The sequence below is a fragment of the Macaca nemestrina genome, chromosome 16 (assembly GCF_043159975.1).
Source record: "Macaca nemestrina isolate mMacNem1 chromosome 16, mMacNem.hap1, whole genome shotgun sequence".
In the NCBI taxonomy this organism is placed as follows: Eukaryota; Metazoa; Chordata; class Mammalia; order Primates; family Cercopithecidae; genus Macaca; species Macaca nemestrina.
The window spans coordinates 49,874,637-50,018,815 of NC_092140.1; the positions used below are offsets into that span (position 1 = coordinate 49,874,637).

Consider the following 144,179-nt stretch of genomic DNA (forward strand, 5'->3'; position numbering starts at 1 on the left):
TAAAAGTTTAGGATCAGATGTCTTCACTGGATAATTCTATCAAATATGTAAAGATGAGTTAACATCATTTATCCTCAGACTCTTCCAAAAACTTGAAGACCAGAGATTAATTCCAAAAACTCATTCTGAGAGGCCAGCGTTATCCTGATACCAAAGCTAGAAAAAGACGCTACTGCTATAAAGACACATGCACTCGTATGTTTATTGCAGCACTATTCACAATAGCAAAGACTTGGAATCAACCCAAATGTCCATCAGTGACAGACTGGATTAAGAAAATGTGGCACATATACACCATGGAATACTATGCAGCCATCAAAAAGGATGAGTTTGTGTCCTTTGTAGGGACATGGATGCAGCTGGAAACCATCATTCTTAGCAATCTATCACAAGAACAGAAAACCAAACACCGCATGTTCTCACTCATAGGTGGGAACTGAACAATGAGATCACTTGGACTCAGGAAGGGGAACATCACACACAGGGGCCTGTCATGGGGAGGGGGGAGGGGGGAGGGATTGCATTGGGAGTTATACCTGATGTAAATGACGAGTTGATGGGTGCAGCACACCAACATGGCACAAGTATACATATGTAACAAACCTGCACGTTATGCACATGTACCCTACAACTTAAAGTATAATAATAATAATAAATAAATTAAAAAAAAAAAAAAGAAAAAAAGAAAAAAGAAAACAAAACAAAAATAAAACTATAGACCAATATTATTGACGATTATAGATGCAAAAATTCTAAGCAAAAATACTAGCAAATCGAATTACAGAACACATTAAAAAGAATTTTATACCACATCCAAATGGAATTTATATATGGAATGCAGTATGCTTCAACATACAAATATAAATCAGTGTAGTACCCCCCATTAGTAGAATGAAGGATGAAAACCACATGATTATCTAATTTCATGCATTAAAAGCATCTGACAAAATTCAACATTCTTCCATGATAAAATCACTCAACTAGGAATAGAAGGAAATTACCTCAACATAGTAAAAGCCATGTATAAAAAGCCCGTAAGGAACAATATACTCAATGAGGAAAGACTAAAAAGATTTTTCCCTAAGATCAGGATGCCCATTCTTACCACTGCTATTCAGCCTCTACTGGAAGTCCTAGCCAGAGTAATTAGGAAATTTTTAAGAACGCATCCAAATTGGAAAGGAAGAAATAAAGTTATCTCTGTTCACAGACAACATGATCTCATATACAGTAAATCATGAAGCGTCTACAAAAAAAAAACTGTTAAAACTAATAAAATCTTTGCTAAGCTGCATGTTTAAAAAAATGAGCAATCAAAAATCAGTTTTATTTCTATACACAATAAATAAATAATCCAAAAGTAATGTTTAAAAATTAATTTAAAATAGCATCAAAAATTATAAAATATTTAGGAATAAACCTAGCCAAGGAAGTGAAAGACTTGGATGCTCAAAACTACAAAATGTTGCTGAAAGAAATGATAGGAAAGCACAAATCGATGGAAAGATCAAATGGTCATGGCTGAGAAGATTTAATATTGTCGAGATGTTAATATTGCCCAAAGTGATCTGGAGATTCAACCAAATCCCTATAAAACTCCCAAGGACATTTTCTAAGAAATAGAAAACAAAATCCTGAAATGTGTATGGAGTCTCACAGAACTCCACAGAAGCAACCCAAATGTTCATTGACAGATGAATGAACAAACCAAATGTGATATATACATACAATACGGTATTATTCTGCCATGAAATGGAAGATAATTCTCTCACATGCTACAACATGGATAAACTTTGAGGAAAATATGTTAAGTGAAATAAACCTGACTCAAAAAGACAGATACTGTTTGACTGCACTTATATAAAGTATCCAAAGTAGTCAAATTAACAGAACAGAAAGTAGAATGATAGTTACCAGGAATTGGATAGGAAAAAAATGGGAATTGTGGTTTAAAAGGTATAGAGTTTCAGTTTTGTGAGATGAAAAAGTTTGAGTCTATTTCACAACCATGTGAATAAAATTTACGCTACTGAACTGTACACGTAAAAATGGCTATGATGGTAAATTTTATAGTTTGTATTTTTATCACAATAAAAAAGAAGGAAAAATAACTTCAAGTTATAAATTGATCAACAACTTTTATGATAAAAATTGGTCATGTCTGTTAAAATTCTTTGAATATATAATTGAAAGAAAAACAAGAATATAAGTGAGGTATTCTTGAGCTGTAGATGTGTACATTTTAATAACTATGAGAAAATATTTTTATAAATAACTGAAAATAGATATATCTGATAATATTTTTATTTTATAATTTATGCATTTTTCACAGTTTTCTATTTCTTATATCATCATATGTATTCACAGAATAATTTCAAAAGACAAGTTGCAAAATTATATGTTAAATTTATTTTTATGCTCATTACATCTTGTAAGTTAGGCTGCCCTGTCATTAATATCCTCTTACTGATACAGATATTAAGTGACAGTGGTAGATCCTATGAATCTTGATTTTTAGAATAGCAGGAAGCATATTGCTATATTACTCATATTTAAAGAGAATCTACGTGTACTTCAATCAATGTTTGTATATCTGAATCAATATATAGAATATTCACTATAGAATATTTTGTTATTTGAAGCTAAAAATGTTATAAAGCATTTGGAACTTGATTTAAAAGCTATATAGTCCCAGGTGTGGTGGTTCATGCCTGTAATCCCAGCACTTTGGGAGGCCAAGGCGGGTGACTCTCTTGAAGTCAGGAGTTCTAGACCAGCCTGGCCAACATGGTGAAACCCTGTCTCTACTCACATTACAAAAAAATTATCCAGGTCTGGTGGCATGCCCCTATAATCCCAGCTACTTGGGAGACTGAGGCAGAAGAATTGTTTGACCCTGGGAGGTAGAGGTCGCAGTGAGCCAAGATTTCACCATTATACTTCAGCCTGGGAGGCAGAGGGAGACTCCGTCTCAAAAAAAAAACTTTAAAAAGCTATATAGCTATTTTATTGTATGTGGTTTTATCTATACTGTACACTTTATTTATGTTCATTAACATTTGATGATTATATTCTACATTTTGGAGTTGTTCTTTACAAAATCATTTAAGATTTTTGTTATTGCAAACCTTAAAACTTAGGGTTAGCTGCTTTCAGTTTCCAATTCAAATATGTGTGCATCTGCAGCTTTTGATGTATAATAGCATCTGGTGATATATAAAAGCTTCCGATGCATAGTTACCCAGTATTTCTCAAAAATACATAGTGACTCCATAAAATAGAAAATATTTAACAACATACAATGCTAAAAGTGACAGCAGAGTATTAGAATTTGGACAGAATATATCCTAATCCTAGGGCTTGTGAAAATGGGTTGAAGATAACTTACCAACAGTTTAATATCTATGAACTCAATAAACTGAACTTGAGAGGAGAAATATGAACATTTTTTCCTTTCTGATCATTCAGTCCCATGCTTAGAAATCCATTTTCTCTACCAACCAGAAGGTTGGGAGACAGTGGTCCTCTATAGCATCATAGGTACATTAAAACATAATGAAATATTTTTATTCACTCATTTTGTCATTCACAGGAATAAATAGATCATATGTAAAATCAGGAATAAATAACAAGCCAATAAATTCGTATTTATTCTTGTGAATAGACAATGCCTAAACAGAGTATACACGTTAAGGGTACAGCATTAAAATTTCTCTATTCCCTGTCTCTAGTCAGCCAGTTCCCCTCCCCAGAAGTAGTTGCCTTACAAAGAATGCCCATACATGACAAACTACATAAATACTATTTTTTAAAATGAATGATCAATAGACTTTAGTGATTTCTAGGTCTTTCTCTTCGTCATAGTGAATACATTTCTGAGCAGTCCTTCAAACAGTGGCTAAAACAAATTAGTCATGCTTATGCCTGGATTCTCCCTTATGCTTCAAGAAAAGACCTTTCTCTGTGGTATTCACAAAGCCTATGGCATCAAGATTAGGAAATTTGTGCTATAATAGTACTGCTATCTAACTCTCAAATCCCATACCAGTTTTATTAAACGTTCTAATAAGGGAATAAGCTCATTCAAGATCATATATAGTTTTAGTTATGGTACTTCTTCAGTGTTATTCAGTTCTCAGATTTTGAAGATTATAGGGCAGTTATTTCATCCAGTATTTATTAACTTTGGCTTACTGGATATTTCCTCATGATTACATTTCAGATTCATTTTATGCATTTTTGATAAGAATATCACAAAAATGATGCAATGTCTCATTGCAACCTGATAGGTGTTTGTTTTTCTGTTTTTCCTATTTCATGTGCCAAACACACATTCTCCCCCTTTCCCAAAACTCTCATCTTTTCTTCCAGCTGAAAGAGTTCACTGCCTATTTGTGTACTTATATATATTAATTTTTATATTATGCATAATAAATATTCATATTAATATTCTGTATATTATTATGTTTTGAGTTTTTTTTTTTAGAGATGGGGACTCACTGTGTTGCCCAGGGTGTTCTTGAACTCCTGGGCTCAAACCAGTTCTCCTGCTTCAGTCTCCCAGTGTGCTGGGATTACAGGCATGAGCCACCACTGCACCAGGCCCTGTTCTGAGATCCTTAAAAAACCTTCCAGCTGGGAAAAGACCACCTCTCCATGAACTAGTCAATTCTTAAAAATTGCAAAGGGCCCAACCAGAAGCATGCCGTTGATGTCCACCCTAACCAAACCAATAATGTCTCTACTATCTGACCTGTGCACCCCAAGCAGCAATATTCCTTAATTATGGAAGGACCAGGCACCAGGCAACTAGAGACTACCCCTATAGCTTAAATCCTTCTAAAATTATTCAAGCTAACCAATCCTAAGCTGTTTCCCCTGTCCTGCCCTGATTTTCTCTAAGAAACATCTGATAAGTCCATGGCCTAAGCACTTCCCCACTTTTTCTCCTCTTCTGACTTCTGAGCACCTTGGTGTCTTTCCTGCCTGCCCTTCGCCATATTTCACACAACGTGTCTCTAGGTGAGTATCATAAACATTGTTTACTTAAGCCTCTCCTGTGTCTCCTCTTGTGATCATGCTTGACTAATCATCACATCAAAACATACAAAATACTTTCTTTTATAGAGGCCAGAAAATGCCAGAAAGTCAAAGGCAGTTAACTAGCTTTAGGCATTTCTCCAAAATCCAAATAGCTTTAGGCATTTCACCTAGCTTTAGTCATGCTCTCTAAAATACAAATAGGAAGACTGCATTCGGTGTCCAGGCAAGCGTTTTTTTTTTTTTTTTCTTCTCTCCCTTATACAAAAAGATTTTTCAAGGATAATGTACCCCCCTTCTTTTGGAGGCAGTGTAGTGAACATGTTGCTAAGAATCAGTGGTAGGTATCCAATGATACTTGAGGGAAGGACAGAACTAAAGCTGAACACCTAAAGTTAACGGGGAGGAATATGAAATAAACCCTTCAGGATCCTAATGACATCATTGTGCTTCTAAAGTAATCAGGCCCCTTGAATCCTTTTTACGTGAGGTAAAGAATGCCCCTTATTGCTTAAGTCACTGACAGTTGGGTTGCTTGTTACTTGTTGCTGAAAGTGTGCCATCTGGTTCTCATCATCATCTGTCCATGATGGTATTTACTGAAACATTCATCATCCTGTCATGTCCTTAGTCGTCAGTGCATATGGGCTGGTACTGAATCATCCTTCATTTTAATCCTCAAAGTCCCATTGAAGGAAATCATTCTCACACTTCTGCCTAGAAACCACATGAGACTGTTTAAGATCATCTACTTAGGTTCTTCATAGAGCCATTGATTTTCTTCTTGAGATTCCCAGCTCTTGCCTCCCCACCCTCTAGTTCTACATGAAAAGCAAAATCTATATTGTCTTGAATATTAAATTGTACGCTTTCAGGGGTGTTTTCATCCCTCTTCTACCTGGATCGTGGAAGAGGAAAACAGCTTATTTTGCAGGAAATTGTTTTGATCTACCCACTATGCATCCATTCTCATCTCTTACCTTCAACTTAGGCATTCATTTCCCAGTCTGAAGAGGTATCACAATCACCTGTTCTTTCATGTCTGTCTCCAAAAGCCTATTATTTATGCCCTGAATTATTTCCACTTCCCTCAAAGACAAATTATGTGAAATTCAAAAATTAGACTTCTTTAGACTCACTTATCTTTCCCTGGAGCAATGAGCATGGAACACTTTATGATGTTCTATTAAAATGATCTAGGGAGCAAGCGGGATTATAAAATAGGAAAATTTATTTTATTATTTCAAACTTATGAATTTGGCACACAGATTCATTCTCAACAAATTTGTTTGTTGTATTCATTTAGCCCTAAGTGTGTGGGTTGAGTGAAGGAGGCATTTCTGGTGTATTTCTCAAGATACTGAAAATAGATCTATTGAAGATCATTTTCTGGTGCTGAGGATTAACAAAACTGTTTATATTTTCAACTATGTTGAATACCACCTTAAGGCTTCTTCAGTTTGACTATGTTTCAGTTGAAATATATGCTATATTCTGCTAAAAAGACTAATTTTAGAGATATTTTAAAAGGCACTGTAACAAACAGTCTTCTGAGACTGGGCTTCAATATCGAATAATTGATAACTAGAAGAAATGTAATTCCAAAGTTTTTCTAGTTAGAGGCAAAGTTTGTTGGGGTGAAGTTTATCTTTTGGAGAAAGTGGGAATGTGGGAATCACTTAAATGGGTCTTTGGTGATAGAAGTGAGAAAGAAACATTTTTTAATTGAAATAAGGTTTTAAAACAATAGCAATTTGTTCTGCATATGAATGTCGAAAATTGTTTCCCTCTGGGCAAAATTGCCTGCTTTCAGCAAGATTATTATTGTGATAATATTGAAGTCTATTTTGTAGAATTATGCAAGGGATTAAAGAGTGTTTATTTTTTTCCTCACTTAGAGTGAAAGGGCAGTTGAGAAACTAGGCTCTAGTTGCAAAGGGAAAATGATCAAGGAATTTCACTCAGTTAAAAAGAAACTGACTCCTATAATGGAACAATAGCCAGGAGTCTAAGAAAAAATAAGTCAGTGACAATTGTGTGTCTTGGATAGAGCCTAGGAGACATATTCTGTTTCATGTTTTTTTTTTTTTGCTCTTAAAAATTCCTACATTGCATCCTGTTTGTGCTTCTCAAGTTCTCAACGAAGTCTTGCTGGACTTTAAGACTACTCTTACATATTTCAGGGTTTAGTGTTAGGTGTGTATTTATAAGGAATGTATCTATATTTTGACAACAATAATAACCAGAAGAACAATTATTGAGTAATATAATAAGTGGTAACTTGCAAGGAATAGGGCAACTTTCTTCTGTGGCTAGTTAGCTAATCCTTTAAGTTATTAGTAGAGCATGCAGGAATTCCTTGGGAAGGATCACCTATAAAAGACAGTTCTTATTGTTACACATATAATGAGGGCTTTTATATTGCTTGTTGTAGCAGATACTCTAGTCACTATGCATTTCCTCTTTCTTCCTTTACAACAAAAAACTGATTTTAATAAGGAACCCACTAACTTACACGTATCCATGAGCTGTGCAATACTAAGCACAGTAATCCTAATTCTCCCTAGTACCCTCCCCTACCTCCTGCAAAAAATTCAACAGTTGATACTTCAAAGGCATCCACCAGTTGGAATGGAGGACTGCTTTACCACTGGAGTGGAAGTATCGAGGCTTCTCGCTATGAGATACTGAATGTGAGAGGGCTGCCTGTAAGAGTTGAAGAAGTGGAAAGAAACATGAAAAGCAACTCAACAGTCAAAGGCAGGTTTACTGGGGAGAATACCCCTAAGAGGGCCTTCTGGCCAAGTGAGATCAGTACCACTCTGTTTTACAGACTAAGAATATTTAAGGGTTTAGGGCGGGAGAGCTTATCACAGGCTTGGAATGTTTCTGTGTCTTTGTCTTGCTTATCTGGGAGGTAGAGTTTTTGTGTCTGTTCCCATACACCTTCCTGCAGCTGCAGGCACTGCCTTTCAAGTGCTACTGAGGTAAGGATCCTAACAACACTAGGTGGATTTGCATCAGTTGTTTGACAAGTGTAGGAAAGAAGAAATATAACTTTTTTCTCACCTGTTGAAAAGTTCATGGCTGACAACTGTATTAGTTCGTTCTTGCATCGCTATGAGAAACTACCTGAGACTGGGCAATTTATGGAGAAAAGTAGTTTAATCAACTCACAGTTTGGTAGGCTATACAGGAAGCATGGCAGGGGAGGCCTCAGGAAACTTACAATCATGGCGGAAGGCAAAGGGGAAGCAGGCACTTCTTTCGTGGTGGAGCAGGAGAGACAGTGAGGGATAGGTGCTGCACACAACCAGGTCTTGTGAGAACTCTATCACAAGACAGCACTAGACATAGGTGCTAAACCATTAGAAGCCACCCCCATGATCCAATCACCTCTTAACAGTCCTCACCTCCAACATTTGGGGTCACAATTCAACATAAGATTTGGGTGGGGACACAGAGCCAAACCACGTAACACCATTATAAGAAAGACAGATAAACAAGAGAAAAGCCTAACAAATTTATTTAATGAAAGTTTTATATGACATAAGAGTCTTCAGGAATGATACCCAAAGAAACAGGGAAAACCATTTTTATGCTTAAGTATGATGAATGGAAAGTCATGTAGAAATATGACCGCACAAGAGAGAATATGATATAATGTTAACAACCAAGGTAAACTTGCCAATGCCTGTTTGCTCAGATTCTTCTTGGCATTTGTGTATCTTTATTCCTTTCCTCAGGGTATAGGACAGGACACCTGTCACATAAGAGGCTCTCAGAGGAGAAGGGAAGGAGAAGTTCCCATCTTGCATTTGCACTTTTCTCAATTTCCTTCAGCTTAAACTATGCACTATGCTAAGGTGCCATATTTTAAGTCATTGTGTTCTGAGCCCCACAACAAGTAATCTATGGGTATTTCAATATTTAACAAGTGGAAAGGCCACATGTTGGTGCAAGTCAGATAATTATCAGCCTTGCTCAATTCCCCTTACCAGGAAACAGGGAGTTGTTAGAACTGTAGTTAATGAGGTGTGAGTGGGAGTTTGCTGAGCAACTTTTAGGGAATGAAAGAGAAATATTTTTTATTCTTAAGGGTTGAAAAGAAACACATAATAAGATACAACTCCCCACACCACACACACACACACATACACACACACACAAAGAGAATGAATACACACATATATATGGTGGATGTTGTGTTTTTATGCACTAGGAGAAACTGAAATAGTCATTTTGAGATTATAAAGAGAGATGGCCAAGGACAAAATTGATAGAGTATAAAGGAGAAAAGAGTTGGGATTCTTAAGGATATAAATTTAAATGCAGAATCAAATAAAACTGTAGGTACTTTTCCTGTCATAGGAATGTCTGTTATGCAATACTATGAATTTCTATTTTTTTTTTTGTAAAAGTCACTTTAAATAGACATATTTTCCTGCTTTTTTGCTGCCTAACATTTCTTTATTAATAGAGTTGGATATCATAGGAAGGGATGCAAGAAGGTTAGAGATACAGTGCTATTCCAAGGATTTGTCAAGTGAGGCTTAGAGAACTTGTGAAAACGGTTTAAGGTATAGCTGGAGAAACGCATCTCAGCTAGCTCCCTCTGCAGTCTACAAAATCACATACATAACAGTAAGGTTATTAACCATGACAAAGCATTACTATAAATAAAAGTAAGTACTTGATCACTAAAATGTAATACGTAAGTAAAAGTTGTGTAATGATTATATTTTATTTTTAACCTGTTGTTTTGTGACCCAACTTTTTTAACTAAAAGAAAAAATTCAGCTAATGTTTCTAGATTACAAGCCATCATAAATACTTATATATAAATAGAAGACTTGATAACTGATATTGTATGCAATTATTGTTTATCAATTCACTAGCATATGAATGTGTAGAAAGTAATCTGTAAAATGATTAATAAAAATCTTTTAAATAATAATTTAATTAATAGAATAAGTCACATAAAATGTTTGAGGAAATATTCTCAATTGCCTATTTGTTATTTAGGTAATAAGAAAGAAAATATTTTTCCTTTATCAATTATAAAAAATGACACATATACTTTTCTGTTTTAAAAAATATATTCTTAATGTATTATTTAAATTTTATTTTTTAACCTTTATTACATTTTAATTATATTTACTTTTTAAAAGGGCAGACAGAATGACTGTGTGACCAGAGAAAACAGAATGGCTTGTTATTCAGCTTTCTTTTAACCAAAATAAAACTGACCAAAAAAACCAGTATGCTAGAGCAAAGAGAATAAAATAAGTAAATACAAGTGCTACATAAATGCAATTATGTGTGTAAGAATTCAGAGTGAATATTTTTTGAAAATACAAAGAATCACAGAGTCTCTAATTTCGGATCTGTATGAGAACAACATACACAATTACTATCTAATAAATTGAATTATAGATGCTTATGCATAAACAATACTAAACACCTTACAAACACGTATTTCAGTGTGTAAAATGCTATGGATTAATGACTGTGGCTTGTTTTCAGAATAAAAATTCCTCTCCCAGTCTTCTTTCAATTTTATTAATTCACAATTAACATATGTTCCTGATTTCAGAGCAAAGAACAATTTTAAGAGACAAACAGTTATTAGTCGTATGTTTTTCTGCCTCTTCCAAGTATAACTCTTCCCACAGAAAATCCTTCAAACATGTGTCAGATGATAGTAGAAGTTTGTTGGCCAATTGAACCTCTAATTTTTACTTTTTTGTGTGTAATAACACATTTTTATATGTTTCCTTTCTGGTTAAAGCCATTTTTCGTCTTTTTTTATTCCTTCTATTGGCTGCCTAGAATTTTATGGTAGCTGTTGTGCTTTTTTTTTTTTTCTCCTCAAGAACACACATAGAATAAGAAATGCCATGGAAAAACTGTGTTGAAGTTTTTATATCTTCCTTTAGCCAGTGGTGATTACTATGTCCTGAGTGTTCACTTTGTATTCAGTCAGATTACTAATTTATATGAGCAAACACCACATGAATTATTTGTGATCGGCTCATTTTTTGAAGCTTAATAATATTAATATCAACTCAAACAATTCTTCATTTCATAATCACAGTAAATAGTTGTTTCATTTTTATCGAAGTCAAAAACTTAGTGTTGTCATTGATACCTCTATTTCTCTAATTTACAAACCCAAAAGATAAGTAAATACTGAGGACTCTACCTTCAAAATACATACAGATTCTGACACTCAAAATATCTACCTAAACACTACCACCCTCATAAGGACCCAGAGAGGCATGAGTTACTGAATTATTCCTTAGTCTCTTTCCTGTTTTCATATTTGTCTCTTTACAGTCTATGATCAGTAGAGCAGCTAAACTCATCCTCTAAACGTGTCAAAGTCACCTCCTTGCTCAACACAAAACTCTCTATTAGTTCTGTATCACACACAGACCAAAACAAATGACCTTACACTGGCCTAGGAGAACTTCACCACACTTTACCTGTGACATATCACCTACTTCTCTCTTGCTCACTCTGCCTAACCACAACAACCCTCCTTGCTGGTGTCCAAGATCCCCAACATCATTTTACACTGAAGGCTCTTTGCACTTGCTCTTTTCCCCAGATAGCCGCAAAGTTTTATCCCTCTGATCAAATGTCAGCTTTCCTTGACTACCCAATACAGCATAGCAATTTGCCCCTAACCATAGAAATTCCTGTTTTCTGTACCTCGATTTGTATATAGTGTGCCACTCACCAGCTGGCATAGTATATATTTCATTGGCTCCCAGTTTATGACTTGCCTTATTTTATTAAAATGAAATCTTCACAAGGACAATCTTTCACCCTTTAATGTTATACTCCCAGAGCTTATTGCTGGACCTGGCACATAGTAGGCACTCAGCTATTTATTGAATGAACTTCACAGTGATATTTAAATAAGTATTTCTTCCCCCTGGCTGCCACCTAGATTTAAGTAAAGCTCAAAATTTAATGGAAATCTTAAAGTCAACAATTGAGTCTCTCTCAGTAGCATTTTTATTTTATTAATATGCCCAATAGTATTTCAACATCACATCTTGTTCTGAGTGAGTTTATAGGTATGTGATTATAAAAAAGTCTAGTATTTTTGTTGCCATTGTTGTTAGTGTGTGCATGAATAAAGTTGTATAAATTATAGGAATAAAATATATAACTGTTGTTTTACCAAAGGAAATAAATGCAAATATAATGCAGTACTTCACTGATTTACAAATATATTGTCACTGTAATATGAAGATAAATGTACATGTTGCATAATGATTTGCTATAAAACATTTTAAAAACATCATCAAACAAGAAAAGCAGCCGATCTCTGTAATGTCAGGCTGCATCACATTATGCATTATCAACAATACAAGAAAATTCAAAGTAGAATATTATGTGGCTTGTCTTACTTATAAAATATTAAAAGACCTTTGGTTTCTTTAGAATGCAACCTATCACTCCAGGTTCTTAATGAGAGAGAATGGAGCTGTCTCAATCTCCTAATATTAAGTAGCTAGATTTACCAATTTTCCTGAGACAGTCTGAGGCTTGCCAATGTATCCTAGTCTCTAACCACAGAGAATGAGCTTCCTTAGATCACGATTGGAAGATGTGCAAACATAGAGCAATAACCTGGTTCATTCCAGGAAATGTAGGAAAGGATATGTATGACATAGGCCATTAAAGGGGAAAATACCTTTCAGAAAGTGTCAATTAGCAAAACAATTACTGTTATTAAAAGCATATATCCTGAGTTTTTTCTCATTACAATAGTGACTCATATGTAATAGATAACAACCGAAAGGTGCAGTGAAAATAATACTTACTCCACCCACGTATAAACATTTTCAACAGTTAGCTAAATATTCTTCTAATTATGGGGTGTGGAGTAGTAAAGATTAGTCATAATGTACATAATTTCATAACAGACTTTTACCATTTAATAATATGTTTTTACCATATTATTAAATGTTCTTAATTAATCATTTTGAAGTGTATTGCTAGTTTCATATGATTAAGCCATGGATTTGAATAGGTAAGATATAATAGCATGGGGGTGGAGGAATGGGGTGATAAGAAGCTTATAGCTAACTCCATTTTATGTATATATCTACATCATCATTTTAGGGGTTTTCTCACCCAATTTAAATATTCCATTCAATTAAATATTCTTTTGGGCTAATAGTTTTTTTTCTAAAACCTTCAACAGCGTCCATCAGAAATCTTACTCTTTGAATCCCTCAGAAATGTAATCAATTCAAACTAGGACCACTATGGTGATTTTTAAGAAAACACTGGTGATTATTACCATCAGATTCTTTCTTTGTCACATACCAAGGCAGTAGCTGAAATGAATAATCCAATCATCAGCTTTCCCTTCTGTCCCCTCTTTACTTTTATCTTGCTCTTTCCTTGTGCTTGTGAGGATGATGGTGGGGAACAGAGAATTACCAGTCTCAGTAAAGAAATATTCATATTTGGTGAGAAAAGTCCTAAAATGATAATTCAGACATCTGGGTTAAAAAAAATGAGTTAGGTATTATCATCCCTGATTTCATCATGGTAGCAATGGGCGTTGCTAGAAAAAAATAAATAAAATAAAATAAAATATAATATAATAAAATAAACAAAATAAAATAAAATAAAATAAAATAAAAATAAAAATAAAACAAAACATCGTCCAGCTTCCTATTAAGCTGCAGTTTCGTCTCAGGTATCAGTGAGAGTCTATTGAAATATTTGGGCATATTTTATTTTCCGATATAGGCAATCCCCTTTTCTCCTTGTTGTTTGCTTGTTCATCTCATGTTTGTAATCAGTGCTATAAGGCAGAAAGTCACCATGAGACAGGTGACCATGAGTTTTATAGCATTCACTATGGACGGTAGAGCAGAGAGACAGAGGAAGTCCATGAAATGATGATCTCAAGACACTACTGAACTATCCCAGGATTTCCTAACTCTGACCTTTTTAAATTAAAAAATTAATTTTCTCTTTCTTTAAGCGATTTTATCTGTTAACTATTTCATGCAGCTGCATGCAATTCTCAAGTCTTTCAAACTCACTATGTTTTTTAAAAAATCTTATTCCATAGGTAAAAACAACCAAAGAAAACTCTCATGCGCTATAAGAATTTTCTCTAAGAAAATTGTAATATAATCTACATTATATAATTGTAGTATAATCCCTTTTTGTTGTCTTACCTAAACCCAGATCAAAATTGCACATATCATCTTTCCTGAGGCCTTTCTTAAGAGACTATGTTATTTTCCCTCTTCCCTCATATGATAGAATCTGAGAGAATCTGAGATGAAAGAAACTCCCTCCACTCACCTCACTGCTCCTTCTGCACAATGACATGTGTAACCATGTATACAAATGTCTTCCCTCCTTTAAGGTTATGCAGTTTGACTATTCTTGAATCTATTCTGGTTTCTATTTTCTTCTGATTCCTTCTGCTTGGCCTCCAATACTAAAATGATACAAATGACTGCAATATTCACATAAATGACAACTATGCAAATTATTAGATTCTCTTTACATCCAAATGTTCATGCTCATTGTATTTCAACCATCTAGTCCCACATATACAAGCCAATTGTCAGCACCATCCATAGGCTTCATTTCTAACCATTTAAACTGAAGATTTACTGTTCTGAGCAGAACTCCACAGAGCTCTTCACTACCTCTTCTTGTATCACAAGAAACTCTTCATACTCTTGACTCTTCTAATATCTCTGTATAAATATTATTTTATTTCTACTTTCTCTCCTACTCATACCTATGGGCCAATATTAAAACTTCTGTCTTGTTGATAGTATCATTATTTTTCCTTTATTCTTTTTTGATATTTGCTAAAAAAACAAAACAAAACAAAACAAAAAAAAAACAAAGATCAGCGAAACTGTCTGCTTTTTCCTCCTTTCTATAGCCAGGTTACTTAATAGTTTACCCAGGAAAGTGTATAGTGTGTTGGCTATGCTGTCACTAAATTACAACCTCAAACCACAATTGGGCCTGAAAAACGGTCTGTAATTCTTATGCATATTCTATACCATGTGGCTTTTCCATAGCAAGAAAGACAATAGGAGCAATTAATTCTGCTTGATGATGAAATTTTTCTGATATTCCTCATTGTTCCAAAGGAAGCATATTTATCTGCATACACACACACACACGCACACACGAACATAATATTTTTGAAGATAAAAATATAACAACAAAAAGAAAAAAATTGTGCATATACATATACATTATATATGATGTGTGTATATGTGTGTGTGGGGGGGTGTGTATATATTATATATATATATGTAATTTTTGGAAAACTGCATGCTATCTATTGTACCTAAAATGTATGAAATTCATTTAACAGATGAAACTGGATTACGTATAGGAGGTTTGTTCACCATCTTTGTGCATTTTCCATTTTAGCTTATTAGAAACAGTAAGCAAAGAGAAAAAAAAATGTGAACAAAGGAATAAAAAAGATATATGTATTAAAATAGCTTCTTCTTGCAAAGTAAAAATAAAAATGCTTTTAATTTATAAATATATTTAAAATACAAAAAAGCATACAGTAATAAAAAAGGGAGATAAAATTATTAAATGGAGTCATATTTTGGTACGTAATCTAATAGTTTTATGTGTGATCATAAAAGTAGATAATATCGGATTTTTTTTAACTTATTTTTTTCTGGATGAATATATCATAACTGTATTTCCTTAAAACTATGTAAACTAATGCATACGTTAATTAATAGATTTAATTATTCCACCATGTATATATGTTTCAAAACATCATGCTTTATATAATAAATGCATGTAATTATATTTGTCAATTAAAACATTTAAAAGTAATTCTACATGCGCAGTTTAAGGATGTCACTCTGTTCCATAATATCAATGTTTGAAATAAAGCTACACAATCTACTATTGACATCAGCTGATTCTAGGTTACAAATATAGGAATAATGCTTCAGGAAGTTTATATGTATATATAACTTTATGCAATTATTTTATATATATATAAAACTTTATGCAATTATTTGTTTAACATTAACAAATTCTGCTTAGAATAAACATTAGTAATAATATTTCAGGCTGTTGATACTAACAAATAATTCTTCAGAAAGGTTGAAATAATATGTCCTATAATATGCATTTGAAAACTCAATATTGTAAAGATAGCAATTCTTCCAAGATTAAATTATAGCACCAAAATAATCTGTTACAATTCAAAATGGATTATTTTCTAGAAATTGATGAGCTGATTTTAAAATTATTTGGAAAGACAAAAGAATAAGAATAACCAAAGCAACTTAAAGAAATGAACAAAAAAGTTGAAGTACTTCAAAATTTATTATAATGCTACATTAATCCGGATAGTGTAGTCTTGCCAAAAGGTTAGATAAATAGATCAATAGAGCAGAATAGAGAATACAGAAATAGACCCACTTATAGATGGTCAAATGATTTTTAAGGATGCCAAAACAATTCAATGGGGAACAGAAAATCTATTCACCAGATGGTGCTGGAACAAGTGAATATCAATATGGGAGGAGAAAGGAAGCCAACCTCTAGTTCACACAATGCACAAGAATCAATTTTAGATGTATCAGAGTCCTAAATGTAGAAAATATTTAACATCATGTTTTAGAAGATAAATAAAAATGATGTCTTTATGATCTATTGTTTACCAAATATTTCTTAAGCCAGAAAGAATCATACAAGAAAAAAGACAATTCATTAAAATTACAAACTTCTTCTCATGAAAAGAAACTGCAAATGAAATGGACAGATACGCTAAAGACTAAAAAGTACTTGAAAACAAAATACATTATGAACTACTGCAAATCAATTATAAAAAGAAAAACAACCCAATAAAAATGGGTAAATTAATAAAAAGAATTTCACAAGAAAAATATCATATCAAAGAGTATGCAAAAGTGTTCAACATCATTAGTCATCAGATAAATGAGAATTTTTAAATCACAATGACACAACAAAACCTACCCACTTAATTGATTGGCTTGAACAAAAAAAGATGAACATCTTCAAATACTGTATTGTATTAGATTGTGACCCACATACACTGCTGGTAGAAGTGTAAAATAGTACAACTGCTTTGGAAAACTGTTAATGATTTTCTTTAAATTTAAACATCTATGTACCCTATAATCTGGATATTCCAAGTCTAGATGTTTATCCAAGCACACTGAAAATGTGTCAATATTATAGGATTATCGATAATAGCCAAAAAGCTAGTAAAAACTCAGATATCAATCAATAATAACTGGATAAACTGCTGTCTAGGAATACAATTAATAATACTCAACAATACTGAGGCGTATACTAGAAATGTGAGTGTACTAAAAACTGAGGATCTCTACAAATTTGCAACAACATGATTGAATCTTAAACGTGCTAAGTGCTAGAATCTAAATATCAAAAACGTACACACGAAATCACACGAAATATACTGTGTGATCCCATTTATGTAAAATTCTTGACTTTAATAATGGACATGAATTTTCTACTTGTTAGCATATGAGCTAAAAAACAATGGAACAGAAAACCAAATACTCCATATTCTCACTTGTAAGTGGGAGCTAAATGATGAGAACACATGGACGCAGAGAGGGGAAAAACACACACTGGGGCCTTTTGGAGAGTGAAGGGTGGGAGGAGGGAGAAGATCAGGAAAAATAACTAAATCAGAAAAAAATAACTAATGGGTACTAGGCTTAATAGCTGGCTGATGAAATAATCTGTACAATAAACCCCCATGACACAAGCTTACCTGTGTAACAAACCTGTACATGTACTCCAAACTTAAAATAAAAGTTAAAAAAATGGACATATTTCAAGTATTTTATAACCTGCTCTCCAGCAACAACGTTAGCCACTGTAGCAGCAGTAAAAGGCCGATAGTGGTGATTGTTTCTAGCAAAGCAAGTAGGTTAGTGGTGGCAGCAGCGTTCTGACAAGATTATCCCATCTCTCTATAGTACACTTCTGAAAACACAAAAATGTCAAGTGCTTGCAGTGCAGATGTCCCAAAATTTCATTAATTAGAGTACTATTTCAATTCTATGAATCTTTAAAAAATTATTAAAAACTTCCGAAAGCTCAGCGACAGATGCTTCTCAATTCCCAGTCACCAAGACTAAGATTCAGAGGAGCCTGTAGTAATGAGATTCTGAAGTGGTGGAAGAAATATATGTGGAAAAAGCAACCAAGTATCTAGCACAGTGGTCAAGTTTAGCGCTCATTTCATGAAATGTTTCTACAGATATGCTAATTACTCTAAATTGATCATTACTAATCTAAACATGTATCAAAATATCACCGTATACACCACAAATATGTATAGTTATATGTCAATTAAAAAAATAATAAAAATGTTTCTAACCTGAGGTCATGTTCAAAAAAACCTTTCTACCTTTTTATTCAATTTCCATAGTTACAATATTTCATTACAAGACTGTTTTATCCAGTCCTTGCATTGGCATAGGGCTTAAGTCATGGGTAAAACTTTTCTAAAATGTTACATAATTTTTTTCTAGATCACATCCTTCCAAGCTATGAAATGCTCTTTTTTATTAATATATTAAATTTTTACATGTAAATTTTACTTTCTTTAAGTCAAAGTCCTCCTTGAACCTACTTGCCATCAAAGGGATCATTAAATCACATACAGTAAACTTCCACTCAACTTCTCCACCAACACATCAAACTCTGGCAACTCTGAACTGTGATTCACTTGCCTTGCCATCACGCTGTAAAATCACTTGCTAGTCACTACCATCGGCAAAAGAATGTATAACACAATTTCAGTTCTCCTGTATTTATTTTTGTGATTATTTGTGGCAAAGATAAATTCTTGTTCTTAGATACTCTTCTTTTGTCTCTCAGAGGTCAAAGGAGCGTGAGGGTTGATTGCTAACTGGATACCACTATGTAGCACTTGTGTCTATGCTTCAAGAATAGCCTTCTCTTAGATCTTTACTCCCATTTCTTCTTTTCACACTGCCTGGGATTTTAATGGAAAACCCTCCAGTGTTTCAAATCTAAATGTGATGGTATGTGTTGTTTTCAAATGGCCATACATTTTTATTATAGCAAAGAAAGTAATGTAAAATTCTTAGACTTGTCTAGACTTCTCATAGAGAATGTATGGTTGCCAAGGTCATTACCTTATGAGGAGTTTTCAACTTAATGGTGAAATTCAATTATCTCATCAGCATCTATTGACTGTTCACATTCTATGTTGACTCTTTTCCTCTATTAGTAATTAAATATAATATGTTTATTAATAAAATACTATCTTTGAATTGCCCTGCTTAATCTCAGTGTCTTACAATTTGTATGAAATGTCAGAGATGATTTATTGATATCACTGTTTTAGGACATTTGCTTCTTTATATAAACTTCATTGAGTTTCTTTTATCTGTGATGCAAACTTTTAGTTATCAGTATGATGGTAAATTTTTTAAAAGAACTGGGACAGCATCTATCTTGTTTTATTCACTGGAGTACTTTAAACCCCAAAAGAATCATTTGTTATGTAAGGCTTGAAACGTATTGATTTTTATGCTCATTGAATTCAGAAACTTTGTGGATAGTTGTTTACCAGTTTTCCCCCAAGTTTATTGCCTATGTTTTTTTTTCTTATGTTAATTAATACTTTCCCTAATTGATAAGATTTGAAGTATATCCAACAAAAAGGATGAAAAAAGATTTACATTAAGTTCCATCACTTGAAATTTCTGAATGCAAGTTTAAAATATAATATCATGAAATTATCCATAGGAAGAAAACAAAATTGTATCAGAACAGATGATTAAGACAATTCATTCTATGCCTAATTAAATATTGAAACACCGTTAAAGATAAATAGAGAAATTTTAAAATAAGCAAGGTCTTACAACTTAGACACGTATTCTCAGGGAGCAAAGCATCGAGGTTCTGATATCCAAAAAACAAAAGATCCCCATAATAAAGGTTTTGGGGAAATTCCTACTGTGGTACTGAAGGAAAAATCACATAATTTATGTTCTGTAGACATGGAAAGTAATCACTCTTTATTGTAGCAAGACAACTGGTAACTCTAGGAGAATGCGCCATGTAGATTAAATTGCCAGAAATCTGATGTTTTCATTTGGGTTGGATAACTGGAGGGTGGCTCACACTAAACACACACTAAGTGACAGTGAGTTAACTTTGGGAAAATAAAATGTTATAAATGAAATATTTTGACCTCTGACATGCTTCAGATATGGATACTGTTTGCATAATCTACCAAGGTACACAGTGAATATTGATATAAACAATAGGTATGATTTAACCATTTCAGAAAGAGAGGAGGTGGGATGGAAAGGGGTGGGATGCCAGAAACCTAAATTTTCCTATTTCATAGTAAAAAGTAAATATATAATGCCTACTTTGAAAATTAAGACCATAAATATATTACTTGAAAATATAGATATTGAAGCTACTTAATATATACCTCAAAATTCATTTTATCCCTTCAGGTATTATAATAATATTCGGTTATGAATACACTTATTAAACAATATGACTTCTTTTTCCAGCATTTCTTTTTCTAAACATGGCTATAGATATATGTAGAAATAGCTTTTCAGTTTTGTCCAGAGACAATTAGAATATAGAATATAATGTTATGTTATTCTTCACTTTTCTTTCTGGTTTTTTGTTTGTTTGTTTGTTTGTTTGTTTTTTAAATGGAGTCTCACTCTGTCGCCCAGGCTGGAGTGCAGTCACTGCAACCTCCACCTCCTGGGTTCGAAGGATTCTCCTGCTTTAACCTCCCGAGTAGCTGGGGACTACAGGCTCCCACCATCACGCCCGGCTAATTTTTTGTATTTTTAGTAGAGATGGCGTTTCACCATGTTAGCCAGGATGGTCTCGATCTCCTGACCTCGTGATCTGCCCACCTCGGCCTCCCAAAGTGCTGGGATTACAGGAGTGAACCACTGCTCCCAGCCATTATTCTTGAGTTTTCTATCTCTCTCCTCTGTAAAGTTAAGTCTCCATCTTGAGTCATGTGGATAAATATCACATTCTAGATATGGTGGATTCAGAGAAAGCCTGGTTTTTTGAGACATTCCTCAAGCAGAACTGCCTTTATGGGCCAATGTGAATACCTACAGCAGATTTGTGTGTGTGGTTGTCTGTGTGTGTGAGAGAGACAGAGAGAGAAAGATCAACAAAATTTGTGTCCACAGTATAGTATAGCGGGGTTGATTCCAATAGCTGTCATTGAATTGCAGGCGAAACGCAAAATATCTGTGACTTTGGGCAAATTACCTATGTTTAAAACAATACATACTTTATTGTATTATAATAAGTATTAAATGGATTACTTTTAGTAAAGACATTAGAGAAGCCAGACCACCAGTTTATCTTTTTGTATTTTTCATTCTTTAAACACTCTGTTTCATTGCATTCTATGACACTATCCCCTTGCAGTTTTACTGATATGTCTTTGACAGCTGATTCTCCATTTGGTTTGGAGATTCTTCCCATCTATTCAATTAGCTGCAATTTGATGATTACTACAAAAGACAACTCTTCAGCCTGTACTTCAAAAATTATATTTAAGTACAGGCAAGGACCCCTTGCAATCTTCACCAACAAAAGAATGTAATTCCGCAATGTCAACCTACTTCTGTTCCAGCATTGTATGTCTTCCCTTTATTGAAAATAATATATTTTAAATAATTATATTTTCTGTTTCCCTCAGTGCCGATATCCAATGATGTAGCAGAGTCTATTATACTTCCTAACTGTGTATTGAACCAATACACTTCTCTTGATCATTAGTACAAGTAATCTACAAACGTTTCTTAGGCTCTATGGTCTATGCCTTTCTAGAGCTAAAATTCAAGGAGATGTGCTGGAGTATGTAGAGTTAAGGAAGGAGATGGTGATTAATATATACAAATAGCACATACATCTACAGTGTAGATGCTATCAGAAAAGGTATATCAATATTCTGCAGAATATCACTCACTTCTTGCTGAGATGCTACATTTGGGTTCATCCCATCAAACAACCTTTAATAGCAAAATTAAATTAAAAAATGAAAATAAAGTATAGCAAATATTTATTTAGTGCATGCTATATGCTCTTATTCTAAATAATACCTTACATTTATTATCTTATGAAAACATATAATAATCTCACATAAATTGTTATTCATGTTTTATATATACAGACATGTTATCAGATAATTATGTTTATGAAGAGTTAGTAAGCGATGGAGCAAGTTTTTATACCCAGTTAACTTGACTGCAGAGTTGCACAAATAACCATAAAAGTATACCCTCTCATATAGGTAAATAGTATAGCATACTTTATTTTTGTTTGAGACAGAATTTCACTCTTGTTGCCCAGGCTGGAGTGCAATGGTATGATCTCAGCTCACCACAACCTCTGCCTTCCAGGTTCAAGTGATTCTCCTGCCTCAGCCTCTCGAGTAGCTGGGATTACAGGCATGCACCACCACGCCCAGCTAATTTTGTATTTTTAGTAGAGACAGGCTTTCTCCATGTTGGTCAGGCTGGTCTCAAACTCCTGACCTCAGGTGATCTGCCAGCCTCGGCCTCACAAACTGCTGGGATTACAGGCATGAGCCACTGCGCCCAGCCTACCATACTTTTAAACATAATATATATTACTAATGGAGTCAGAGAAAAGCTAGTTAGATTTAAGTCTATATTTTATAAATTTATTAAACAAATGTTCTAGCTTCCAGTTGAACTTCAGGCAGTGAATACCCAATACACATACAGATTATTTAAACTGTGAAAAACTTACTTTTAATAGCATAGCATTGCTGGGTTATGTGAGTGACTGCATTGGGTTGTTTCTCTTTCTTTTCTAGACCTAGCAATGGTGCCCAAACAAGGTTTGCGAGGAGAGATTCTCCTCTATGCTCTGTACAGGTTGGAGATTGCAGCTCCAACTCGGATGGACAGAGCAGTATGTGGAGGCCTGCACTGTGAATTTTAGCTCCAGAACGACTACGGGAATAAATCAGGAAACTCGAGAGGACCCATAGACTCTCTGAAGGAAGTGGATTGCTCCTGAAGGACCCTGGAGACACCCCAAATACTGTGCTGGTATCCACAGTGGAGAGACTCATAGATGGTTCACATCACAGGATGCTGTGCAGACAACTTCCAGTACCAGCATGGAGCCTCGGAGACATGTTGAGTGGCTAGACCCAGAAGAGAGATAACAAGCTCTACAACTCAGCTTTCAGGGAAACCACATCCACAGGGAAACCACATCCACAGGAAAAGTGGGGAGAGTACTACATCAAAGGAACAACCCGTGGGATAAAAAAGCTGAACTACAGCCTCCAGCCCTAGACCTTCCCTCTGACAGAGCCCATCCAAATGAGAAGGAACCAGAAAACCAACTTTGGTAATATGACAAAACAAGGTTCTTTAACACCCCCCCAAAAAAATCACACTAGCTCACCAGCAATGGATCCAATCCAATAAATCCCCAATTTACCTGAAAAAGAATTCAAGAGGTTAGTTATTAAGCTAATCAGTGAGGCACCAGAGAAAGGCCAAGACCAATGCAAGGAAATCCAAAAAATGACACAAGAAGTGAAGGGAGAAATATTCAGGGAAATATATATCATAAATTAAAAACACTGAAAACTTCAGAAAATATTGGATACACTTATAGAAATGCAAAATGCTCTGGAAAGTCTCAGCAATGTAATTTAACAAGTAGAAGAAAGAAATTCGGGTCTTCGAAAATTAACCCAACCTAACAAAGACAAAGAAAAAAAGAATAAGAAAATGTGAACAAAGCTTCTAAAAAGTCTGGGCTTATGGTAAGTAACTAAACTCAAGAATAGTCGGTGTTCCTGAGGAAGAAGAGAAATCTAAATGTTTGGAAAATATATCTGGGAGAATAACCAAGGAAAACTTGCTTGGCCTTGCTAGAGACCTAGACATCAAATACAAGAAACACAAAGAACACCTGGGAAATTGATCATAAAAAGAGTATTGCTTAGGCACATTGTCATCAGGTTATCTAAAGTTAAGATGATGGAAAAATTTTTAAGAGCTGTGAGACAAAAACACCAGGCAACCTATAAAGGAAAACCTAACAGATTAACAGCACATTTCTCAGCAGAAATCCTACAAGTCAGAAGGGATTGGAGCCCTATCTTCAGCCTCCTCAAACAAAATAATTATCAGACAATAATTTTGTACCCAGTGAAAGTAAACATCATATATGGAGGAAAGATACAGTTTTTTTCAGAAAAACAAATACTGAGAGAATTTGCCAATACCAAGCCACTACTATAAGAATTGCTCTTTAAAGCATAAATCTCACAGAACCTATAAAACTAAAATAAAATTTAAAAAACAAAACAAAACCAAAAAACCAAGGTACGCAGGCAACAAATAGGAAGATGAATGGAATGGTACCTTACATCTCAATACTAACACTGAAGGTAAATGGCCTAAATGCCCCACTTAAAAGATACAGAACTGCAGAATGGATAAGAATCTTCCAACCAATTATCTGCTGCCTTCAAGAGACTCATCTAATATATAAGGATGCACATATACTTAAGGTACAGGGGTGGAAAAAGACATTTCATGCAAATGGACACCAAAAGTAAGCAGGAGTAGCTATTCTTATATCAGACAAAACAAACTTTAAAGCAATACAAGTCAAAAAAGACAAAGATGGACAATATATAATGATAAAATGCCTTGTCCAAAAGGAAAATGTGACTATCTTAAACATATATGCACTTAATGCTGGAGCTCCCAAATTTATGAAATAATTACTACTAGACCTAAGAAATGAGATAGATAGGAACACAATAATAGTGGGAAATTTCAATATTCCACTGAAAGCACTAGATATGTCATGAAGACAGAAAGTCAACAACAACAACAAAAAACAATAGATTTAAACTATACCTTGAAACAAATGGACTTAACAAATATATACAGAAGGTTGCATCCAACAACCACAGAATACACATTCTGTTCAACAGCACATGAAACTTTCTCCAAGATAGACCATATGATAGGCCACAAAATGAGCATTGATAGATTTAAGACAATTGAAATTATATCAAGCATTGTCTCAGACCAGAGTGGAATAAAACTGAAATATCAACTCCAAAAGGAACCTTCAAAACTATGCAAATACATGGAAATAAAACAACCTGCTCCTCAATGATCAATGGGTCAAAAATGAAATCAAGATGAAAATTTAAAAAATTCTTCAAACTGAATGACAATAGTGATACAACCTATCAAAACCTTTGGGATACAGCAAAGGCGAGGAAAATTCATAGCCCTAAACACCTACATCAAAAAGACTGAAGGAGCACAAACTGACAATCTAAGACCACACCTCAAGGAACTATAGAAACAAGAACAAACCAAACCCAAACCCAGCAGAAGAAAGGAAATAACCAAGATCAGGGTGGAACTAAATGAAATTGAAACAAAAAATACAAAAGATAAATGAAACAAAAAGCTGGTTCTTTGAAAAGATAAATAAAATAAATAGATCATTAGCAAGATTAACCAAGAAAGAAGAGAGAAAATCCAAATATCCTCAATAAGAAACAAAATGCACAGTATTACAACTAACACCACAGAAACAAAAAGAAATCATTCAAGGCTACTATGAACAGTTTTACATGCATTAACCAGAAAACATAGAGGAGATGGACAAATTTCTGGAAAGATACAAACCTCCTTGCTTAAATTAAGAAGAATTAGATACCTTGAACAGACTAAAAACAAGCAGCAAGATTGAAATGGTAATTTAAAAATTACCAAAAAAAAAAAAAGTCCAGGACCAGGTGTATTTACAGCAGAATTCTCCCACACATTGAAAGAAGAATTGGTGCAAATCCTATTGACACTATTTCACAAGATAGAGAAAGAGGGAACCCTCCCTAATTCATTCTATGAAGCCAATATCACCCTAATACTAAAACCAGGAAAAGACAACCAAAAAAGAAAACTACAGACCGATATCCCTGATGAACATACACATGAAAATCCTTAACAAATTACTAACTAACTAAATCCAACAACATATCAAAAAGATAATCCACCATGATCAAGTGGGTTTCATACTAGGGATGCAGGGATGGTTTAACATATGCAAGTCAATAAATGTGATACACCACATAAACAGAATTAAAAATAAAAATCACACAGTCATCTCAATACATACAGAAAAGGCCCTCGACAAAATCCAGCACCCCTTTATCATTAAAACTCGCAGCAAAATCAGCATACAAGGGACATACCTCAATGTAATAAAAACCATCTATGACAAAACCACAGCCAACATGATACCGAATCGGGAAAAATTGAAAGCATTCCCTCTGAGAAATGGAACAAGAAAAGGATGCCCACTCTTACCACTCCTCTTCAACATAGTACTGGAAGTCCTAGCCAGAGCATTCACACAAGAGGAAAAAAATAAAGGGAATCCAAATCAATAAAGAGGAAGTCAAACTGCCACTGTTTGCTGATGATATTGTTTACTTAGAAAACCCTGAAAACTCCTCCAGAAAGCTCCTAGAACTGATAAAAGAATTCAGCAAAGCTTCTGGATACAAAATTAATGCACATGAATCAGTAGCCCTTCTGTATGCCAACAGCAACCAAGTGGAGAATCAAGTCAAGAACTCAACCCCTTTATAATAGCTACATAAGAAATAAATAAATAAAATACAATACTTAGGAATATACCTAACAGAGGAGGTGAAAGACCTCTACAAGTAAAACTACAAAACACTGCTGTAAGAAATCATAGATGACACGAACAAATGGAAATACATCCCATGCTAATGGATGGGTAGAATCAATATTATGAAAATGACCATACTGCCAAAACAAATCTACAAATTCAACACAATTCCCATCAAAATACCACCATTAGTCTTCTCAGAATTAGAAAAAGCCATTCTAAAATTCGTTTGGAATCAAAAAAATAGCCTCTCTCTCTCTATATATATATATATAGGCTGTGAGATATATATATATATATATATATATATATATATATATATATACTGCGATATATATATATATATATATATACTGCGATATATATATATCTCTTGCAGTTTCTTTATCCACTCATTAATTTATGAGCATTTGGGTTGGTTCCACAATTTTGCAATTGCAAATTGTGCTGCTATAAACATGCGTGTTCAAGTATCTTTTTTCTATAATGTAGCTTTTTTTATATATATATATATATATATATATATATATACACACACACACACACACACACACTATTGGCATACACACACACAGTGGAATATTACTCAGCCATAAAAATAAATGAATTAATGGCATTCACAGCCAGCTGGTTGAGATTGGAGACTATAATTCTAAGTGAAGTAACTCAGGAATGGAAAACCAAACATCCTATGTTTTCACAGATATGTGGGAGCTAAGCTATAAGGATGCAAGGCATAACAATGATACAATGGACTTTGGGGATTTGGGGGATAGGGTGGGAGAGAGGTGAGGGATAAAAGACTGCAAATGAGGTGCAGTGTACGCTTCTCGGGTGATGGATGCACCAAAATCTCACAAATCACTACTAAAAAACTTACTCTTATAAGCAAACATCACCTGTAAACCAATAACCTATGGAAAAGTAAGAAATAAATAAATAAAAGCATAGTACTGTACACTACACATTTTAGAAATGTATTTTTAAATGTATTTATATAAATATATTTTACATATATCTTAATATACTCATATAAAATATATTATTACATTGCAAAAGTAAACTGTTTAGAAAATGCAAAACTGTATTAAACAAAACATGATAATTTGTCATTTGTAAATTGTAGACAAATTATTTCCAGCCTGTTCTGAATTTTGATTTAGTAGTATTCTAAAATAAAATGCACTTAAGTTTCAGATTATCCCTTTGAGCATTATATTTTTAAATTTGTTTTATTGCACATGTGTCATTATTTGTGTTCATTAAAATTCACTGAACTCAGCCAGGTATGGTGGCTCACACCTGTAATCCCAGCACTTTGGGAGGCCAAGAAGGGCAGATCACGAGGTCAGGAGTTTTAGACAAGCCTGGCCAACATGGTGAAACCCTGTCTCTGCTAAACATACAAAAATTAGCCTGGTGTAGTGGTGCGCACCTGTAGTCCCAGCTACTCAGGAGCCTGAGGCAGAAGAATCACTTGAACCCGGGAGGCGGAGGTTGGAGTGAGCCTTGATCACGCCACTGAACTCCAGCCTGGTCAACAGAGTGAGACTCCGTCTCGGAAAAAAAAAAAAAAAATTTACTGAATTCTATACTTGTCATAGTAGTTTGATACTATTTCTACACATCTCTAAAAAATTATTTTGAAGAGATATAGTTTATAGAAATATTTCAAATTGTGCTTATTTGCTTTGTTTAATGAACAAAATAATAAATAGAATAATTTTAATACATTTGTTAATCTATTTCAATTATATTGCCTATGTGCCATTTTATTCATTCTAAGTCACTGAGTATTTTTGGAGATCAGTACAAATTATCATATTTTATCTGAAAGAACAAAAGAATTTGTGTTTCACTTTAGATAACAGGTGCAAATTATTTGCAACATATCTGATTCCTATCTGCTACTATACGTGATGCTTAAGGTGTTAAACATAACACAACAATAATTGTCCATCGAGATAGTTTCTCAAAACTTTTTTGGGTAGGATGAGAACATGTAAGGATTCAATAGATTGATTCTACATGTTGAAAGATAAAATTGTACATTTAGTTTAAAGATCTTAATTGATTTTATTGGTGATTTTATATGTTTAATATATAATATATATTTAATATAATATTTAATATATATGGTGTGTGTGTGTGTGTATATATATATATATATATAGAGAGAGAGAGAGAGAGAGAGAAAGAGAGACTTGTCTTGCTCTGTCATCCAGCTAGAGTGCAGGGGCACAACCACAGTTCACTGCAGCCTTGACCTCCTGGGCTCAAATGATTCTCCCTCCTCAGCCTTCTAAGTCACTGGGACTACAGTTATGTACCCCCATGCCTGGTTAAATTTTTTTTTAAAAAATTATAGAGATGGAGTCTTATTATATTGTCCAGGCTCATTGTAAACTCCTGGGCTCAAGTAATCCTGCCACCTCAGCCTCCCAAAATGCTGATATCAAAGGTGGGTGTCACTGCACCCAGCCTATTTTAGTAATATTATCTCTAGGATTTTCCATATGTGTGTGTGTATATATATATGTGCATTTATACATGTGTTTATGTGTGTGCCTGTGCGTAAACATTTCACATTTTAGAGGATAATATAAAAAATGTTGTTGTCATAGAAACTATAGAATTAGTCCAGAAGAGAAAATATAATTTATTACTTAATATTTTCCTTTCCTAATATACATGATATATAAGATATATATAAAAGATATATATAATGTACTTATATAAAATTATTCTTACATTGCAAAAGTAAAATGTTTAGAAAATGCAAAACTGTATTAAACAAAACATGGTAATTTGTCATTTGTAAACTATAGACAAATTATTTCCAGTCTTCTGAATTTTGTTATACATATGAATACATGAATATATATATTCATGTATATTAGGAAAGGAAAATATTATCCCCATTTCAAGCTGCTATGCAGTCTGTAAGTCCTTAGTTATTTTGTCAGCTAAGAAGTTCTAGTCTGAAATGAAACCCCTCACCCTCACCAATGGGCTGACCTCATGAGCTATAATGCTAAAAACTCAAGATATCTTATGCTTCTTGTATCTCATAAACAGATTTGATAATAGAGAGCCTTCAGAGCTCTCATAGAAACCATTATTTCAATAACAAGACTTGATACTAACACAGGAAAGGAAAAGGGTAGTTGACTCTCTAGTAGTAGTGAATAAGAAAGCCTTTATTATTAATGGAGAGTCACTAAGATTAAAAGTTCAAATTATTTTTTCTGTTTACCTACTTTGTGATTATGATAAATTTCATTTAAACTGCCTTTCTTAACTCTAGTGTGAAAATGGTGCATAATTGCAACTGAGCCACTCAGTTGGGGCTGGTATACACATGGTTCAAGTTACTATCTGGTACTAAGTTAATTATTTTAAACCACTGAGGTTTATTTATTTCACTATTTGCTACCTCACCTTTTCATTTTCACATTTGCCTAAAAATATTCTGCTGTAATAAAAGACTATCTGTTTCCAAAGATGTTGATTGATTTTTTCATATAATTTATCTTTTCAGAAACATGACTCTGTATTGTATTACTATCAGTATAAAATGTTTACCTGGTTACTTGAAAAGTCACTGAGTCTTTAATTTTACTGCAATAGTCACATCATATGTTTAGAACAAATATCCATGTTATGCTCACATCTGTTTATTTCTCTCATGAACAGGTAACAGTTATATTTGGGTAATTCTGTTAGAATGCTTGTGTTTATCACTGACTATAGAGAGTGAATTAATTGACTAGGAATGAGCCCACTGTTCCAGCCATATATAGAAACGTCTTGGATGTCACAAATCACACATATTCAAGAAAACATCATTCTGATTATTCCAGAAACTGACATTTCAGTATGATAAAAATCTTTTTATGGGCCTAGAAGAGTTATATAAACATTCAGGAATGACTGTCCAAATATTGCCTAATATTTTCTGTTAAAATAATTTAAATCACTATGAAATTCATGTTACATAAATATAAACTAGTAGTTGTTATTAAAAATAAAAGTACTTTATTCAGTACTGCTGTTTTAAAAAATGCAAGTTCTAATTCATGTAGTATTGGCAACAATAACATTTTCATATAAATGTGATTACATTTTATTTAGTGTGACTTTAGAAATCACAAATCTCAGTATTCAAAAGCTGCTATTAAAACAACCAATGCAATACTATTAATAATACTATTTAAATGTTTAGGTTGCAAACTGAAGGTGATAAGCACTTCTTCATTTGAAGCTATGTGATACAAAATAAACATGTCTTAAAATTCTTCTCAATGCTAAAATTAGCTTATAGATTCTTTATCTAGGAGCAGTCTAATGACTCTCACAAATGCACCTTTGTTTTAGTTTAAACAGCCAAGCATAATAAATGAAGTAATGTGGTACTTTCTGAGTGTGTTCAAGGTAATTGAAATTTGCTTTTATAGACATAAACTGTTGACCTTTGTGGAAGTTGCTGATGGAATTCTACTGGTCTTTAATGGCACCAAAAGAGAACATTCTCCTTTTACCCTGCTTACTTTTGTTTCCAACATGAAAAAATTTGCATAAAATTAATTGACTTAGCTGTATTTTTGTTATTTTACTATATTAGGTAAGAAGAAGATCTTAAGTTATAAACAGTAAAGCCCTATAAAATCATAATCAAATACAGATAGAACCAAACACATCTCATTAACCTGTAATTAAATCAGATTTTGATCTACAGGGAGATACAAGTTTGAAGATGTACATGTATCATTGATTAGGCAAATGCTTCCAATGTTCTCTTCCAAAGAACATGCAAAATGAATACTTATTAGTGTACAATATGTAAAACAATCCATCTGAAATTCAAATATTTTATTTCTGAGCATGTGCAAATTTGTATCAATGTCTCACGAATATTATTCTGTGAAGCCATATGCTTGAAAACAACCTCTAATACCTGCATGATAATTTACTTTGTATAAAAATTTTCTTTAAATATCTTTTTAATCCTCACTATTCCTATAAACTCTATTAAATAACTTTAAATTATTAGAATTAACTCAACTTTGCATGGAATTTAAATTGCTGCATTTGTTAACAAGTTTTTTTTTCTTGAATACTTGCTTATTATTTCCCAATATGCTTATATTCTCCTGATTAAATAAGGCCTTCCTACAGCTCTTTAACAGGAATTAATCTGTTATTTCCCTCTCCTTTCAAAGTTCTTTTTTTAACCCTAATTATAGCTCTTAGTGGAGTAGGTCTTACTGGTTAAGCCCCTGGATTAAAAGAAACTCTCATTTAGACATATTTGTATCCTCCAGGAATGCTTAAACGTAATAGATGTACAATAAGTGCTTAATAAATTGCATTGCAAATTAAGACACTGATTCTTTGGAAACACTTCTGCAAAGAGTAATACATTGTAATCATGTTGATACATAGGTGTTTCAACAGCACTAAATAGGAATGTGTGTATACGTACTTGAATAAATTAATGAATAAACAAAGAATCACTCATTGTCTATAAAGTAAAAAAAGTTATTACTATGCATAAATGCATTTATTTATGATTTATTGTAGAAAAAAAAGGTGGTAATATTGTTTAGAACATAACTATTAACCTTAGCATATTAACATGCCCTGAATAATTCTTTGTTTTTGGTGGCCAAGTTGTGCACTGAAGAAGGACATTTAGCAGGAGATGACTATAACATCTTCCAAATCATGGTAATTGAAATGTCTCCGCATGCCAAAGATCTGTAGGCATCAATATTGTCTCAGGTTGAGAGCCACTGGTCTAGGAAAAGAAGCCATTGATCAATCCTCACTCTCAAAGTTGAGCTTTTCACTACAAAAACTTTCCCTTGAGCTTATCAAATGACTGAATAGCCCGATTAGGCAGTTTTCTCTAAGGAAAATCTCAAAGAAAGAAGAAATAGAAAATTATCTTTATCTCTAATCATTGAGACTATAAGGAAGAAAAATAAAGAGAATTAAGAAATTGCAATATGATTCTTAATGTGACCTCTCTCTGAGTTTTGGACCAAAGTAAGGAGACTTGTGAGGTGGTTTGGGAGATTTTCTAAGGAGAATGGGTTTTTCCCATCTAAATGTTTGGGACTTTGAATAAAAATGGACTTACAAGCTGTCCATGACAATTAACGTGTGGCTGCTTTAAACTAAGCTTGTTGGTGGAGAGTAGGTAGACAATAGGAAGGCCAGAGGTGAGCTTTGGATTCTTGCTTGTAGTTTATGGGAAGTTGAATTCCCCGCAGAGGGTATGTAGAGAGTACGTAGGTAGTGACTCAGTGGGCATGTCAAGAAATCTGTCAAGGTAGGAAGGGGTAGCCTGAACCAACTGCCAGTCGACTGTTGATTCCTTAAAAAAACACTAGGAAAACAAAAACAAAAACAAATGCAAAGAAGTAAAACTTGATCAACCAGAGCTAAGTTTTTAGACTTAATGTGGTTAGAGAAAATATCAATTTGACAGAGTCTTATTACTATCTCAAAAAGAAAAAAAACATTCATGGGAAAATATTTTAACTGGACTTAGGTGGAGACATATTATGATATAATAGTTTTAAATTGATGAATAAAGTGAATGCCCTGATTTAAGAATCTTGAAGCAAATCCTGACAAACAAACTATTCTTAAATAAACTATTTGAGGTGGTTTGCAGTGTTATTGTTCAGCAGCAATTATTTCCTGGAGACAGTAAGTAAGTTTATTTTGCTTATTCTCACTATTGTTTAAAACTGGGACAGGCAAATTATGTTGGTTTCAGTTCTTATGCCAAATGGAAGACAAGGAAAGAAGCAAATGAGTTTCCAGTGAGAATCAAGAAAGGGCTACATTATCTAGAAAATAAGCTCAACATGGCACAAGTATACATATGTAACAAACCTGCATGTTATGCACATGTACCCTACAACTTAAAGTATAATAATAATAAATAAATTTAAAAAAAAAAGAAAATAAGCTAAGACATTCCTATTGTAAGGGAGATAGGACTTGAAATAAACCATCCTAAGATTTTAGCAACAGTAGACAGAAAAATTCTCAAGGATGGAATCTGCCTTACCTCAGGGCCCCATCCTGGGAGCAGGTTAGATCACATTAGAACAGAGACCCAGGGTGGGGCGTGGGGTGTTGTTACTGAGAATACTGTGTGGATTTCAGTATCTATGTCTCCTCAATCTAAATACGATTTTTAAAGACTTACTACCCCAATTACCAAACAACATTTTGGGTAAAGAGTGATAAGAGAAGCCTCAGAGAGAAAAATCTGAGAATTTTACCTAAAGAACTGTTTGAATGATTGTACCACATTAAGCTTACAGGATATGGGCAGCATTTTGTTCTTCTCCTCTGCTATACAGAGAATCCATCCAGACAATTTTAACAATCAAAAAGACATATTTTCTTTGTTTATCTGTGTACAATGTGTTTTAATTTGTGAAGTCTTACAGTAAATAACTGTTAATTGGAGAAATAAATGTTCATGGGATCTATAAGGAGTGATGAAGAAACACACACACACACACACACACACACACAAACAGAATGTCAGAGGCCTTGGAGCTACTCTGAAATTTAAAACCTGAGGGAAAATAATATTCTAGAGAAAGGAAAATCTAAGCAATTATGAAGATGAAAACCAACTGGCAATTTTAATATTTAGGTCTTGTCAGGAAAACAGAAGCTATGTTAGAGATCTCATCTAGGAACATTTAAAACAGGAAGTTGGTTACAAATTCACTGAAAATCAGGAGAGTAAAACAATGATGGCTGGGAGAGAAAAAGAGAAATGGTTTGTTATCCAAAAACTGGGGACCACTGTGATCTTGAGTCCACAAGCTTGAATGTTTTACTTCTGTACTGAAGGCAGAGATGTTGGTAGTGGTGCTACGACCACCAGGAGGGCATTGCTGAGGCTATGGACTAAGTTACCTAAAAGGCATCAATACTGCCAAAATGGAACTGCCAAAGGGATGCCATCTGTCTTCGTAGGCTAGGGGTGTCTTCATAGAGAAATGGCCTTGAAGCAGCTATCAGCTTTTGTCACCAACAATGTCAGCCTTCTTATGTCCAGCCTGGAACTGACACAGATAGAAATGAGTAGGAAGACGATTTGCAAGACAGTCTGAAAAATTTAATTAGTAGGATCCCAGTGGGTAGGTGTGGGCCTGAGAAAGAAAGGATAAATATACAGTGGAGCAATGGAAAAACCTTTGAAGTTGTGATGTAGGAAAGGGTTAGATTTTTCATCATTTCTTTCTTTTCAAATACCCATTTCAACTAGGTATTGTGATTTTTCTCAGCCTGGGATCATAGGCCTTAAAGTAGAGGTTAACACAGATTTATTTTGCAAGGCTGACATTTTGATCCTTTTCCTACTAATTCATTTGTTTACACATTCAGTGAATATTTGCTACCTACTGTGACCTAATACTCATCTAAGTAGATTACATGCCTTATGTTAACACAAGAAGGATGTGTTAGATTTTTGAAACCTAGTTCCCTGTTGTCTATATTCACTGTTTTGAATTTCTCTAAACATTTTCAATTATTATAATCAGTTATTAAACTACACCCCTTCAACACAGCTTTCCTAATCAAAATTATCAATGAGCTCCATGTTATAAAATTCAGTTACACATTTTTAGTCTTTACCCTACTTGATTTGGCAGTGTTAATTACTTCCTTTTACTTGAAACTTAGTTTTCACTTGACTTCTAAGAAAGAACACTCTTCTGATTTTTCTCTGACCCTATGAACCATTTCTTCGCAGTGCAGGATTTTTTTTTTTTTTTTTAATATTCTTGACCTTAAAATTTTGGCATGCCCAAATAGCTCAACCTCTTTGAGCCTCTTCCCTGCTTTGTCTACATTGTGTGTGTGTGTGTGTGTGTGTGTGTGTGTGTGTGTGTGTGAGAGAGAGAGAGAGAGAGAGAGAGTGCGGTAAGTGAGCCTAATGACTTTCTTTTTTTTTTTTTTTTTTTAAGACAGAGTCTTGCTCTGTCATCAGACTGGAGTGCAGTGTTGCAATCTTGGCTCACTCCAACCTCCAACTCCCTGGTTCAAGCAATTCATCATCCTCAGCCTCCTGATTGAGTAGCTGGGGATTACAGGCACGTGTCACGATACCTGGCTAATTTTTTTGTATTTTTAGTAGACGTGGGGTTTCACCTTAGGCTGGTCTCTGGGTAAGGAGTTTTATTGAATGATGAAACAACTTTCTGTGGAGAAAGGACACAAGAGTGTTTTTTCTACCTGAAGGCAGGAAAGTCCCTCCAATGTGACTGAGTCTGAGGTTTTTAATGGTCTCAGAATAGAGGAGGGCAGGCTGTAGGTGGTATTGGAAAAAGCAACATTTGATTGATTAAAAGATATTATTCAGAAAGAACCAATCAGGAAGGGGTAGGTAAATGGGAACAGAAGTTGTCACTCTGGGTTGTGGGTTTCACTGGGACCAGCAGCCTGGTCTTTCAGCCTTCAGGCTGTTTTTTGGCTTGAAGGTTGCATTTTACTGGGGAGCTGCTCCTATCTGCCTAGGTATTTGGCTGCCTCCTGTTGCTATCACAACCTAATAGGATATTTGCTGAAGATAGGTCAAGGTGATTACACATCATCTGGAAGATAATAAAGGATGAGGAATCTTATTAAATATTGACAGTGATCAGATATGAAGGATGGGAGGGTGTTATTAGACTGATTTAGCCGAGTTCCTGATACAAGATAATTTTACTAGGAGGTACATACATGGATGAGCTTACAAGAAAATTTATGAGGCTAACATTGGGTTGAGCAAAAAATCTTTGCCACTTGAAGAAAAATATTAAAATTTCAAGAGAAATATAATACTTCATTTAGAATTCCACTTAAGTTTACAACAGTATTTTAAATTTTACACAATATTGTGGCCTTTTAAGGATAATAGAAATAACTAGCTATAATGATTTTCTACAAATAGCAGCATTAATATCTCCTCCACCAGAAAAAAAAAATTACTTAGTCACATTTAGTTTGTCTTATTTTCCTGTATTGAAAAAGAAAAAAAAATAGCATAGTCACAATAGCACATTAAAATGTGATCTAATTTTTTGTTTCATTTTGTTTATTTTATTTTTATCTTTTTCTCTGGAACATAATCTCATTTTACTTTGCAAAATATCTGGTTTATATTACTCTAACCATAACAAAATTGTAGATGTTTATAATAAAAATGAAAAATTTAAATTTAGAAATAAGACATGACAGTTAATATTAGAATAGATTTCAAGTTTTGTGTTCCATTTAGAATCATAGAAATTGTAAGTATTTTCACTTAAACTTTGTTTACAATATTATGGTTTTTTCCCTTGACTCTTACTTTTGGTAAACACAGATTTTAACAACTGTGGAAGACCAGAGTATGCCACCCCCAAATATGAGGTATTGTTGAGCTGAAGACAATTAAGAATAAGCTGAAGACGGAAAGGTCTCTATCCTCCTATTTGCCTAAATGAAGGATGTCAACTTTCAGCAATGAGATTTAGAATATATGATAAAGTAGAGAGTTTATTCAAGTGTAAAACTTCAGGATCTCTACCTGAGTAACAAAGACTCCAAAAGAATGGAGGTCAGTTCCAAAGTGGGAAAGTCATAGTTCTACTTTTATAGGGAGAGATAGATAAATTTAACAGAGTTGCGGCATTTTCCACACAAGGCCAATACATACATTACAGTGATTTGATTGATTACAGTTTGCTACATCACAAGTAAGATTGTTTTAACATTACTTTAAAAAGGGTATTAGACTGAAGTGGGCTCTTTTTTCATGGTGCTTTTAAATCTTTGTTAATCGTCTACAATACAAGAATAAGAAAGGAAGTTAAAGGAGAATTTGCAGCAACCTGCCACGTGACTCAAGCCACAGAGTTATGTTCCTCTCAAGGCTCAATAATTTAAAGTTCTCCCTAGAAGGGAAAACAAATCTTAATACTGAAAACAGCTTTAGATGCTTATCATCTGAAAAAGACACTAGAAAAAGATATAAGGAAAATCTATATTACCAGGCTTTAGTAACTAGCCTTTATCTGCCATTTGTTGGTCTTCTCAAAAGTTACAAGTCCTCTCCTTTGATCTTGTCACTTCTGTAAAACTTTACTGTTAAAGAACAAAGGTTGACAATGCTATATAAACTGGAATTCAAAACTACCTCTTTGGTAATTCCTCATTCCCTGGGTGTCTCCTCTGTATATATGAAATGTACATATTATACAGGTGAAGAGAATTTTTCCTCTCCCTATGAGTGATTGACCTTGCTGAAATAAACTGACAATAGGCAAATCAATAACATGCTTAAGTACAGGAGCCACACAAAATATGAGAGTGGAAGTAGGGACAGTTAATTGTAGCTTAACTACTCTTAAAACTGCCCAATGGGTTCACCTTGCTCCCTGACTAGACAGAGTCAATTTATCAGAACAGGAGAATTGCAATAGAGAAAAGGCAATTTATGCAGAGCTGGTTGTGTGAGAGACCAGAATTGTATTATTCCTCAAATCGGTCTCCCTGAAAACCTAGAGATCAAAGTTTTTAAGTGGGTAGGGGGGACATAGAGTCGGGAGAGCTGATTGGTTGGCTTGAGTATGAAGTCATAGGGAATCAAAGCTATCCTCTTATGCCAAGTCAGTTCCTGGGTGGGGGCCACAGAACTGGTTGGCAGGTCCAGGTGGGGCCATCTAGTTGTCAGAAATGCAAAAACTGGAAAGACATCTTGACAGGCCAATCTTAAATTCACAATAGTGATGTTAACCTCAAGAGTAATTGAGGAAGTTGCAAATCTTATGAGCTCCAGAATAATGGTTAGTCATAGTTAGAATTGCAGCCCTTCTTATCCTTACTTTGCAGCTAGTGGCCTTTCATTCATTTTACAAGAGCAGTTTAGCTTTTGGGAAGGACTACTATTTAAAGTATAAACTAAATTCCTTCCTTGTTTGACCAAGGGTGATTTGACTTACATCCAAGAATGGGTAAGGACAGTTTAGAAGTTAAAAGCGAGATGGAACTGGTTAAGTCTCATATCTTTCACTGTCATAATTTCCTTAGCTGTAATTTTGCGCAGGCAGTTTCACTCTTTTCACAGAGGAGAGGTGAGTAGGGAACTGTAAGCAATTTTAGAGGGGAGAGAAACTTTTAGGGAGAATAAATGGACCCAGGAAGCAGACATTATGTTTTAAATGATTCTCTGGAATTTAAATGAGCCTGAGAGACAGGCAATATCTTGTGACAAACTGTCCAGGTGTGATTACATTTCTCGTTCTTCTACCTGAAATAGTGAAATTTCAGGGAGGGGGCAAAAGGCAATTGTGTTTTTGGTGGTAGGTGTGGTTTTAACATAGTAAGGAAATTTCAGAGAAAAATTCCCTCTGCTGGGGGGTGGGAGGAAAACAGGAAAGGTCAGAAACTTTTCGAGTTCCAGGCCGACTCTAAAGCCTCCCTATAGAAGTTTTAGGTGTCAGCATATCAAAGCAACAAACTTTGTGGGTATTATTTTCTGAGATGCAGCAATATGGATAATGTTTTTTTTTTGTTTTTCTCTCGTTAAATCTGTCTTTTGTTACAGGGGTGCTTTCTGAGAACCTATGAGAGTTGAAGAAAAAATTAATTTTCTTACCCCTATGCAACTCTTGGTAAAATAAGTGAATTTATTTTATTTGAATAGAAATGTTATTGAGATGATTGGAAAACGGCAAAATATTTGAGAAATTTGTCATTATAACAGTTAATACATAGCATGAAAGGATCTAACAGAAGTGAAAAATAGCATGAAACAAGAAGGCTAATAATTAAATCCAGATTCTCTTTAATACATTCTATTTTACTATTTGACAAAACCATATCTAAAAAGCACTAAAGAGAAAATCATCTGTACATGTGATTAAGGTAAATTTATGGGTTTAAGTGAAATGTTTGTTTGGACAAGTACCAAAACCATTTTATTAAATTTGCAATTAAATGAACTTTTAGGTACAGCTGCAAAGTTGGATATATACCCGCATAGACTAAAATTTAGCCATCTCATCTAATTTTAGAATGAAAATAAATTTCAGTTACTCTTACAATATTTTCTGAAATGTAAAACAAAACTTAATTTTACTTTTCCCATTTCTATTTTTAATTCCTTATTTAAGTGTCAGACTCCAACAAACTAAATAATGTGCTCCTGTTAACTTTCTTTAATATGCCAAATCAGTTTAATTACAGTTTCTATAAATAATCTATGCAAAATACTTCCCTGAACAGAATGCACTTTTCCTTCTGTGTGTGGCACATTTTAATACTTAAAAGCATTAGAACAGATGTTAGGTGCCTGCTAAACTTGTTTTCAGTTTTCTTTTATTTATATGTTAATGAGAATTTAATTACTTCATGAATACTTAAACAACCTGAGGGTGCCTGATATCATTAGCTTGAACATGACAAGCACCTCAAGTGACCACATGGGAAGACAAAAATTGCTTTTAGTTTACTTGAAGACAGAAAGATGAATTCATTTCACTCCCTGCTATGTTTTACCTGACACACAAAACTGAAAAAGCACAGACTCAGTCTTGCTTCCACATGACTGAAAGGATTTCAGCAAAGCACTCAAGAGCATAAATTCTTCCTATTTGGTTTTGCTTCGATGTCTTTTAATAACTACTCTGGCAATACTCTGCTCTAAAATCTTATTTCACTTGCAAGTGTTCTGTTAAAGCACATCACTCTTTTTTATGTATTATTTCTATGGCAATCTTAGCAGAACTGTGAACACCTTAAGTATTATTTATGTCACTGAAAAATTTCTCCATTTAAGCTCAATTGAAAGGTTGTATTTAGCTAAATGGTAGGAACTCATGTAAAGCAAATAACATTTGTAAATTCTTGTGTATTATTTTTACTAGCACAAATGGTGAGTTAAATATAATTGTACTAAAAACATTGATTATAAAATTTTACATATATAAAATGGATCAAATAATTCTACATAGTGATCATATATTCATTTTAAAAAGTAAAAAAAAAAAAATTAGAACATTAAATGTTTCCTCCAGAAGGTGAAAAATATTAAACACACTAATATACACTTTTATCAACTATGTAATATCTGGAATGCAGAGGGAATTGTAAGGGGATATAATAAGGATTCATTAGAGATAAAATACATATTCTGAAAGAGAAGAAAAGGTAGAAAGTTTCAAAGAAAAAGGCCTCTTAAAATAACTATTTAAAAACCATGCGTCTTTATCTTTGACATGGTTCAATTTGCTATAGTTGACTCAATGTCCTTTGTAGATTTGAAAAATTTTCATAATTTATGATCAAAAAATATTTTTCTAGATTTGAAGATATTTCTATAAAGTCTTATTTATATTTTCTGTCCTTATTATTTGTTAGGAAAAAAGATTAGAGTTTGTAGATAAAGGTAATTTTCCTTAGAATAATATTTCTAAAATATTTTCCCAGAACAGGTTTTATTAAAACAAAATACTTTTTAAACATATGCTGACATTTAAAAGAAAAACGGCAAAACAAATAACAACCAAAAGGATTAAACAGTTTCCCTAAGAGTAGAATTTGCCCAAACGTTTAATAGACTAATATAATTTGTGAATCTCTCTGAGGAGTCTGGATCAGAGTTTTGCACAATTTGGGCCTAGGACATGATGGGGTGGCTTGAGCTCTGGGGCCTTTACAAATCTGGACTGGTTCTACCTAGCTGCTGTGGCCTTGAACTTCATATTTGCTTCACCTAAAACTGCTGTGGGAAACAAATAGTACCAAACTCTGCGTGTGCTATAACATGGCAGCATTAGCATTCCTGGTGTTCAGTCTGCAATATTTCTCAAATTTATCTGATCAAAATCTCTTTGGGATTATAGTACTGAAAAACACTTTGGAACTAGTAGGCAAGAGTAATTTATTTTACAACATTCTTTATTTTATGTGTGGAAAGGTAAATTCATTTATACTTCAATGCAATATATATTTTTTTACCCCATAACAAAATACCATCAAATATTGTATAAATAAAACTACACACACACACACACACACACACACACACGCATACACAGACACACACAAAGTTCACAAGAATGATTTAATACACAGAAATACCTCTTATGGAAGAAAATCGAATAGAGGACTACTAGAATAGACTTTTATTCAAAAAAAATCCCATATGACAAGGATTTTAAGAGCATTCTAACTTAGAAAAGGAGGAAGGAATGGTTTTGGGGGCTTTATTAAGGCAGATTGGGAGGTGTCACACAAGTTTCACAGAGAGGAAGACCTTCTTCTTTCTGATTTGCTGATTGCCAACCATTATTTGGGCAATTTGGATTTTACCAAGATGGATAAAAAGGAACATCTTAGAAACATGGTGGAAAATTAGTCATATTACTGTGTCTATTACAATTCATCAGGAAATTATATTATTGGGCCTACAGAGAGAGGAGTTAAAATATTTTTGTTAATAACATAATATGCATATTTTTATATTTTGCTAGAAATATTCAGCTTCATTTAACACTCACTGGATTTTTCAAAAATTAATTTATTCTTGAGCTTGTTTTTAAAAACTTCATGCCTTATATTTCATCCAAATCAGAGATTTTGTAAATCATGACAACTAATTAATAACTGTTATTGATAAGATCCACATATAGCCAAAAATGGAATAGAGTTTAGTAAGAGAAGGAGCAAAAACTATCTTAATACAAAGCAAAAATATATATCTTTGGGGCTTAAACACAAGAGAAGGAAATCTTTTTTCACTGTTGATTTCTGTTAAATATGCCATTTTTCTTAAAACTGATTTTCATAGTATAAATTCTTTAAAGGATGTGTAAATGGACTGATCCTGCATTGACAAAGAAAAATTTGCACTGAACACTTGTTAAAAACAATGAGGAACTTTCTGTAATAACGGTCAGATCTATTGCCATGTGGGAGACAACTTGTACTCTACTTCTTTGAAATAAAAGATGGAAGAGGTTTTAGCACCTGTGTGAGCTAGTGAAAAAATAATAGAGAAAGTTGAAAAAGTTATGGAGAAAGTTGGTGAATATGATGAGGCCATCAGTATTTGCTACTTGATGCTTATTGAAGTTAATTTCTAACTCTTCCAGAGACTAGGAGATTGGGGACTATCTTTCTTGATGATTACCTTTCAAAGATGGCTGCCACGTTCTTGAGAAACCACTTGTGAGTTGAAGAAGACTTACATCTGAGAGGGGCAGAGAAAGAGTCTGCAATAGCAAGTTTTCTAAGAAAAGAGAGGTCCAGGGTGCCTACAGTAAGAAAGAAACATGCCTAAGGTTTAGTCAAGTTGAAGAGAACAAAGAAAGCTGTCTTGGTCAGTATCAATTAATCATTGAATATCAAATAAAATATTGATAAAAATTACCTTAAATGGGAAACAAGCAATATTTTCTTTCTTTGTGAGCAAAACTCACATAATTATTTCATGAAAATCTTCAGTTTAAAACACTGTATGTATTTAGAAACTCTGATACAATCCAAATAATAAGTGGCAAAATTGAAAGATCCAAAGAGAGAGAAGAAAAATAGATATTTAGGATAAAAAGCTTTTCTAACTAGCATCAACCAATAAGAAAAAATAAATAAAATGCCCTATATCTTAACTACAAACTCCTATAATGTAATTAAATCACAATAAAGCACCCATATAAGTAACATGTTGTTATGTTAGGATGTAAATGCTTCAGAATAATTTATTGATCGTCTATAAATATGGTAGGCAACAACTAATTACTTTGTATGTAAGATTATATGCAATTTTCATGCCTTTGACACTTAAGGCTCAGTTATTCTAGCAGTTTCCCAATCATGTTAGAAAAGTAACTTTTTAACTTTAAAAAAAATGCTATATTACATGTAAATAAAATTTCATGTAAGAATTGGCTTTAGAACATTACATTAGATGATATATACTGTTAAGAAAAAAATATTTATTATACTGGTTTAAAACAGCAAGGAAGGCTTTTTATTCAGGGTCATCAAAATAGGTATAGAGACTATCTTAATCAGATTTTGCAGTAAGGGAGAGAGATTGTGCTCATCTATGAATACAACAAAGAAAAGTGGAAATTTATATCCAAGGAGCAGAGTTGGAGTCTGTGGATAAAAAATTACTAAGAGGAAACTTCAAGAGTAAGGGAAGATTCTGGATAAAGCAAAGTGACAGAATTCTTGCAGAAGACAGGTCAGAGTAATCAAATATTACCTGGTGGATGGTGGAAAATGAGTAATTTGTTAAACTATTAAAAGTAATTAGATATCAAGGGTGGGATCTTCTGGCTAAATTGACTTAGCAAATTCTTGCTAAAACTGTACTTTACAAGGACAGAGACAGAAGCCCAAAGTTGAGCCAAGTCAAACCAAAGGGCTCAGAGAAGCCTGACTAAAATTCGGTCAAGGAAAAAAATATTTTTCAGTTCTATCTATGAAGTTAGGTTTTATAAAACAAGGGGCACTCTATCAGGGAAATGTTAACCAGAAAGCCATTCATCATGATATGTTTATATACATTCCTTTTTCCATCTCGCTTTAGGATAGAATTTCATAGAAATGTTTCTGTATTTAAAATTTAAGTATTATGTTAAACTAGCTGAAGGGTCACAAAAAAGGGCCCAAGCTTACTTCTTCCCCAATTCAATTTATCCATAAAAACAATAACCTAATGATGACAATGATGGATATGAATAAACAGGCAGATAAATGGATGGATGGTATTAGAGCTCAGAAAACAATTGCCTAAAGTATTGAGCTTTGGCATGCTGACTACTTTCAACTGAAGGAGATTGCAAAGCCCTAGGAACAGCTTCAGAAACAAAGTCTCTCTCTGACCTCCTGCCCTAATGTTTCTTGCTTCTTTTTCTTCCCTGAGGCAATCCATAGAAACTAGAGTCCCTCTTCACAAAGACAGGTCATAGAAAAAGAAAAATTACTCCAGTATTTCTTCACCCTTCTGTGTAAGAGCTGGCCATAAGGAAATTATCTGACCCACCTTGTCGGACGGTTGGTCATAAAAGTCTCATTCCAGAGGGTCCTTGCCTTATACCTAGGAAGAAGAAATGCTACATAGAGAGGGAAAGAATAATCTAAACAGACATGTCTTGCTGATCTTCCCCCCTCAGTCCAATCCCATTTCTCCACATCCGTTCATTCTTCATCTAATCCAAGCATAAAACAGACATTTTTCCCTGGGTCTTTGGTTCTTTATTTTTGAATTTGTCCATGTCAGGTAAAACTTTGATAAAATAAATGTGTTATACTTTTCTCTTGTTAACCTGTCATTGTTACAGAAATGTCATCTATGACTGTTATGGGTGACAAAAGGTATCACACCTTTTCTAACCCTTCAATACATATAGATAAATAGACAATAAGTCAAACACTGTGGAAGTCAGCAAAGTGTGTAACACAGAATGTATGAAAATAATTACTAGAATAGTGAGCATAATAAATATTCCCAAGGAAATAAGAGAAGACCTTGTTACATGAACTAGAAATATTTTTTATAGTAAGACAGTTAATTGCATATGAGAAATATTATATTTAATTAAATGATCCAAAATAATAAGAAAAGGCCAAAAGGTAAGAAATGCATACTTGTGAGAGCAGCAGTAGTCAGACAAATCCTAGGCAGACAAATCCTAGGCAGACAGGGGCAAATCCCAGTGAAACCCATCTTTAAGCCCAAAACAGCCTGAATCCTGTAATCCAAAGTGAGAACGTCTATTCCTGTTTGCCTACTCTTTCGTGATTGGTTCTTTCTGAGTAATGCTTTTAACCAATCAAATGTTACCTTTTCCAGGGCTACCTACAGCCCACTTCTCCCCATTCTGTGCCTATAAAAGCCACAGACCCAGCCACACTGAGAGAGAAACCACCCAATTCCTGGTGGTTGACCACCCTTATGTCCCCTCTCTTCTGAGAGCTGTTTCATCACTCAAAAAAATTCTTCTCTGTCATCCTTATCCTTCAATTGTCAGCGTATCCTCATTCTTCTTGGATGTGGGGCAAGAACTTGGGAACCTATGAACACGGGTATGAGCTATAACACGGGTGGGCTGGGGCCGAGCTGGTGCACAAGCCAAGTGTGGTCTCAGCAGACTGATTGGGTGGGCCACTTCCTCCGGCAGGTAGTGTGGCCGAGTGAGGCCCTAGTGGGAGCATCACTAGCCGGGGTCACCAGCTTACAAAGTGAATGAGAAAAATCCTATGTCATTTCAACTAAAAAGCACAATAAAAAAGTTTTCCAGAAGGCAGCAGGAAATATTAGAGAGATAACATATAAGAGAAAAAATATGATACTTAAGAAAAAAAAGAAACAGAATTACTAACATCTAGATATTAAATATACAAAAGAAACAGAAAAAAACTTAAAAAAGAGAAAAGATAATCAATGATATAATAATGACAAATTTCCCAGAACTAAGAAAAAATAAAACTACTGACAACTGGGGCTCACAGAGTACCAAATAGAACTGATGAGGAAAACGACTATCTAGTCACATTAGAGTGAAATTTAAATAAATACCTTAAATACAGTGAATTCAGCAAAGTCTCCCTATAAAGAAAAAAGAATCTGAGAATCTGACTGATATCAAACTTTGCAACAACAACATGATTTGTAAAAACACAATGAAGTAATATTTTGGAAGTGCTGAAGCTAAAGCAATTTAAACATAAAATATTTATGCAGTCAAATTGTCATTTAATGTAATAGTGCAATTAATATAATCTACAGCATATAACCCTTTAAAATGTTTAGCACAATATTTTTTATTTGACTTATTTCACCAACAAACAATAGAAATTAATGTAAGAGGTATAGAAAGGAGGGAAAAATAACATGAAAAATTTCTTGTTACATGTTCATTACATATTTAGCATTTTATTTTGTTTGGTATTATTTCTTAAGACAAAGTCTTGTTGTGTCACCCACACTGGAGTACAGTGGTAAGGCTCATTGAAGCCTCAAACTCCTAACCTGAAGTGATCCTCCTTACTTAGTTTCATGTGTAGCAGGGACTACATCCTTTTACCATGATGCCCAGATTATTTTCTTTATTTTTGGTAGAGACAGTGTCTCACTATGTTGTCCAGCTCGTCTTCAACTCTTGGGCTCAGGCAGTTTTCCTGCCTTGGCCTTCCAAAGTTCTGGTATTACAGGCATGGGCCACTGTGCCCAGTCTCATTATATATTTGCAGAATACATGAATAAATGATTATAACAACAAATAATGGTTAACAGTTTTCTGCAAGGTGTTGAGATAGCATGCACACAATCATATTTAAAAGAATCAGTCTCTAAGTGACAATAACTGGAAACCTAAAATAGTGACTGTCAGTGCCATTCATGTAGCCAAAAATGATATTTCTTGTTAAAGGCTGAATAATATATTCCAATACTATACAGATATATATGTGTAGTATATATATATACACACAATATATGTATATTATATATACATATGCAATATGCATATATGTATAATATATGTATACATATATAATATATACATGTATATTGTATATGTATATATACATGTATACATGTATATATATACATGTATACATGTATTGTATGTATATATACATGTATATGCATATATACATACAATACATATATAGTGTATATATACACACAATAATATATTCCAGTGTGTGTGTGTGTATATATATAGTCATGCTTTCTTTATCCATTTATTATAAGCCAAGCACAGAAGGAGAAATAGTGCATATTCTCACTGTTATGTAGGTCATGAAAAAAAATGGACTATGGAGGTAGACAGTAGAATGGTGGTTATCAGAGGTCAGGAAGAATGTGGAGTGTGGTGGTAAAGAGAAGTTGGTTAAAAAGTGCGAAAACACAGATAGAAGGAATAAGCTCTAATATTTCAGTAATACAGTAGAGGGACTATAGTTAACACTAACTTATTGTTTATTTCAAAATATTTAGAATTAAAATGTCCCCAACAGAAAGAAAAGGTAAATTTTGAGGTGATGGATATTCCAATTACCTTGATTTGATCATTACACATTTTTTACAGACATCAAAATATCACATATACCCCCGAAATATGTACAACTATTATACATCAATTTAAATTATTGAAAACATGTGGTTTGGGGACAAGAATGACCTTAAGGTTTAGGCTTCTTGGAAAATTGTTAAGTCACTGTATTTCTCAATGTTAGCTTTCTGCTGTTGCTTTTTTCTGTCACATAGTATATCTCCTTATGTTTAAATGCAATACTTTGGAAGACACTCTTAATTTTCTTACTACAAAAAGATATTTGTTTATTCGTTTTTTTAAAATAGATTTAAAGAGTATAAGTGCAGGTTTGGTACATGAATGTATTACATAATGGTGAAATGTAACCAACACCTGAATAGTGTACATTGTACCCATTAGGTAATTTTTTTTTTTTTTTTTTTTTTTTTTTGAGATGGCCTCTCGCTCTGTCACCCAGGCTGGAGTGCGGTGGCGCCATCATGGCTCACTGCAAGCTCCGCCTCCCGGGTTCACACCATTCTCCTGCCTCAGCCTCCCGAGTAGCTGGGACTACAGGCGCCCGCCACCACGCCCAGATAATTTTCTGTATTTTTAGTAGAGACGGGGTTTCACAGTGTTGGCCAGGATGGTCTGGATCTCCTGACCTCGTGATCCGCCCGCCTCGGCCTCCCAAAGCGCTGGGATTACAGGCGTGAGCCACCGCGCCCGGCCGAGGTAATTTCTTATCCCTCACCCCCTTACCACTCTCACACCTTTCCGAAGTCTCTGTTGTCTATTATTTCACTCTCTATGTCCTTGTGTAGACATTATTTAACTCCCACTTTTGAGAACATGCAGTATTTTACTCTCTGTTTCTTAGTTAGTTCACATATGATAATGGTCTTCTGTTCCATCCATGTTGCTGTAAAAGAAACAATTCCATTCTGTTTTATGGCTAAGCAATGCTCCATGGTGTGTGTGTAGATAGATAGATAGATAGATAGATAGTTATAGATATATGAGATCTATATACAGATATATGGGAGCTGCATACAGATAGATATATAAATATCCATAGATAGACATATATGATTTCTACATATAGATATATGATATCTATATATAGATAGATATGATATCTATGCCTTTTTAAAAAATCTAGCGTCCATTGATGGACATTTAGGTTAATTCCATGTCTTTGCTCTTGTGAATAGTACTTTATATACATACAAGTGTAAGTATCTTTTTGATATAAGCCCTACCCAAGTAAACATAATCTCTCACAATAAAGACCAGTTCATCTCAGGTTCTGTTACCTCATATGTTATGTCTGGCTCTCAACACCAACAAGAAAAACTACGAAATATGCTAGAAGGCAAATAAATATATTTTTAAAAAATCAGGAGAGGAATCATGAGAAACAGATTCAGACTCATGACAAATTCTGAATTTATCAGACTAGCAATTAAAAATAATTATAAGGAATTTGCTAAGGTCATTCATGGGAAAAAAGTGAACATAAAAGAATAAACATTGCTTTATTTGGTTTTCTGTTGCTATAACTGAATGACTAAGTCTTATAATGTATAAATAAAAGACACGTATTTCATATGGTCCTGGAGACCAGGAAGTTCAATATTGGGCAGCTGCATCTGGTTGGCTACTAGTGTTGTGTCTCAACAAGGTGGGAGGCCTCACAGGGTGAGAGGAGGCACTGGAAAGCCTAACCTGCTTCTATAACAAATCCACTCTTGTGATAACTTACTCCCATGATAATTGATTAATCTATTAATCCACTCATGAATTGATTTCTCGTAACCCAGTTACTTCTTCAAGGTCTCAACTCAATACTGTTGCAGTGGAAATTAAGTTTGAAATGAGTTTCAGAAAGGAAAGGCATTCAAACCATAGCACATGGGTAATATAAACTGAGAGACTGAAATTTTAATAAAGAATCAAAAGGTAATGCTAGAAATTTAAAAATGTATGTAGAATTCGTTTGATGCCTTCACCAGTAGATTGAACTCATTCAAGTAAAGTATCCAGTGACCCTGAAGATATGACAATAATTACCTACCAATCTGAAATGCAAATATATATATATATACACACACACACACACACACACACACACACATACACACATACAGAAAAGGAATTAAAAAAACTGGAAAAATAGAACAGGATATCCAAAAATCATGTAAAAATGTAAACAGGTATAACATATGCATAATGGGGATACGAGAAAAAAAATGAGTAAGGTGTAGAAGAACTATTTGAAGCAATAATGACTGCATATTTCCCAAAACTAATGATAAAATTCAAGCCACATAGCCAAAAAGCTCAGAGAACACCAAGAGGAATAAATACCAAAAACCTCACACCTAGGTATAACATACTCAAACTTCAGAAAACCAAAGACAAAAATAACATCTAGATAGAAACCAGGGGATTGGGGGAGGAATACCTAACATATATAGAAACTAGAGTATAAATTACATCCGACTTTTCTTTCTTTCTTTCTTTTTTCTTTCTTTTTTTTTTTTTTTTTTTTTTTTTTTTGAGACGGAGTCCTGCTCTGTCTCCTAGGCTGAAGTGCAGTGGCGCGATCTCGGCTCACTGCAAGCTCGGCTTCTCGGGTTCATGCCGTTCTCCTGCCTCAGTCTCCCGAGTAGCTGGGACTAAAGGTGCCCGCCGCCACGCCCAGCTAATTTTTGTTTGTATTTTTAGTAGAGACGGGGTTTCACCTTGTTAGGCAGGATGGTCTCGATTTCCTGACCTCGTGATCCGCCCGCCTCTGCCTCCCAAAGTGCTGGGATTACAGGCTTGAGCCACCGCGCCCAGCCATCCAACTTTTCATGAGAAACTATACAAGAGTGGAGTAAGCATTTAAAATTTTGAAAGGAAGACTAAAAACACAACCAATATAATAGTGAAGAACAAGCTGGAGGACTGACATCATCCAACTTCAGAACTTATTATGTAGCTCCCAGTAATCAAGACAGTATGATATTGATGAAAGAATAAGTCAATAGATCAGTGGAACAGAATATATAACCCAGAAATAGATCCACACTAATGTAGTCTACTTATTTTTGACAGAAAAGAAATGGTAATGCAATGGAGAGAGCCTTTTCAATAAATGGTGCTACAATATTTGTACATGTATATGGACAAAAACCAAAAAGGGAATCCAACTCACACCATACACTTTTCATAAAATTTAACGGAGAATGGATTATACACCTAAATATAAAACACAAAACTCTATACTTTCTGGAAAATATTATAGGACAAAATATATGTGACTTTTCATTTGGCAATAAGCTTTTAGAAACCAACACGAAAAGAACAATGTGTAGAAGAAAACAATTGATGTTAGACTTTGTTAAAATTAAATATTTCTGCTATACAAATGACACTGTTAAGAGACAAGCTACAGACTGGGAAGTAATATTTACAAAACACTTATCTGATAAAGGACTTACCTCAAAATATGTCAAATAACCTTTAATATTCAACAGTAAGAGTACAGTTTAATCAAAAATAGACAAAGGATATGAATAGACACCATCAAAGAAGACACATATATGATACGTATGTGTGTGTGTGTGTGTGTGTGTATATATATATATATATATGATAAGCATATACTGATTCACAGTGTCATGTGTCATTAGGGAATTTTAAATTAAAATTACAATGACATACCACCACACATCTATTAGACTGGCTACACCCTCCAAACTGAAAACAACTAATGCTGTAAAGAATTCAGAGCAGTAGGCTCATTCATTCCTTACTGGTAAAAATGTGAAGTGATACTGTCATTTTAGACATTCCGGAAGCTTCTCATATAGATAAACATGTTAAAACTGTGTTTCTCATAGCTAAGCGTAATGTTTTTTCACATTTGATTTATCTAAGTGAAGCGGAAACATTTGTTCACATAAACACTGCATACAAATGTTCATAGAAGCTTTATTCATAATTGCCCAAAACTAAAAAAGACAAAATATTGTTTCAAAAGGTGAGTAAATAAACAAATGTTTCTGTGCAATGAAATATTACTCAGTAATAAAAAGAAATAGTTAGCAAGCTATGAAAAGACTTGGAAAAACCTTAAATGCATATTGCTTATGGGAAAAAAGTCAGTCTGAAAAAAGTATTACTGTATGATTCCAACTATATGACAGGTCAGAAAAAGGCAAACTTGTAGAAACAGAAAAAAGTTAGTGGTTGTCAGGGGTTAGAGGAAGAGAGAGATGAATAAATGGTGCACAGAGATTTTTAGGGCACTAAAATTATACTGTTTGATACCTTAATATTGGATATATGACATTACACATTTGTCAAAATCCATAAAATTGTACAATACAAAGCCTGAACTCTAGTGTAAACTATGAACTTTAGTTAATAATAATGTACCAATATTGCCCTATCTATTCTAACAAAATGCCACACCTAATGCAAAACGTTATAATAGGAAACTGATTGGAAGGAAGTGGAGGTATAAGGGAGATCTGTACTATCTCTTCAATTTTCCATAAACCTAAAACTGCTCTCTAAGAAATGAAGCCTAGTAATTAAAAAAAAAATCCTACAATAAGGACAGTGCAAATATCCTTAAAAACAAACTCCAGGTAAAAGGGCAGTTAGTATCTCTCTTGCAAGATGTGCAAAAATGTGAGCAAGCTATCAAGAATTGTGTCTCAGCATTTGGGATGACATTGGCAATCCAAAATTTACTTTGCATGTCTCATGTGAGCATTTAGGTGAGATAAGCAATTATGTTTTAAATTGGCTGAAACTGAGCTTCAATAAGAGGTCCACATAAATGATAATTGTGTGAGAAATGCTGAATGCATGAAATATATTGGCTTCAAATAAATCCTACATTTATTTATAATGACTCCAAATTTCACACTCCAAATTATCAGTTGGTGATGGAACATGTTTTTATAAGGGCAAATCTCTGAGTAGCCTATTTTGTAGGAAGAAGATTTCTTTGTGGGAGAATGCTTTCCAATTCTCCTGAACAGTGATCAATATGCCACATTCTAAAATTAGTAAATATGGCTAGTATTCTAGAAGAAAACAATGCTTTACTAAAATTCAGTTAAGCAATAATAGAATACAATATGGATAAAACAAGATTAGATATGGGTAACAGATACTGGAATTGACTCACTTTGATATGTGAGGGTATAACATGTGAGTGGCTGGGACCCACATTGGAGAAATTTTCTAACTGGCATTGACTCTACTTTTATTTCTGTCTTTTATGAGTTGTGTTGCTTAAACTCTTTCAAGTTTAGTAGAACCACAGCTGTCCCTCTTTTGCACTTGCTCCTCTTGAGAACACCTTGACATGGCACAAAATCTTGAGAGTATAACTAAAGAAATGGTGGGAAAAGTCACTCAGTCTTATCCCAACAGATGTGATATATCCTTTTTTTCCATTCCCATTACCTCCTGGTCCTTATCTCTTTTTCTTTCTTTATTTTTTTCTTGAACATATCAGAGACAAAAGAAATACTAACTTATATGGAAATTCCAGCAAAGTTCTAAAGCTTGGCTAGCCCACAATACAGGTACAAACTAATAAATCATGAAGATGAAGTACTAAAAGGAGCCCAGAGTTTAGACATATTGACTATGTCAGGGGAAACCCTTAAGATTTCATAGAAGAGCAGGATTTTAGCTGCATCTAGAAGGATGAATAGGCATTTATCAGACAGCAAAGATGGGAGAGAGAATTTCAGCCACAGAGATTACGTTGTTCAAAGGTAAGTAATAAAAAGAAACATGGGAAATTCTAAGTTCTTGTGATAGAAAATTAGATTTCATGATGCAGATTTGTGGAAACTGAGACTGGAGAGAGTGAAGTCTAAAATTATAAACTATCCTTCTTTGCCATGAAAAGAAAATTGATCTTCATCCTATAGTGAAGGGCTGCCAAAAAAATGATAAATGAGGGAATGATATTATTAATTTATTTTATAGAAAGAAAACTAAAGTTGAGAATAAAATTTAAGCATAGGAATTCAGATGTCGGACTCATTATTTTATAAAGTGATGGTGCTTTGACCACAGACTTTAGCAATGAAACAGGGCAGAGGAGACTGGCCTGGGCATGTATATTTGTGAGATGAAATCAACATTACTTCATGTAATCTTCATAACAACTTCTGAGATTTTTTTTTCTTGTTAAAAAGTTTTCATTAGGCCAGTTGCAGTGGCTCACACCTTTAATCCCAGAACTTTCGGAGGCTGAGGCAGGAGGATTGCATGAGCCCAGGAGTCTGAGACCAGCCTGGGCAACATAGGGACACCCAGTTGCCATAAAAATACAAAAATTAGCCAGATTTGGGGGCACATGCCTGTAGTTTCAGCTACTTGGAAGGCTGAGGCAGGAAGAGCACTTGATCCTGGGAGGCTGCAGTGAACCATGATGACCATATTGCCCTCCAGCCTGGGAAGAAGAGTGAGATTCTGTTTCAAAATTTTTTTTTTCTTTTTATCTTAAAGATAAAAACAATATTCTGAAAGATAAAAGTAACTTGCAAAAAATGACTGTTGATTATAAGTTTAGGGTTTAAATCTGAATTTTGAACTTCAAGACCAAGACTGATCACACTCTAATTTGAAATATGGAATCATATAGTTTGGCAACTTATTCTTTTTATTATTTACAAAGGTAATTTAAGATTATTAAATCATTTATTGTTAAAATAAGAAATAATGCACATCCCAAAATGTACTTCCTTATCCCCGGAAAACCAATGGCCTGCTCAGCAATTTCTCACAAAATGAACACATCTGTATCAACACACAATTTAAGAAAGAGAATGTCATAGATGGCTCTTGAATGGGCAAAAGCCAGTAAGATTACTTTTGAAAACTGGCACAAGACAAGGATGCCCTGTTTTCCCACTTCTATTCAACATAGTATTAGAAATCCTAGCCAGAGCAATCAGGCAAGAGAGAGAAAAAAATATATACATATATATATTTTAAAATTCACATGGAACCAAAAAAGAGCCTGAATATCCAAGGCAATACTAAGCAAAAAGAACAAAGCTGGAGGCATCGTGCTACGTGACTTCAAACTATACTATAGAACTGCAGTAACCCAAACAGCATGATAATAGCACAGAAACAAAGGCCAATGGAACAGAATAGAGAGCCAAGGAATATGGCCACATACCTATAACCATCTGATCTTTGACAAAGCTGACAAAAACAAGCAATGGGAAAATGACACCCTTTTCAATTAATGGTGCTGGAATAACTAGCTTGTCATATGCAGAAACTTGAAACTGGACCTCTTCCATATGCTATATTACAAAATCAACTCAAGGTAGATTACAGACTTAATTGTAAAACCCCCAAATTTAAAAGCTCCAAAAGACAACCTAGGCAATACCATTCAGGATGTAGGAACTGACAAAAACTTCATAAGAAAGATGCCAACAGCAATTACAACAAAAACACCCACTGAAAAATGAGATTTTATTAAACTAAGGAGCTTTTACACAACAAAAGAAACTGTCAATTTACAGAATGGGAGAAAAAATTTTTGCAAACTATACATCTAACAAAGGTATAATGTTTAACTTCTAAAAGGAACTTAAACAAATTTCCAAGAAATAAAAACAAAGAGCCCTATTAAAAAATGGACAAAATACATGAACAGACACTTTTCAAAAGAAAAGTGGCCAACAATCAAGTGAAAAACGTCCAAAATCACTATAAATAATGCAAATAAAAATCACATTGAGATACCTTCTCACATTGGTCAGAATGGCTATTATTAAAAAGCCAATAAATAACGGGTGCTGGTGAAGTTGTGGAGAAAAAGTAATGCTTATACACTATTGGTGGGAGTGTAAATTAGCTCAACTATTGCGGGAAACAGTGGCGCAATTCTCAAAGATCTAAAGATAGAATTATCCTTCAATCCAATAAACTCATTACTGGGTATACACCTAAAGAAATAGAAGTCATTCTATAGTAAAGACATATGCACACCTTTGTTCATTGCAACACTGTTCTCAATAGCAAACACATGAGACCAACCTAAATGCCTACCAATGTCAAATTGGATAAAGAAAATGTGGTACATATTCATTACCATGAAATACCATGCAGCCATAAAAAAAAAGAATAAGATATTTTCCTTTGCAGGAACATAGATGGAACTATAGGTCTTTATCCTTAGCGAGTTAAAGCAGAAATAGAAAACTAAATCCTGTATATTCTCATTTATACATGGGAGCTAAATGATGAAAACACATGGACACATAGAGAGGAACAACAGACACTGGGGCCTATCAGATGGTGGAGGGTGGGAGAAGGGAGAGGATCAAGAGAAATAACTAATGGATACCAAGCTTAACAACTGGATGATGAAATAACCTGTACCATTAACCCCCATGACACAAGTTTACCTGCGCCACAAACCTGCACACCTATCCCAGAACTTAAAATAAAAGATAAATAAGAAATAGAATGAAACCCTTCCAGCTCCCATCCTCCTCTTTAGCCCCTACTCTAATCACTATTCCTCCTTACGAACATTTTTCCTTATAGGTGGCAAGTATCTTGACATTTATGCTTATCACTTTGCTGCTTTTTCTTAACTTGACTTTCCATAATATAATTTTCTTTTATTAGTTTTAACCTTATGTAAATGGAATTGTATATTTTATGTTCCTTTGCATTGGTCTTCTTGGGCTAATGTTTGTAAGTTTTATTCATACGATGGTATATATTTGTACCAAATCTGTACAAGGACATTATAATATCTTTTATAAATATGGATGCATAATTTTTAAACACAATATTAGAAAATTGAATTCAATAATAAATAAGAATAATATATCACAATCAACTGTTTTTTATCCCAAGAATATGGGGTTAGTATTCAAAGATGAATTTGAAAATCAATCAATTCTCTTTATTATATTTGTAAACTAAAAAAGTAAAATCAACATCATCATTTAAATTAACATAGAGAAAGCAACTGACCAGACTGAAGTTTCCTGTTTATTTTATTTTTGATTTCTAGAATTTTTATGGTTTTCTCACCTCATGATGTACTGTTCTCTGCCAAAATTATCAATTTTGTAAACCTCTTTGATTATTGACAGCATAATTAATTTAAAATTTGTTATAGTTTAACATCTTGATTCTTCATGAGTCTCTTTTACTAGCCTTTTATTTTTATGCCTTGCTATTTTTCAAAAAGACTTTGTTGGCTTAACATATAAGTGGTTATTTCTGACTGTGTCACAGGCATTTTATTTATGGAATTTTTTGTGGGAACGTTTTTTTAGGACTATGGTCATGTTATTGCTCTCCAAAGAAGAATTATCACTACTTTTGGCACATATTGCTTATTTTTTACTAAAATTATCATCACTTCCTAGGAAATTTGGCATTTTCTAAATGTGACAGAATATTGGTAATGGAATGAACTGCCAATCTCACTCCCAACAGTGACGGGAAAAAGCAAACAAATGAAAACTCTAAATATAATTTGTCTGTAGTACTTCATGCTCCAACTTTGAACGAGTCACTGTGATCGTCAAATATTTTGCTCTGATTGGCCAAAATTGAGTCACACACTTGAGCCTGGATACAAAGAACATTCACCCAGTCTTTAAGAATGTGAGAACAAATTCTGTTGAGGAAAACTGTGATACATTAGTAAAAACTGATTGGATGCTAGATGTGAAAACAAAAGATGTTGAATATCATGTATGATTTTTGTTATCTACTACCTTATCTAATGAATTTATGACCTATCTTTTGAATTTTTCTAAGCAATTTCCTTTCAGTTTTTGAACTTGCACCTCATGCGTTTTCCTTAAAGAATAACTTCTCTTTCCCCTCACCAATTATGCTGCTTCAAATGTACTTGCCTTTGTATCTTCTCTCCCCTCTACCTCAGATATTCTTTTCCTTTGGTCATCTGAAAAGGACGTACTGATCCTTCCAACTTTTCCAACATGGCCTTCTTTGTGATTTCTTATTTCATTGCATAAGAAAGCTAAGGCTCATGTTCTCATATTATATAACTTACCATATGTAATTTAGTTGCTTTCCTCTCTTCCTACTTGATTTTATCTTTTTGACTGCTAGTTGTCATGTCATTTTTTGTCAAAATTTATGATATCTGTCAAGCACATTGCTGATTCTAAATAAATGTTCCTTGAATAAATAAATGTTGAAAATCCTACATGGAGGATTGTGGAAATATTTGCCTTAAATAGTGTCAAAATATAAGCTAAAATATATATTTTAAATTATCTTTTCTATAAAACTCATTCTTTAGAGCATAAAAATTGAAAGAAGAAAATACCTAACAGCACAGGAACTGCAAATGGATACTTTTCACTTCATTCAAGTGAAGAGGCAAGAAAAGCTCATTTTGAAGAAGAGAAAAGTAAAAAAGTGAATATAGAAACTGATATGAGGATGTGAGATTCTGTGGTTCCAAAGATAAAGTGAGAAATTTGTAACATAAAAGCTGATACCCTAGTGGGGACTGTTTTCTCTTTCCACTTGGATTGTGTCAGATATCTTGTTGAGTTATGGTAAACTTCCTCTTTTTTCAAATATATCAACTGAGTTTGTATTACTTGAAATTAACAAACAAAATTGACAGACTATATATAGTATGTTATTTCTAACTGGGCTCAACTCTCTGTCTTTCGTGTTTCATTAACATTTTTCCTGAAGCCTTACTAAAAGCAATATAAATTTTAATCTTCCCATAAAAAGTGGGCTAAGGATAAGAACAGACACTTCTCAAAAGAAGACATTTATGTGGGCAACAAACATATGAAAAAAAAAAGCTTATCATCACTAGACATTAGAGAAATGCAATTCAAAACCATAATGAGATACCATCTCACGCAAGTTAGAATGGTGATTATTAAAAAGTGTTTATTTTATTTTTTAATTTATTTATTATTATTATACTTTAAGTTGTAGGGTACATGTGCATAACGTGCAGGTTTGTTACATATGTATACTTGTGCCATGTTGCTGTGCTGCACCCATCAACTCGTCATTTACATCAGGTATAACTCCCCCCCCCAAAAAAAAAGTGTTTAAACAACAGTTGTTGGCGAGGATACAGAGAAATAGGAAGACTTTTACACTATTGGTGGGATTGTAAATTAGTTCAACCTTTGTGGATAACAGTGTGGCTATTTCTCAAGGATATGGAACCAGAAATACCGTTTGACCCAGAAGGCCCATTACTGGATGTATTCTCAAAAGATTATAAATCATTCTACCATAAAGATAAATGCACATGTATGTTTATTGCAGCACTATTTATAATAGCAAAGACTTGGAACCAAGCCAAGTGCATATCAATGATAGACTGGATAAAGAAAATGTGGCACATATATACTATGGGATACTATGCAGCCATAAAAAAGAATGCATTTATATCCTTTGCAGGGACATGGATGAAGCTGGAAATCATCATTCTCAGCAAACAAATACAGGAACAGAAAACCAACCACCACATGTTCTCACTCATATGCAGCTGAACAATGAGAACACATGGACACAGAGAGGGGAACATCACATGCCGGGGCCTGTCGGGGTGTGGGGGGAAAAAGGAGGGTGAGCATCAGGACAAATACCTAATGCATGTGGGACTTACAACCTAGATGACGGTGGATAAGTACAGCAAACTGCCATGGCACATGTATACCTATGTAACAAACCTGCACATTCAGCACATGTATCCCAGAACTTAAAGTAAAATAAAAAAAAATAATCTAGTATTTTGATTTGAAAATTTAGTATGAAAATTATTGAATATCTTTTGAAAATATCTGAGAAGTAAATGTAAAATTTTTTCTAGTAGAATAAGCTAAGTAATTTTGAGTGTCTTAATGATTAAAAAAAAATGACTTACTACTTTATTTGGACATAGCCCCAATGTTATTCTGGTGAAATTTAATCTAGTTGTATATTCTGAATAATTTTTTCATTTGCAATCTTATTACTCTGAACAGTGTTCTCAGAATGTGGCACACAAATCAACTGGATCAAAACCGTATTATAGGATGGTATTACAAAAAGAAATTCCCTTGTCTGATCCGAGTTGCTAGATTATAAGTTTTAAATGTGGGACCCAAGACTATACACATCTAACAATTGCTGCTGGAGATTATTATGCATCTTCAATGTAGAATATGTCAGTGGAAATAATATTAATCGATACTTCATTTAGCATCTACGCTTTAATACCCAAGTATTCTGTTCTTATATTAACTTTAAAGGACAAGCAATATGTTTAATTTTTTTCCTCTTCTTGTAATAAGTATTTGGGAAGGTAACATCAGTGTTATCATACTGTCAAATAAATAGGTATTTCTGAGAAAGGAGATATGTGCCTTCCTCAAAACTACCCTAGTACCCAGTACAAGTTTATGCAAATACTCTGCTCCCTGTTTTTCTGCAGAGGTATTTTAGATATCTACTTAATATTCTGTATGAGTTCCTTATGACTATTTATCCAGGTGTACTTCCCTGTTCAGTTGGTTTACCATTTTCAACAGAATCACATGGAGTGCTTTATAGGAAGTCATGTTTTATTGCATCTCATGAATAAAATCCTTTTGGAGTGATGTCTTGACATTTTTTTAAAGAATCTATAATGTTTATACTTATACATGCTACAGTTTAAGAATCTGTAATCTAAAACATATGTCTACAAGATATTTTACTGCTTTCAATGTTTATATATTAAAATTTGTCCACATTTTAAATTCCTATTTATTTAATTAATTTTATTTGAGTACAAGTTGAATTGTTAGAACAGGACTCATTTGAAGAAATTAAATCAAGGTGTTGGTCTAAGGATGGCCAAAAATAAAATGAATTAATTTAACGAAATACCACACAACTGATAACTGCATTAGAGGGAATTCTTAAATAAGGTCTACAAAATTTTAACAAATAAGCAGTACTCTGCAATGCACTTAACCTTTAATAATCAAACTCTTCTTATATCCAGTAAAATCTCCCAGAGGCTGAGTTCTACTTTCCCTAACAAAGGAAAATATCCACTTTATCCAAAGTAAATAAAATTGAACAAATCTTAAAACCACTGTATGCTACGAACAATCTTAACTAAAAGGAAATAATACTATAATGAATTTTCAAGAGTGTAGAGATAATTTCAACATTTTGCAATAGGCAAATGAGAAATAGATATGCGAGCAGTCTCTCAGACTTTAAACAGCTCATTATACACACCTGCCAACAGCTACATTAAACATTTAATAGCAGTAGGATACACCTTACCCTCACAGGTGATAAATGAGGACATTTTAGCATTTTCCTTTTTCTGTGATTTTTGTCTTCTTTGCTAAGTAAGTTCCTACTTTTTAACCTTCAAAACAGCATTATTACTGAAAACAGATAATTTTACCATCCTTTCATAGATATATATATATATATATCTTTTCTTAAATTAAAACACTATAAGTGATTACTTTTATGTGATTTTCATTTTAATTTTGTGTTATATATTCAAGGCAACTCATGTTGACTATTTTCAAAGGGAAAATCTAGAAGATTGCTCTTTTTCTTGTTAAAAAATGCACATTTTTTTTTTTCCTGAAGAAATGTCTAGCATGTTAGAGCATTAAGATTTTAAAAAAATTAACCATGGATATGAGCCAAAGTCTAAATATCCCCTTTGCCTCCCAATTAAATAAATATAATCCCACATTTTAACAACTGAATGTTAATAATAACTCTTCCTTTTGGGGTTCAATTCATATGCATCTCACAACGACATAGTATTCATTTTTTTGAAAAGGAATCAGAAAAGAACTGGCAACCCAAATAGAGAGGGGCCAAGAAATCACTTCTCTTGAGGGAAGAAAAGAAAGAACAACAAAAAAAGAATAAAAAACATGAAAAAGTGTGTAGAAGAGATACCTCAGCTTCCTCATATTTCTTTTCACTGTATACTGGCTCTGTTGTAACAGAACAGAATGCTAACAATCTAGTGCTGAATTTTAATAAGAACCGCGTGGTCAAACATTCTTGAATCTGTCTGCCCGAAGGTAAAGCATGCCAAATGTTCTCATTGTAGTGTCAGAAGACAACTTTAATTTTCACGAATTTAAGATAGAATTATTCTGAAAGTATGATCACAGATGATTTCCCTAATCCCACTTATATAGAAGAATCAAATAAGATTCAGAACACATTAGTCTATTAAGAACACATTATTTTCTTCTTCCTAAGCTACTAGCTTACAGACAATAACTCTATTTTTCCAAAGAACTGTGAACCAAGGTTTAACATCTCTCAAGGATGTGATAGAATATTTTCTGGGACTGGGAAGTATGATGGCCACATTATTTTGTTTTGTTTTTGTTTTTAAGACAGGGTCGCTCTGTCACCCAGACTGGAGTGCAATAGCATGATCATGGTTCTGTGCAGCCTCAACCTCCTGGGCTCACGCAATCCTCCCACCTCAGCCTCCCCAGTAGCTGGGACTATAGGAGCATGCAACCACACCCAGCTAATTTTTATTTTGTGTGTGTGTGTGTATGGAGAAAGGGTTTCATCATGCTGCCCAGGCTGGCCTTAAACTCCTGAGCTCAAGCAATCCACCCACCTCAGCCTCTCAAAGTGCTGAGATTACAGATGTGAGCTACCTTGCCCAGCTAGTGGCTACGTGTTTTTAGTGGCAAATAAAATATTATCCCCTTGTTCTCTGATCACATATGCTATACACATACCCTTAAGATGCTCAAATACTCTCAACCGAGTCATACAATCTCTATGATTTCGTGGCTAATGAATCACATAGTACAGAGATTAACCAACTACAGCCTGTGGGCCAAACCTCATTGGTGACTGTTCTTATCATTGACTTTTTTTTTTTTTTTTTTTTTGAAACACAGTCACACCCATTTACTTACATATTATCTATGGCTGCTTTAGCTCTACAAGCAGCAGATTTGAATGGTTGTGACAAAAAAAAAAAAAAATCTGGCCTGAAAAATTTACCATCTGGCCCTTTATATATATATAAAATCAATCCCTAAAATAGAATATATTCTGCCAGTGAAATGGTATTTCTGAATGTCCCACCATATCAGTTAAGTGTAGTTCTCTAAATCATATAAATGTGTGTGGACAAGTTTGAGATCACTGGACCAGAAATCAGAAGAATTTACTTTGCTCATATTCTTTCTTCTATTAAGAAAATATGTATACACATGAGCTTAATAACTTGTCATGTTATCTTATCCAAACTTTCTTAAAGTCTTAGCAATATCTGTACATATAAAAAACTTCATGGAAATTTAACATATAAAAATAGAGGTGCTCCTGTTAAAGTGGAGGTAGGACCGTCAACCTGGACCACTTGGCTATGCTATTCCTCCTGTGTAATGCTTGAGTGGTCATATAGAATATCCATAGAGCTAACTATTTATTCTACTCTACTTACGTATTCCACAGGCATCTGACATTCTACGATCGACTTACATCCCCAAGGATGTCTTCTCTTTATCTACACCTTGGTTCTGTGAGTAGCACGGCAATCCACAACAATATCGCTTAAATCGTAATATTGGTTGTCATTTTTGACTTTTGCCCACCTTATGTTCTATAGAAAATTTGTTATAGAAATGCCCCATCAATTATAGATTCTTACAATTTTTCCAATACAGTCATGTTATCTACCTCTTGTGACATGGCTCTGAGTAGGGCTTCATCGTCTCAAATCTGGATACCAGCAGAGCCTATTAAATGACCTTGCTGCCTCCAGTTGTGCCTCAATGTATCTTTTCACTGGTGCAAAATTTGATTTTTTTAAATGAAAATGATCATGCCATAAGTCTATGGAATTGTAATTTAGTTTGGTCTTTTGCCTTTAAGGTAAAATTCAAACTCCTTAACATGATATACAGGGCCTTTCAGTATCTTGCCTTTGCATTTTTCCCCAACTGCATTTCTTGTCACTTCCTTTTTCCCAGACTTTGGCTTATTTTATACACACTAAACTATAGAATCATATGTGGAAAAATATCTAGAAAATGTAACCACAAAATCTGCGATAACTGAATCCAATACGCTAATTTTATAATTTCAGTTCTTTTTACAACTTTCACCTGGGAGTTCTCACATACATACATACACATACACACATATACACACAAACACACATATATGTACAACTTAATAAATATACTTTTTGTTTTATACCCTGAATGACCTCTTGAATTACATAAAAAATTTATAAGGGTGATAGGGTTTCTTATTTTTGCCATCAGGCAACTAATTATATTAGGAAAGAAGGACAAGAAACGTTATCTATCTATCTATCTATCTATCTATCTATCTATCTATCTATCTATCTATGTACCTATCTATGTGTCTATCTACTTGTTGATAATCATTGTAACCTTAACTGACAAATTTCTGAGGGGAAACTGATTTGGAGTGAAAAGGAGATGATGCTTTTGGAATCTCCTGGTAGAACTGATCCAGAGCATTCTAGAATGTTAGAATTATAAAGGGTCTCAATAATTAGCCTAATCTCATTTTTAGAAGACAGGAAAAGAAACGCTAAAATGGTAAGGGATTTGACTAAGGTCTCAACAAGTACCTATCACATCACTCATATCTCAAGCTCTGAGTATTTTTGTTAAAAGTCAAGATCTGGACACACAGGAACTTTGGTAGAGGTTGAAATTAAAAAGAAGTGTTTGAGAGTCTTTTAAGAATTTGAAGTTGTGAAAAATTGATGAGTCTCTAATAAATAAATAGAAAAATAAGGGTTTTAAAAACTGTATTATGTTTGTTTGAATTCCTTGTGGTCAAAGTTTATTTCTGATTATTTCTTTTTATTGACTGCCTGACATACTGACTGAAGGAAAGAATAGGAACAATCTAAAAGAAAAAAAAAATCAAATAAAGGCAAGTGCAGGGTTACAGATGTGAAGTAAAGAGAGTGTGACTAGGCAAGGCTGGTCACAAATGTCAATGTTGCAGAGGATGAAGTAGAAAGAAAGAAATGTTCTGAAATTTTTTGATTTGCAAATTAATCATGAACTTGCTAGTCAGAAAAAAAACCCTATCAATGAAGGGGAAAACTAATTGCAAAATTGTCTGGTCATATCCAAGATCTCTTAGAAAGTCCTTCTGCTTGAAGACAATGACAAAATGTTAGCCTCTAGGAGAAAGAACAGGCCACTCATAAATTGACTGAATTGAACGTGAAGACATTAGTCTTGCCTAAACTTTTATTTTTATGAAAATTATCTCTCATATTGTTCATTAAATATATTTATGTATTTTACTCATAACATAGTATGAATTTAAGGATATGGAGCATCTATTCTAAAAATAATTGTATTCCAAGGAGTTTCAGCCCGGGGTGAATATATTTAGAAATAATTAGCTACTAGAAAAGAGTGAATATATTCTAAAACCATACCTAGAACAAATTAACTCAGATTAATAAATATCATTGACCTAAAGATTAAATTACATAATGCAAGCCCACCACCCCCTAAAACTGCTACTGTATTTCCAGGTAAAAGTCTTTTCAGAAATTACCCAAATCAATGAGTTACAAGCATCCATTTTAATTTTTTCATAAATGTAGAGAAAAATTTATTTAAATGTACTTTAAAAAGCTTTAATAAATTACAAACTATACTGCATCCAAATTTGGGTTATGAGAATTATAAAGGTAAATATTTAAACATAACTCAGTGTAAAAATCCTGAGTAGTTAAAAGCTAAATGAAGTCAACATAATAAAATACAGAATAATTAAATGACTATAGTGATCTGAAGAATAAGAAACTTATAAAACAGTGGTTGTTAACAATAATCAGGCAATTGTCATTATCTGGGTTTCACTAGGTAACTGTAGCATTGTGCTGATGACTTACAGGGATCCTTCTCAGAAAAGGAACAGTATATTCCCTTTGTAATCAAATGCCACTTAAATCAAAGTTAAACATTAAACCTGAGGCACATAGAAGACACATATTATTACTGTACAATTATAAGATGCTCATCTAACAGCGGAATTAAGAGTTATAAAACATTTTCTGAAAAGGGAAACGCTATGCAATATTTATTATTGTAAATTATCATGATATACTAACAAATAATTATTTTTGAATGGTAGGCAACAATAAAATAAATCTCCCTATACGATGTTTTCTCAATAAAGCTATAATTCTAATACTAAATACTAAATACGCACTGTAGAATACATGATAAATAAATTAATGATATTTGTATTTCTGTGTACATGATTACATCCATTTCAAATCCCTGTGTGTCACTTTTTACTATGCCTCGGAGATGAACAGCAAATTATTTGGCGGAACAAAAAGGGGCAAGCATGAAGCAACAGCTTAACTGTAAAGCAGTTTGGCAGCAGAATGCTTTAGACAATTTGTTATAGTCAGATCATTAGGTTAATATGAAGTTGTGTGAGGAGGATGGCTGAGGGGAGGTTTATATGTCTAGAAATATTAAAAAGCAATTTGCACCAGGAACACATCCTCACCCTGGACTGCCTTTGAACATTTTTACAATCCACTAAGAAAATCTGATGTACATTTTACTTCAGAATTGAGTAAAACAGGTGTTAGTGCAGTCAGGAGTGGAAAGACTGAAGGGATGTGAAGCTGCTTGTTAAACTTCAATAGAATATATCAGTCTGTTAAATATTCATGTGAACTCATGTTATATTTTCCTACTTTTTTCAAGCAAAATATCTCACTAGCTTTTGAATTCCTCCAAAAGAATATGTTCAATTTTCCTCCAGCATATTTCTATGACTCTTCTATTTTCTTCCCACATTTTAAGGAAATACTTAGAAATCAATAAAAATTAAATATGACTCTTCCATTTCTTTATATTTCTGACACAGATTAGATTTATTGATACCAAAATTATAACCCAGAATGAATACACAATAGATGAGTTTGCCTCTAGGAAGTACTATGTAGATATGCGATATCCTAAACAAATAAACAAAACAAAACAAAAAGTTAAATATAGCTGAATAGAGCATGTCTTTGAGCTTATTTTCAGAAATCCCATTAAGTGATTCTATGTTCACACCTCCCTGTGGTTCTTGCATCTTTCTTATATGTCCATTTTTCTTTTTTTCTCTAGGCTACTCATACTTGTTCATTCCATTATTGGTTTGTTTTTCTGCCTTGACCTTGTATGGAGTGGTAGGTCCAATCTAACTCTGTCTTTTTTAATCCAAATTTCTTGAAAGGGAATACACACATGTTCTCTCTCTCCCTTACTTCCCAGTAACTTACAGGACAATTCAAATTGTTTTTCACCAATATGTTTGCCAATAACATTATTAAGTTATAAATAATATGCTAGTTGCTAGTTTTTTTTTTTTTTCTTGTGTCTTCTACTGCACTGGTGGATGTTCACTTCGTGAAATCTCTGCTCCCATATCTAATGTGATACTGTGCTATCCTCCCTTTCCTTAGACTGCTTTGATTAATGTACCATTTAATCTTCAAGGGATTTTTTTTCTCCAATCCACTAAATAATCTTTTTACTCAGAGTTTTATTCTTAGCCCATTCTTCTTCTTGTGTGTTTCCCTCAGACAATCACCAGCGATACTCTACTGATGCCTCAATTAAAGGAGTTAAGGTCATGACATCTCAAAATATGCCTACTTATTATATTCATTTGAGAAACACCAGATGCAGAAAGGGCTATCTATCTTGTCCTCTTCTATTCATAGTAAGCCACAACAATTTATTTGATTGGTGGAATGTGGTGGCTCACGACTATAATCCCAGTGAGGCGGGAGAATCATTTGAGGTTAGGAGTTCAGGACCAGTCTGGGCAACACAGTGAGACCGTGTCTCAAAAATAAAACTAAGTACCCCTTCCAAAAATTTCTTTGAGACAGATTCTCTTCCGTACCAGGATGAGAAAATAACACTTATCACCAAAGGCTGGGAATTGAGGTCGCAAAGAATCTCTACAAATAAACTTACTAAACAAATTATTATCTTTCACTAGTTTGATATCCCCCTGCCCCATATATCTTCCAGTTACTTCCTCACTGCCCCTAGCCCCAAACCCCTTTGTCTTACATTTTCTTTGCAAGTGTATCATTTATTTACTTAAAGGTACAAAAGCTTTGTGCTTTGGCTATTTATTCAAGTCTTTACTCTCTTGTGAAGATCACCTTGTACATGTAAAACTTAATGACTTGTATGTTTTCCTCCTGTCAATCTGACTTCTGTCCATTTGATTCTTAGATTTAACCAAAGATCCCAACTAAGAATTAAAAAGAATAGGTATGATTTTTAGCCTTCACAATACAATTCAGTGTTACAGCTTATAACTGTTTTCTGACCAAGAAACACATTATAAGTTTCTGAATATCTCTACCTGGATTTTCCATGGGCACCATACTATCAACATTAAAACATTGGATTTTTATCTTGCCTTTTAAAGTTCTTGCTCTGTATTTTGATTATAGACCTCTCTATTAATTCGGTTATCCAAGAGAAAAGAACTGACACTCGTCTTAGACTCCTCCTATTACTATATTCATGGCTTTCAATAATCTGAAAAACCTCTCACATTCAAAAAACCTTTATATTTTTATCTCTGTCTTAGGCCAAGATATTTGCTTTTCTTAACTATATGACTACAAAAATGTCTTAATTTTTTTCATCTGCAGTATTATTTTCATCACATAGGTTTTCTTCATAGCTAGAGTTAACCACTTTAAAAACAAATTGGATTCTGGTGTATCCCAGATAAAATTCTGCAATTATTCTTTATCTTAGCTAGTGTAAATTCTCAGTTCCTTAAACTGACAGAAATGTTTCTTTAAGTTTTGCATTCTGACACCTGCTCACATTGTCATTCTTATCTCAACATTCATGATCTTGAAGCCTAATCAACTCCCAAGACACTCCCCATCCTATTTATTTTAATCTATGTGTCTTTAAGATAGTTCCCTATCCAACATCTCACAACTATATGTGACTAACACCTGCTCTTCATTAAGTCTCAAAAGGCATATTTTCTCAGAAGTCTTTCTTGACTTTTTCACAATACCCTGTGTATAATAGTTCATTGTCATATTATCTTAGGAGAGCAGAGGCATTAAGAGTGAATGGGTTTTTGATGAATCTCTGACTCTTGATGGAGAGTTAGAATGACTGAAACTCTAGGTACAGGGAATATCAGCAGCTTCTGACATACTGTACTCTATGGTTTTGAAAGCAGAAGAGATAATACTAGGTAACTAAATCAGTGTCAATAGAGATGACCACTGTTCTGATGGCCCTCAGTCCAGATTAGCTTCCATCCTTCTGCTTCATAGCATGACTGTTAGGTGCTAGCTTGGGCTAATACTACCCAAACTAAAGAAAAATATGAGCAATATCTTAATGTATAAAGTATTAATGAATGAAAACATTCACTTTTGACTACTAATATATGTAGTAAAAATTAACCTAGTATCTAATGCAGGTGCTGACTCAGACTACAACTAAGGAAATTTTCAATGTCTCATTGCAGCCAACAGATTTTTTTCCTAAAACAGATTCGAATTAACAGACTTTTGTATGCAAAAATTTGAGACAAATAAAATGGTTTTAAATATCTTGAGAGAACTTTTTTTAATTGATGTGATAGAAAGTCCACCATGATAAAAAATATTAGCTAATAAAACTTACTTTAAAAAAAAACTAACTTTAATAGAAATGCCAAAAAAGTGTTAAAAGAATATGCATCCTACAGAAAGTGTTGTGTTTTTTTTCATGTAAAACACTTGAGTAATTAGTGGATGACCATAATAGAGTAAGAGAATCCTTTGTGACTATAGCAGCTAATATGGAAAAGCTGGAACTAGAATCATTGTATTTGGCAGGAATTTTTTTCTAGTCCAAACTAATGAAAATTCCTTCATCATACAGTGTGTTTCTTACTGAAAGATGCATCCAGTCTTTAATCCACAATATTTGCTGATTTCCATTAGACAGAATATCACAGGAATATGTGTAGTGGCTATGTATTCAAATATCAAACAAATGTTCTCTCTTTTAATATCTGAATGTTAAGATTTTAAATTATTTGTAAGTATTACAATGTTTTATTGTTTTCTGTTTCTTTTACTTTTATTTTGCAATGTGCAAAGTTTAATCTCAAGAGAAGATGGCTTCTTATATCCTTATACAACCAAAATGTAACGAAAAGAACAAAGAAGAACCAAAGACACTGATATCTTTTTACTTTGTTTACTTTGTGTATTTTATTAACTGTATGTTTTGACTTCTATTACCATTTATGCTTAGTATATTAAACATAGATTCAATTACACATCAAGCTAAAGTTTCTTGGATTTTACTGCTAAAAAGAGTCAAATTATACTACAAGGCTACGGTAACCAAAACAGCATGGTACTGGTAACAAAACAGAAATATATTCCAACGGAACAGAACAGAGCCCTCAGAAATAATACCACACATCTACAACCATCTGATCTTTGACATACCTGACAAAAGCCAGAAATGGGGAAAGGATTCCCTATTTAATAAATGGTGCTGGGAAAACTAGCTAGCCATATGTAGAGAGCTGAAATTGGATCCCTTTCTTACACCTTATACAAAAATTAATTCAAGATGGATTAAAGACTTAAATGTTAGACCTGACATCATAAAAACCCTAGAAGAAAATCTAGACATTACCATTCAGGCCATAGGCATGGGCAAGGACTTCATGTCTAACACACCAAAAGCAATGGAAACAAAAGCCAAAATTGACAAATGGGGTCTAATTAAACTAAAGAGCTTCTGCACAGCAAAAGAAACTACCATCAGAGTGAACAGGCAATTTACAGAATGAGAGAAAATTTTTGCAATCTACTCATCTGACAAAGGGCTAATATCCAGAATCTACAAAGAACTCAAACAAATCTACAAGAAAAAAATAACCCCATCAAAAAGTGGGTGAAGGATATGAGCAGACACTTCTCAAAAGAAGACATTTATGCAGCCAACAGACACATGAAAAAAATGTTTATCATCACTGGCCATCAGAGAAATGCAAATCAAAACCACAATGAGATACTGTCTCACACCAGTTAGAATGGCGATCATTAAAAAGTCAAGAAACAACAGGTGCTGGAGAGGATGCAGAGACATAGGAACACTTTTACACTGTTGGTGGGACTGTAAACTAGTTCAACCATTGTGGAAGACAGTGTGTCAATTCCTCAAGGATCTAGAACTAGAAATAAAATTTGATCCAGCCATCCTATTACTGGGTATATACCCAAAGGATTATAAATCATGCTGCTATAAAGACACATGCACACGTATATTTATTGTAGCGCTATTCACAATAGCAAAGACTTGGAACCAACCCAAATGTCCATCAATGACAGACTGGATTAAGAAAATGTGGCACATATACACCATGGAATACTATGCCGCCATAAAAAGGATGAGTTCATGTCCTTCATAGGGACATGGATGCACCTGGAAACCATCATTCTCAGCAAACTGTCGCAAGGACAAAAAACCAAACACCGCATGTTCTCACACATAGGTACGAAATGAATGATGAAAACACTTGGACACAGGAAGGGGAACATTACACGCCAGGGTCTTTTGTGGGGTGGTGAGAGGAGGGAGGAATAGCATTAGGAGATATACCTAAAGTAAATGACGAGTTAATGGTTGCAGCACACCAACATGGCACGTGTATACACATGTAACAAACCTGCACGTTATGCACATGTACCCTAGAACTTAAAGTATAATAAAAAATAATAAAAATAAAAAGAAGAGTCAACAAGAAACCTTTTAAATCTTACTACTATGTGTTTGAAAAGATTAATTTAATGCTAAGACAAAATTATATGGAATACAATGTAAAGATGATATTTTACACTCTTGGAACTAATTAATTTCAGTTTCACAGTCAAAGACTAATGAAAATTTAGGCAATAAATTTTGTTGACACTCTGTTTTCAAGATTCAAACATTCAGATAACATTATTTGTATAAATCACTTCTTATTTGAGAAGTGGAATACTATTTAAGTGTAAAAACATCTTCTAACTTAGGTTGCTTTTGATGCAAAAGGTTGATTAAGATTATTAGCATATATTTAAATTTCATAGCAAGTTTCCACTGTTACAGTTTTCTAGTCAATAGGACATGGTATGTCAGTTACAATCACACATCCCTAATGAGGAGAATACATTCCGAGAAATGCATCCTTAGGAGACTTCATTGTTGTACAAACATTGTAGAGTATACTTACACAAACTTAGATGACATAGCCTACACACCTAGATTGCACAGTATAGCTTATTGCTCCTAAGCTATAACCCTATATACAATGTTACTACATTGAATACTGTAGACAGTTTTACTATTGTGGTAGTTATCTATCTAAACATATATAAACTTAGAAAAGGGATAACTGAAAATATGACATAAATGATAAAAAGATTACAGCATAAGGTATCATAAATACTGTTTGGTGCTTATAGGGCAATTACCATGAATGGAACTTACAGGGCTGGAAGTTGCTCTGTGTGAGTCAGTGAGCAGTGAGTGAACATGTTACCAAAAGGCCAGGGGTACCATCTAGGCCCTGCTGCTTGCTGCACAGAAAATCAATCACTAAGACAACGGGTGTTGCCAGGGAATAAGGCTTTACTTGGGTGCTGCAGCCAATGAAATGGGAGAGCACTCTAAAATTCATCTCCTCAATTGAATAAAATTATGGGTTTATATTACAGGAAAGAAATGTAACCATGTGTAGGGAAATAGGAATTAAGAGAGGGTTACTGAAGAGGAGTTGGTCAAAATGAACTAGGTGGTCAGTTAGGCAGTCATGATGGGTGAGGGGTCTCATTGTCCAGATGCAGTGATTTGGTAAGTTTCAGTTCCTTGATACTATCTGGGAAGGCTTATTGTTGGTTTCCTAAGAAAGGAACTCAGATAAGACAAACATAGCTTTTTTCAAGTTTTAGACTGAGGGGGTCAATTTCTAAGTTTTTTCAAAAGAAACCATGAACATCAGTTCCATGGGAGAGTTGGGTGGTTTCAAACATGAAGATCTAAGACATTACACTACTCCATGCTTTATAAACACTGTACACAGACTACACTAAATTTATTTTTTTAATTTCTTTCTTCAACAATAAATAAAACAACTTATGCCAACTTTACAAAATTTCTAATTAAAAAATTTGATTCTTGTAATAACATCTTAAAACACACATACAATGTAGCCGTACAAAAATATTTTTCTTTATATTCTTATTCCATAAGCAGTTTTATTTTTCAAATTATTATTTTTTTTTCACTTTTTAACCTTTGTTAAACACTAAGACACAAACACAAACATTAGCCTAGGTCTATACAAGGTTCGTGCCATCAATACTACTGTCTTCCATCTTTATCTTATTCCACTGGAAGGTCTTCAGGGGCACTAAAATATACAGAGCTAGCATCTCCTGTGTCGTGTCATCTCCTGTGATAACAATGCTTTCCTCGGATTACCTCCTGGATGTCCTGTCTGAGGCTGTTTTACAGTTAACTTTTATTTTAATAGGTAGACTTCTCTATTTTTAATAGGGAGTACAAACAATAATGATAAAAAAGTAAAGAATAATAAACACAAACTAGTAACAGTTGTTTATCTTCATGATCAAGTATTATGTAGTATATATAATTGTATGTGCTATACTTTTATGTGACTGGCTGTGTAGTCACATAGGTTTGTTTACACCAGCATTACTACAAACTCAAGTAATGCATTGCTCTATGGTTTTATGATGGCTACACTGTAATTCATCAATAGGAATTTTTCAGCTCCATTATAATCTTATTGGACCACCATCATATGTTTAGTCCATGGCAGACAGAAGCTTCATTATGTGGTGCATGACTGCACTTCTACCTAGGATCATAAAGGGAGTATATCCGTCTGAAAAACAATAAGTGATATTGATAAATTCAATCTTTTTGTAAGAATTATTTAAACTTGAATTTGACCAATGAGTCTGTTCTCATACTATATTTTCAGTTTTTATAGAAAGCTTTTGCTTCTTGATCAGTGACCTGCTTTCTTCCCCCCTCCCCTAAACAGCTGAAAATATCTTTTAGAAAGTTTTTTCAGATTCTTCTATTTTTCCAAAAGAGTCGTGTCATTAATTTTGTACTCAAAACTCCAAGTCACGAACTCTCAAGATGAAATGCAGCAGTTGTCAGTATTAGTTCAGATTGGTAATTTTAACTTAATATTTTCTACCCCTTTGCTTCACTTTAATTCATTGTTTAATTCATTGAAACATCTGTAAACTTATCTTTTTCAGTCAGCTTTGTTTCAGTATAAATGCTTGCAAGTTAAAGAGTTTATAAATTACAAGATAATCTGTAATTTTTTAGAAAAGTAAATTATCTCTGTGTCTGTTACATTCCTTCTCTCTGAACTTCTATTAGTTATCACTTTTGCTACCCTGGTTATTTATTCAAGTGCACACAACCATCCACCATTATCCACTTTCTACTTTTCATTTGTGGCATCAACTAAAATTGTATAGATAAATGGGAATTGCAGGCATCTAATGATGTATTATATTTTATTTATATGATGTCTGCAGTAGTCCACAGCAAGTAAAGATACAGCACCATCTGAATATATGTGGGGTTTTTGTGTGTGTGTGTGTGTATTGTGCTTTTTTTTCTATTGCATTCTTACACCTAGTATTTTTCTATTTGCTGATAAAACAAACCCTCTATGTACTTCTAAGACTATATAATCTTTGAAATGGTTGGATCTATGTTTCAGACTTAACAAATATTAGAATATTTCTGATCTGGCTTGTAGAAGAATAAGTAAATATATTTGTTGATGTTTAGTCAGACAAATGCAGGTTTTCAAGAATCAGTCAGATTCAGGATCTTGGGAGTAATTCATCCCCATAACTGAAGGTCTACATTTCCCTGATTTCACCTATTTCTGCTCATTTTCTATTAGCCTACTGAGTATACGAGTTTATTAGTATGACTGAGCCAGCGCACTTATGCTTTGACCTCTACTTCTAACCTTATATTCAGCTTCCAATATAGAATTTACTCCTTGAGGGGTAGAATTGACATTAAACATTTTGAGAATTATATCACGGACACTACCACCTATATTATTATAACTCCAAAGCTGCAATTGAAAGGTCACTATATCACAGTAATAAGGTGGAAAGGGAAAAGATGATATCAATTTATATTGTTTAAAATTGGTTTGTTGTTGGTATAACTAAACTTTTACAACTATAGTGAATGTTAAACTACATAAATGCTTAAGTTTAAACAATTAAAATGTAAAACATTTAACACTTAAGAAGACAGCAGGAACCAAGCAGAAATATACACAAATAGATGGATACATACATAAACCAATAACAAATTCATACATGTTAATAAGAAGAAACTAACAATACATAACCCCATCAAGTTAGCCAAGATTAATAGCTAACACAGAGGCTCATTTATATCTGACTATCAACACTGCTGGAATGATATTTCGATCTAATTCATCTTGCAACTCCTCTATAATCCATGTGATCATTTTCCATCATACTGAAAAATTTCTCCTTGTCAAAACATCCATGTAAACACAGTAGCTGTATAAAAATGAAATATTTTAGATATTTTGTCACAACGTTTGTAACAGAGTTTTTATCCTAGAACCACATGTTTCTTGGCTAAACAGGTTCCTTTTCTTCAGTGGTTACCAGTTAATTCAATTTACTGGTGTAGAACAGTGGTTCTCAAATTTCTCTTGCACCAGTTTATATTGGGGTTATTGTGTTTAAATTTCTAATGACTTCCCAGGTGACGAAGAGGTTGCTTGTCTGGGGCCATAGTAATGAATATATTGGTAACGTAATTGTTGAGACAAGATTTAGCACTCATAAAAAGCTATAATATATAAAGTATAAAGAAACTTGTAAATATGATATCTAATTTAATCCTTATAATGTAAAAAAGTGATGGTATCCATTACTACCCACATTTGAAGAAAAGAAAACTTTCCCGTGACTTTTCTTAACAATACCAGTTTATGCAAATCACAATCTGTGATTTTTCAAAGCTACTAAATTTTACGTAAACTTCAAGGGCCTAATTTGGAGATGCAAAACTGAACATGGTTTCTTACTCTTTGCATTCCTTTCATAAGAAACTTATTTTATCTTAGAGCCATACATGCACCTCTGAATAAATGGGGAAATTCTCTTTTATAAGGGCTTTGGAGAAGATTAATATTTTAAGATCTCTTGCTATGTTCATTCATAAGAAAAAGTGTGAAAGTATTTCAAATGTAAAATCAGTTACTAAAACTGGCTCAATTGGTATGGAGAGCATTGAGAATAATAAATTATTTCTACTGATAGTTTTAAAAAATCACCACGTTCTAACCTTCCTAACTATATGTAAGAAAACTTGTTCTAGATTGCATTATATTTTGATCATCCTCCTTTTGGAATTTGAGGCCCACTTAATACCAACATATTTTTGTATTCATTCCATAAACACTATTATTATCACATTACTATCAATGGAAGGCCATTGTCCCATCTCCTTTTTATTTCCTTTATCCCCAAATTGTTCTGTAGATTTTGTTATGAACATTATAATTGCAGTGTTTCCTTCTACGCCAAATGGTAACACAGCATATTCTAGAGAACCCATGATGTATTAAACAATTCTGCTTACCACTTAAGGCTTTGTAATATCTTGACAGGATATTTTAATATCCCATCCTTGCCTCCACTGAAAGAAATCTTCAGTTCCTAGGTGATATAGTTTGTATAATTTCCCTACGTAAATCTCATGTTGAATTGTAATCCCTAGTACTAGAGGTAGGGCCTGGTGGGAGTGATTGGATAATGGGGGCGTATCCCTCATGACTTGGTGTTGTCTATAGTGACTGAGGTCTGACAGATCTGGTAGTTTAAAAGTGTGTGGCACCTCCTCCATTTCTCTCTCTTGCTCTGGCTCTGGCCATGAAATGTGCCTGCTCCTGCTTTACCTTCTGCCATGAGTAAAAGCTTCATCAGGCCCCTGAAGAAGCAGATGCTGGCGCTGTTTACTGAACTGTGAGCCAACGAAAATTGTTTTCTTATAAGTTACCCAGTTTCAGGTATTTCTTTATAGCAATGAAAGAATGGCCTAATACATTAGATATCTCTTCCACTCAAATTCTGTCAAAAACGTTTACTCCTTTTTCCTTGCTCTATATATAGGTGGTTTGACAATCCACCTGGTTCCCCTCTTATGTTTAAATTCTTGATCCTCCACACCTGTATAGAATAATTCTGGCATCTCATAATTGCTCCAATCTACTAACCTTTCAACAACACTCCCCAGAACCAATTGAAATCCTTGGCACCCAGCCTATTCTTATTGTTGATGTTACTGTTTATGTGAATGACCAATGCTACACTAGAACCTCAGAATTTTAAATTTTCTCCAACTCCCTATGTCTTTCTCTGTGCGTCTTTCTGTAGCCAAGATGTCATTTTGGATTTTGTCACTATTTGCAACTCCTCTGTGTTAAATAAAACTTAAATGTACCTCTAACATTCCTTCTTCTAATCATAGACTCCCATTTTCCTATATGACTTTTCCTCATTTCCACTACGTCTGTTTGACACTGTTATTTTATCTTTCCATTTATTGAGTTTGTAAGCTCCGTATAATAATAATTATTATTATTCAGCAGGGACCCTGCAACCAATTGGTCCTTTCTAAAGCTCTGTTCTCATCACTCTTAACTCAATCCTACATGTGTTCACCTGGTGATTTTTTGGAAAGGCTCCAATAAAAGTTTAGGTCCCAAAGTTACAATATTCCTAAAGCCCTGGGATATGTTAGATTATTATTATTAAGAAAGGTCAAATATATTTCCAACATTAAAGTAAGATGTTTATTTTTCTTTTTCTTCTAACCAAGAAACAGTGAAGAATACAAATCTCTGTAACAGTTGTTCACAACTGGCTGTTTTTATTTTAACATTTTAAAGTGAAATCTATGTCTTGATTTGTCATGTATGTGTTTATATGCAACTGAAAAAATATTAACAGATAAATAAAACTAAAGAAAATGATATTATGATTCTTCAAGCAAACATCTCTATGAGCTGCTGTGGTAACATGGTAGAAGGAGGTTGTTGTTTGATTGGAACACTTGGGAAAGTCTTCACACGAGAGCCTCAATTTTTATTGGAACTTGAATATTGAATAAAAGAGAATCATTAAAATTTGTGCAAAAGTAAACTGTAAACTAAATGAGAGGATGAGAGAAAACAAGATTTGTGGAATGGTGAATACTGCCAAGTAAGTCCTTTGCAAAATAATAGCCACAGGTGCATATTATATTCAGCAGGTAGCCTCTGCCTTTCCCAATGAAGGTGGCTACCTATAGATAGGGCCCTTACTTTGCTCTTTATCAAAATCCTCTCCTCTTTTCCTTAGTTTCATTCAATGTGTACATGATGATTTTATGTATGTGTACAGTGTCTAGTGATTACCACATTCATGTTAATTAACATATAATTACTATAGTCATATTAATTAACTCACCACCTAGAATTACCATTTGTGTGTGCCTGGCAGGTGAAGCCTCCTAAAATCTGCTCTCTTATCAAATTTCAAGTAAACAATATAACATTATCTATAGATTCTGGGCCTTTGTAAGACTTGAGTAAGAAAGCTCTGAAGTTGTTTGCAGGTAAACAAGTAAGAGGCGGTGGTAGCTGAAAGGAGGCCCCCAAACAAAGTTTAGCGTTTAACTGGACAAAGCCTTAAACATGCCTTTAAATTTTATCCTGCAAAATAGGAAAGTGGCTTTTAGGAGTAAACACTATACCTTGTATACCAGATACTTTCTGACCAATACCCAGAAAGACTGTAACCTTTTTGATCTATGTGTTATATTTATAATAATGAATTCTAAAATAGCATTAGCCATTCAGGCTGCCCTGTCACAGACTTGGCTGAAACAGAACATACAGAAAATAATTATTCCTCTGTATTTCTTACTTTAAAATCTGATTAATTTTCTGGTTATATGCGTGTACGGTTTTATTTGTTTTTGTGTTACACAGAAACTTAATTTTATCCTTATATCTCATCTTTTAATTTTCAGTTTAACCAAGACTAATAAACTAATTCAGATTTTTTTAAATTCAATATTTTCATGGAAATCTACTAAGACCTAGGGACAGTTGTAGACATTGGTCTTTCGGTATTATAATTTTCCCACCCTCCCAAATTTGTGACATTTGTCTTCCCCTCTGACTGAAGTGATAGTAGACCTTTCCCTTCTTACTATTCTTGGTACTTACAACTTCCAAACTCTACGTACATTATTCCTAGAAATATTAATTCATGGTATAAAAAACTAACTCAAAACCTTCTAATTCCTTTTTTTCAGTTTGTAATGTCTTACAGTTCTTTTAAAATATTTTCACAATGTGGCCTTAAAATATCTTCTAGCTTAGATGTAACACTTCAGGTTGAAACCACACTGCTTTCCAACCCCAGAATACATATTTCCCCATCTCTGAGTTGTTGATCCTTCTCTTCCTTCTATTTTGAATCATGGTTATGCTCCCCCTATTTAAGTCTTAGTCTGTAATCCATCACTCCATAAAGTTTCTATTTAACCACCAGAAGTAGTAGAGATTGCACCCTACTTTGACAAAATATATATTATATATTTAGAAAATTATATGCATGATACATATTATATATAATTTTATACAAAGATTGTACAAATTCTCTTGAAATATTCAATTTTTTTTGAGACAGAGTCTTGCTCTGTGGCCCAGGTTGGAGTGCAGTGGCGGGATCTCGGCTCACTGCAAGCTCTGCCTCCCGAGTTCACGCCATTCTCCTGCCTCATCCTCCGGAGTAGTTGGGACTACAGGCGCCCGCCACCATGCCCAGCTAATTTTTTGTATTTTTAGTAGAGAAGGGGTTTCACCATGTTAGCCAAGATGGTCTCGATCTCCTGACCTCGTGATCCACCCACCTTGGCCTCCCAAAGTGTTGGGATTACAGGTGTGAGCCACCGCACCTGGCCGAAATATTAAATATTTAAAGAGAGATGTGATTGTCCATATATAGAATAAAATTTTAAAATGCCTTTAAGTTGGAAAAATAAATTTCTTGAAAAAACAAAATTTTTTAATGAGCAAAATGTGATGATCATGACACTTATGAACAGCAAGGAATTTTCTAATAATGCATTTCAGGAGTCTGACCTGGTCTTTGTTCCATTGAATAATTTAATAATATGAATCAAATCAGAGAGAACACAAAATTTACAAATGATTCAATTCTGAGGAGAATATCAAATATATTGTATAATACTTGCAGGGAAGGAAAGATTGAGAAATACAAGAAAGAGTATTAAAAACTGTAAAATAAAATCTCATTGGCTAGCCAAATTATACTTACTGGACACCCTACCATCTTTCCAAAATGTTAAATTTGCTTGCTTTTCATAGCCTTGACCCTGTGTCCTTGTTTGAAATATTACATTGCAATCACTATATAGTTAATTATCGTCCTCTTCAGGTCAGTGCCTAAATACCTCAGGATGGGAGTGCAGGCTTTCTAGAATAACCTGCTCCACACTAACATTCACATTTACCACCTTGGTACTTTTCTAGGCCCCCTTGTCTTTCTCTATTTTTTTTTTTTTGTAGCACTTTTTAATTTTCTACAGTGCACAGTTTATTCATTTGTTTACTGTATTTTCTCTGCAACATCTCCACCCTCAACCCATAGAGACACATGCACACTAAATGTATGCTTGATAAAAACAGAACTTCTGATATTTTCTCTTATTTGCACCAGTCTGGTAGTTCCTCAAAATACTAAACATGGTATTACCACAAGACCAATACATTCCAAACCTAGGTAAGTTAACGTGGAAGACACAGAGACATTCAAACTGAATACCTGCAACTAGTGTGAAAAATAATTTTTAAATATTGAAGGGATAGAATCCATAAAATTAATATTTTTAGACCTAGAGACAAGAAACAAGAGACGATTTCTTATTTTTTTGAGATTTGAACTTGTAAAGAATGCCAAATAATTTATTATTATTTATTGAGAACAATCAAAATGTAATATTAAACAGAATGATTTAGACATTTAGCTGTCATTTTTATCTTTTAAAATAATTTATGTAGTGCCAAGTTTATTCCTTATTTGTTAATGTGTTGACTCATTTTAATATATTGCTTTGTATTTACAGTTTTACAATTTATCACATAATTTTGCTTTATAAGTAAGTACAAATATTTTAAATTTAATTTTCTATGAGATATTACAGTTGCTCTTAGGGCATTATTCTCAAAGACTTAGATGATTATTTTATGAAAGAATAAACATTAATATAGTTTGTGTTATTAAGCTATTGCCAAGATTTTGCAATAAAACATTCAAAAATAGTCTGTTCTTCATGGCGTTTTCTGTTATGTTATCGACTGCATGACTTGTTGAATCAATGTTGCAGAAATTGGTCATTTATATTGCAAACGTCAGAATCAATTGAAAACCAGCTGGCTCGATGACTGTTAGTTTTGTGAGAGAATACATATTAAAGTGACTTGCTTATATAACCTCTGAAAGAAATTCTAAACAGTGATTTACATGCTTCATACCTTCTTTGTATTTATTATATTTTATGTGTTTATTTTGTTTTTGATTTTATTTTGAGTTTATTTTAAATTTTGGGCTTGTATTTTGGGTGTTATGTGGCAGAGCTACCCTTGAGGTGTTACTTAGTTTGAAAAATAATTGAGTGGTTAGCAATATCATTGCTGCCTTAAAATAAACTGACATTTTCAGTGTAAACTTTATAAAGCTGATCAAATTACTTCTGGGATATGTTGCTAAAAACGCACTTTACTAGAACTCAATATATTTCAGTGACCTTATAGAGAATAAATAAGGTTAATTTAACAATGTAATTCATTTTATTTATCTGCAATTAAAACAACACCCGGAAGTTTTGTGGCTTAAACCAATGAACTCTGGTCTGAAATTGAGGCAGGACTTGAGTAACCGATATTATCCATGTGGTGGTGCCCATGGTCACTGAAACTACTCAGTTGTTTCCTGGAATGATCTGGAGATATGAGAACATCTTAACTCACAAGCCAAGACCTCAGCAGGAATATCTTGATAGCTAGCTTAGGTAGAATCTTCTTTTTGAATTTTCCTAGTGGTTTATCTAATAAGTATGTTACTTTCATGATGACTCAGGACTCCACAAATAAATGTTCCAAAATATAGGACACAGGACCAGCCAATTTTGTAAGTTACAGACCTAGAGAACTGGTATACCATTATCGCCAAACAGACTCTAGACTGACAGGTAACTAGTTAGCCCATTTTTAATAGGAAGAGTAATAGAACTCAGCTTTTGACTGGACAAGTATCAAAGAATATGTATCCATTTTTACCTTGAAAGTGAACTAAGTTTTAACACCCTGGACAAATATTCCTCATGTTTCCTTTAATATATAATCAGGCTATTAAGAAATACCTCTTTTCCTCTTTGTATGACTTTTAAAAATCCATCCTTTTTTTGTCTCAGAAAAATTTGAAGTAAAATTTTATTTCAAATCCAATAGCATGCAAACTCAGCTATTTAGGACTTCAATTTTAGAAAAAGTCAAGTTTGTCTAGACCCTGGTCAGGTTTCTAAATGAACTGCTTCATTGTTTCTGGATTAGCAGAGGCCTAGGTTCACTGTTTCAATTTAGTTGAGCTGCCCAGTTTTCATAACAAATTCTTGAGAATTCATGCGGCTTTGTGATTCTATTTGAGTTCATCTCCATGTTTCTTTGTAAAATATGACAATACTTGTCAAAACCTTGTGAACCCAATAGAGTTGGCTGAAGCTCACCAGTTTTACGTTTATTTGGAAGCTTGCTTGGGCTTGGTTAAACATGAAATGTCAAGCTAAATTTTCTTAGTTTAAAATGGTAAAAGTGAAAGCAAATACATTAATGCAAATTCATGTAAATCAGACACTATAAGTTAGTATTAACTTCAATAGCAGTTAAAATCAAGACCATTAGGAAGTGAGGAATGAGATCCAGAATAATTTGTAAAGTTGATGAAATTTGTCCTCAAAGTCCTGCTAACTCTTTCTAAATTATTTACTCTTATTTTAGCCTGGATCTCATTTATAAAATAGTCATGCTTTCCCTTCCTGTGGCCCTACATGGTCTCTTACATTGACAAACTTTGCCACAAATACCCTGTGCTCTGGAAATCTTCTACATCTTTTTTCTATGTCAAAGCTTAAGTGAGATTTTTATTTATATATATGTGCATAAGTATATAGAGGTATAAGTGTATATATATGTATGTATATGTATGTATTTTATGTCTATCTGCTATATATTATGTAGTATATATTATGCTTATATATATACATATATGTATTTTACATATGTATATTTGTGTGTATGTGTGTGTGTGTCTATATATATATATATGCCACCTTGAAATGAACTGATCATGAAAATCATGAAGGGCTATATTCACTAATATGGTCTCACATCTTAGTATAGTGACTGTCAGCAAATAGGTTTATTTTCCGTTTTATAAACTAATATAATATGTTAGTATATTAGGCACTACATTTTGAGTATTATACCTCACATAATGCACACTCAGTTCTGTCATTGCAATAATACATTAAAAAAAGACAACTGTATGGTCAATGAATAACATATTTTAAAGTCAATCTTTAAAATCAAATTAAATCTAATTGTTGAATCATTTAAATTTCATCAGAGAAACAATTTAAAGCTATTGACAAAGAAAGTAAAGAAGCATGTTAAACTATTAAAAGTAGAAAAAAAAAGTGAAAATGATGAGAAGTTAAAATGCAAACCCCACTTTATTATTATTTTTTATTTATTTTACTTTAAGTTACATAGGTATACTTGTGCCATGGTGGTTTGGTGCACCTATCAACCCATCAGCACGCATTAGGTATTTGTCCTAATGGTCTCTGTCCTATTACCCCCACCCTCCAACAGGCCCTGGTGTGTGATGTTCCCCTCCCCGTGTTCATGTGTTGTCACTGGTCAGCTCCCACTTATGAGTGAGAACATGCAGAAAGTTTGGCTTTCTGTTCCTGTGTTAGCTTGCTGAAAGTGCTGGCTTCCAGTTTCATCCATATCTCTGCGAAGGACATGAACTCATTCTTTTTTTATGGCTGCATTGTATTCCATGGTATCTATGTGCAAACCTCACTTAATTGTACCCAGGAATAAGACCTCCCTATTTGTTTAAAGTCCCACAAATATAAAGATTAAATATAGACGACCAGCAGGAGTCTAGAAATATTTAACTCTCTGCTGCACAGAACCAGTGATAATTAAAAACAAAACAAGCGAAAACCCCTGAGTCAATTATACACTTCTGCCTATTTATTATAAACGATTCCCTTTATTGTTAATAATGCCTGCACTGTAAATCATGCCATAAGTTTTTTTTTTTCCCAGTGGCCTCCGTTGTTCTTTTAGGCACATTCTATAAAGTGTCTCACCATGTGTTCTGCAGGTTGGCATTCTTTGTGATAGTGTGAATCTGACCTTAGAGATAGATGAATTCAAGGAAAAATCACTAAGATCTTTGGTCTTCCTCTAGACTCTATGTCAAAGTAATGTCTCAATAGCTCTTTCATCTTTAGGGAGTATTGCACTCTGGTAGTATTATTATCATTCTTAGTGTTTTTGTTGTTATTATTATTATTTTACCTATATTCCTCCTTGGGCTGTCAAACTTTAAAATATAAGAATTCTACATTTGTAGTCATTTTATTTGGTCAACTATTACATAAGTGAAACATACAACATTTTTCTTGTTAAGAAAGACTGTTAGCATTTTTTTCAATATCTTTCACAAAGCCACTTGAGCATGCAATATAGGGAATTTCATTTGATCAGTAATTTCCATTTGAGCAGGTATAAAATAGAACTGGCATGAGTTTACACCTTTTATATTATATGACTACTACAAACGAATAGTTGAAGTAACTGTATATAATAGCCTAGCCAGCAAGTTTTCCAGAATTGGAGTTTTTTTTAAAAAAAGGAATTTTGCCACTCTTTTATGTTCTGTATACTATCTTAATTTAATTGCTCTTCGTGAGTTCTAACTTCAATCTCTGGAATTTTGCTTTTGCTTTTGTCTTGTCTTTCTCAATTTAGTCATGACTTTTTGAAAACCATAACTCCAAGGTAATTCTTTTCTTTCACTCTATAGTTATGCTAAAGGATATGGCATGACTAGGTATGATCAAAGAGTGATATTTATCTTTGACTAAATAACTAAAAAAATAACAAAAGGAGGAAATATTTTATCTATGAACAGAAAATACTTAACCAAGCAGTCATTCTAAATAAATGCCAACAAATCCCCAGTCTTATTAAACTATTCTCAATTGTGTGAAGTATCAGTAAAGTAGAGCACAGAATTTAGAATCATCTACAATATATTTGAAAGATACAATCTTTTACTTCTTCAAAGAGGTTGAAAGGAAGTTGTGCAAGTACTGAAAATAAATTGTAAACCAGGAACTGTTTAGCAAATCACATAGCTTCCAATTATTTAAACTAAAGTAGAGAAGACCAGAGTGAGAATCAATAAACTATCACTTAGCATTTTAAAAATGTTTATCAATCAGTTCTCTTATTACACACCTGACTGAATATATGTTAACATTACATTGGAGGAAGAAAGTAAAATATGACATTCTAAAACCACAATGAAATCTTTAGGCAGGTCACACTGATATTCCTGTCATATTGCTGATTATCTTAGTGTGATTGATTAGTCTAATTTTCTGAATACATCAAAACAAGATGAATAAAATTAAACAAAATAGCATTGATGACACAAAATTGTCAAAAAGTAGTATTCAGACTCATCCCACTGTGACACTGAGAAGTACATCTTATTTAATCAAGAGAAAAAGACAATCAGACATTTACCTTGTTCATTCAAAAAGCCTGCTTTTCTTGCTTCCAATCATCCCACTCTAAGTTTCTATACATAACAATTCTAAGCCAAACTCAACTTATTATGCTGATACAACATCTTTATTAAAAACAGAACATAAGGATATAACACCAATACATCTTGGCACTATAAATCACTTTGCATTCCTGTTTCCCCAGGCACTCATATCTTGATCCATCTTTCTTTACACCATGAAGTCTAACAGAATTCCCCATTTATAGCCTAGTTTAAGTCACACTATTATTTCATTTTGGCACCTGCACTGACTCCAGAAGTATGCTTAAAGACATAAAAATTGAATTGTAGACTTGCTTATCATCTGCATTAAATATACAGTTAAAAGTGACTGATAATTAAAACATTAATTGTTCATATGAAAGCCACCAATATAAAGGTTCAATAAGGAATGTAACAAAGTCAGTTTAAGAGCCTAACTCTTATGTATGTATGTATGTATATATGTATGTATGTATGTATGTATGTATGTACGTATTTATTTATTATACTTTAAGTTCTAGGGTACATGTGCACAACGTACAGGTTGGTTACATGCATACATGTGCCATGTTGTTGGGCAGCACCCATCAACTCGTCTTTTACATTAGGTATATCTCCTAATGCTATCCCTCCACCATCCCCCAACCCCACAATAAGCCCCATTGTGTGATGTTACCCACCCTGTGTCCAAGTGTTCTCATTGTTCAATTCCCACCTATGAATGAGAACCTGTGTTTGGTTTTCTGTCCTTGCGATAGTTTACTCCGAATGATGGTTTCCAGCTTCATCCATCTCCCTGCAAAGGACGTGAACTCATCCTTTTTTGTGGCTGCATAGTATTCCATGGTGTATATGTGCCACATTTTCTTAATCCAGTTTATCATTGATGAACATTTGGGTTGGTCGTAAGTCTTTGCTATTGTGAATAGTGCTGCAATAAACATTCGTGTGCATGTGTCTTTATAGCAGCATGATTAATAATCCTTTGGGTATATACCCAGTAATGGGATGGCTGGGTCAAATGGTATTTCTAGGTCTAGATCCTTGAGGAATGGACACACTGTCTTCCACAATGGTTGAACTAGTTTACGGTCCCATCAACAGTGTAAAAGTGTTCCTATTTCTCCACATCCTCTCCACTACCTGTTGTTTCCTGATTTTTTAATGATCACTATTCTAACTGGCATGAGATGGTATCTCATTGTGGTTTTGATTTGCATTTCTCTGATGGCCAGTGATGATGATGAGCATTTTTTCATGTGTCTGTTTTCTACATAAGGACCTCTTCAAGGAGAACTACAAACTACTGCTCAATGAAATAAAAGAGGACACACAAATGCAAGAACATTCCATGCTCATGGATAAGAATAATCAATATCATGAAAATGGCCATACTGCCAAGGTAATTTACAGATTCAATGCCATTCCCATCAAGCTACCAATTACTTGTTTCACAGAATTGGAAAAAACTACCTTAAAGTTCATATGAAACCAAAAAAGAGCCTGCATTGACAAGAAAATCCAAGCCAAAAGAACAAACCTGAAAGCATCATGCTACCTGACTTCAAACTATACTACAAGGATACAGTAACCAAAACAGTATGGTACGGGTACCAAAACAGAGATATAGACCAATGGAACAGAATAGAGCCCTCAGAAATAATACCACACATCTACAACCATCTGATCTTTGATATACCTGGCAAAAACCAGAAATGGGGAAAGGATTCCCTATTTAATAAATGGTGCTGGGAAATCTGGCTAGCCATAGGTAGAAAGCTGAAACTGGATCCCTTCCTTACACCTTATACAAAAATTAATTCAAGATGGATTAAAGACTGAAATGTTAGACTGAAAACCATAAAAACCCAGAAGTTAACCTAGGGAATACCATTCAGGCCATAGCCATGAGCAAGGACTTCATCTCTAAAACACCAAAAGCAATGGTAACAAAAGCCAAAATTGACAAATGGGATCTAATTAAACTAAAGAGCTTCTGCTCAGCAAAAGAAATTACCATCAGAGTGAACAGGCAACCTACAGAATGGGAGAAAATTTTTACAGTCTACCCATCTGACAAAGGGCTAATATCCAGAATCTACAAAGAACTTAAACAAATTTACTAGAAAAAATCAAACAACCCCATAACAACCCCATCAAAAAGGGGGTGAAGGATATGAACAGACACTTCTCAAAAGATCCTAACTCTTAAACTAGATGAATACAGTACCGCATTTTAAAATCTCATAAAATATTTTATCCTATAAGATTACATTGAACTGTGTGCATGCATATGTGTGTATGTATTGATGAAGAAAGGAGCATCTAGTGATTTTCTTCCCATGAGATAAGTAATTATTGTGCAAAATGCTTATGACTCGGCTGGTGATATGTATACAATATTTACTAACCTCACTCCACTAGATTATGCATAATTCCTTGTCAGCTTCTTAGTAAAGAAAAATAATAAGAATCAGATGACTTTTACCTACAATCATTATAAACATACAGTAAGGGAGGAGATCACCGCTCATATTGTCTTATGCCCAATTTTTGTCTCCAAAGAAAGAAAAAATAAAAATTAAAAGGCAGAAATGAAATCCACAGGCAGACAGCCCAGCGCCACACCCTGAGCCTGGTAGTTAAAGATCGACGGCTGACGTAATCGATTATGTTATCTATAGACTCAGACATTGTATAGAAATGCACTGTGAAAATTCCTATCCTGTTTTGTTCCAATCAAATTACTGGTGCATGCAGCCCTCAGTCATGTACCGCCTGCTTGCTCAATCGATCATGACCCTCTCACATGTACCCCCTTAGAGTTGTGAGCCCTTAAAAGGGACAAGAATTGCTCACTCGGGGAGCTCAGCTCTTGAGACAGGAGTCTTGCAGATGCCCCAGGCCGAATAAACCCCTTCCTTCTTTAACTCGATGTCTGAGGAGTTTTCTCTGTGGTTCGTCCTGCTACATTTCTTGGTTGCCTGACCAGGAAGTGAGGTGATTGGCAGATGGTCAAGTCAGCTCCTTAGGTGGCTTATTAAGCCTGTCCTATGGAACATCCCTGTGGGGAACTCTGACCAGCCCCTAGCGACGCAGATCCTGAGAGCACTCCCGAGTAGGCATTTGCCCCAGTGGGATGCCTCGCCAGAACAGTGTATGACAGGCCCCTGTGGAGGATCAATGCAGTGGCTGAACACTGGGAAGGAACTGGTACTTGGCGTCCAGACATCTGAGCCTTGGTAAAACTAGTCTTGAGAACTTGCCAACTCTATAAGTGTGGCCTGATCATCCATGGCGTGCCTTTATCAGCACTTTGGTTTTGGTTTTGGTTTTGACTTGGTTTAAATTGCTTGACAGGACTGGTCTTAGGAACTTGCCTACTCCATTTGAGTGGAAATGTGGCCTAATCACCCACAGTGTGCCTGTACTGGCACTTTTAGTTTGCTAAACTTTTAGTTTGCTAAAAGTTAACAGTATAACGTGTATTATAGTAACTTCTATTCTTGTGGCCTTAGACAGTCTAGTCCACAGACATTAAAAAAAGGCTCGCTTTAGAAGAAAATGGTTATCATCTTTGAAAGAAAAAAAATGGGAGGCAGAATTTCTATAAAAAGAGTGTTATATGGTAAATTCTTGTCCTGAAATAAATTATCTGGTTGTTTAAAGAAATAAATGTTTGTAATAAGTCAGAAAGTTAAGGCATGTCGAAAAATTGCCTGTAAAAGTCGTGAAAGAAAAAAAAAATGTGTGTTAAGAAAAGAATTTATGCAAAATATCTTGTATAATTTAAAAGTAATTAGGCCTCCTAAATGTAAAACTATTGAAAAAAATAGTTTATGTGCAAGGTGTATAAGAATAGTAAAATATACCTTTATTAAAAGGATTATAAGGAGGCATAAGAATGTACATTTTTACCTACATTAAAAAGTTAAAAAAAATGTTTTGAAGGTTTAAGTAAGTTTTAAAACATTAATTGTAAAGAAAATTCTGTTTGTAAACATATTAGCTAAAGTTAAAGAAGTATTATCCAGTTTTTCTGTGAATCGGACATTGAAGTAAAAGCAAAACAGGTTTTTCTTAAAGCACCAACCTGCTCTTTAGCAAAAATTGTAAAAGGTTAAAAAGAGTGTATAAAATCTTACCTTATGGTCAAACATTAAAAATTAGATAAATATGTCTACAGGTTTTTATTAAAATTAGGCTAAACATTAATAACACACTAATATAAATATAAATTTTAGTTTATCTTGTATAAAAATCATACAAAAGGCATTATTAAATATAAAATGGTGTTTAGCTTTCTTTAGTCTGAAAACTAATAAAAATAGGTGCTGAAATAAATTTCTCAGTAAAAAGGCATTAAGGACCATAAAGTTCACTGCCAAGGTCCCCGCATTTAAAACAAAAAGTCAATTTCTTAGAAATTATATACTTGGTTTGTCTTCCACTTTCCATTCCCTCAAAACTAAGTCTTTTAGCACATGCACCATCCCTAGAATTTCCGGTAATCCAGCACCAGCCTGAAGATCATGTTCTTATTGAAAGGTAGAAAGAAGAAAAACTCGATCCAGCCTGGAAAAGTCACTCCCTGGTGCTGCTAACCACCAAGACTGCTGTTTGTACGGCAAAAAAAAAAAAAAAAAAAAAAAAAAAAGGATAGATTCATTACACCCAAGTCAAGAAAGCATCACCCCCTCCAGAGTCGTAGGTCATAGTCTCAGAGGAAAACCCTACCAAACTAAAGCTAAGAAAAATTTAACTCTTTTCATCTATTCTATTACTCTTTCTTCTTTCCTCGTTCTATTGCTGACCATCTAGTTATTAACATAACCAAGTCAATTTCACCTCAAACTATTGCATTTAATGCTTGCCTTGTTATACCCTGTAGGGACTTGCCAAGTCAAAGACAGCTTTCTACTTCAGAAAAGTGCTTCTGTCCCTCCTGACTCTCCTCAAACTAGGCATTAGTAAACTAGGACCATTTAATCCGGGGAGATTTTGATAAAGACCCCAGTGCCTACCAGGATTCTCGCCCCCCGATGTAAAGCTTTCATGCCATAGTGGGTCCAACATTCTGTGGACTACTAAAGAACAAGGATGGACTGCCCCAACCGGTTTTTGTAATTTCCTAAAATCATATATTCATTTTACTAGAGGATCATGGAAGTTAAAGACTGAAAACAAACTTTAGCAATTAAGACAGGATACCAAGATGTAAATGCCTGGTTAAAATGGATCAAATATTCCATCTGCACGTTAAACAAAAGCAATTTTCATGCTTGTGCACATGGCAGGCCATAGGCCCAGATTATCCCCTTTCCACAAAGGTGGTCCTCCAGTCGACCAGGTGTAGGCTGCATAGTAGCTTTTTTCCAGGATTCTACAGCTTGGGGTAATAAGTCGTGCCAAGCTCTCTCTGTTATATCCCAAAGTCTGGCACCCTGTGGGTCAGCCCCTGAGGGCCATCCAGCCTTCGTCTCCCAACACTAAGTTCACTTCGTGTCTCTCACATCAAGGAGGAAACTCAGCGTTCCTTGGAAACCTGAAAAGATGCAGTGAGCTTAAGAATTTTCAAGAGCTTATCAATCAGTCAGCTCTTGTTCATCCCCGAGCAGATGTGTGGTGGTATTGCAGTAGACCTTTACTAGGCACTCTGCTGAATAACTGGAGTGGCATGTGTACTTTCGTCCAACTGGCTATCCCTTTCACCCTGGCATTTCATCAACCAGAAGAAAAAAACTAAGACATCATGAAGTGAGAGAAGCACCTTATAGGTCTTTCGACTCTCATGTCTATTTAGACACAATTGGAGTCCCACGAGGAATACCAGATCAATTTAAAGCTTGAAATCAAATAGCTGCAGGATTTGAGTCAATATTTTGGTAGGTGACAGTTAATAAAAATGTAGATTAGATAAACTACATCTATTACAACCAACAGCAACGAGCTTTTCATGAGTTAAAAGAAAATCTCATGGTGGCCCCAGCCCTGAGGCTACCTGACCAGACAAAATTCTTTACACTCTATGTGTCAGAAAGAGAGAAAATGGCAGTTGGAGTTTTAACCCAGACTGTAAGGCCCTGGTCAAGGCCAGTGGCCTATCTTTCCAAACAAGTAGACAAGATTTCCAAAGGCTGGCTCTAAGGGCCCTAGCAGCAATTGCCCTGTTAGCACAAGAAGCAGATAAACGAACCCTTAGGCAAAACCTGAATATAAAGGCCCCCCCATGCAGTGGTAACTTTAATGACTACCAAAGGACATCATTAGTTAAAAATTGCTATATTAACCAAATACCAAAGCTTGCTATATGAAAATCCCCACATAACCACTGAAGTTTGCAACAGCCTAAACCCCACCACCTTGCTTCCACTATCAGAGAGCTCAGTCGAACATAACTGTGTAGAGGTGTTGGACTCAGTTTATTCTAGCAGGCCAACCTCTGAGTCCATCCTTAAACATCAGTAGACTGTGAGTGGCATGTGGATGGGAGCAGCTTTGCCAACTCCTGCAAAGTGACTCTGAAGAAGAGGACAAGCCCCGCTCTAGTCACACCCAGAAGCTGACTGGTCCACGCAAGACTGAAGCATGAGAAAACTCATCGCGAGACTCATTTTCCTTAAAATCTGGACTTTTACAACAAGGACTTCAATTGAACTTCCTCAGACTGAGGATTGTTCCCAGTGTATCCATCAAGTCACTGAGGTAGGACAAAAGGTTGCTACGGTCCTATTATTTTATGGTTATTGTAAGTGTACTGGAACTCTAAAAAGAACTTGATTGTGTAATGTTATTCTATACAAAGTATGTAGCCCAGGAAATGACCAACCTGATGGGTGTTATGACCCATCTGAGCCTCCCATGACCACAGTTTTTAAAATAAGATTAAAGACTGAGGACTGTTGAGGACTCATAAACGATATGAGTGAAGTGTTAGCCAAAACAGAAGAAAGAGGGGTGCCCAAACAAGTCACCTTAAAATTTGATGACTGTGCTGTCATTAATAGTAATAAGTTGTGGTTCTCTTAATTAGAAAAGCGGATGTATGGCAGAAAATAGGTACATCTGTTATAAATTATGATTGTGTAGAAATAAATGTAAACACTGGTCTTGTGTCATTCAGGCTCCTTAGATGAAAAAAAAAAAAAAAATGAAAAGGATCCAGTCCACCTTCAGAAAAGAAAAAATGGCCCTTCCTGTACTAAAGGACAATGTAACCCCTTAGAGCTAGTAATAACCAATCCCCTTGGTCTTCACTGGAAAAAAGAGGAGCATGTGACCTTAGGAATCGACGGGGCTGGACTGAATCCTTGAGTAAATATCTTAGTTCGAGAAGAAGTTTACAAATGTTCTCCTGAGCCAGTGTTTCAAACTTTCTATGATGAACTAAATGTGCCAGTACCAAAAATTCCAGGAAAAACAAGAAATTTGTTTTTGCAATTAGCTGAGCATGGAGCCTAGTCTCTCAATGTCATTTCATGTTATGTGTGTGGAGGGACTGTAATAGGAGATCATTGGACATGAGAAGCCCAAGAATTAGTACCTACAGACCCAGTTCCTGATGAATTCCTGGCTCAAAAGAATCACCCTGATAATTTCTAGGTCCTAAAAGTCTCAATTATTGGACAATATTGCATAGCTAGAGAAGGAAAAGAATTCACTCACCCCGTAGGATGACTTAGTTGTCTTGAGACAGAAACTGTATAATGGTACCACAAAAACAGTCCCTTGGCAGAGTTCAAATCACACAGAGAGAAATCCATTTAGTAAATTCCCAAAGTAGCAAACTGTGTAGACCCACCTGGAGTCCCACCAGGACTGGACAGCCGCCACTGGATTATACTAGATATGTGGGCATAGAGCTTATGTCAGATTACCTGACCAGTGGGGCAGGTAGTTGTTATTGGCACTATTAAACGATCTTTCTTCCTACTGCCCATAAAAACAGGCAAACTCCTAGGCTTCCCTGTCTATGCTTCCCGTGAAAAGAGAAGCAGAGCTATACGAATTTGAAAAAAAAAATGATAAATGGCCCTCTGAGAGAACCATACAATATTATAGGCATGCTACTTAGGCACAAGATGGCTCATGAAGATACTGGACCCCCATTTACATGATCAACCGAATCATATGGTTACAAGCTGTCTTAAAAATAATCACTAATGAAACCAGTAGAGCCTTGACTATTCTGACCCGGCAAGAAACTCAGATGAGAAATGCTATCTATCAAAATAGATTAGCTTTCAACTACTTGCTAAGAGCTGAAGGAGAGGTCTATAGGAAACTTAACCTTACTAATTGCTGCCTACACATAGATAATCAAGGGGAAGTAGTTGAAGACATAGTTAGGGATATGACAAAACTGGCACATGTGCCTGTGCAAGTGTGGCATAGATTTGATCTTGAGGCCATGTTTAGAAAATAGTTCCCAGCACTAAGAAAATTTAGAACTCTTTTAATAAGAGTTATAATGGTAATGAGAACCTGCTTACTGCTCCCTTGTTTGCTACCTGTACTTCTTTAAATGATAAAAAGCTTAATCGCTACCTTAGTTCACCAAAATGCTTCAGCACAAGTGTACTATATGAATCACTGTGAATCTGTCTTGCAAGAAGACATAGGTAGTAAAAATATAAATGAGAACTCCCACTATTAAGTGAGAGTCTCAAAGCGGGGAAATAAGGGAGGAGACCACCCCTCATATTGTCTTATGCCCAATTTCTGCCTCCAAAGAAAGAAAAAGTAAAAACTAAAAGGCAGAAATGAAATCCACAAGCAGATAGCCTGGCGCCACACCCTAGGTCTGGTAGGTAAAGATCGACCCCTTACCTAATCAGTTATGTTATCTACATAACATTGCAAACATTGTATGGAAAAGCACTGTGAAAATCCCTATCCTGTTTTGTTCTGATCTAATTACCGGTGCATGCAGTCCCCAGTCACATACCCACAGATTGCTCAATCAACCACCACCCTCTCACTCACACTCCCTGAGAGTTGGGAGTCCTTGAAAGGGACAAGAATTGCTCACTCAGGGAGCTCGGCTCTTGAGACAGGAGTATTGCCAATGCCCCCGGCCGAATAAACCCCTTCCTTCTTTAGCTGGGTGTCTGAGGAGTTTTGTCTGTGGTTCGTCCTCCTACAATAGTAGGTTTCCAGTTTTGCATTCGATACGTAATAATTGAAAAAAAAAAATTTTACAGATGGTCTCTGAGAAGTAGAAGGATTTTGATGTAAATACAGTTTACTAAGGATAAGGGAGGAGGATGGGAGGGAATACTCAGAGAGAGACAGAGAAAAGAACAGTCCCAAACATAATCCTATCTGCTATACTGCCTCTCAAATTCAAACTTTCTCAAAAACGTTGCTTTAAAAGGGACATTTTGTTTCGGATTACTGCCTGCCAGCAAAGGCTGTGTGCTCCTGAGCAAGGCTGAGGAATTTCCTTCACTACTAAGCTTTCATCCTAGAACAGACAACCATCTGTTTTAGAAAGTTTAGGAGGAAACAGTTATTCCAGTTATGAAAAACAAAACAAAATAAAACTTGCCTTTAAAAAAATTTTGTCTGCCTTCAGTCTATAATTCCATTATCTTTTTACAACTAACAGCACAGGAGAGAACAAAGTTATAGATGCACCCTCAGGGCTGGGTTCAGGGCTCTGGCACTCTGAATTTATTCACAACATCAAAGTATCTAGAATAACTCCTGTTCATTTATTTGTGTGTGTGTGTGTGTGTGTGTGTGTGTGTGTGTGTGTGTCTGTTTCAAACACCCTCTGTTGCTCAGGCTTTTTGTATTAAAACAATCATCATCCATCAGTCTTTCCTCTAGTCTGAGTTATATGATGCAGAAGAATATTCACTCTGCTCTTATCATCCTCAGGAACAAACATTCAGATAGGATTGCCTTCCCCAATGACCCATAAAACATTGCTTCCATTATTATCTCTGTGTGGGCATTTGAATGTGAGGTATGCCATTTTCTTTCTGTTTTATGCATAGGCACATTTCAAAATGCCAGTCAAAATCACTGGAGAAACTGCTCCTGTTTGGGGTGAAAATGATGGTCCTTGACAGTATTTCAAATTTTTGGTTATGCTTCTCAGTGATACATTTTTATTTCTCCTTAGTCAGAATAATAATTTGTAAAACCAGTATTTTTAGCAAATGAATTCAGACTTTGTTCTGAAATGAGTGCATGGGGAGGGGGGAGGGGGGAGGGATTGCATTGGGAGTTATACCTGATGTAAATGACGAGTTGATGGGTGCAGCACACCAACATGGCACAAGTATACATATGTAACAAACCTGCACGTTATGCACATGTACCCTACAACTTAAAGTATAATAATAATAAATCAATTAAAAAAATAAGCAAATTAAAAATAAATAAATAAATAAATAAAATTTAAAAAAATAAAAAATCTAAAAAAAAAAAAAGAATTTACATTTTAAGAACTACGTTAAGTAACGTTTTATGTGTGATACAGCCCTATCGCCATATTTAAAACAACTTTGTAATGTTTTAAATGGTAACAGTTTTTTGCTGGGTTTTTTTAATATTATAAATTGTTTTACATAAGATCTTAGTATATTAGTCATTAATAAAAAATATATTTTTCCATTTTCTTTCAAAAACAATTTTCAATTATTTGAGCTGCAGGAATGGAATGAGAATTACATGTGTTTCTGAAATCCAGTATCTTTCAAAGGAAGAAACACAGAATATGGGGTTTGAATGCCTGACTTTAGTGGAAATAAACCCTTTCGATTATTTGATTTGTGCCCATGGACCAGTCTTTTCATTCTCACCACTGTAGTTTCCTCCTGGATAGAAGAGAGCTAATACCACACCTATTACTAAAGTGCCCAACCTTGCTGGCATGTAGGTCCTGGTCAACTGTAGTTCTTTGATCCCTTCTGCTTCCCTGCACACACCTCACTGTAATGGTGCCGATCTAGTGGACTTATATATACACAAGAGTGTTTTATACATATTTTAATTTGTGTTAGGCACTACACAAATTAAGGAAACTTCATTCAATCAAAACTTTTGCATTAAGTAACTTATTGAACTCACCAGAGATGCACAATTAACTTTCAGTTTACAGGGATAGTATTTAAAAGTTATTCTATTAACATTATTAAATAAAAAAATAAACTACTTTTCCTTTCTACTACAGAAGAGGTTTTTGCTTTTAACCTTCAACTTTTGTTATAATAGTTGAATAGTTTTAATGCTTGTACTTATTCTGTTTAAATTTTGATGTTTAATCTTAAATGACCAAATTGGAAATGTCATTTGGGAAACACTAAAGTATATAATCACTTTAATGTAAAGTGACATTATACTTTGAGAATCGTCTAATTCATCTAACTCATTTTGCAGGTAGGGAAACTAAGATGTAGAATTATCGAGGAAGTATTTGGAGTCCTTCAGAGTAAAACCATCAGGGGAAATTTTTTAAAAATTATTTTATAGCTAATGAAGTTGACCTAGGTCCAGAGCCCAGCCTATTGATTATGAGTGTATTTTTTTTTCTAGTCAGTATTTCACAGCTCACAGACACAAGATCATAACATATTTTGAAGGTAAAAATCAAATCAAAACAAAACAAGATGATCATGTATTTAGTCAACCCAAATTAATAAGTTCACAAGTCATATGTTATGTATGTTTCTACTCTGGTTGTATAATATGACCACTAAAATAAAAGGATTACAGCAACATTTAAAATCCAAGCAGTACTGAATTTTATATCTACCCTATATCTACCTTATAATTCTACATCTAGCATCTTGTTAAGTAGAGATTAAATATTATTAAGACACATAGCAAGACATAAACACATTTTATGTAAATACTAATAAATAGAAATTTTGTGGGTAGGACAGTAATGCAATATTTTATGAAAATTTGCCCAGGAGAGCTAAAGGATGAAGACGGCAGCTAGAGTTAATATCTCTGAAACAGAAGAAATTTATAACAGAAGAGATTTCCTGAGAAATCTCTTGGAAACAGCACATTTTCAGGTAATTTCTTTATCAGGAGTGGTAATTATGTGTGTGTGTGGGTTTTTTTTTTTTTTTTTTTTTTTTTGCCATTACTTTTAATGGCAAAACTGCAAATACGTTTGCACCAACCTAATATTGAAATGGTATTATTGACAACAGTCATAGTGACTTATTTTTCATACAAGTGAATAACTGCCAAAGGAGCTTTTCTGGCAATGCTTCCTGTTGCCCATTTGGCCTACAATCCAAGGCTTAAACAGGCTCCTCTATGAGAAACACAAGACCACTACACCAACACATCTGTTGACTGGCACACGTACCATTACTTCTTCCTTCCCTACTCAGAATACATTGTCTTTGAAAATGGCATGATAGAATTATTACACCTGTGTATATTCACAGAGGGCACATGAAAAAAATTTGGTGAAACTTGAAAGATAAGATTAACCTTTTAAAGTAGCATTGGGAATAAGAGTCTTTCAAGTAAAAAGCACCGTGAGAAATTTGGGAGAAGCATGGAACTGTCAGATTAACTGAGAAATGACAAGTAAAGCAGTATTCTTTACTTGTTGGACATGAGAAAGCTAGAAATTAAATAATTGGTCCAGTGTTTCCCAGACCGCATATCAGATAAGACTGAAACCTATTTCCCTAATGTCTTGTCTATGCTGTTTGAGCTACTTCATGCTCTAAGATGCTCTATTGAAAAATTGTATCAAATCCTTTGTGTACACTTTTAGGAAAATGTCTTAAGCATGACTTCATGGACTATTTACTTAGAATTCTTTTAAAAATTTTTCAAAGTAAAATATCTTCTTTGGTCTCTATAACAAAGATTGTGTTGCTGTTCTTTGTTTATTTTTTATTGTAGCTAAAAAACCATAAAATCTATTTTTAACACATTTTTTAATGTACACTGGAGTTGTGCTAACTATATGTGCGTTGTTGTGTAGCAGATTTCTGGAAACTTTTTCTCTTATATAACCAAAGCTCTATACTCATTGGACAGCAACTATTTCCCCCTTCCTCTAACTCCTGACAACCAAAATTCTACTTTCTGCTCCTATGACTTTGACTATTTTAGGTATATCATGTAAGTGGAATCATGCAATATTTGTCCTTCTATTACTGTCTTATTTTACTTGGCATAGTGTCCTCAAGATTCACTCATGTCACAATATGTTAGAATTTCCTTCTCTTTTAAAGCTAAATAATATCTCATTGTATATATATACCACATTTGCTACATCCATTTATCCATGTATGGACATTTATGTTTTTTCTGCTTTGTGGCTATTGTGAATAGTTCTGCAATGAATATGGGCGTGCAAATATTCCTGTGAGATATTTTTTTCAATTCTTTTGGTTAAAAAACTAGAAGCAGGATTGCTAGATTATACAATACTTGTATTTTTAATTTTTTGAGAAAGCAAATATTGTTTTCCATAGCAGCTAGCTGTGCTGATTTACACTGTCGCCAACAGGGCACAAAGTTTCTAATTTCTCCACATCCTACCCAATATTTATTCTCTGCCTTCTTGATAATGGCCATCCTAACAGGTATGAGCATGAGCTGATATTGTGATTTTGATTTGAATTTACCCAATGATTTAGTGATGTTTAGTATCTTTTCATATATATGGTGGCCATTTGTGTGTCTACCATGGAGAAATGTCCATTCAAGTCATTTGCCCATTATTAAATTGTTTTTTAATTGCAATTGAGTTGTGGAAGTTCTTAATAAGTTTAGGATATTAAACATTTATAAAATATACGGTTAGCAAATATTTTTACCATTCCATAGGCTGCTTTTTACTCCACTGATTATTTCCTTTGTTTTGTAAAAGCTATGTAGTTTGATGTAGAACCACTTGTGTATTTTGCTTTTGTTATTCGTGTTTTGAATGCCATACCCAGGAAAACGTTGCCAAGACTAAGGCCAAGAAGCTGTCCTCTTTTGTTTTCCTGTAGGAGTTTTAGGGCTTCAGGTCATATGTTTAAGACTGCAATTCATTTTGAGTTTTGGGGTATGGTGTAAGATCAGTGCCCAATTTCATTCTTTTGCATGTGGATCTCTAACAGTTTTGCATAGTAAGTGAATACAATAGTTGCAACGTGGTTTGAAGTCACTATATTTAAGTAAAGTACATGGTATTTTTATAAGGGCTTTTTCACAGTGCATTGCTCAAACAAAATATGTAGAATCATATTCAAAGAAAACGTAAAATGTCTGTACCATACTCTATGAGAGGTCACATTCTTTTCTTAATACAACTGCTTTTGTAACAAAAATCTATGTAGAAATGAGAATGGGGAAGTCAAAATGTAATTGAAGCAAGTGTGAAACAAAGTTTAAAAATTGTTTGGCAGTATGTTAGTTGTAGGAAAAGTGTAACATAGCTGCCAAAAGTATAGTATTAATAGAATTATAGTATTTACAGTGGGATATTGATAGTTCATTTGTACTTAAATTTTCAGTCACTATATGTTAAAAGAGACATAGACAAATTAAAATTTGGGCAGTAGATACTGAGAATAAGAAAAAAATCATATCATAATAGAAAATGCTCTAGAAATTGACTTCTTTTTACTCTGGGGAAGAGAAAAATCGGGAAAATGTAGTGAGACACAACTACTTGAAATGCTATTATAAGGAAAAAGAATAAGACTTCCTCTTTTAGAGGTTGAATCAGAAGAAGTGAGTAAAAAATGTATTAAAAACTGTGAATTGATGTATTACAGGATACATTTTTATGAGTATAGATTATTAGAATGTTTACAAAAGGATAATCACACATTTCTACTTGATAGTGTGTTGCTCAGATGGTCACTTCTATAGTTAGTCATCAGAGATGTTCATTGTTATTTGTGTTAGGTTATACATTAATTGCCAATTAATTACTACCCAGTCAATCATATTGACCATGTAGCAACCTGAATTGAACATTTAGTAAAAGGAAATATCTTGACAGATATTTCATGTTCTAGTTATTTATATTATTTAGAAATGGGTTGTGTCAATAATTTCTATATATTACAATACATTTCTATATGCTACTTGAATATAAAATATCCCAATAATACCAGTATTATTTCTACTCCTAGTAGAATTCCAGTACAAATCAAATGACACTAGATGTAGATTCAAAAATCTGTGTCAAAGATAAGGCTGTATGTTGAAAAAATGCACAAATCAATGGAGCCTCAATAGTTTAACGTGCAATGTGATGGTTTCTAGTTTGTGTTGATGCAGTTACTTTTTTGTTTTATCACAACTCTTACAATGAACAGTGCTTCTATAATTTAGATAATTCCAACCCCAGCATAATCTGTCTTAATAAAATGGAGTAGAGGATTGAGACAACAGCAAATATAATGTCTCAGTTTTTTGTGTAATTGCTTCACCATTTCCTGTGCTAGAGACCTCATTTTATGAGAGACAGTTTGAGGGTGGAGTATCTTTTCTTTCAAAATTACTTTTATTTTATACTTAGTGTTTCTTATGTTTTAATCACTCCTAAACTTGTTCATTATCGTAAAAAGAGAGCAAGAAGATGCCAAGTATACAAAATGACATTGGGGGGATAATGTTGATAATTCCACTTTTATTTCCATTTCTATTACATGCAATGCCTGAGTGTCCTTCCAACAAATCATTTTTTTCTCTCTTAAGTAGGTTCGAATTTGTGTTCTCTTACTTGCAACTCGGAGTACAGATAACACAATTATAAGAATAAAGGTCACAGGGATTATAAAAGAGGGGAGTGATAAGTCTGTGAAGTGTAGCAGCAGAAATAACGTTCCTGTAATTCTCTTCAAAAGAAATACTCTGTTGGAACAATTGATAAAAACTAACATATTGAGGAGAACCAAATTCTCATTAATATGCGAGTGTCACATTGGGGAGAATTATAGGATAAAACACAGTCCAGATAGCAGATTTACATAAGACATTTAAATTCATTAAAATTCTATTGAGTTTGCATTGTTGTTGTCTTGGCTACATGATGCCAAATGATGACTTTGGGTGAATTTTAAATCTTTGAATATATTATTTTGTTCCTGGGCAGATATAAAATTCAGAAGATGCTTTAGTAAAGAGATTCTTTAAAGTGCTAAATTTAAAATTTACTAAAAATTTCCTATTGGCATGAGAGTGTTATATTAACTTAGGGTACTAGTTTAGAGCTCAGCCTGTTTTGGCTTTCTTCCCAATAACAATGTTACCAGCGAACAAGATCATTCAACAGTCAACAACTTTCGTTCAACCCAGAAGTCCGCAAAATTTTTCTGTAAAGGACACATAAATATTTTAGGCTTTGCAGGACACAGGGTCCCTGTCACAATACTAGACTCTGTTGTCATAGTGGGAAAGAAATCATAGACAACACTTAAACAAATGAGCTTGGCAGTGCTCCAATAAAACTTTATTTATAGAGACTGAAATTTCAGTTTTCTGTAATTTTTATGTGTTTCCAAACATTATACATTTTTGATTTAAAAATAAAATTAAACCTATACAAAGCGTTCTTAGTTTAGAATGTGGCAAAATAATAAAATGGACTGGGTGTGGCTTGCAGGTCATAATTAGTCAGTCAGTAATAGATAGTTCTATAAAACAAAAAACTGATTAGCTGTTTGTAATCCATTTATTTAGACATGGTTTTAGTCCCAAGATATCTTAAAGAACTTGAATAAAATTGCTTCATAGTCATATAACATATTTAGGTATATTTGTTTCTTCTTTTACCAAGTATTTAGCATACAACACATAGATGTGAAAAAGGGAATATAAGTTAGTTTGAAAAATATCAATTCTGAATTTGCTAACTCTATTTTTTTGCAGTAGTTGTTTTCCTAACTCTAACAAGGACAGCATTCAAACATCTCTGTTATGGGCTTAATCACCTGACAGCATATGCTTTTCTGGCCTAAAGCAAAAGTTCCAAGAATTTTTCTAAGTTAATTTATTTGGTTCTAGTGAACTTTTAATTTTTAAGCTTTTATTTCTTTTGCCTTTAATCCCAGTGTTGTTAACATGGCTGGCTGCAATGCAGGTACTTAGAGCACCATCTAGAGATGAAAAGTTAAAATTAACATAAAAAAATGAAGACCTAGAAGCAATGGAACTAGAAGATGACTTTGCAATTTACAATTGGTGTGCAAATTATATTTTCAAATGATTGGTTCTAAGAAAGTCACATATTCCTAATTGAAAGCAAATACTTGTTTAATGTTGATGCTCTGCATGACTTTTCCAAAAATGCATTGATTGAATAGCTTCAAACTATAATTTGCATTCCATGCAAATAATTAAGATAATGAATAGATTACTGTGCATTTCATCATATTCATATAAACCTCTTATGTTGAGCAGATGTATTTTTAAAAATCCCCTAAATGCCACGCATATAAACATAAAAATACAGAGCAATGAAAATTGACATGAAGCATCTCTTTTTTTTTTTTTTTTTTTTTTTGAGACGGAGTCTTGCTCTGTCACCCAGGCTGGAGTGCAGTGGCCAGATCTCAGCTCACTGCAAGCTCCGCCTCCCGGGTTCACGCCATTCTCCTGCCTCAGTCTCCCAAGTAGCTGGGACTACAGGCGCCCGCCACCTCGCCCGGCTAGTTTTTTGTATTTTTTAGTAGAGACGGGGTTTCACCATGTTAGCCAGGACGGTCTCCATCTCCTGACCTCGTGATCCGCCCGTCTCGGCCTCCCAAAGTGCTGGGATTACAGGCTTGAGCCACCGCGCCCGGCCGAAGCATCTCTTTTCTTAAGCTCAAATTAATTTATTTATGATCGTGTATGTATAAACATAAATACATATATTTTGCTGACTATATGGAAGTATACTCTAGGTTTATGAATATAAACTATTTTCTTAGTTTGTAGAATATAATAAAATATTTGCAAATACATTAAGGAGTTTAGTTGAATTTCCCTATTATACAAACACCTTGATCCACAATGAATCATATCTATTGTTCTATTGATTTACTTGATAGCAAGGAGATTGGGCTTATTTTCTCAATTAAAGAGCTAAATGAAATAAAGGAATACTATTATTTAAAAATATTATCAATATTGTAATAGATTATGGTGGTCCAAGCAAAATAATATCTCTCTAATTTTAACATTTCAATTCCTTTGTTTCCTGGAAAATCAGTTTTGTTCCAAGAAATTGTCAAGATATTGGTAGTACTTGTTGGGAACGTAAGTGACAGTCTAAACTGACTCCCTTTTGCCAACCATTTATAGCGTGCCTATTTTGTCTCAGTTGTACATAAAATTTTATGTTTACCCAAAAATTTACAAAGTAAAAAATACGTTTACAATTAATGAATAGGTAAAGTAAATTATTGAAATTATAGATATATGATAAAAGACCTGCATCCCAGGTGTATCTGGCTTCAAAAAAAAAAAAACTTTCCATTTTTCAGTTCTGCAAGATCTCAGAACAGGTCGGATTCCTATTGAATGTGTAAAATAAACTGACGCTAAGAAATTCATCATACAAATTGGAAGTCAGTTTACCAGAGATCTAAGCCCAGGATACTCTTGCCATTGGCAAGAAAAATTTCCAGAAGTAGCTAAAGCTTTCTAAAGCATTATGTACTCATTTATAACATGGGGATAGTAATCCAATTTTTAATGATTACAAGATAAGTAAATGTAAACTATTTCATAAACACATGGTGGAAATAGATTGATATTAATTTAATCAATTGGTGTGGGAAAATAAACAGAGCAGGCGTCTCTTAATTATCTGAGTGCTGTAAACCTGAACTTGGATTGGTAGACGTACTTTGATTGCATGGTAGTTGATTAAAAGGAGGAAAAATGAAATTCAAAGCAGGTACTGTTGAGATCAGCCCACATTACCTATTCTTGTTGTTGATTAGAAATCTGAGATCCAGAGTGGAGGCAAGAGTTTTCTAAATCTCAGTAAGTGCCAGGGGGAAATGCATCTCTCTTATTTAACATCCCACCAAGTTTTCTTCAACTCCATCATGTTCTTTTTAACTTAGACATTTAGTGTAAATAGACCAAAATCTATGCCTTTTTTAAGTCTGAGTATATTCTTGACATTTTTTTCTCAGAAAAAAAAAAAATGTACTGGAAGTAAGTATGCTATCACTTTAAGACTTTTTCAAAGGCAGCCCAGAATTTTAGACAAGTTGCTGGTCTGCCTTCCCATCATAATCACTAAATACTTAGAATTCAGATAACAACTGCCTGAGGGTCTTCAGTTTCTAGCAGTAGATTTTACCTTCATGGTGTGCAGATGCTTTTCCAAACATATAGATCACATGAATAATACAGTGTGCCCCTTCTCTACCCAAAAGCAAATGCAAATTCTATATAATTTTATTTTTACTTTTAGATACTTTTATCTTTTAAGGTTTGTATTTTACAGCATCATATATAAAATTAGTTTACGAAGGTTTATTACAATCACAAAATAAATGACACAGGAGAAAACTGAATGAAGAATCTAGTTATCAGGATTGAAAATGATCGATTTGTTTTCTGACAAGTCTATTGGTAAGTGATTGAACAGACGTGTGATCTTGAGGTAGAGGAAGGGGACAATCAGAAGGATATTGATTTAAATGCCTGATTCCTCATTTGGGGAATTTATGTTTTCAAGTCAGTTGCTTAATATATCTGAACCTCAGGTTCTACACTTGTACATTTAATACAATATCTGACCTACTGAAATCTCACGTTAAATTAGAGACTCAAATTAAATATTGGATTAAAAGATTTCTAATATTTTTGAGACTTAAAACTGTATATTTATTACTTATATCATTCCACTTCTGTATACTTTAGTTTTTCAGCAGCTAATTTAAGAATAGCACGTTCTGTTTATAGAAAAGAGAAAGAATAATGAGGTACTCTGTGTGAGAGAGACAGTCAACATAGATCTAAGATTTCACCTTGAATCCCTCTGAGAGTACAATAGAACTGAGGCTGCAGAGATGAGCTGGGGTGGGGGGTGTGGGGGGGAGGTCTGGTGTGCAAATCTTTAGAGACTGTTTTAAAGGAGAACTTTGTGCAATTAAACGTAATTTCAGACAAGGTCAAATTTTTCTTTGTTAATTGCAAAATTAAAAGACCTCAAGCAGAATTTCCTTAGAGGTTGTAATAATGAATAACGTTAAAACTCTAGTTGTTTATCATTTTGGTTTAAGTGTCCTTATAGAATATGAAAAAGAGGAAAACTGAAGAAAGAAAGATTCTCCTCTACTTTTTCTATCTCCTTAATGTGAATAAGGAGAAAAGACAATTTACCCATCTGCCCTTGAAAAATAGAAACAGTTAAAGACAACTTAGCAGTTACCAGAATAGTTTTATAAAATTTTTTCTTAATAATTTGCAATTAATAGGACACTCTGAGAGTTAAATTATAAAGCCAGTGTGAAATGAATCAAATAAAAGATATTAAGGTCACTAAAAATTGCCTCAAGCCTTTAAAATTAGAATTGGACCATAACTTGATGGTGATATTTAAATATCTAAAAAGAATATTGTGTTGGAAATGTATAAAATAGAAAATAATCACAAATTCTTACATTACCTACTGAAAAATTGTCTAAGAATAAGTGGGTTCTGATCCAAAGGGTAGACTCTTCTGGTTCCAAATATATCTCTACTATGGAGAAATTAATATAAGATATATTAGGCAGCTGAAAAGAAAATTTTCAAAACATACTTCCTTTTAAGAAAGGCAATGTAACATGTTGCGTATTCATAGCGATTCCTGAACCAGATTACTGGAATTCAAATTCTGGCTCCTCCAATTATCTAGCTATTTTACTGGAAATTAACCTCTCTGACTTTTGGTTTCCTCATCTGTGAAATGAAGTTACCAAGAATATCTTCCTCATAAGATTACTGGGAGAGTTAAATTGGATAATGCAGGTGAAGCACTTAAAACAATCCTTTACATGTAAATGTATGTACACAGTAGGTGTAATTTGACTTGCCTGCAGAATTTCTTTAGGGAAAGATGAGCTTAGTCATAGAACACCCCTCTTGTCCTGATGTCAGCCATATTTCTCACACTAAAGGAAATATTTCCACTTTTTGTGTGCTTACCTAATAGGAATCCATCTCTCACAGACAGATTCACACTCCAGGGCCAATTACTGGCAAAGCAGGTTTCTTAGCCTTTAAACTAAGGGCTAGTTTTAGACTGTGGTGAATTGAACAAGGTAACAGTATTCTGGGAGATAAGCCAGGATTCTCTGTGAAGTTCCCCTTCATTTCAAATGTAAGCTTTCTTTGAACTACATTAGGCCACCTGAGTCTCCTTTTACAAATACCTAGTCAGGGAGAAATAGGAAATAGATTCTTATGCCAGTTTACTTTCTGTTGACACGGATAATGTCCAGTAAAACCTGCTTCACAATCAGAAGTAAACACAATAAATACTCAATTTCAAAAGACGTCTGACAATATCAGAATTTTTCCCTTGTAGTACTTGGTTTGTACCTTTGCTTTATTTCTGTTGCCAGATTACATATTATTTTTAATTTCTTTTTACAGTGACTTTGATTCACTTTGAAATAAGTGAATTGGCAAAAAGGGAATTCCTTTTAATTTATTTTTAAGTAATAGAAATCTCAGTATTGGAAATCAAAATATGTAGATAGATAGATAGATTTAAACATTCTCAACAGGCAGTCATTTTATTAATTTTTTTCACCCACTGTCAAATTGGATTTATTTTGCTATGTTTGATAATCATAATACTTACTTATCACTAATTTGTTTATCTGTACATTTATCTACCATCTATCTATTTATCATCTCTCTTTTCCCTCCTTCTTTCTATCTCATTATCTAACTGGTGTCAACATAGCTGATATAATTAAAACAAAAACAAGAAAAAAAGTTATATACAGATTCATTAAAGTTTAATAAAAGTACCACTAGGCTTTTTGAAACACTAAAAGTAACTACCTTCCTGGTTTTCATGAGAACAGGGATTTTGGAATCTGGGAAATCACTATGTTAAATTTATGATATGCATTTTTTCTCTACTTTTCAGCATTATTCTTTGCTTCTGTTTGCCTTAAGATAGAGGAGATATTTTTATGTTTGATAATATTGATATTATTATTTAACTAATGGTTACCAAAAAAGAATAGCAAAACACTCTGTAAAAAATAATTTTGTATCAGTTTCTTCAAAGAATGGCAGAAAGTGTATCAGCCATCCACAATATTTACAGACTGAAGTCATGTTCCTTTTTTTTTTAATGTTAGAAAATACATGAATGAATCGATATATAAATACTCCAAAACAAATTCTACTTTCAAGATACCTTATTTTGGTGCATGAATTTATCAAGTTTTTATTTATTCATTTTTTTATCCGACAGGTTCCCCTGGATATAGTTATTGAATGCCAATTATGTTCTGCAATGTGCATGCACACTGGGAAATAAGCCATGGCTACTACCCTAAAGAGGCTCATATTCTAATAGGCGAAAGAATGAGGTAATGAATAGCTCCATGGCAAGTGCATTACACAGGCTGATAAAAGTAATACAGTGTTGTCTCACAGGAATAAAGCATCAGTTACTCTGAAGTTAGGGTCAAAATAAATAATAGAGAATTGAAAGTGGATTGAACTGAGATATATATTTCTGTTTTAAAAACTTTTCAACCCAAATATGTCCATATGTCCCCTCTTAATATTTTACCCAAATACTGATTTTGTTTTCTCTATTTATGGCTTGCTTTTGGTCTATTCACTCCCTATAATTATCTTTTTTTTTTTTTGTATTGTTTCCCAATAATGTCTGTCTTCATGGCTGAAGCAATTCCAGGATTTTTATCTGCATGTGACCACATCCAAAACAAAAGTGTTCTCTGACTCTCTTTGAAGAGTGAGATGACTTCTTTTCCAAAAAATTTCCATCAAAGTTCTCCTCACTTCTGATTTTTAAGATTTGGATCATTTTTTGAACCAATCTGTTTTGCAAGCAGAATGCCATGCAACAATTGGCCAGACCTGTGTACAGAGTGAGTGAAATTAACTTTATTGGGTTCAGATAACCATGGCTGCAACTGAGAATGGAAACATATTTCAAACAGATTTGGAGTATTGAAAGCAATGTCAGAAAGACGGTCATAATATCTATCACAGAGGACAGGCAGGTAGATTTGGTGTAATCTGTTGCTTAATGGTAATTGATAAGGCCCATGGTGACTTTAGGGAGCACAATTTCTCTAAAATAGTGTGCTTTTACACATGCAGAAAAAAAGGAATGTGAGTAATTAGAAATAATTATTTTATAAAGCTAGGCTGTAAAGAAGGAAGAAAAACCAATAAACATACATAAAATCAAAAAATGGTAAATAAAAAATGATGATAAAGAAAATGTCTTTGTTAAGTGAAAAAAGAAATAAATAATTTTCTATGTCTGACATTATATATGATCAACAGGACAAAAGTATAATATTGAAATAAAATTGCAACAAATGAATTAGCATATTTTATTCCACTATAAGTTTAAAACATAATTCGATAAACATTATTTTAATTATATATTAGAAATATCTACAACCTGTCATTCTGACTTAAGCTATCTTCATTCAATAACTGAAAAACTTCGAGTAAGTTTTGTACTCTTCTCTTGACCTTTACATTGTACAAAATTATTCCTTTGACCAGCATTTAAAAGCATGAAAATGTATCAAGATAAAGTGAATATTAAAGAGATTATTTCATTATGTAATGAACAAGCTACACTATGCCAACCATTGTAAAGAATAGTGATGGACAAGCTAGATAAGGTCCCTCCTCACATGAAACTCATTTCATTCATGATTTGCTTCTGAGAATGTTCACTAATATGGAGATAAATTTTAGGCTATCTCGAGATTAAAATGAGTGCTAAATGGATTGGTCTTTAAAATGTAAAAGCTTGCATAGGCCTCAGAAAAGATCTTAGACACTTACAAGTTACCAATAAAATAAATTTTTAATAAACCATTATCAAAATTATATATGTGTGAATTTTAAATGTATGTATATTGTATGTAGATATCTATATGTGTGTGTGTGTGTGTTTGTATTTTTAAAAAGGGCAAAAACATATTTTCTGTTTTAGAAAGAAGACCTACTTAATATTCTGAAAAGGAAATTAGGTTAACCCAACATAGCATTTAAAATTTCTAATTGTTAAAACACGTTTCAGACATCGACACATTTTTTCAATTGTATCCATCAGATGTATGAAACAAACATTACTGAGTGTAATTATGAGGTATAAAATCTATATTCTCTAATAATCAGCCTCATGATTTTTTAGAACCAAATGTAACAAAGAAGATAAATAAAACTTGCTCTTTGACCTCCCTAAGGATCAGAGAAGTGGTAGGTAGGAAAGATATCAATATGCAAGTAGAACAGGCTTCATTAGTTTGCCATCTGTCATTGTAGATAGATGCTAAAATGTTGCCATTGTGAGGTTCATTGAGTGGTAAAATTATAATTAAAAATCATACATAGATTTAAAGTCAAAACCCCCAGAAACAAACCAGCTGCCAAGTGTTGACAGAGATTCTATATCCCTTTGAAAAGATGAGATGAAGGAAATATTTACATGAGGGTGTATATGTGTACACACATACATATGTATGTGTGTACACATACATATGTATGTGTGATGAAGAAATTATATACACACACAATCACAAGTCTATGTTTCCTTATAAATCAAGATCAGCATGACTGGTCTTTGTCATTAATTAAAAACAGCTAAGAGAACAATATCTAATATTTTTCATAAGGCCTAGGAAATTAAACATATATTAAAGAAAGCAAACGATTGTAGACAGTTTTGTTATGATAGCTGCATTTAGTGCTCAACAGACGTTTAAAAAAAAAAAAGGCATGGTGCAATATAATATATAAAATCATACCAATAGAAGCTTATTTTTCAAAAGTGTAATTAACCAAGAATTTATTTAGAACAATTTAGAATATTTTAGAATAATTTAGAACTGTTATTTCACTAACAATTAATATGTGCATATGAGTGTGTATTTTATAGGGTTTAAAAGGAATTATTAAAAATATAATAGAAAATGTGAAGAGCTTGGTTAATGGGATCTTGGATGAATAAAAAATTTGCTTTTTTAATCTGCATCTCTTCAAGCAGGATTTGACTTCCAGTGGATTGTATATATAAAGCCCATTTAATTATTACACTTATTTTTCATAAGCATAAAAAGGCTTGCTGTAGCCAGTAGGAAAAAGTTATATGTCTATATACTAACAATGAATAATGCATACATGTATTTAAGAAAGTATTTTTATTTATAACAACATGAAAAATAATAAAACTAATTTAACAAAATAAGCACAATAATTACACACTGAAAACTACCAAACATTACTGAAAACAATTTAAAGGCCTAAATAAATTGAAAGACGTTTCATATTCCTGGATCAGAAGATTGTTAAGAAATCAATACTTCTCACATTGATATAAAGATTCAAGAAAATATCTGTAAAAATCCCAGCTAGGATTTTCTCGGAAAATGAAAACCTGATCCCAAAATTTATACGGAAAGACAAAAGGCTTAAGATTATCAAATCAATCCTAAAAAGGAAGGACAAAGTTGTAAAGGTCACAGTTCCTGATATCAAAACTAACTACAAATCTATAGAAATCCGGACTATGTTAAGGATGGACATGTACATAAATGGAATAGATGTGGGAATCCAGTAATTAGCCTTCTCATTTATGCTCAATTGATTTTTGATGAGAGTGCCAAGATCCTTCAATAAAATAATCACCTTTACAACAATTGATAGAGGGAAAATGGGACATCTACATATAAAATAATTGAAAGGAGAGTTCTCTGACCCCCCTTGCAGGACGTGTGACAGGGATGGGGCTCATCTGCTCAGCCTCCGCCACTGCTCAAACCCTTTACAGGAAGAGCAGCAGACAGATGGACAGGTGCAGGAGTGGGGACGAGTACTTCTGGGCTCTGGCCCCACAGTGACACCTAGGGGTGTGTGCCTGTGACTCTTGAAGCCCCAGCGGGCTTACTACAGTGCTCTTTTTTATTTTATTTTATTTTATTTTATTTTATTTTATTTTATTTTATTTTATTTTATTTTATTTTATTATTATACTTTGAGTTCTAGGGTACATGTGCATAACGTGCAGGTTTGTTACATATGTATACTTGTGCCATGTTGGTGTGCTGCAACCATCAACTCGTCAGCACCCATCAACTCGTCATTTACATCAGGTATAACTCCCAATGCCATCCCTTCCCCCTCCACCCTCCCCATGATAGGCCCCAGTGTGTGATGTTCCCCTTCCCGAGTCCAAGTGATCTCATTGTTCAGTTCCCACCTATGAGTGAGAACATGCGGTGTTTGGTTTTCTGTTCTTGTGATAGTTTGCTAAGAATGATGGTTTCCAGCTGCATCCATGTCCCTACAAAGGACACAAACTCATCCTTTTTGATGGCTGCATAGTATTCCATGGTGTATATGTGCCACATTTTCTTAATCCAGTCTGTCACTGATGGACATTTGGGTTGATTCCAAGTCTTTGCTATTGTGAATAGTGCCGCAATAAACATACATGTGCATGTGTCTTTATAGCAGCATGATTTATAATCCTTTGGGTATATACCCAGTAATGGGATGGCTGGGTCATATGGTACATCTAGTTCTAGATCCTTGAGGAATCACCATACAGTGCTCTTTGAGCTCTGCTATCCACAAGCAGCTTAAGTGGTAACCAGTTCAGTGCCCTCTTGGTACCCAGGTCTGTTGTCCAGGAAGAATCAGGTCACATACGGACTTGAAGGATGGTGAATGTGGGATTTTATTGGGTGATGGAGCTGGCTCTCAATGGGATGGATGGGGAACTGGAAAGAGGATGCAGGGAAGAAGGTGGAGTTCAGTTGTCCCATTGCTGATCTCCTCTCTGACCCTTCCTAGCAGAACTCCTCTCAATATTCAGATGTTCCTTTTTTTCTCTCCTTCTCTGCCATACAACTCTTCTGACATTCTGCTCTTCTGTTAGTCTGCTCCTCCACTCTGCTCATGGCACCTGGGGTTTGGGGCTTATATGTGTACAGGATGGGGGGGGTGGGGAGGGTGCAAAAGGCTACATTTGGAGGCAAAAACAGGAAAGACTGTTTTCATTTAGGGCTGCAGGTTTCCAGGCTTGGAGGTGGGGCCTTTTCCAGGTAACTACCCTCTTCTACTCAGTATTTGCCTGTCTTCTGTCCATATCAGAATGCAACTGGAAACTTTGTTGTATATATATATATTTGTATAAATTTATAGATGAAATTCATAGCAGTATTATTCACAATGACCAAAAAGTGAAAACAATGCAAAAGTATATAAACTAATGAATGAATAAACAAAATGTTGTATTTCTATACAATGAAATATTATTCACCAGTAAAAAGAAATTGGGTACTGATACATGCTACAACATGTAAGAACCTTGAAAACACTTCAAAGAGGGAAAACAATCAGTAACAAAAGAGCAAGTATTTAGTTTTCTGAATTAAAGTTCTTTGCAATTATAAAGTTAAAAATGTTTTGCAGCTCAAATTTGTTTAAAAATCAAAGATGTGATTTAAAAATTTTAACCTTATAATTAAATTATTTAAATATATATTTTGTCATTAAGTGTTGAATATATAGTCATTGGTTTGTTACAATACATTGAAAATGACAATATTTTTATTTACATACATTTAGTTGAATAGATGTCATATGTAATTGTGATTCTAAAATGATGATTATATACTAAAACATTTGTGTATTAAGGAGTGTATGAAGAGATAGGCAAGCAGCTTATCTCGAAATTTGTTAATCATGAGAAAATTTTGTAAATACACCTAAGTTGATGTAATACTAAAAAATGCCAATTAAACTCTGCTTGTCATTGATTATATCAAGTTAATTTTAGAATATAAAAATATGAAAGTGTTATAAAATTTAATTAATGTTTTAAATTTGTCTCCAATTTAATATTAGTCATTAATTTATGAATTTGCACCTTTCTTACACCTATCTATTATTTAAAGCTTTGAAGTCAGCAAGACATTTTTGAAACAATTTTTTAAGAAACTTGAGGTAAACAAATGCTTTGTAAAAGAAAAGAAAATAGGTTATGGGATGATAAATTTTTAGTATAGAATAGGATGGACCTCCAGGTCGATCCATGTTGCTGCAGAAGATGTGATCTCATTCTTTATTAGGGCTGCATAGTATTCCATGGTATATATGTGCTACATTTTCTTTATTCAGTCTACTATTGGTTGACATTTAGGCTGTTTTCATTATCCTAAGCAAACTAAAGGGGGAACAGAAAACTACATACTACACGCTCTCACTAAAAAGTCGAAGCTAAACATTGAGTATTAATGGACACAAAGAAGGGAATAACAGACACTGGTGCCTATTTGAGACTGGAGGGTGGAAGGAGGGTGAGGGTTGAACAACTACCTATTGGGCACTATGCTTATTACCTGGGTGGTGAAATAATTTGTACATCCAACCCCTACAGCACTCAATTTGCCTATATAGCCAACCAGCATGTGTACTCCTGAACCTAAAATAAAGTTTAAAAAAAAAAAAAAGGATAGCCATGGGAAAGTAGAATAAAATAGAATAGAATGTGAGACATCTCATTTAAATTGTTCTTAAACCTCTTTAAAAGTTGAAAAAACATTAAGGCTGTAAGTGTTAGAACTGGTTTTTTCAAAAAGAACATCTGAATCCAGACCCTATATTCTTAATCCCCTTACCTTGGCAAGCTCTTCTTTTGATATATGAGAAGGACTACCAACTCAACTCTTCTTACATAGAAAGAAGACATTCTTACATTTTCTAAGTTTATAGATAGAAATATCCTAAAATGATACCTCTTTTAAATTCTCTTTTATTAGCCATCATCAAAGTCTCACCAGCCTCCTTCATCATGTACCTCCATCATGATAAAAGCCCCCACTGGGAACACTGTATAATGATTTATAGAAGTTCATAAATATTCTAAAGGAAGTAATTCAATGCTAGAGCTTCCCCATTATTGTCCAGGTCAGATTCCCTTTGTCAATAGAACTTTCTATGGTATAGGTGATCACTGAAGAGTAATTTCTCATAATGAAAGACTGATGGGAGATAGAGATTCACCAAAGAAAGAAATGTGTCTCAAATATTCTTTTGACTCAGAAAATTAATTAAAATCAACAACAAAAAGCCCCAGGACTTACTAGATTCTCCCAATGCAGACAATCCTCTTCCTCCAATCATCTTCCCAGTGCCCAATCATTCTAATTTCCTTTCCAAGTCAGAAACTTTACTGAGACAATGTACCTAATGTTACTTTGCTTTAGAAGTATTTTAGAGGAGATTGTGCAAACACTTTACAGAACCATAGAGGCCAGAACAGTTCTTTAACCTAATATTTATAAGTTGATTAATTTTGTAAATATTTACTAAGGATTCATTAGTAGATAAGGCTAAGCATAGTGAATTTGGAACATGATAGGTACAGGTACACTGCCTAAATGAATGAAACATAAATTCTTCTTCCCTTCTCTTCCCTCCCCTCCGTTCCCCTCCCCTCCCCTCCCCTTCCCTCCCCTTCCCTTCCCTTCTCTTCTCTTCTTTCTTCTCTTCTCTTCTCTTCTCCTCTTTCTTTCTCTCTCCTCTTTCTCTTTTTCTCTTTCTTTCTTTCTCCTTCCTTCCTTCCTTCTTTCCTTCCTTCTTTTCTTTCTCTCCCTCCCTCCCTCCCTCCCTCCCTTCTCTCCCTCCCTCCCTCCCTCCCTTGTTTCTTTCTTTCTTTCTTTCTTTCTTTCTTTCTTTCTTTCTTTCTTTCTTTCTTTCTTTCTTTCTTTCTTTCTTTCTTTTTATTATTACTATTATACTTTAAGTTCTAGGGTACATGTGCATAATGTGCAGGTTTGTTACATATGTATACTTGTGCCATGTTGCTGTGCTGCACCCATCAACTGGTCAGCACCCATCAACTCGTCATTTACATCAGGTATAACTCCCAATGCCATCCCTCCCCGCTCCACCCTCCCCATGATAGGCCCCGGTGTGTGATGTTCCCCTTCCCGAGTCCAAGTGATCTCATTGTTCAGTTCCCACCTATGAGTGAGAACATGCGGTGTTTGGTTTTCTGTTCTTGTGATAGTTTGCTAAGAATGATGGTTTCCAGCTGCATCCATGTCCCTACAAAGGACACAAACTCATCCTTTTTATGGCTGCATAGTATTCCATGGTGTATATGTGCCACATTTTCTTAATCCAGTCTGACACTGATGGACATTTGGGTTGATTCCAAGTCTTTGCTATTATGAATAGTGCCGCAATAAACATACGTGCGCATGTGTCTTTATAGCAGCATGATTTATAATCCTTTGGGTATATACCCAGTAATGGGATGGCTGGGTCATATGGTACATCTAGTTCTAGATCCTTGAGAAATCGCCATACTGTTTTCCATAATGGTTGAACTAGTTTACAATCCCACCAACAGTGTAAAAGTGTTCCCATTTCTCCACATCCTCTCCAGCACCTGTTGTTTCCTGACTTTTTAATGATTGCCATTCTATCTGGTGTGAGATGATATCTCATTGTGGTTTTGATTTGCATTTCTCTGATGGCCAGTGATGATGAGCATTTTTTCATGTGTCTGTTGGCTGTATGAATGTCTTCTTTTGAGAAATGTCTGTTCATATCCTTTGCCCACTTTTTGATGGGGTTGGGTTCTGGGAAAATTGGCTAGCCATAAGTAGAAAGCTGAAACTGGATCCTTTCCTTACTCCTTATACGAAAATTAATTCAAGATGGATTAGAGACTTAAATGTTAGACCTAATACCATAAAAACCCTAGAGGAAAACCTAGGTAGTACCATTCAGGACATAGGCATGGGCAAAGACTTCATGTCTAAAACACCAAAAGCAACGGCAGCAAAAGCCAAAATTGACAAATGGGATCTAATTAAACTAAAAAGCTTCTGCACAGCAAAAGAAACTACCATCAGAGTGAACAGGCAACCTACAGAATGGGAGAAAATTTGTTTACAGTCTACTCGTCTGACAAAGGGCTAATATCCAGAACCTACAAGGAACTCAAACAAATTTACAAGAAAAAAACAAACAACCCCATCTTTCTTTCTTTCTTTCTTTCTTTCTTTCTTTCTTTCTTTCTTTCTTTCTTTCTTTCTTTCTTTCTTTCTTTCTTTCTTTCTTTCTTTCTTTCTTTCTTTCTTCTCTTTCCCTCTTTCTCTCTTTCTCTCTTTCTTCTGTCTTTCTAGATGGAGTTTCTCTCTTGTTGCCCAGGCTGGAGCACAATGGCATGATATTGGCTCACCGCAACGTCCACCTCCTGGGTTCAAGGGATTCTCCTGTCTCAACCTTCCGAGTAGCTGGGATTACAGTCATGAGTCACCACACCCCACTAATTTGATATTTTTAGAAGACACAGCGTTTCTCCTTGTTGATCTGGCTGGTCTCGAACTCCCCACCTCAGGTGATCTGCCCACCTCAGCCTCCCAAAATGCTGGGATTACAGGCATGAGCCAACATGCCCGGCCAAAACATAGATTCTTATAAAAGAGGTCAAATAATCAAATAAACACAAAAACAAATATGGTACTACATATATGCAATGTTTGATCAGGAGTTATAATAACCTATAATTTTGGGGTCACTCATTCAAAAAGTTGAAGTAAAACTAATTTACTTGAAGAAATGATACTTGAATTAACATCAGAACTGTAAGTAAGAGTTAAGTGAATAGAGAAAGAAAGAACATTCCCAGGAGGGAGAACAGCATGTAGGAATACCCTTTGACTGGAGGGAATGGGCATCAACAATATAATGATGGCTAGTATGGAATCAGAGAGGGAAGAGGGAATGTTGTAAAGCTGAACAGAGGTATAGAGAGCCATTATTAAAGGCCTTAAGGAAAAATTGAAGGTTAAATTGTCTATTTTTTCATGGTGTAAATCTGGAAAACACACATACCATTTTTGAGAAATCTTTGTAGAGTTGGTGATCAGAGTTTGTATGAAATAGCTTATGGAAAGACTGAGGTGTGAGCAGGGGAACATCCTCGAAGAACTCCAACATTTGAAAGATTATAAAGTAGTATGATATTTTATAGAAAATGAAGAAGAATCAATTAGTCATGCAGAAGTAAATTAAATCAATACTGTGTCATACATATCAAGAAAAGACCATACTTCGAAAAGGAGGGAGAGGTAAACAGTATTTAATGCTGCTATAAACCTTAGAAGTAGGACTGAATTCCATCCCATGGATGTAGGGACATGGAGATCATCTGTTACTACAGCAAGATCAAGACTGTATTTGGACTGAATAGGGCTGAAGAGTGAGTAGGAGAAATAAATATAAATACTTTGAATATTTAAGAAAAAACTCTGTTGATAGTACATGTCTAGGTTTGGAAATAAAGTCTATTCTTCCATAATGTATGTTTCTTTAATGTACATTAACTCACTGTTGACAAAAAGTGAAATATTAGATGTTGAATTTATTATTTATATTCATTCATATGTAATTTTTGTAGCTCTTAGTAGTTTGTAGCGTTCAGGGGTAGCTTTTTCCCACAATTAAAACAAAAACCTTACAAATATACAGGCCTTTAAAAAAAGATGAAAATCCTGCAAAATTGTAAGGTTTTTTTTTTTAAGTGTAATTTGGTGACTACAAGATCAGTTTCAATTTCTGCTACATTAAATTATCTGCTGTATCTGAGAGTGATTTGCTTTCCTGTACATGTATCTAGAGTTAAGTTTAAAAATAGATTTTTAATTTTATTGAAACTGGTTTTTATAAGAAACAAATGCATGCTTAAAGAAAGAAGCAAGAGCTCTAGGACGCAAGATTGCAACACTTCACTGATTAGAATGTTAGATATAAATACCAGTGGAAATTTTTACGGTGCTAGTTAGTATTGGCGTTGGTATTATTTTGATTACTAAGTCTATACGTATTGAATTGTTCAACACTAACCCCATTTTTCCTATCTGCCGTGTTGTTTTTGGCATGTGATTTCACATAATATATTCTGGGAATGCATATGTGATCTTACAGCAATAACTGTATACAGATGATCTGACAGCGTAAGAGCTAATAATTATTTAGTATTTATTATGTACTCATCATTGTTCTAAGTAGTTTACATATAATAGCTTACATACCCTTAATGGCAATCATCTTAGTTACTCTCATTTCTGCCCTTTTACAGGTGGAGAAACTGAGGCGCAAAGACGTTATGTGTTTCTCTTTTTTTAACATTTACATAACTTTGCAGATCTTTAAAGCCCAAGACTCGTTGTAAGTTCCATGTGGGTGTTTTTGTTCAACTGGCTTCTCTGCATGTAGTATCCATTCCCCTCCACTGCCTAATATCCACTTACCTTTTGAAGTCAGCATGGATAACTGGAAGTGCTCTAAGGCAACTCCATTCCTGCACCCCAAGATAGTTAAAGATGTCACTAAATACCAATTTTAACACATCTAAACAGCATTCTCTATGTTTAGCAGAACACAGAAAGGTACATATAAGTAAAAAATATAATTTTGGATAATAAAAACCATCATGATATTATCATATTGCTTTATTATTTTAAAAAATATTGTCTAAAAATGTGATATTTATCTGAAATTTTTAGTTATTTGATAACCCTAAGATAGCATTAACAGAAACTGCATTTCCTTTTTCATGGGTGAAGCTAGCTAAACGAGAGCTGAGAAAACAATCAATGTTACAACACTGAAAAAAACTAATAGAAGGCTGGAAGAGTAAACAATATGGTGTATTTCTAAACTAAATACAATTTGGGAAATTGAAATAGTGAAATTAAAACCTACTGAGGCATAAAAAAGGAATTTCCACAGTCTATCAGTCACGAAAACATTCTAATATTATACCTTTCCATTATGCCATGATGGTAGTAAAGACAAACCAACCAAAGTTTGCAAGAAAAGATAAAGATTTTTCTTTGTCCTAAAGAAATAATGTAAACCTCTAATTAAAAGGTAAATTAAAGGGTAACTAATATGTCTAAAATAGATTTGAATTACAAAGCTATTTCTTTTATTCTCAGAAATTCTCTATACTCCTAAAACCTCCGAAATAAACTTAGAAAGAAGTTACTTCTATCACATTTTGAAAGAGAGATGCGGGGTTGAAAATATTTTGTGCAATGAAAATAATATCAGTCTTGCCATTTTAGAAACTTTGTTTCTGTTTTTATTCCATGCCTTGATCACTCCCTGACTTTAGGTAGAACACTTGAAAGCTTTTGATTTAAATTGTCGCCTATTGTCAGCAGAGAAGGATATGTGCCCTGAAATTTTCCTACAGTAAGGATTAAGCGAGTGTCACTTTGCAGGTGAAAAAGCACTCCACTGAAGTCAGGCATTGCTGTTAGAAACCCTCAGTTTCTCCCAGGTCTCTTTTGCCCATTATGCACACATCATTTTACAACTTCAGACTCAGGGGATTTGCATTCTGATTGTATTTTTATTGTGAAAGCAATCTCTTATCTCAAATCAGCCTTTTTTCCTCTGGTATTCTGCTAGGTTAAAAAGCAAACAAAAAAAATTTAAATTTAAATTTAAAAATTGGTGAGTTTTTCTTGTATAATGCAAGCAAGACAGATTCAAATGAGTTGTAGCAATTCACCAACATTATTATTCACAATTAGGAAATAAAGACTGTTAAAACAAACCACTATGATTAAATGTTTAAAACTGTCAAATTTGACAAACATTGCTACGTATTTAAATTAAAAAAAAATTCCTTGGATTAAAAGCCTCCTGGTGGATTTTAACTTATAGAAATGCAGATTCGGCTTGTAAAAACAATTTTTTCTTTGTTGACCAACTGTAGTTAGCTTTGTTATTTTAATATACTTTTGCCTGTTTGTGATGAAACAGTTTGTGTATTTTTATTAAAGAATAATCATAGTCATAGCATCAACTTTTTTTTTTCCTGAAAACATTTGTTTACATTCAAACTAAAAGGGAGTTTCTTTCTGAATTTATATTTGGGAAGTTCTTGAAGGTATTTGCATCATAGAGCTTTGAACTGAAATTTAAACCTGAGGTCAGAAGCAATGTTGACATATATTCAAAATTAAAACACGCAAAGCACACAGCATGGTACAACTACATTAATGAAGAACACCATGAAACCAAAATGTTATATTAATGACAGTTAACCTTAGTGAAGTTAACCTTTTATTCTGTGCATTTTAATGTTTGCTTCCATTCTCCCTATACTTTAACATTGAGTAAATCCACATATTAATGTGTTATAATTTAGGTCTTGGACCTCCTAGAGAAGGAGGGAATGTTATCCTCAGAATACATTTTTTTTCCAGTGGCAATTAAACATTAAGTAATTAATTCAATGTCAATTAAACATTAACTAATTAAAATTGCCCTACTGAGATATCGTAACTCTTTTATGAAAAATCTTTACTTTGAAATAAGTAACTTTTGTAAAAGTTAGAAGTGGATGTACTTTTTGAGAGTTCTAAATCATGTTTCCTAATTTACCAGAATTATTGCAGTTTTAATTACATGAAATCCCAAACTTTAGGCATCCAGACTAATAAAGTATAAGAAAAATTGTGGAAATGAGATAAATATATGACACCTTGTACTCAACATACTGTACTCAGTGACAGAATGGCACAACATATGGAAATCTAAGTATAAAGCAGTACGAGTATAAATTTGAAATTAAATAAACAAGTAGTTCTGGGCAAGCAACTGAACTTGAGAAATCTGACTACAGATGTCATTATAGAAACAAATCCAGCCTAGAGCTGGAGAAATTCAAAGCGGGCAGCTCCAATCTGATGCCTATGTGAATATATGTATGTACGTATGCAATATATGCTTGTTTTCAAACAAGTATAGCAAAACCTGTCCATAAGAATTTTTGTTGCAGGTCACATTGGTTGACCTGAATTTCTGCATTATTAATGAAATTTCAGCATTTTTTTTAAAAGTAGAAGTTGTATAGATTGAGTTTGTTCTGTTTTTCTCTTCTCCCCCCATCCTCATTACCCCCTAACTGCTCTGCCTATGTTAGCAGCTCATACTGTTTTTAGGCAAATGTGAGAAAAATCTCTAAGTAGCTCAAAACCTCACCCCCATACCAACACTGCTTAAAAAGTAAATTTCTGTTGGAATCAGGAGATAATGAAAGGACACCCGGAGAACTTGGTTTAGCAGGTGATCATTTATGGAGAGATTAAACTTTTATCGGAAGAAAGTAGTTTTAAAGTTTATGATTGTATTTTCAGCAGAAAGAAGAACATAAAAATAAATTTAGAAAACCTATATTAAAAAACCCAGTAAATACTAATTCTTCAGAATAGGTGAAGCAAATTTACATGTGAAAGGTGAGTAAGACATGATACTGGATTAATGAGATATGGGGCTTGAGCAGTAAATTGAGTTTCTATTTTAAAGAACCTTGAATGTTATAAAGAAACATTTACATCTAATTTGGTACACAATTCTGAGCCACGGAAGTTTCTGAATTTACTTTGTCCGGAAGATTAATCAGGCAACATTTCCTAGTTTGGATTAAAGAAGAAAGGGGTACAAATAGAATAGTCACTGAAGAGGTTATTAATACAGGAGAAGAATAAATTGAAAATTTTTATTTTTGTTAAGACACATTCAACAATAGCAGAACTGACAGTTCTCAACAGAAGACATGGAAGAAGAACAGTGTAAAAAGACTGAATATCTTTTCAAAAAAATAGGGCATGACTCAGGTCTCATCTATACAGAAAAGCTAAGGCCTCTAAAATGAACACCTGAGCAATTCTGCATTAAGTCAAGTAGCTCAGAGCAACAACATCAGAACTGAGTATTTGAGCATCATGGGTACTGAGATTAATGTCATTAGTTCTATTAGGTTCTGGGCTCTTGCTTTTGTTTCACTGCTGAAACGGGGCTTGACACCTGCTGCCTGTCTCTTTTGATGCCTATTGTCTCTAAGCCCTTGTTCTGGTTTGCATCTTTGAGTACTCCCTGCTCTGAGGCTGTCTGCTGGAATGGATTGCCTGCTGAAACCCATCTGGACTGTCAGTTACATCCTGCCACCACACTGTCTGAGCACTGCATGTTATACAACTGGCTGGGCTTTCTTATATTTCTTGTAACTAATTTGTCTCAGTGTACAGAGGTGTTAAATATTCACTTCCTGCATATTTCCAGGTTCCTTTCATCCAACCTACCATGTTCTACTTTGCTGTTTTCAAGGCTCCTTGGAAATCCCTGTGATGTAAAAAGTAAAGGGAAATAAGAGAATAGAAGCAAAAAGGTAAAAATGACTCAGAGACTCCATTTTATTCACTGGATGAAATAAATGGAAACAGGAAGTCAGAAAGAAGAGCTTGTTTTTAGAAAGTTTTATGAGAAGGGAATTTATTTTTAAAAAAATAGTAAATGTTAAAATACTGTGACTTAGTTGTGTACAAATTTTCCCAATGTTTTCACTAAATTGATTATTATTAAAAGGATGTCTTTTCATTCCCACTTCTTTTTGATGGTATGATTTTAATAAAATGGCTATTTTCTGAATCAGATGTCCACATAAGATTTTGTATTTGAGCATATTCTCACAATTTTTCTACCCACTACTATAATAATTATGTGAAACAAGTAAGACTCTCTCCCAATATTATCAGCACTATATAATAAATTTTAAAATGTTAAATAATTAAAAATAATTGATGAATTTTTAAAACCCAAATCTTTCTGATATACTATTAATTTATAAATCAATCAACATTTCCTCTGTATGTATGGAAGTGATTATTTCAGTAAATTACTTTTTAAAAAAATCACAATTAAAGATAGTTCAATTTACTGGGCTTTACTGGAATTCTATTCTTATAATGCAGCTATCTTAATCGATCCATTTTAAAACCTCATATAACAGTAATTCAACTTTTAATGAATTAGATTTAAATGACTGGAGAAACATGCAAATTTTAGATAGATAGCATATTTAACATTTTCTAAGAAGATGTTAAAATATCTTTCTATTATAATCGTAGGTCTTCAAAGAATATAGGCTGTGATCATTTCAACGAGTATTCACAGCTGACCACAATAAAATATCTTAAGTTCTGATACTTACCTCAGACAAATATTTATTAAACTTACCCAAAGCTTTAATAAATATAAAAACAATGACTGGATTTATTTTGTTGTATATATTTTCACTTCTATTCCAACTTTGTGTGCTTACGTACCACGTTTAAGCAGCCTCAAATCTAGATAACTTTATTTTATCCTAAAATATAATGCCTGACAGAAGAACAATTTTGGACACAATTTCCTTAGGCAGCATAAACTACACAAAAAATGATCATAATGGTTATATCATGCTATCTGTGATTGTTATTTTTGCCAATTTTAGGCAAGCTTTTTGAAAATATTATTTTAAACATGTTACACCCCAAATGATTGAAATTTGACTTTTCCTAAGTCCTCTATCTGAGCATAAGGTACACCCAAACAGAAGAACCCTTCATGTCTCCTCTTAATACAGATAATTGCTAATAAATGTTAATGGTAATTTCAAGAACAATCCAAAAACAATATTATGAAATGTAAGTTTTGTGTTCACATAGACAGAGACATATACTAGTACATATTTGCAATGGCTTCTTTAAACTATGGAGCAATAATTAAAATGACAGAAGTCTTATGTCCTGTAGCGATAATCTTACAATATTTTTAACCAGTACTCAACCTCTCAGAAATTGCTTTTGTTCTAATTAATAGAATTACTTTCATTTATTCAATATTTAGCATCTTCTGTGCAATAGATACAATTTACTTGCTTAGGTTTCAAAGATTGTTCTATGATAAGTGCTCTAATAATTGAAAGAGCATTATGGTGTATTGTGAAAATGAACACTAACACCTATGATTTTTCACAGGGAGAGGAATGCTCTATTTGAAGTTCTGAGAAAGTTTTCACAGATGAGGGAAACACTTAAATATAAAATATTTATTGTATAGATTATTACATGGAAAGAGCCATTTCTTATTTTTTTTAAATAATAATCACATTGGAATCTTGAAGGACAAGAGAAATTTTGCCTGTCAGAGAGAATGGGAAAGTCCTCATTGGTAAGAAAGTCCTTCGAAAACTAAAGCCTAGAGAGATAAAGCTAATACTTCTGCTGAATTTCAGTCACAATTAATACATTTTTACCTGTACATGAAAATCAGTGGATCTTTCTTTCAGCATAGTTTCTCTAATAAAAATGTACTCAACTAAAAAAAGCTACCACAAGGTATTAAAATAATTTATCGAAGATAGTCTTCTATTCTGAGAAAGAACTCTTAGGGAATTCTGTTACCCAAACACCTGTCAACTGATCAAATGAAGATGAGATATCACCTAGACTGAGTTACTTGTTTCATGGTGTTTAAGTAGAACTTTTCACATTACTGATTAATCAACATCAAAAATTATAAATTCCATAAGAATTTCCATGGGGGTAAGTTAAACTAGAACAATACCAGAGATAAGAAAATAATTATTGCTTGATATAAACATATGTAACTCTACTTGGAAAGTTGTGATGTGTGTAAGTGTATGTGTGTGTTTGGGATGGGGGGGTGGTTCTGTACTGGCTATATCATAAATAAAAGCTAAAAATACCTTATATACTGTAATAAGAATAACATGATGATTTATTAAAGTGATGAACTTTTATGAAGTAAAATGTAAAATATCGTGTGTCCTGAATTCAGGAATCAGCTTAGGTAAATCTCCATTTTGTTTTGATCTTTATAATTTCTTGCTAAGATCCCAGTATATCTACCATGTCTTTCAGCTGGTTTTGACAAAAAGCAAAACAATGCCCTCACTTGTATGATCCAGTAATTAGGATACTGACAAAATTTGATAATCCCACAGATCTACTCATTGTTTAGGTTATACAATGCTTCTATACAATTCAACTTTATGCTGCATCTTGAATATAGTCTCTTTGGAAAAACAAAGTCAATAAATAAAATTCACAAACTACTGAACTAGAGTAACAAGACAAAGGGGCATGCAAATGTATGTGTGCCTATGTGTGTGTTTGTAAAAAAAAAAAAAAACTGCTCTCATAAATGTAATGTCTTTACATTAACAAACTTTCTTCTTTGTATTTTATTTCCACTTTGTAAGTTTATTTATTCATTTATTTACTTATGTTTAGAGTATCGTCTCTTCTGAACATCATCAGGTTTTCATATGATGTGTAGAAATACTAACATTCTGAGGCTGCATTCAATGCTAATAATAGACAACAAGGCTAATCATAGACAACAAGACAGATGAAAAAAATACCTGAATTAAATCAGTGTGGTAATGAAACAACCAACTCTGTATCTCGCGACACTTCAGAACTTCCTTTATAAAGTTAACGGGTTTTGTTATTGTTTAAGCCATGTTAAATTCAGATTTCTGTTATTTGTACTCAAAGTATCTTCATTAATACATTGGATTTGGCTCTAAACATGCTTGCATTGTGGTCTTGGGTCCTCCACTTACTAACTGTATGACTTGACTTGCATATAATGCAGTCTCTTTAAGGCTTACTTTGTACAAAGAATTATTTTGGCAACTAACTGACATAATATGTATGAGCATATATTGACATTGCAAAGTTGTACACTTGAGGACTGATGATAATAACCTGCAATGAATAACATGAGTCACTATATTTTATCTTATAGGCATTTGCATTTGTCAACAGTGTGCCTCTACTCAATATTTTCAATTTTATCTTTTTATATTTATTGAAAAATAATAGTAATTCATGAATAAATCCAAGCTAGTCACTGCCTGTAAGTAAACCATCATTAGAAGTATTTGAAGTATATTCTTTTCTTTGCATGGAATAATCTCAAATCATGCTGTATCTACTTAAGTCATAACTGACTCAATTACAATACTATTAAGATACCCCCAGCCTTCATGTTACATCCACAATGATTTCTCTCTCAAATGAACAAATCTTATGAAAAACACATTTGGTCTTAATTATTTATTTTCTTCTAACATTGTGTGTATATTGTTAAATTATTGTATCCAATAGCTTAAGTCATTTTAATAAATTGTCATTTGTTTTAAAATATTGAATGTATTAATGTCATTTGAATATTTACATTGCATGTGCACTTTACATTTATGACCAGTTATTCTAGTCTAAATCATTTTTGGAAACTTTCTCAATATTATTACCTTAAGAATATCCATCAATAATTCAAATTTTTACATTCCTCTGTATGACAATCTACTTTATGGATTTTGGGTTTACTTTCTATCCTCACCTAATTGTTGCACTTTGAAATGCTATTATTTCCAACCATATTGTGAGTTATATAAATAGAATTATTATGTGTCATATATTTTGCATTTTCTACACTATACTCTGCAATTGGTACAAAGATTACTTAAAAAACTCACGAAATGATAAAATTGAGAAATTCAAAACTTTCTAAAATATTTAGATTGCTACACTGAGATTGGAAGTGAATATACACGTCTTGTAAATATATAAATTGATGAAAAAAGCATGTTAGACTATTAATAACTATTTCATTAGTAAAAAGAATACTATAATATATACTTTTTTAAAGTTTAAAACAATGAAATGTATTATTACAAATTTAGATTTATTTCTTTTTATTTCTTTATAATTTTATTGAACTTTTAAATTCAGAGGTACATGTGCAGGTTTGTTATGTAGGTTAATTTTGTTAATTTTAGCCTTCCCTTCATTGTTGCAATGTAAGTTTTATTATTGTCCATATTATACCAGCTAAAAAACATATTTTTCCTTTGATTATGATTCTTCAGACAAGTTCAAGAAAAGTCTTTTGAATTTTATGATGATTTTTAAAATCTGGGTACCCCCCAAGGTTCCAAACAGAATAATTTAGATTCTGTGTGCAACTCAGTGAAAAAGGTATTTCTCAGATCCTCTCTCAAAGTACAAGTATTTAAATATTTCATGTCAAACAAAAGAAGACATGTATTTTATTTGAGTTCGATTTTCCATCTTACCTCTTCTCAGACATGAGTGTATTGCTGTCCAAAGACTCAAGAACACTTTAATTCAAGTTCACTTATTCACGGAGGATGAGAATAAAGTATCTACTTTCTCCATTATTGCTGTAATTTAGTTTTAAAAATCCTGTTTATCTCTTAAACATGGAAGTGACATGAAACTTGTTTTAACTGTTTCTGAAATCAGAAACAGAATAAAACAAACAAAAATCAAAAATCTGTATGCACAGACATGTCTGCTATATACAAATAGGGCAAATTAAGAGCAAGACAATGTATGTTTTCAAGTGATGTTAATTCTGAAAACAAAAGTAGAAAACATAAAATATTACAGGGAATCAAATAACTATTACTCAGTTGCATTTAAAAGATTGCCAAAGTAGATGAGTTAAGTGGACTTTTTGAGAATACTGAATTCTGGATGGTACGGCTGTGTCAATGTGCCCATACCTCTATAATATTTCATTGATATATCAATCACATGATTCATGTGCTATTGGTTTTTAGTAATTCAGTTCCCCAAGTAATCTGTTTATTAAAATTATTTGACTTAGGAGAGAAAAATATAACATGCTGTCAATATAATGTCATTTTCTAGATCAAAAGTAATAAAGTCATTGTTGACAATCAAATTTGAGGCACACAATATTTTAATGGAATGAAATACACTAATAATATTAGTTCATAATAATTAATGTTACTGTTTGTTTTAAATAGACAAAACCACAAACAATTAATACAACAAGGACAAAATGTTGGGAGATAAATGAGGAGAAATCCAATAATTACTCATTAAGTTAGTTGAGACACCCCTGAGTAGAAGATATTTGAGCTGCATATTGAGGGACAAATATAAGAAAACAATTGGGAGGGAAAATATCTTTAAGTTGTCTAAGAGTACATGGCATTAAGAAATCACATGGAAATCAGTGTGACTTGAGCAAAGACTTGTAAGAGAAATAGGTTCAATGTAATTTATGAAGAAGTCCTATATGACACATTTATTTGGGGGTTTAATAAAAGGATTTTATATTTTGTTTTTATTGGTAACGTAGAGCTCCCTCATTATAAAAACTCTCAATAAACTGGAAAAATATAAAGACTCATTTTTCAGAGCATTATTTCTGGCAGCCTTAAGAAAAACAGAAATTGGGGGAAGTAGGATAGGATTCTTAGTTATGAGGAAATGTCAAATGCTCCATAAGTACTCAGGGAAATCTGTAAGTACGCAAACATGGTACTTTTTAAAAAATTTAGGCCAGGCATGGTTGCTCATGCAAATAATCCTAGCAGTTGGGGAGGCTGAGATGGGTGGATCATTTGAACCCAGGAGTTTAAGACCAGCCTTGGCAACATGGTGAGACCCTGTCTCTAAAACAAACACAAAAATTAGCCTGCTGTGGTGGTGCACACCTGGGTCCCAACTACTCAAGAAGCTGACATGGGAGGATCACTTGAGCCCAGGAAGTTGAGGCTGCAATGAGCTGAGATTGCACCACTGCACTTAGCCTGGTCAACAGGAGTGAGACCCTGTTCCAAAAAAAAAAAACAAAAACAAAAAAAAAAAAAGCCAATTAAAAAATAAATAAAATGACTTAGACTATAACATTCTTATACACCAGTAACAGACAAACAGAGAGCCAAATGATGAATGAGCTTCCATTCACAACAGCTTTGAAGAGAATAAAATACCTATGAATCCAACTTACAAGGGATGTAAAGGACCTCTTCAAGGAGAACTACAAACCACTGCTCAGCGAAATACAAAAGGACACAAACAAATGGAAGAACATACCATGCTCATGGATAGGAAGAATCAATATTGTGAAAATGGCCATACTGCCCAAGGTAATTTATAGATTCAATGCCATCCCCATCAAGCTACCAATGAGTTTCTTCACAGAATTTGGAAAAAAACTGCTTTAAAGTTCACATGGAACCAAAAAAGACCTCACATTGCCAAGACAATTCTAAGCCAAAAGAACAAAGCTGGAGGCATCACACTACCTGACTTCAAACTATATTACAAGGCTACAGTAACCAAAACAGCATGGTACTGGTACCAAAACAGAGATATAGACCAATGGAACAGAACAGAGCCCTCAGAAATAATATTACACATCTACAGCCATCTGATCTTTGGCAAACCTGACAAAAAGAAGAAATGGGGAAAGGATTCCCTATTTAATAAATGGTGCTGGGAAAATTGGCTAGCCATAAGTAGAAAGCTGAAAATGGATCCTTTCTTTACTTCTTATACAAAAATTAATTCAAGATTAATTATTGATTAATCTTGAATAGATTAATCTAATTGATTAATCTATTCAAATCTCTAAAAGATTAGAGACTTAAATGTTAGACCTAAAACCATAAAAACCCTAGAAGAAAACCTAGGTAATACCATTCAGGACATAGGCATGGGCAAGGACTTCATGTCTAAAGCACCAAAAGCAATGGCAACAAAAGCCAAAATTGACAAATGGGATCTAATTAAACTAAAGAGCTTCTGCACAGCAAAAGAAACTACCATCAGAGTAAACAGGCACCCTATAGAATGGGAGAACATTTTTGCCATCTACTCATCTCACAAAGGGCTAATATCCAGAACCTATAAAGAACTCAATCAAATTTACAAGAAAAAAAAAAAACCAACAACCGCATCAAAAAGGGGGTGAAGGATATGAACAGATACTTCTCAAAAGAAGACATTCATACAGCCAACAGACACATGAAAAAATGCTCATCATCATCACTGGCCATCAGAGAAATGCAAATCAAAACCACAATGAGATAACATCTCACACCAGTTAGAATGGCAGTCATTAAAAAATCAGGAAACAATAGGTGCTGGAGAGGATGTGGAGAAATAGGAACACTTTTACACTGTTGGTGGGATTGTAAACTAGTTCAACCATTGTGGAAAACAGTATGGTGATTCCTCAGGATCTAGAAGTAGAAATACCATTTGACCCAGCCATCCCATTACTTGGGATATACCCAAAGGATTGTAAGTCATGCTGCTATAAAGATCCATGCTCACGTATGTTTATTGCTGCACTATTCACAATAGCAAAGACTTGGAATCAACCCTAATGTCCATCAGTGACAGACTGGATTAAGAAAATGTGGCACATATACACCATGGAATACTATGCAGCCATAAAAAAGGATGAGTTCGTGTCCTTTGTAGGGACATGGATGCAAATGAAAACCATCATTCTCAGCAAACTATCACAAGAACAGAAAACCAAATACCACATGTTCTGACTCATAGGTGGGAATTGAACAAAGTGATCACTTGGACACAGGAAGGGGATCATCACACACAGGGTCCTATTGTGGGGAGGGGTGTGGGGGAGGGATAGCATTAGGAGATATACCTAATGTAAATGACGAGTTGATGGGTGCAGCACACCAACATGGCACATGTATACATATGTAACAAACCTTCACGTTGTGCACATGTACCCTAGAACTTAAAGTATAATAAAAATTATATATTAATACGCACACAGGCATAACTAAAAGTCTCATGACAAAATTTTTAACCTTACTGTATTTGATGAGCTCTGATGAATTTTTCTGTTTTTTTTTTTTAATAGACAAGGTTATTATGACACAGCTAATTGATTTCACAGCCAGCTCATAGGCTATAACCTACACTTAAAAAATAGGGGTGCTATGGTTTGAATGTGTCCCTCAAGTTTCATGTGTTGGCAATGTAATCCCCAAATACATATGTTGACGGCATTTGATGGTGGGGCCTTTGGGAGGTAAGTAGGATTAGATGTGGTCTTCAGGGCGGGGTCCTTAGCTTGGAACTGGTGACTTTATAAGAACTCCAGCCTGGGCAACAGAGTGAGATCCTGTCTCAATTGAGGTAGCAGGCTTGCTCTGTCTGCCCACGTGATGGGACTCCCACCATGTCACCATGTTGTGATATAGCAAGAAGGCCTTCTCCAGATGCTAGTGCTGTGATCTTGGACTTCCCAGCCTCCAGAACTACTTGGAAGAGAAGTTTTTATTTATATATATTTTAATGCATCATACGTTATATATGTATATTAAGATGTTTACATCTTTTATATTAAGAATTGAATGACAGATGGATAGTTCTGTCAAACTACTGTTACATCATAAAGTTAAATTATAGAAGGCCAAACTTACTCAAAAAGAATTCATCTTTGTTTTGGAATGGATAATCTATAAAATTAGAAAAAACATCTTAAAAGTCTTTATAGTCTGATGTCTGTCATAGGACAGAATAGGACACTATAGGCCCCTACTGGCCTAGATCTGGCATTGCTTGTGTCATTTTGCAGACAGTCTCTAATCACAAATAATTATCTACTCTTTATAAATTAGTCAGTTGGTGGTATTCAGTTACAACAACATAAAATGGACTAATACAACAGGGAAACTAATAATGAAGTTCTGAATTGAAACATGGAGGTAAGAAAAAACTTTCTAGTTACAGTTGGTTTAAGAATAACAGCTATGGCCATACTGCCCAAGGTAATTTATAGATTCAATGCCATCCCCATCAAGCTACCAATGAGTTTCTTCACAGAATTGGAAAAAACTGCTTTAAAGTTCATATGGAACCAAAAAAGAGCCCACATCTCCAAGACAATCCTAAGTCAAAAGAACAAAGCTGGAGGCATCACGCTACCTGACTTCAAACTATACTACAAGGCTACAGTAACCAAAACAGCATGGTACTGGTACCAAAACAGAGATATAGACCAATGGAACAGAACAGAGTCCTCAGAAATAATACCACACATCTACAGCCATCTGATCTTTGACAAACCTGAGAGAAACAAGAAATGGGGAAAGGATTCCCTATTTAATAAATGGTGCTGGGAAAATTGGCTAGCCATAAGTAGAAAGCTGAAACTGGATCCTTTCCTTACTCCTTATACGAAAATTAATTCAAGATGGATTAGAGACTTAAATGTTACACCTAATACCATAAAAATCCTAGAGGAAAACCTAGGTAGCACCATTCAGGACATAGGCATGGGCAAAGACTTCATGTCTAAAACACCAAAAGCAACGGCAACAAAAGCCAAAATTGACAAATGGGATCTCATTAAATTAAAGAGCTTCTGCACAGCAAAAGAAACTACCATCAGAGTGAACAGGCAACCTACAGAATGGGAGAACATTTTTGCAATCTACTCATCTGACAAAGGGCTAACATCCAGAACCTACAAAGAACTCAAACAAATTTACAAGAAAAAAACAAACAGCCCCATCAAAAAGTGGGCAAAGGATATGAACAGACAGTTCTCAAAAGAAGACATTCATACAGCCAACAGACACATGAAAAAATGCTCATCATCACTGGCCGTCAGAGAAATGCAAATCAAAACCACAATGAGATACCATCTCACACCAGTTAGAATGGCGATCATTAAAAAGTCAGGAAACAACAGGTGCTGGAGAGGATGTGGAGAAATAGGAACACTTTTACACTGTTGGTGGGATTGTAAACTAGTTCAACCATTATGGAAAACAGTATGGCGATTCCTCAAGGATCTAGAACTAGATGTACCATATGACCCAGCCATCCCATTACTGGGTATATACCCAAAGGATTATAAATTATGCTGCTATAAAGACACATGCACACGTATGTTTATTGCGGCACTATTCACAATAGCAAAGACTTGGAATCAACCCAACTGTCCATCAGTGACAGATTGGATTAAGAAAATGTGGCACATATACACCATGGAATACTATGCAGCCATAAAAAAGGATGAGTTTGCATCCTTTGTAGGGACATGGATGCAGCTGGAAACCATCATTCTTAGCAAACTATCACAGGAACAGAAAACCAAACACCGCATGTTCTCACTCATAGGTGGGAAATGAACAATAAGATCACTTGGACTCAGGAAGGGGAACATCACACACAGGGGCCTATCATGGGGAGGGGGGAGGGGGGAGGGATTGCATTGGGAGTTATACCTGATGTAAATGACGAGTTGATGGGTGCAGCACACCAACATGGCACAAGTATACATATGTAACAAACCTGCACGTTATGCACATGTACCCTACAACTTAAAGTATAATAATAATAAATAAATTTAAAAAAAAAAAGAAAAGTGCTTTTCAAGCTTGTTAGAAAGCAATAGAAAAAATCACAATGAAATAAACTTGTTTTTAAGCTTAAAATATATTTTATATGAATTTATCAGTATTTTAAAATGGAATAATCATTACTGAAATTACAACAAATTAAAATTGTTTTAAATTATATATTTATTTCCAAAATGTTAATAAAACCTGCTATAAAGAAAAAAAAAAAGAATAACAGCTAACATTCATCAAGTACTCAGTTGTCAAGCTCATTTTATAAATTATCTTATTCAATCATATAAAATTCCCAGGAGGTGGTTGCTTTTTTTATGCAATTTTACCTATGATAAACATGCACAGAGAAAGAGAAATAACTTATCAGAAATCACAGGTTGAAATGTTGGAGCAGAAATTCAAACTCAGGTTGCCCGATTATGTGTTTTACAATTAAATTATACTACTGCAAAAAGGTGATTAAATAGTCATGGGAGATAAAAGAAGATTAGAAGTATTCAGAGACACATAAATTATCTGAATATAACATTACAAAATTGTTATCTTGAAAACATAAACATAATATTGCATATAGTCAAAGCCAATATTAAACAGTCAGATGTAAAAATAATAAACAATTTGTATAACTTTAGACAATATCTAAACCTAAATTTTTAATAAGGCTGTTAAATATATTTATTCAACAAAATTATGAGTTTTGACATGGCACAAATTAGGACTTTGACAATGGTCTCCACCTACATAGCTATCTTTCTATCATCTGTCCATGTGTCTTTCTATGTTTCTATGTATCTGTGTATCTATCTATCTATCTATCTATCTATCTATCTATCTATCTATCAATCATCTATCCTATTTTTTATAGAAGCATAAATACATTGAAAACATGAAGAGATAAAATATCTAGGTAAATAAAACATTTAAAATCAGTACTGCTTGGTAACTTTTCAAAGAAGAGACTGAATTAAATGAATTTGTCATAAGTGCTTTTAACTTTCAGCAAGCAATTCTAGGAGGAAACAAAAAATGCTAATACATAAAAATTTTATGTGTTATTAAGCAAAAGAGTCAATGTAGATTTCCTGGGTAGAAGGCCTTTAAAATATTTTTATTTGTTTTTATACTGAAATAAGTTTATTTCAAGACTCCCCCTAACAAAAACCAAAACCAAAACAAAAAGAAATGTTGTCTTCTTTTTTTTTTTTTTTTTTAGTAGAATGCTTTTAAGAAGGCCTTGATTTTAGCCTAACAAAGTGTAATAATATTTCTTGGGTGATATGTTAGTTTATTGAATTACAACTTGAGTTATTTAGACCCAACATTCATTATGGACCCTAATTAATTACATAACCAACCATAATAAAAACATGAAAGAATGTCATTTATAATGGTGAATGATAATAGCAGTACCTAGCCCATGTTTAGGTTGCATTCAACCCGTACCAGGCCTTTTTAATATTTCTTATACTAACAATGTAAAAATTGTAACATCCTTCAAGGTCCAATGTGAATTGTATGTCCATGAAATTTCTTAGTATGATTAATGTATTCACATTTATACTTTGTGAAGGAATTTGGAGGAAAAGGCAAAAAGCCACAATAATAATAAATTTTGTAAAATTAAAGTGAACCATATGCTATTTTTGTGTACTCCATGATACATAATACAAAGATTATCATAGAGTAGGTACTGATTACATTTTTAAAACTACTTATTTTCATAGTAAATCATACAATTCCTTGTAATCCTTGCTCACTAGACAAAATTCTTCAGTGTGGCCAGGCATTACTATCCAGGCTATGTTGCCTTCCCCATTTGACTGAAAATGGCCAGAATCATGAAGACTTTTTTAGAGGTTATGGATAAAATTTACTTTGCTTTAACAATGATGTTTCAGCTTACTAATGCCCATTTCAGCAGTTAAATTTATGCATTTATAAATTTATGCATTGGCCCTCTTTGGTGAACAGAACCATTTGTCTTCTCTTCTTGGTAACTACTCTCTCTACCTAGACTTCCCTGCCAGCACCTCTTTGAACCTGTGATAAAGGAAGTTTGACATTAAATACTATTGTTCAACTATAAAGCATCTTTTCAGTTAAGTGTAACAACAACAACAACAGATTTATGTATGCGTCATATCATATCAACTATAAATTGATGGCTCGTTAATTAAAGTTTTTTTTCCTAGACACTACACAAAAGTTACAGGGATCATACAGTTTTGTCCTTGCCACAACCCAAGGCAGGATTGTATTATGATTATTTTACCTAATTAAATGATGAGTAAACCAAAATTTAGAAATGTTAAGTAACTTGTTTGTGGTATGCTTACCAGTAAGTGGCAGAGCAGAGATTCAAACCAAGGATTGTGCTTCCAGGCTTCAAGCTGCTACAGACAGAACTGAAAAATAGAATATTAAACAAACAATCAATATGCATATATAGCTAATTTAAAGTTGTAAAAATAAAAATAAATATTTTAAAAAGGAAAATTATGCTTTTTATCTGATTACTTTATTACTTTGCTCATTGCTGTCTTCTAATATACTGTTCTCTAAATCCATTGACTAAGAGTCAACATCTAAGTCTCTTCTGGGGTCAGAAAAGAACAAGTAATAAAGTTCTATAAAGTCAATCACTGTTAGAATGATATTTACAGCTATTAGTTTCAATATTTGGTTGAAAGTATCTTGGTGGTTAAAACATCATAAGATGGAAATAGTAATAAAAATATTTTGGAGATAAAATATGTCTTTAGTGTGTGAAATTAAATATAAATATTGCATAAATTCAACCCAAATATGTTAATTCAATTTCCCATGTAGAGCACATTTATTATATTAAGTATGGAGCAAAGAAAGGGAGATCAGTATCCATAAATGGTATTTTTTTCCGGAAATAATGTAGTCTGCGCTCCCATAACAAAGAATATCTCTTCTGTGACAGGGTCAACTATTTTATTTATTTATTTATTTATTTAGAGACGGAGTTTTGCTCTGTCGCAAGGCTGCAGTGCAGTGGCGCGATCTCCGCTCATTGCAACCTCTGCCTGCCGGTTCAAGTAATTCCCCTGCTTCAGCCTCCCAAATAGCTGGGACTACAGGCGCGCCGCCATGCCCGGCTAATTTTTTTGGTATATTAGTAGAGACGGGGTTTCACCATGTTGGCCGGAATGGTCTTGATTTCCTGACCTCATGATCTGCCAGCCTCTGCTTCCCAAAGTGCTAGGATTACAGGCGTGAGCCACCGAGCCCGGCCCAGGGCCAACTATTATCAACCAGAATGAGCAATGTGTCTTCTTGTACCAGGTACAGATCAACAGTTCTGATTCTCTGTCTTACAGATACTTTTCTCCTTCAGTAGTTGTACTTCAGGTTGTAATCAGTCCTTGCTTTCCTGCCTTCTTATCCAGGAAACATTTTACATTTGAGGTTCTATTTTACATGTCTAATGTCATCCAGTATGTCTTTATTTTGTAACTTGACTTATCTAGTTCTATATTTATCTGTTGTTATCTTTCTCTTTTTTTTTTCAGGGTAGGGGTACTGATTTTTATGGAAATATCCACAACGTGCCCTCTCTAAATATGAATTATGCATACATTATATGAATATATTTTTCCAATTTTATATAAGAATTATAAAAGTAGAGCTGCATTTTGATTTTGGGTGATGATTATTGCATCCTTCTACCTGGGTAGTAGATGTTGGCAAATAGTTAAATATCAGGACCTAAAGATAAAGAAATCCTGTGGCTCCTTTTAAGTTTAACTTTGGTTATGACTACATATTTTGGTTTGAAATATATGTGGTCCAGAAAAATTTAGTGTAAACATAATTTCAAACACAAATAAGAAATCACTTTTTAAAATCCAACATAAATGTTTTAAATTTCTTCTTCTTGCAGAATTGATCTAAGATCTTTGTTTCTTCCCCAAAAGAATACATAATTGAGATATAATCACATATTTGACTTTACATCAAAAGTACAAGAAAAAACTAATTAGACAAAAATAAAGTATGCTTATATTAACAAAACATACACAGGAAAGAACTTTATAAGACAGAGGTTGTCACATGCAGTGGCTAACACCTGTAATCCCGGCACTTTGGGAGGCCGAGGTGGGCAGATAGCTTGAGCTCAGTTGTTCCAGACCCTCCTGGGCAATATGGTGAAATCCTGCCTCTACTAAAAATAAAGAAAATTAGCCGGACATGGTGGTCTGTGCCTGTAGTCCCAGCTACTCGGGAGGCAGAGGTGGGAGGATGACTTGATCCAAGGAGGCAGAGGTTGCAGTAAGCTGAGATGGAGCCACTGAACTTTAGTCTGGGCAACAGAGCCAGACCCGATCTCAAAAAGAGAAAAACGATAGGAAAGAAAAGAAAAGAAGGAAGGAAAGGAGGTAATTTGTGTAAATGCTTATGTAAAATTTTGCTAGACAGCTTATTTCAACTCTAGCTGACTTGAATTCCAGTGATCCCCAGCTCCTTAAATGTACCAAATTGCTTCTGAAACTTAAGATCGCCATGATTGCCAACATCTTCCATGACAGGCAGGCTTAGTTTCAAGGAGACTGTCTTTACTGAAATTGTCCTTAATAATATTGCTTTTATTAATTCCTATAGGTTTTAAAGAAGTGAATTACTTCTGATATCAGTTAAACACTTTGAGTTTATCAATGAGTAAATCTCAAGATAATCAACTCAAATACTCAGAGCCCTTGTTGTGCTTACCGGGGGAACCCTTAGGAAGATTCAGAAACTTGTGTAATTGATTATGTATATCCCAAAGTTTTCCTCCTGAATAATTCTGTATTGTCGTAATGTTTTCATTTATTATACTTGCTTAAAATGAATATATATATGGAATTATATAAACATTATATTTGTTATTGTATAAAAAACGTTATTCTTTCAAATTTAATAATAACATTAAAATAGAGGATTTGTGAAGTCTATTATCAAATGTATTTTATTAAAATTTATTCCAGTATAGCATTGTATGGTGGATATCAAAAGGAGAATCATATTTAAATGCATAGGTGTTTTTATTAATAGACTGTATTGGGCTTTCAAAAAAAATAGCATCTAGTAAGGCCCTCCAGGATTAGTTTCAGGCCCATAGCTATTTAACATATTTATTAACAATCTGGATAGAGTGCTGAAGAGCAGATGATTCAAAATTGAGAGGAAGAGCAAATACTATGCTAGAAGATTTAAGATTCAATGAGATCTAGAGAGATTAAAAGAATGGGCAAAGGGGTGCTTAAGTCAGCTTTAGCACATGCATTAGTAAAGAAAGAAGTAAACATTTTAAATTGGAACTTTAAGCAGACTCCTCTTTTGCAATGGAGAGATTTGCAACAACGTGTTCTAGCAAAGCAGTATTGAATACATATTGAATATGTATATAATTAAATTATTCAATTATGCACATTATTATTTAAGATCCATGCCTATGTTGTGCCAGAAGGAGACTCTACCTACTCAGATGCAAAACAATGAATGAATCACCACCACAGAAGAACTATGGACAAAAGGTTAATTTTATCATAAAATGATACAAAATTCAGCAGTTGGATATAGAACAGGAGACAAGAACTTAAATCATAATGCAGGACTAAACCAGCACTGGGGCATAATTCTTCTGTTCTCTATAAAGAACATACTGATAGTGTGGAGAACATATAGAGAACACCCAGAGAGAAGAGTCATAAAGTAAATCATAGTGTGAAAAATTTAAAGAGTAAAATGTGAGCAATGAGAACAGAGATTATGATGAATTGAAAAAATGAGTAGTTATTAAGAAATTATTTGATTATTATACAGAATTTCCTGAAATAATTTAATTAAAACAAATAAAATACAGATAGAATTGTTGAGGCATTTAAAATTCAACAAAATCCTTCATTGTTCATAATGATAAAGACTCACTGCTCTGGGTTTCAAGACATGTTTTTGTGCAGTTCAGACAGTTTATTTTCCTATTTTTTCAGACATTTTGCTTGTGTTTTGTTAACTAATACTTTAGTTGTCCAGTAAACTCATTGTAGGAATTTTAGTTTCGAAATATCCTTTTAAGGATCTTCTCCAATATATTTTATTTGGCTTTTTTTTTTTTATAACTGCGCATTTGATTTTAAGAGAAAAAGCAGGACAAATAGAACTAGAAAACTAGGATAATTCATTATCAGGTTATAGCAGCACTAGCCTATATTATATTCACACATAAGATGTTATAAACAATGAAAATGTAGACGTAACTTTCAGAAGAAAAGCATGTTGATATCTAATGATGTCTAATGGAAGTATTTAAATTTAGCTAGATGTTAGAAATTGCATAGGCATGCATTGAGAATATTCAGGACTAATTAGGCATAGAGAATATTAGGGAGTGATTAGGAAGTTAATGTGATGTGTCAATTATTTTAAAATGAGAGGGATATAACTGCATTGAATATAAATTGTGATTTCTAGACAATATAAAAACTTGGTACGTGTAAACCTAGTAATCTGCTGTTTCATTTTAAAAATCGCATTACTTTTCCAACCATAAATTCCACGTTCTGTATTCATAATCTAAAGAAAGTTTAAGGGAATATAATATTAAATGTTTGCTGATTTTAAAGTAGCACCTATTTTTAAAGGGACTGGTTAGCCCAGAATATGCATAACATTTAATAATATTATTTAAATAAATTTGAAGAAACTAATTTGTACACTAAGGTGACACACTGACAGGCAGGAAATGAGAGATGTGAAGCTGGGAAAAAATGGAGAAAGGCTCAGGAATTACTGAGGGGGTTCTGTTTTACATTGGTAATGTGTTAAAGCCTCCAGTTTCACTGTTTTGGTGGTTTGGAATGATGCTTCCTTGGAAAGGCTTTGATAAACCTCAGAGGAAGCCTAGTGATGCTTGGTGAGGTATCTGTGATTTGAAAAGGAGAAGTGAAGGCAAGTAATTTCAATTAAATATTAATTTAATGAGGTTAAAAACATCAGAAGTATGTTTTACTCTGGACTTACCAGTGTATTAATACTGGTATTCATCCAGAATATCAGTAAAGACAGGATGATTTCTGTCACATCACATCCATTCTCCACAAAATTATCTCATGTAACAATTACAGTTTTTATTACTTACCTTGAAGGCTGTAATTTCTACCTATCTTGTCCAGAATTTTCTAAAGGATTTTTTCCACTTTCAGAATGACAATTACCTTTTGTTGAAGTCTAATCCTTTATAACTTTCTGTTAGAATGTAGTCTTTTTTTATAATTTTTTTTCCTTCTTTTCTGGTTGCTAGTTAGCATTAATACATCAATGCATAATTAGGTTAAAAATACTCTTTAAATGTATTCTGCTAAAGATATTACCACCTATTAAATTTGTGACAAATCTCATTATTAAGCACACAAGCCCAGCCTCCTCCTTGGTATTTAAAAAAAATATGAGATTATGATTCTTAAAATATCATTTAAATGAAACAAACATTCTCTATTCTCATTAAAATCTAAATTTTTCCCCTAGGAGTTTAATTTAGTGACATTTTCTTTTCTCATATTACCTTTGGTTGCTATTCAAAAAATAGAACTTGGCTTTAATGTTGTTTTTATTACTTAAATTAACAACAAACATTACTAAGCACAGTGTTATGCATTCTAAGTGAAAAGTTGCTTTTAAAATAGATATGTATATTTTATACATGTATTAAATTTTTAAGTAGACTTTTTAAAAATTCAGGCTTTATACAACTATGTTGGATGACAGTAGTAGTGGATTTCTCAAAATTTTAACTGATGTAAGTCCAACTATATCAGTTAATGCCAATAATAAACTACCGTTAAATAGTTTTTGTGTATTTAAGGTTATGTCATTATGCATTTTTTAAAAATTAGAATGGTAAGACGTTACATGCAAAATGTAATGGGATTTTCAAAAATATAGGAAGAAACTCTAATCATAAAAAATGTCATGAACAAAATAAAAGGCAACACAAATTGTGCTTTAGACACACATTTTCTGTGTCTGTGTATATATGTATAAAAATCTGAACTTATGCTCATGTGAAGTGCATAAAAGTATGTGTGATTTTTCCTCTTGGGCAATGTAGTGATTGGAAAATTTCTGAATTACTTTATATGCTTGTTACAACTTTTAAAATATAGTTCTTGAGAGTTCTGATCCAAAGATAAAAAAGGTACTTTATTTAGCTTAGTTTTACTAACTTGAAGAAAAATATAAAGGAAAAAGTATACTTGGACTTCTGTTATTACTTCTTTTTTTTTTTTTTTTTCCATGAACACGTAAGCTGAGATGACTAGTTTAGAGCATAGGTGCTGGACATGGAATAATAAAAACATGAACTCATCAACCGTTTTCATGACTTTTGTTTATGTATCACTTGTAAAAAGTTTAACACCTTACTACATGAATTTTCTATAACAATTTTTTTCAAATATTAAATTTTTAGAATTGATTTTATTTAGTTATGATTGATAAAAATTAAACATAGAATGAACTATGAAATTCTATTAGAATTTATAAAATAACCCTAGGTTTTCTTGACCATAACTACCAAATTGTCATCAGCACACTACATCTAGTATTATAGAAGTTGCACATGATGAGTTTCTAAAAAAAAAAAAAAAATAATACTCAAATATGTGTAAAGAAGGAAAAAGGAGCTTTTCTCTAATAGTGAAAAAATACTTCAATGAATATCTATTCATCCACTTCTATTTTTGATTCCTGTAAAACTTTAATATGGGAGGACGATATCTGAAGATGTTTGAAATGCAAAATTTACTCAATGAGACTTACTCCCCAAGGTCATATGTCTTGCAGCTTTGCAAGATGCTGTTTTTGGCACATAGGAACCAGGGCTCTGGTACCAGTGTCTCACTAGTTTCTTCTACAAAGGGATGAATTCCCTTTCAGAAGAATTAAATGAAAAGCCAGATAAAACTAGGGCAGAAATTGCTGCCATGGATACAAAGCTGGACCCAGTACTATAGTTGCGGATTTGAACAAGTTGTTGCACAAAACTGCAGGAAGAGCAAAGGAAACAAATAGAAGTGCTGCTGCCAAAAGAAAAGCATTCCAAGGACACAGTGGCAAGCATGACCCTGGTTTAATTTAGCTCTCGCCCAGTCAAAGTCACCCTCACATCGTTAGCATGAAGAGACTGGTAATGAAGGAGACGGTTGGGGGTGGGGAGTACATAAAAATCATTCTTGAGACAATCGATAGTAATTTTTACAATATTTAAATGAGGACTAAAATCAATACACCCTGGAAAGATATTCAGGCTGTCATATAGCTAAAAGAATGGGAATGACAAAACTGATAAAAATTAAATACAAACTGTCAGATTTAAAAGATGAAGATAAAATAGCACAAGTTTGGCCAGCAAAAGAAGAGATAAATTTCAGTAATATGTTGTCTTCCTTGAATGCAACACCTTCCACAAAAAAGAAAAAAAAAAAGTATGCTTACACAAAACAAAACAAACAAAAATTATTCGATTAAGTAAAAAATAAAATTATTTTATAATACAGGGTATAAAAACACATTTTATACCCTTTATAGCTATTTAAAATATTCTGAATAAGTTTTTAAAATTATGAGAATATCATGTGATAAAGTAAAATAATTTGAATAAAAATACGAAAATAAAACTTTATCTGAAGGGAGAGATTAAACGGAAGTTGCATATTGTTTAAGTTTCAATTGCGTTATTCACTGAAGTAGATACTGCTCACATTTGGTATGACTATGATAAGATCATCATTTG

At 33.8% G+C, this 144,179-nt stretch overlaps 1 long non-coding RNA gene across 1 annotated transcript; it reads left to right on the top strand.

Moving 5' to 3' along the window:
* Positions 1 to 38,546: 38,546 nt before the first annotated feature.
* On the top strand, positions 38,547 to 119,664 carry LOC139359225 (uncharacterized). The gene is made up of 4 exons (XR_011615140.1): positions 38,547 to 38,699; positions 43,011 to 43,237; positions 63,432 to 63,498; positions 119,402 to 119,664. It is a non-coding gene; the product is annotated as an uncharacterized lncRNA (long non-coding RNA).
* Positions 119,665 to 144,179: the final 24,515 nt, after the last annotated feature.